General features: G+C 49.0%; 8 protein-coding genes and 1 pseudogene across 15 annotated transcripts in view; 5 read left to right on the forward strand and 4 right to left on the reverse strand.

Annotated features, from left to right (window-relative positions):
* MATN4 (matrilin 4) overlaps positions 1 to 522 on the reverse strand; it is a 13,482-nt gene extending 12,960 nt beyond the window's left edge. Inside the window, exon 1 of one of the 4 annotated variants that reach the window (XM_047744654.1) lies at positions 1 to 481. This exon is cut by the window's left edge and continues 58 nt beyond it. The gene's annotated coding sequence lies outside the window, so the exon portion shown is untranslated. The other 3 variants (XM_047744650.1, XM_047744651.1, XM_047744652.1) reach the window with 3 other exon arrangements.
* Positions 1 to 9,307, forward strand: part of RBPJL (recombination signal binding protein for immunoglobulin kappa J region like) — a 10,759-nt gene extending 1,452 nt beyond the window's left edge. The window contains exons 2-12 of the mRNA XM_047744655.1: positions 1 to 19; positions 1,339 to 1,464; positions 2,646 to 2,716; positions 2,887 to 3,002; positions 3,252 to 3,426; positions 5,269 to 5,406; positions 5,779 to 5,888; positions 6,177 to 6,329; positions 7,520 to 7,675; positions 7,795 to 7,898; positions 7,989 to 9,307. The exon at positions 1 to 19 is cut by the window's left edge and continues 90 nt beyond it. Of these exons, the coding sequence (XP_047600611.1) occupies positions 1 to 19; positions 1,339 to 1,464; positions 2,646 to 2,716; positions 2,887 to 3,002; positions 3,252 to 3,426; positions 5,269 to 5,406; positions 5,779 to 5,888; positions 6,177 to 6,329; positions 7,520 to 7,675; positions 7,795 to 7,898; positions 7,989 to 8,262 (1,442 nt within the window). The 3' untranslated portion in view covers positions 8,263 to 9,307. The remainder of the gene's footprint in view (positions 20 to 1,338; positions 1,465 to 2,645; positions 2,717 to 2,886; positions 3,003 to 3,251; positions 3,427 to 5,268; positions 5,407 to 5,778; positions 5,889 to 6,176; positions 6,330 to 7,519; positions 7,676 to 7,794; positions 7,899 to 7,988) is intronic.
* On the forward strand, positions 6,667 to 6,748 carry LOC125110086 (uncharacterized; annotated as a pseudogene).
* A 6,125-nt stretch (positions 9,308 to 15,432) lies between the features above and the next one.
* SDC4 (syndecan 4) lies at positions 15,433 to 34,559 on the reverse strand. 2 transcript variants are annotated; one of them, XM_047744656.1, is made up of 5 exons: positions 34,424 to 34,558; positions 23,051 to 23,189; positions 21,750 to 21,796; positions 20,495 to 20,693; positions 15,433 to 17,540 (listed from the first exon to the last, which is right to left on the reverse strand). In XM_047744656.1, exons 1-5 carry the CDS (start codon positions 34,490 to 34,492, stop codon positions 17,389 to 17,391), a joined length of 606 nt encoding a protein of 201 aa, XP_047600612.1. In that variant the 5' UTR covers positions 34,493 to 34,558; the 3' UTR covers positions 15,433 to 17,388. The 2 variants fall into 2 exon arrangements, with proteins under 2 accessions (XP_047600612.1, XP_047600613.1); XM_047744657.1 differs by lacking the exon at positions 15,433 to 17,540 and adding an exon at positions 17,555 to 18,129 and having other exon boundaries at positions 34,424 to 34,559.
* Positions 34,560 to 48,743: 14,184 nt separating this feature from the next.
* Positions 48,744 to 88,770, forward strand: SYS1 (SYS1 golgi trafficking protein). Of its 2 annotated transcripts, none has more exons than XM_047745144.1 (4): positions 48,744 to 48,937; positions 49,151 to 49,390; positions 51,035 to 51,102; positions 88,639 to 88,770. In XM_047745144.1, the coding sequence occupies exons 2-4, from the start codon at positions 49,229 to 49,231 to the stop codon at positions 88,643 to 88,645; spliced, it is 237 nt and encodes a 78-aa protein (XP_047601100.1). In that variant the 5' UTR covers positions 48,744 to 48,937; positions 49,151 to 49,228; the 3' UTR covers positions 88,646 to 88,770. The 2 variants fall into 2 exon arrangements, with proteins under 2 accessions (XP_047601100.1, XP_047601099.1); XM_047745143.1 differs by lacking the exon at positions 88,639 to 88,770 and adding an exon at positions 52,305 to 53,556 and having other exon boundaries at positions 48,746 to 48,937.
* TP53TG5 (TP53 target 5) lies at positions 56,572 to 62,894 on the reverse strand. 2 transcript variants are annotated; one of them, XR_007130014.1, is made up of 7 exons: positions 62,644 to 62,894; positions 62,298 to 62,372; positions 62,007 to 62,137; positions 60,041 to 60,548; positions 59,205 to 59,239; positions 57,766 to 59,168; positions 56,572 to 56,843 (listed from the first exon to the last, which is right to left on the reverse strand). XR_007130014.1 is itself a non-coding variant. In XM_047745146.1 (4 exons), exons 1-4 carry the CDS (start codon positions 62,689 to 62,691, stop codon positions 60,062 to 60,064), a joined length of 741 nt encoding a protein of 246 aa, XP_047601102.1. In that variant the 5' UTR covers positions 62,692 to 62,894; the 3' UTR covers positions 60,010 to 60,061. The 2 variants fall into 2 exon arrangements, 1 of the variants encoding a protein (XP_047601102.1); XM_047745146.1 differs by lacking the exons at positions 56,572 to 56,843; positions 57,766 to 59,168; positions 59,205 to 59,239 and having other exon boundaries at positions 60,010 to 60,548.
* DBNDD2 (dysbindin domain containing 2) lies at positions 88,647 to 91,052 on the forward strand. The gene is made up of 3 exons (XM_047745147.1): positions 88,647 to 88,785; positions 88,980 to 89,117; positions 90,384 to 91,052. The coding sequence occupies exons 1-3, from the start codon at positions 88,647 to 88,649 to the stop codon at positions 90,587 to 90,589; spliced, it is 483 nt and encodes a 160-aa protein (XP_047601103.1). The 3' UTR covers positions 90,590 to 91,052.
* A 6,051-nt stretch (positions 91,053 to 97,103) lies between these two features.
* PIGT (phosphatidylinositol glycan anchor biosynthesis class T) lies at positions 97,104 to 106,345 on the forward strand. 2 transcript variants are annotated; one of them, XM_047745824.1, is made up of 12 exons: positions 97,104 to 97,326; positions 97,879 to 98,056; positions 100,066 to 100,193; positions 100,531 to 100,631; positions 100,745 to 100,831; positions 101,353 to 101,440; positions 101,550 to 101,647; positions 101,738 to 101,903; positions 102,550 to 102,750; positions 104,636 to 104,801; positions 104,905 to 104,988; positions 105,688 to 106,345. In XM_047745824.1, exons 1-12 carry the CDS (start codon positions 97,140 to 97,142, stop codon positions 105,938 to 105,940), a joined length of 1,737 nt encoding a protein of 578 aa, XP_047601780.1. In that variant the 5' UTR covers positions 97,104 to 97,139; the 3' UTR covers positions 105,941 to 106,345. The 2 variants fall into 2 exon arrangements, with proteins under 2 accessions (XP_047601780.1, XP_047601781.1); XM_047745825.1 differs by lacking the exons at positions 97,879 to 98,056; positions 100,066 to 100,193.
* A 5,779-nt stretch (positions 106,346 to 112,124) lies between these two features.
* Positions 112,125 to 114,945, reverse strand: SPINT3 (serine peptidase inhibitor, Kunitz type 3). Its single transcript, XM_047746981.1, has 3 exons — positions 114,882 to 114,945; positions 112,884 to 113,135; positions 112,125 to 112,135 (listed from the first exon to the last, which is right to left on the reverse strand). Exons 1-3 carry the CDS (start codon positions 114,943 to 114,945, stop codon positions 112,125 to 112,127), a joined length of 327 nt encoding a protein of 108 aa, XP_047602937.1.
* Positions 114,946 to 137,008: the final 22,063 nt, after the last annotated feature.

A 137,008-nucleotide genomic window follows, 5' to 3' on the forward strand; every position in this document is an offset into this window, starting at 1 on the left:
TCCCGGGCAATTGGACCAGGTAACGGCGCAGGCAGCGTGCCCGAGATGGGGACTGCCAGGCGGCTGGAGCGAGCCGAGGCGGCGGCCGCATTTAACCCGGGGCTGGCGGTGGGGAGGGGGAGCGCGGGCAGCGACCCCTCCCACCGGCAGCGAGCGCTCCCCGTTCCTCCGAGGGCTGGGGCGGGGCCAGCGCGGCGCCCCTGCGCCTGCCACCCCGGGAGCCGGCGGCGCGAGCTGCCGGGTCGGAATTCGGCTCCCAGCGGGAGGCTGGGCGGCTCCGTTCTCGGCCGCCGGAATGTGTCGGAAGCCTCCGAGGCCCTTCCCGGAGTAGAGCCCCAAGGGGTGGAGCGGGGCCTGGCTCCCGCGGCCGGCTGCCGGGCCCCGCTTTCGAGGGCGCGGCCGGGCTCCTGCCCTCCCGGGCCCCTTCCAGGAGGGAGGAGAAGCCCTGGACTCTGGTCCTGCGCAAGGGTGAAGGGTTCAGAAGGGCGGCCGCAGGGTGCATGGCTCCCCAGGCCCCATCCGCTGGTGGTTCCTCAAATCTCTGCCCTCGCGGACTCCCCCACCGGATCTCTGCGATTGCTCAAGTCTTGGGCCCACCCACCACCCTCGCTCCTCAAAACCCCCAGGCCGCTGGACTCTGGCTGGCCCAGTCCCTTGATTGTGGAGGTCTTGTAATTAAGGGAAGGAAGGCTACGACAGTAACAGGCCCCTCCTCTTGGGAGAAAGGTTAGGAGGGGTGCTTTGACCCCTGAAGGACCCAAATGTTCCCCCCAGGATCCTGGGGGCACTTTTTTTTGGGGGGGGGCTTCCATGTTTCCAGGCTTCTGAGGACAAGCAAGAGAGCACTCTGGGCCCCCGGGGGTCCAGCAAAACTCTTCTCCCCCGCATCGAGATGTCACTGGGGTGGGCCCCCTCAAAGTGGAAGGAAAGCATGCACCCTCCCATACTCAGTCTCCATCCCAAGGTGGGCACAAGCGTGGCCTTTGTGCCGCTGGGGCCTCTCCCCAGTGCTTCAGGCTGCACAGGGCACGGGCATGGTGCCAGACCTGTGGAGTGGTGCCTGGGTGGTCCTGGTGGGCGGTGGGCTCCGTTTGGCCTCATTGAGTACCTGGCAAGCTAAATATTTAACCCACGACTTACACCCAAATCCCCTCTCTTGCCTAAGGCTTCCCCTCCCTGATCCCCGGTGGAGCGGGCGGGGGTGGGGTGGGGGGGGGAGCAGAACTAAATTAGTCCCTTGCCCCCATGCATTGCATTTCATTCAACCTGCTTGCTGGGGTCCATGCCCGCTCTCCCCTAACAATCGCTCCTGCCCCGCCGGCCTGCCCCCACTCCCAGGTCCTCCCCAGAGCGCGTCACGGTCCTGAGGGAAGGCGTGCGCCAGTGCCTGCAGCAACAGGGTGCGCAGACTGTGCGGATCCTGCACGCTAAGGTGGCCCAGAAGTCCTACGGAAATGAGAAGCGGTAGGTGGGTAGGTGCCTCAGAGGCCCCTCCAAGCAGCCACCTTCCACTCTATGCTTGCCTCCCAGTTTGGTGCCTTTTAGAACCCTGGGAAGGACTCAGGGCTCAACTTTTGGCCAATCACAAACCTTTTTCATCAGCCCCTGCTAGCTCCCACTTTGGAACATCCCTGTGATTCTACAGTCCCCACTCACTCATCCATCCATCCATTCATTCCTTCTGTCTTTCACCAAGGACTTAGTGGGCATTTATCAGGTGCCAGGCTGGTTGGACAGCACTGGGCCCAGCACATAACAGCTCCAGATGTCAGGTACAGCCCCTGCTCTCAAGGCATCTTCACTGTAGTGGGCAAGAGACAGACCACAAACTCCCCACAGATGAGTGATCAAGATCTTTCCAGATCGTGAGAAGAGCTAGAAGAGTGATAGAATAGCATAATATAGCAGAAACTGAAGTGGGGGGACACTTGAGCTAGAAATGTCAAGATGGTGGGCAGGCCTTTTAAGCAGGTGACAGCTGAACTGAGACGAACATGAAAAAGACTCCAGACTGGAGAAAATCCAGGAGAAGTGTGCTCCCATTAATAAGAAAAGAAAATGCGCACACCTTGAAGCTGTACCAGCTTGGCCTATTCTGGTGCAAAAGAAGTCAGAGGGGCTGGAATTAGAAAAGGAGAGCGATGTTACAGGGCATAAAGTCAGAGAGGTAAAGCAGGGGCCACATTATGTGAGGAGTTCGGATTTAAACCACCGAAAGGTTTTAGGAAGAAAAGCAACATGATTGACTAGTGCTTTTAAAGAAAGGAAAAGACAGTGTGACTGCTTTGTGCAAAGAGGTGGGGGGGGGGGGTGGGAGCGGAGAGAGCCGTGGACTGCTGATGCTGCAGTCCAGGCAAAATTGATAGCCGTCGGGATTAAGGTGGAGGTGGTAAGAGACCCTTGGATTCTGGATGTGTTTTGAATGCGGGAGACAGGACTGATTAATGGGTTGAGTGGAAGAAGTGATAAAAGAAGGTTCAGATGTTAATGGGGTCCACAGTCATGGAGAAGCCCCGGGAGGGCGGTGGGAAATGTGGAGGAACCATCAAGGATCCTGCCCCATTTATGCTGCCTTTGAGAAGTCTAGAGAAGGTCAAGTGGAGGACGGACGTGCGAGTCCAGCGCTTGTTTGCATGTCTCCGCAGGTTCTTCTGCCCCCCGCCCTGTGTCTACCTCGCAGGTCCTGGCTGGAGAGTGAAGCCAGTGCAGGGCCAAGGTGAGGGCGGACTCCTGAGCTGCCGGGAGCCTCCCCCTGCTGGGGGACTGCGCAGCGGGGCCTGGGAGCCCGGCGTGTCGCAGGCGCAGTGTCGCCGCGCCCTCTGGCGGCGAGGACTCAGCTTGCCTGCCACCTGAGTCCTTCCTGAGCCCGCTCGCGTCCCTTTCCAGCCCACCAGGCAGGGGAAACCGGGCCCACGGTCTGCGGTTACATGGGACTGGACGGCGCGTCCGGCAGCGCCGCCGAGACGCAAAAGTTGAATTTCGAAGAGCAGCCGGACTCCAGGGTGAGAGCGCACGGGATAAGGTCCGAATCCTGCTCCCATCCCTGCCCCTCCCTCGGCTAGGAGGGGTCCTTTGCACCCACCACCCTCCCCGAAGAAGCCAAGAGATAGGTAGAGAGGCGGGAGGACCGGGGTTCTGCCTCGAGGGTGAGCCCGGGAGCTGGGATCGTGGGGCTTCATGTCACGTCTGATGGGGCAGACCTGGTGGCGGAGAGCTGAGATGAGACCGCCCCGCGCCCGCGCACCCCGTAGGAATTCGGTTGCGCCAAGACCCTGTACATCTCGGACGCAGACAAGAGGAAGCACTTCCGACTGGTGCTGCGGCTGGTGCACAGAGGGGGCCGAGAGCTGGGCACCTTCCACAGCCGCCTCATCAAGGTCATCTCGAAGCCCTCGCAGAAGAAGCAGTCGCTGAAAAACACCGACCGTGAGCCAGGCGGGGCGTGAGCGCCGGGCAGGGCGGGGATGGGCCACCAGGTCTGGAGCCGCGGAACTGGGGAGGGCGGAGGCCTAGACTGGAGGGGTGGGGCCAGAGAGGGGGAGGTGGAGCCTGGGCCGAGAGAGGGGCCGGGTCTGGGGAAGCAGGTGCGGCGGAGGTCGGAGATAGAGAAACTAGGGGAGCAAGAGCAGAGAGGAAAGGGGACAGAGCCCACACCCTGGGAAAGGGGGCGGGAGGTGGCGTCCAGAACAGACAAAAATGGCCTGCAGGTGCTGAGCTAAAGACAAATTAATTAAAAGTGACTGAAATTTAGTCAAAAGTACCAATTCAGTGGCTGAGGTAGGCCTGGCTCTGTGCTAGCCTGTAAAAAAAGGACAAGTGTCTGTTCTGGAGGAACCCACCGCCTAGCAGGGGAGGACACACATCGCTTATCAAAGAGACAGTTTGAAATAAGTACTACCCTAGATGCCGAGTGACAAATCCCAGGGCTGGGGGCTTTGAGAAGGGGGTGGGGCTGAATAACAATGACGACATCACCACTACCCTGGTAGGGAGGTGGGGGAAGACCTAGGGAAAGGTGGAGCTTTCCTGGCCAACATTAACACGAATCATCCTATTTGATATTTATCGTGTCCCTCTGAAGTGGGTACTATCATTGTTCCTATGTCAGGGATGAGGAAAAGGAGGTCTGGAACATTCATCCATTCATGTAATGAACTCCTGGGGCCTATCACAATTCAGGTGACAATCCAGGTGACTCGGCTAAGATTGCCTGGCTAGGAAGAGACCCAGCCAGGATTTGAACTTGAGTCAGTGTGCCTCCAGAGCCCAGCTCCTGTCCCTACATCATATTTACTTTCTGTCTATTAAAAAACCTGGTAGAACCTCTCAGACCCAGGCAAGGCTCTGTCCGGCCCTTGGTATCAGGTAGGTGCTATAGTGTGGTGGTTAGGAGTGCAGATTCTAAAGCTGGGTGGGTGGGTTTGAATCCTGACTCTGCTGAGCACCAGCCAGCCTTGTGATGTGGGGAGGGTAGCTCTCTTGAATAGAGATAATGTCTGTCCCAGAGCTCTGTTGAGAGAATCAAGTGAGCTAGCACGTATAAAGCATTTAAAAAAGTACCTGACACACAGCAAATTTTAGCTATCATTATTATCCAATGGATGGGAACTTGGACTAAGTATAAATTGAGCACCTACTGTATGCCTAGCAGGCGAGAGAGGGAGATGACCCAGTGCTTTCTCCCCAGGTGGTCAGAGCTCAATCAGAAAACAAAACCATGGCTCTGAGTGTGAGTGATAAGCAGGAAGAGATCAGTGCCAAGCCCTGAAAAGATCACACTGCTGTCTCACACCACATGGTCTTTGCTTACACAGGCCCTGAGCAACTCCTACCTACTTCCTGCTCCCCAGCTGAGAGTATAACCTCCTCCAGGATGCCCTCCTTCACCCAGCCTTACCACATCATTTTGAAATTTTATATATATGTCCTTCCTCTCTGAGAACGTGAACTCCTCCGGAGCAAAACTGGGTCTAATTCACCCTTTGGTGCCCAGTACCCGGCACAGTGCCCGCCTGAAAGAAGGCACTTGGTGAACAGTTGGTAATATTACTTGCTGAGCTGGGATGCCCAGGCAGCAAAAAAGGAACAGGCAAAAGTACAAAATCAGGACTACCACAGGTGCTAGGTAAATGACCATAAAATCAGCCCAGTGTGTCTAAGCCAGTGAGCATATGAGGGGACTGACACAGGGGACAGGGGACCAGAAATTGTCTGGCAAGTACAAGGAACCAAGCCAGGCTTGGATGCTGATTTCGCCTCCCCTCACAGTGTGCATATCCTCGGGCTCGAAGGTCTCTCTCTTCAACCGCCTGCGCTCCCAGACTGTGTCTACGCGCTACCTCTCTGTGGAGGATGGGGCCTTTGTGGCCAGCGCACGCCAGTGGGCTGCTTTCACGCTCCACCTGGGTAACCACAACAGCAGGCCCGGGACTGGGTGCTTCGCATGCATGAGTTCACTCCACCTTCCCTATAACCCCTTGAGGAAAGTATACTTTGCCCATGGAATTAAGGCTTGCCCCAAATTCCCGGTGAGTCTGTGACTGGTCCAAGCCATTCTGGCTCCAATGTCCAGCCCTCTCCTCTCCTCTCAAACCCCATCCCAGGAGCAAACATTTTTAAAGATAGCCACAGAGGACCCCTCCAGGACTGCATGTCGACCCCACCCATAAGACCCATGTGTGATGTGGGGTGGAGCTAGAGGCGAGGAGGGCAGGGTTGGGGGCAAAAGCTTGAAACCCCTGAAACCTTCCTTTCTTCCCTTCCCTTTTTTCACCCCAGCTGATGAACACTGTTCTCAGGGGGACTTCCCGCCTCGAGAAGGCTACGTCCGCTATGGCTCCCTAGTGCAACTTGTCTGTACTGTCACAGGCATCACACTACCTCCAATGGTATGAGAAGGGAGGGCATACCTGGGGGGAGAGGGAAGGTGCATATGGAAGGTGTGACCCACAAGGGCAGGGCCAGAGGCTGAGAGCCCAAGGCATAAAGACACCTGTTCTCACTCTGGATACTCGGGGCTTTGTGGGGCTGGATGGAGGTAAAGGGTGGGCGGGGCGTGGCACGGGGTAGGAGGAGCCTATCAGTGACCGCATGGCTATTGGATAGCGGGAAGCTAGCCTGGAGGGCAGCCTCTGGCCACCCAGACACCTCACTGCCCTGCACTCCTTCCATTGTAGATCATCCGCAAAGTAGCCAAACAGTGCGCCCTCCTTGATGTGGACGAGCCCATCTCTCAACTGCACAAGTGTGCATTCCAGTTTCCTGGTGATCCTCCCGGAGGGGTGGGCACTTACTTATGCCTGGCTACAGACAAGGTGGTGCAATTCCAGGTGAGGGATAGTGTACTGGCACCAAGCATCCTAGAAAGCCAGAACACAGAGAACCATAGGTCATAAGATCATCACCATCACGGCTGCTGCTTACTGAGCAACACCACCTCCCTTAAAATGTTGGAACCGCAGACTATCAGGACAGAATCCAAGAATGAAGAAAAAATGGTAATGATATCATTGAGCCATGCTCCTTCCCAGAGAATATTAAGAGTCATAGAATGTTTGAAGATAAGGTTATAGAACGAAACTTAAATTCGCAATAAGGAATAGCATGAGTATTATTGTGCAGAGATCATTAGAATCATAAAATGTTAAGCCATAGAATTATAGAATGATCACTTCTCGGCCTTTTGGCTAAGATCAAGTGTAGAATTATAGAATGTGGAAAATTACTATTATTATTACTGCTACTATTATTATTATTAAGCAGTATAACTCCCAAAAGAATATTGTCATAGAATGTTGTAATAAAAAAATTATGTAGAAAGTAACATTATTATTGAGCAATAATCCCTCCCAAAGAATTTTCTTAAAATGTAGAATAGGGGCGCCTGGGTGGCTCAGTGGGTTGAGCCTCTGCCTTTGGCTCAGGTCATGATCTCAGGGCCCTGGGATCGAGTCCCGCATAGGGCTCTCTGCTCAGCGGGGAGCTTGCTTCCCCTTCTCTCTCTGCCTGTCTCTCTGCCTACTTGAGATATTTCTCTCTCTGTGTCAAATAAGTAAATAAATAAAATGTAGAATAGAATTGCACAATGTTAAAAAATAACATTCTAAAATCCTAAGAAAATGGGGCGCCTGGGTTGCTCAGTGGGTTAAGCCTCTGCCTTCAGCTCAGGTCATGATCTCAGGGTCCTGGCAGAGAACTCCACATCGGGTTCTCTGCTCAGCAGGGAGCCTGCTTCCCCCTCTCTCCGCCTGCCTCTCTGCCTGCTTGTGATCTCTCTCTCTGTCAAATAAATAAATAAATAAAATCTTTTAAAAATAAAATGAACAAGTAGAAAAGAAAATAGACTATTAGAAACTAGCTAGTTCAGCGAACTTATTTGCCCCTGGGAACATAAGGGTCTTGTCCAAGCTCACAGGGCAGGTAAAGCTCAGAGCCTAGGACTGGACCCCAGAATGCAAAGACTCAGGCACTATGCTGGCTCCCCCATGCCGGTGGCCACCATTCCCTCGTCTCCTCGAAGGCCTCCCCCTGCCCCAAGGAGGCAAACAGGGCGCTACTCAACGACAGCTCTTGCTGGACCATCATCGGCACCGAGGCGGTGGAGTTCTCCTTCAGCACCAGCCTGGCGTGGACGCGGGAGCCGGTCACTCCGGTGCCCCTCATCAGCACCCTGGAGGTGACTCTGGGCGCTGGCGGGCGCGGGCGGGCGGGGATCTGACTCCGGGAGCGGTGGAGGGGCTGGCGATGGAGAGCAGCAGGCTCTCGGCCACGGCACCCGCTCCCTTCCTCCCTCAGCTGAGCGGTGGGGGCGACGTGGCCACGCTGGAACTCCACGGTGAGAACTTCCACGCGGGGCTCAAGGTGTGGTTCGGGGACGTGGAGGCGGAAACCATGTACAGGTACAGCGGGCGCCTCCCTTGGGCCGCGGAGGACCGTGCGGGTGCGCGTCATCGGAATCACTGCAGCCTTAACCTCGGTGCCACCCCCAGGAGCCCGCGGTCCCTGGTGTGCGTCGTGCCTGACATAGCCGCCTTAGGCAGCGACTGGCGCTGGCTGCGCACACCCATCACTGTGCCCGTGAGTCTGGTGCGCGCCGACGGCCTCTTCTACCCCAGCGCCTTCTCCTTCACCTACACCCCGGAGTACAGCGCGAGGCCCGGCCCCCCGGGCGCCCCGGAGCCCGCCCCAGACGCCGACGCGCTGCTGGAGAGCATCCACCACGAGTTCACGCGCACCAACTTCCACCTCTTCATCCAGACTTAGGTTCCCGCCCACGGCAGGCCTGGGCAGGTGTTCTGGCTCCCCAGCCCTGGCCCCTGCTCCTTTGCGGCCAACTGAAGGCCAAAGCCTGGGTCTGGGGATGCTCTCGCCATAGAAACTGTCACACACTTGTCTTTATATATCCAACAAGACATGACCTGAGTGATGCTGTGTGTCTGCGTCCAGACACGAGTGTGGCTCTCCCTGGGTTTGTCCGACTCTCTCTTTAAATCAAGCAATCAATCTCTCTCTCTCTCTCTCTCTCTCTCTCTCTCTCTCTTGGAGTAACTATGCACGGCTCCCTACTTGTGTGTCCCTATCCCTCCAACTTTGTCTCTCTTTCTTCCTCCAAGTCTCACTAGGATTTCACATACTCTTAGAGGTCAGGTCTGGGGTGTTTACCCTCCATGCAGTTGTGTCTCCTCTTGAAGAGAAGACACGTAGTGTCACCCACGCAGGCATGGAGCATGGGCTCCTGAGACACACCCTGGAGCATCGTGTCCTACTTGGAGTGCTAGACCTGCCCTGGAATGCCAGCTGCCTAGAGCCCCGGGGCCTGCCCACAGCACTGGCTCTTGCCTGGGTCACTTGGAACTGCCTGGAGCGCTGGGGTCCACTTGGAGCAGTAGGTTACTCCTAGAGCCCCGGGTCTCACCTGGAGCACTGGGCTCCCGCAGCACACCCAGTCCCACCTGGCGCAGGTGCTTGCTGGAGCACCAGGTCCCATCCTGAACACTGGATCCCATGGGAAGCACCAAGCCCCTCCTGGAGTGTGAGGGTCCTGCCCTGGAGTGCCGGCTTCCACCCTGGAACCCAAAGACCTGCCCCTCCTCGAACTCACACACGATGGCTGGACCAGGCACAGTACCCTTGCCTGTGTCTGCTCTCTGGCCTATGGTTTCGGTGCCTGGGACAGTGGTCAGGTCTTGCCATCTTAACTGTCCCCCCAGGCACTTGTCTTGCAGGTCCAGCAGGATGCAGTCCTGCAGATCAGGGATTCCTCTATGCCAAGGGAGAGTCTGATCTGCATGACCCACCGCCCCAAGGAGTGGGGTGCTTAGTGTACTCCCTCCCACCCTCTTCTGGAGAAGCAATGGCGTTCAGAAGCAGCTAGCATCCCCGAGCTCCTGTCCTTGCCCCAGGGCCCACCTGCTGGCTCTGGGGATGATTTACCCTCCTAGCTATGCACCCCCACCAGTCCATGCAAAGATGTTCCCGGGGCCCAGGGCAAACACAGGATACAAAACACAGGACAACTCCGGGCAGAACTCCTGGGATCAACTGGGCAAAAACCAGACCACTCTGCATGGGGTCTGGGGACCAAATCACAGTCCATCCTGATCCACCTGCCCCTACTTTGTCAAGTCTGTGGTTTACAGGAAAGCAGAAAAACCAGGCAGGGTCTTGGCTCTGGCCTTTGGAACCAAGGATGTAGATACACCTTGGGTGCCAGAGACCAGAACCAGTCCCCATGCTGCCCAGTGGAGACAACTGATCTGAAATTTGGGTTCAGAGCTCTTACCCCTCTCGGCCCTTCCTTGAATTGTGAGCAAGGGCCCATTTCCCAAGGGGAGGAGGTGACCTTTGCTCTTTAAACCTCCCAAAGTCTTCGGGAAGCTCTGTCATCTGCCATCAGCCAGCTAAAACCCGCTATGGCAAGGAAGGAGAAGCTTGTTGAAGGACCCTCGTGCCCCTGAGAACTCATCCTGGCCCAGGAATGCAGCGAACAAGTTGAATGGGAAACGGCCCTTACTTGAGAGCCTGCCTCACGAGAGTTTGCTCTCATGGCCCCGTGATGCTGTTGAAGAAGGAAGCCACTTGTAGGAGACTGAGTTTCACAGCACACCACACAGGGCACTGGGGCATGAGGGCCCATTCAGCTCTGTCCTCAAGGACTTCCTCTGCCACTCCACAAGGCAGGAGTCCTGGAAGCCAAGATCCCAGGTTGGCCTGAGAGCCCAGGCCCAGCGGTGCAGCTCTGTCTTCTTTTGTACTCCCCTCGGGGAACCGTAGTGCCCTTGGTCCCACCTGTGTGCCCACGTGGAAGTCGGTGACCTCACAGCTCCAGCCCTGGCCTGTCTTCTGAGTTCCAGCTGCTGTTCTATGCTTGGAGGTCCTCCTAGCCCCGAACCTGAATCCCTCTGACATCTTGTCCCCTCCCTGTCCACCCCTCCCATCACCTAGTAACCCATCCCCTAGCTTCTTCCCTCACACCTCTCCGTCATGGAGGCCTAAGGGCTCCACCTCTCCACCGTGTCTCTTACACTAGAATAGGCCTCCTTCTTTCCTCTCCCTCCACCTACTACGCTGTTCTCCAGATCCAGCTCAAATATCACCTCTTCCAAGATTTCCCCAGGGGAGGAGCAGCTAGCTACATACCTTATGGGTGGGACCCAGTGCAAAATGAAAAAGTATGTGGGGGACAAAAGGAGAAAATGAAAAGGTATGGCACCTTGTTCAAACATTAAGAATTTCAAGACAGTGACACCGGCGCGTAAAAATCAAGGCAGGCCCTTGTAAGTACGGAGCCTTGAATGACAGGCACAATTCACATACCCTGGCCCCACCCTGTTTCCCTAGAACTTCACCGGGACCCTGTGGCCACCCACCCTGGATCAAAGGGCCTTATGTACATGTCGATTGTCCCCTCTAGACTGTGAGCTCCTGGGGAAAGAGGCTCATGGCTGTGTCCCAGAGGGCACACTGGCGTACCTTGAACTTTGAGTGGGGCTCAATAAATACCAAGAGCTGTGGGTTGCATTGGCAATTAGGAGATTTGCAAGTGCAAAGTGAGGCCAGCAGGTGGCACTGTTTCCCGCCCCAAGAGTTAAGTTTTCATTTACGTCTCATTCAAGAACTATTCGGGTCTTTAAAACCTAATCTTAACATTTTTGCGCTGTCGTGATCAGAACCCCAGGGTGGAGAATCCTTGCTCTAGTCCATAGTTCTCCAAGTTTTACAGACGAGGCAACAGGCTCAGAGAGAAGGCCCACGAAACTCCAAGAACAGGCTGATGGCAGAGCCCAATTTAAATCTTATACTCTTGATGCTAAATCTGGGACTCTGGGGTTCTCAGAACAAGAATAAAGTCAAAATCTCGGTTCTAAAATCTCCTAGTTTACCAGCTCACGTTGCCTGAAGTTCCACCATAACCAGCCTAGTCTACAGACTTAAGCATTGACTCTTGGGTTTCTCTCTCTTTTGTTTCTTTTAAGTGGGGTTTTCTCAGAGGAACTATTAAAACCGCAGTGTGGGTAGAATTCTCAGACACCTTCCTCCCTGGGGAAGACTGTAGACTGCTGAAGGCACAGACCGCAAAGACAGCAAGGGAGGGAGGAAACAGCTTCAAGGGGAATGAAACCAATTAGATAATGTCCACTAAGTTCTGTAAGAGTCATCCCTGACCATACTCACCAAAAAAAGGCCCTCCAGGCAGGCTTGGCTCTCTTCCCAAACCCCAGGGAAAAAGGCAGGTGGGGCAGTAGTGGCACAATAATGCTTTCAGGGGCCGAAGGGGTAAACACCTGCTCCAGCTGGCTGCGCGCCCCAGAGGCAGGCAAAGTTCTAGGGGAAGGCAAAGCCTTGTGACCAACTTCTTTATGGATTCACTTTGATGATAGAGGGCTAATGGGGAGCCTACTCTGAAGAGCTCATCCCCCAGCCCCCATCTGGTTCAAACCGTCCTCCTCTCCTCCCCAGCCTTGGCTGGTGTCTGGAAGGGTGCCGTCCACGCCTCATCCTGACAAGGAGTATCCTGGGCTTGGCTGATTTTGTCCTGATACACATATATCTATTCCCTTCTCACACTTAATGATTCATATGTATTTTCAGAGGGATCACCTTAAAATCAAGGAATACAAATGGTAGCTATGTATGGCTCCATACAGCCATCTTGGAGGCCAAGTTTTATGTTGAAGCTGGGCAGGTTCGGCAAGTTCAAGTCGCTTAAACGCTCTGTGCTTCTGTTGCCCCTTCTGTAAAGGGGGAAGTATTGGTTTCACAAGGCGTCACGAGGAATAAAATCACCAATATATGTAAAACACTTTCAACAGGACCTGCCCCACTGTCCCCACTTTATATGGGAACCTTGCTGTCATTGTCATTCCTCCAGAAGTACATTTAGAGGTGATCCAGACATTGTGCTCCCCTCCATTTCACAGATGGGGAAACTGGTGGCCCAGAGGCAGGTGACCTTCCTGTATTAGTATTCTATGTCGTGTAACAAACTAGCACAGATATAATGGGTGAAAAATAACACCTGTTTACTGTCACATAGTTTCCACGGACTGGTAGTCCAAGCAATTGCTTAGCTGGGTCATCTGCTAAGGATTTCCCAACACCGTAATCAAGGTGAGAGCCAGAGCTCACAGGGCAGTCTGTCTGAGATCAAGGATCCTATTCCAAGTTCACAGTTGGCAAAACTCATGTCCTTGTAGCTGTAGAACTCATGGAAGGTTGCTTCGTCAAGGCCAACAGGAGAGCATCTCTCTTATCAGGAAGGTTCCAGACCCTCTTATCTGTGCTTTCTAATCATTATGCCTGGCCCGCCCAAGGTACTCTCCCTTTTTACTAATTCAAGAATCAACTAATTTGGGACATCAGTTACCTCTGCGAAACCCCTTTGCCTTTCCTATCTAATGTAACCTGGTCATAGAGGTGGCCTCCATCATGTTCACAGGTCCTGTCCACGTTCAAGGGGAAAAGAATAACAGGTGTCTACAACAGAGGGCAGAATTATTGGGGAACACCTTAGAATTCTGACTCTTTCATGCCCCAAAACTACATAGCAAATTCCTGGCAAGGGGGAATCTTTTTGGCCTATAGGCCTCCCCATGCCCCATGGAGGAATTGCCCCATATAGGGATCCATGTTTTTACTGCTTCAGGAAAAAGGCAAAATCATGAACAAAATGGCTCAATACTGTCTAAAATCTACTTTGCATCCTGTGCCCAATCCTCAGAAATAATATTATCCCAAGTTGCACTCAGAGTTAGCACTTAGGGAAATTAAGACCTGTCCAGAGTTGGCCAGCAGCCAGGATATATGGAACCCAGCCTTTAAGATGGCTTCTAAGGGGTCTTGCCTCCTGGAGTCTCCTTTCACAATGAATGGGGCTGACCTGTGTGACCAAGAGGCTACTTCGTGGAAGTGACAGTGCGGGACCCGAGGTTTGGCCATAAAAGGCATTGTACTTTCCTGCTCTCATGGATCACTGTCTGGGGAAAGGCAGCCACCAATGTCATGAAGACACACAATCGGCCCTTGAGGGTCCACATGCCAAGAAACTGCAGCCTCCTGTCAACAGCCTGCAGCACCAACTTGCCAGACATGGGGGTGAGCCACCTTGGAAGTGGATCCTCCAAGCCGGGTCAAGTTTCTAGATGACTGCCTCCTTGGTCAGCATTCTGATGACAACTTCGAGAGGCCCCACATGCCCTAGCTCAGCTGCTCCCACATTCCTGATCTGCAGAAACTCTGCGAGATACTGGTCCTTAGCCCCTCCATCAGGGGGTAATTTTGCACAGTGATAGGTCATTGGGGGGCCTCTTAGAGCTAAGCTTACCCAAAGGATGGCGCTGATGAAAATAGGGTGCCTTTTGTTGAGCACCTTCTGGTCCCTGGCTCTGACCTTCCCCTCTGCAGGCTGCTGGCACACAAGGTAACAGCTGTAAAAGCTGAAATCCAAGTTCAGAGGTCCCGAGCCACTGTCTCACATCACCCGACACAGGCCTGACCGAGATTTCTGGAACAGTGGAAATGCTCTGCCTGTGTCTGCACAGCCCAGAGTGGCAGCAGCTGGACGTGGCTGTTCACCCCTTGAGATGCAGCTGGGACAACTGAGGAACTGTTTGTTTTTAAAAATTACTTTCAATTGAAACAGCCAGGGGCCACCAGCTACCAGGTCTCACAGATGTGAGGAACTTCTTCGAGAACCCCGTTATGAGGAACAGAGATCTGCTCAAGCCACCTGGGACTCGGGAGGGACTTGAGGCCAGGCTGGCTGCTTCAGAGGGGGTTAACGGTCCCAAGCAGCCTCCAGTGAAGGGGCCTTGGGCCACATAAAAGCTCTGATGGGCAATGTGGTTGTGCGTGGACTCCAGAGCCCAAGTGCCTGGGTTCAAATCCCACCTCTACACTTGGTTAGCTGGGTCACTTTGGACGAGTCCTGTAACCTCTTAGCTGCAGCGTCCCCACCTGTATAACGGGGACACTGACAGCACCCACTTTGTGGAATTGTTGTGCCAAAGAAGCGGGTGCTGGTGAAGCAGAGTGGGTTCTGGCACAGGCATGTGACCGGAGGGTTTGCTTCTACTGCCAGTCCCTCTGAGTCCTTCGCCTGACCCCAGCTAAGCACTGGGAGACATGGCACCAAGGTCAGACCACCAAAGCCCAAAGCCCTGGAATTCAGGCTTAACTCTGCAGACAAGCTCAGGGCAGGTTTCCCCCTTGGTAAAAGGCTTTTACCAGGATCAAAAGAGGCACCAATGGGTTCTGTCCAGACCTGCCTACCACAATGCCTGAAGAGGCCAAGCAGAGTGACGGCAGGTGGACAAAGACTATGGCAACCCACAGAACCCACGTCTAGACAGATCCTGACTGTGAGCAACTTCCAACTGTGGCCATGTGGCTGGAGAGGAGCCAAATCTTTTGAGTTTTTCCCCAGAGTAGTGGGGCATCTGGATTTACATGGGGAAACACCCTCATTTCTATAGTTGACACCTAATCCAAGGACTTGTTTGAAATAAGGTACCATCTGAACAAAAAACCAAGGCAGGCATGACAAGCCCACAGGTTGCCACGTGCACTTGTACTTATTTCTTGAAGAGAGAGGAGAGTGAGTGAGGGCAGGAGCAGGGAGAGGGAGAAATAGGCTACCTGCTGAGCAGGGAGCCCAACATGGGGCTCAATCCCAGGACTCTGGGATCATGACCTCAGCCGAAAGCAGTCGCCCAACCAACTGAGCCACCCAGGAGCCCGCCATTTGTACTCTCTGATTCTCCTCCTCTCCAGGCCCTTCCTTGGTTTCTTACTTCTCTGCCTTTGGTGTCTGGCCCCACGAATGGGATCTGGATCTGGTCAGGCAAGTCTCTCAGGGTCCACTGCTATCAAGGGATACAGAACCCAGAAAGGATGACTTCTTACAAACTTTAAAAATGACAGAGACAGGCAATCTAGAAAGTACCAGGTTTTATTATCTTATCAAAAAAAAAATTAAGTAACAGACAACAGTGTGAGGTGGCTGTAAGATGTGCTCACTCCCAACATAGCCAGAGGGAAAGGACATGGCAAGGGGGAGGAGGGCAGTGCACAGGGCCCAGCCAGCTGGGACCCCAGGTTGTAGGGGTGAAGGATGCAGGAGGCAAGGGCGACTCCCCTGTACCCCAGCCAGTGGGGACAGAAGAGGCGGCCTGCCCAGGCTAGGCCACCAGTCCTCTACTTTGTGGAGCAGCAGGGTCACTGATAACACGCTCCAGCGCCAGGGCCCCATCAGCCCTCCCCATCCTCCCGGTTTGCCCAGGGAGATAAGGTTCCCCCTGCAAGGCTGGGGCTGGTACTTGTTAAGTCAGTTTCGTTCTCTAGCACTGTGGGTTCAACAGGTGGACATGGTCTCTACCTGCCTGTTCACTAAAGCAGCCCCGAGTCACATGTGGCAAATGAGCACTTGAAATGTCGTTAGTGTAAATGAGGAAGGAATTTTTCACTTTATGCAATTTTCATTGATTTGAATAGCCACATGTGGCCAGTGGCCACCGTAGTGGATAGCACAGCTCTCCAGTTTTCTCAGGAATTTGGGGAGAGCAAAGGAACACCAGTTGGGCTCAAAGTAGAAGCTACAAAGAAGGCAGAACTGCCTACCCTCAACTACTCCAGCCCAATCAGGAGAAGGCACCAGGAACAGAGAGAGACAGAGAGACAGAGAGAGAGAGAGAGGCAAAAACCCACTCAGCCACATGAAAATCCACTCACTCAACCATCCAGCCAACCTCAAATGGGACATATCACACTATTTCCTGAAAAAATATATTTATCTATTTTTCTAGAACCAAGGAAAAATAATAATATATTACAAGAAAAGAGACACAAATATCCCACCATCCCCTACATTATATTTTGGGATCTGCTAGAAAACTGTTTCAGCAAAAGCTACTCCTTAGAGGAAGCAGCTTCAGAAAGGGCCAAGGTCATCAGCGGGGGTAGTGTTAAGTATTAAAAAAAAAAAAAAAATGGGAAGGATATTTAAAGAAAAGAAGGAAAGAGGGCCCTATCTGAAGCTATAAATAGTAAAAAAAAAAAAAAATTAATAAAAATCATATCTCCATCTCTTCTCTCATTTTCGGGAAACAAAATTTTAAAAAGCCATAAAGCCATTAAATAGAAACTTCGCAGGTACTGTGGAAAGTGCAAGAGAGCGGAGAAGGTCTCGGCATCGGCACATTCTTGCCCAGGCAGAGGCCCTACACCAAGGAATGAACCAATCAGAAAAAACTACCCCGCTTAAGGTAGATTTGCAAATACTCTGCAAATCCGTTCTAGTGTGGACTTCTTCTCCCCAGCCTCCCTCCTTCCCCACACCCTCCCCCAAATAAAAAAGGTTGATTTCCAAAAAGTCAACTTGAAAGAGCCGAGAATGGCCCAAGGTGTGCCACAGACTCCTGTAGTGTGGTCACAAGTGCCCTTGGATGGACACGTCTCAAGGTGCAGATGGTTCTAGTTCCTTCTCCTGGCTCCTTTTCACAAGAGGGAGGGAGAAGGCTGCTGGGGGCAGAGCTCCAGCAGGACTCCCGTCCCAGCTTCTGAGGGGCTCTGGGTGAGGCAGGTTCAGGACAGGCTGTAAGCTGGGCCCACATTTTAAGTTTAAGATCAAGAAAGGATCCAATCCCAGACCTGCCTTCAGCAAGGCCAAAGGTAACCCTATTTTTCTGCCAGGACAACCGAGGCCCAGAGAATCAAGAAGAGGCAGGGAACAGAAGATGATGTCTCTTCCGACACTTGAAACATTATCAGAGCTGGAGATGCTGAAAGGTCAGTATTAGGTAGCCCTCCCCCTACCCTAATGTCCATCCTTCCAAATCCTTCGGCTTCCCTCCCCTGTGGAGGTCCAAGCCAATCAGTGCCCAGGCGGGCACTTCAGGCATAGAACTCGTTGGTGGGGGCTTTCGTGTAGATGGGTTTCTTGCCCAGGTCGTAGGTGCCTTCGTCCTTCTTCTTCAGGCGGTACACCAGCAGCAGGACCAGGAACACGGCGAAGAGGATGCCCACACCGCCACCCACGATCAGAGCTGCAGGGGAAGAATGGGGAGAACTAGAGGTCAGGACCTTGGGCACACTGCCAAGTCCCCCCACCCCATCAGCTCTCTTACATCTAGCCTCCCCCTTGCTGTCACCTGTGCTCAGAACGACCTCATTCACAAGACTGGGGGTGGTGGGAGGGGGTCACTGTTAAGTCACTGAAGACCACAGGGCAAGCGTGGCAAAGCCACCATTCCAACCTGCACCTGCGGGAGCCCACAGCCAGGCATGCCCCTGCGACAGCTTAGCACCCACTGGCAGGGAGCCAGCAAACCCCCAGGCTCTGACAACCCGCCTTATATACTCGCCCCACCCCCGCCAGGCCTGAGCATGGCGCACTGTGTAGCAGGCTCTGTGTGCGCACACCTGCACGGACAGGTACCAAAGTGCTCCATGCACACACGGGTACGCTACCAAACACAGCTCAGACATGCGAACATGGGGCCATGCTACTGTGTCACAGGCAATGACATATTGTGGTTTCCTCTCCTCTGTGTGCAGCTCAGGGGCTGAGCCTACAACCCACTCCCGTTACTCATCGCTGGCTGTGCGATCGGGCAAGCGCCTTCATCTCTCTCACTGCAAAATGGAAACAGGAGGACCTTTCTCACGCACGGGTCCTAAGTATTAAATAAATTAACCCACTGCAAATACTCAGAACAATGTATGGCGGAGGCTCAGTACTCACTAACTGTAAACTCTGGTGGTTATATGTGTCCCCAGCACCCTGAACTGGGCCTGGCACGCCAGTTATGTGCTTAAGAAATGCCTCTCCCCATTCAGCTCAGAGCAGAGCACTGGCCAAAAGTGCCTGCTGGGGTCAGGAAGACACGGGCTGCTGACCTCAGGCAAACAGCTGTTTTGCAGAACGCTAGGCTGCCTGAAGGGCTCTAGCCTGCTCGTTGAGGGAGCAGGGATAGCTCACAGAATCCTTGCTGGGGCAGACTGTCCCCTAATTCAGTCTTACTACGGCTAAGGAGATTAATTTTCCATCCCTGCACATACTCCAAATCTATGCACAGAACAGGGGTAGAGTGGCACAGAGGAGCCCGGGAAGGTTCTTTCTTGGCTAAAACTCTATGAAAAAGCAGTAACAAAGTGACCCCCCAAAAATACAGAAAAAGCACATGGAATGAGGTTTCAATTCCATGACTGTTTTTTATCACCCTTCCCCTCTGATAACCTCCTCACTCTTTTTATCAGGACATTGGTCTGTGCTGGGCCTCTCTCTCCACAAGGTTCAAGGACAGTCTCAAAAGTGACTGTGGTCCTAGGTTCAAATACCAGGGCTAGTTTTGTGACTTTGGACATGTGATTTGGCTTCGCTTGAGCTTCCAGAGAGCCAGACATACCTGTCTGATTGGGTTGTGGGGACCCAGTGAGGGAGACACACGGATCAGAAGGCATCTAGCAAGCACCCAGGTGCCACCGGGATGTTACTGGAATGGACGGTCTCACCCCAACTAGCACAACAGTTACACCACTTCTCACATGAAGATCTTACACGTGTCTAATTCTCAACTGGAAGGCTTAAGAGATGACCTCGCTTTGGTTCTATCTCTTGTTATGTGACCCAAGCAAGTGGTTTGCTTTCTCTGGGCCTCAGTCTTCCCATTTATAAGACACACTTGCTTGGACTAGATCAGTGGTTTTAACATTTTTCTTTAAAAGCAGCAAAACCCTTAGCTGGTGCATGAAAAACCCTATGCTGATCCCACGTACGCCAGCTAAAAGCGAAACTCTGTGGTTGAAAAAAGATGGGGGAGGTTTTACCAAATATTCAGAAGCTTAGAAGGTGAAAAGGTCTCTAAGGGCTTCTCTGGTTCCAAAAGCACCCACTACCCCTCTTACATGGTACAGCAACCAGGAGGCCAGGATCAAGGCTGAGCTGGGCCCAAGGTCACCTGGGGTTATATTCTCCCAGGAGACTTATCTGCAAAATACAGGGCACAGGTCTCTTTCCTTGTACCACAAGCCTCCTGGGAGGTACTAGCCCAGTTGGCTGCCAGGAGACAGGAGTAACCAAGCCTGGGCCCGGGGCACCCATTCACCAGGTTGGTTCATGCAGACAGGCCCTTGGCCTATTAAGACTTGGCCAGAAAGACAGTTCCCTCTGACAACCCAGCCCCAGCTTTGGTGATCCCAGAGCTGCCAGGGAGGGGAAAAGGGAGCAGTCGCCACCCCAGATGAAGACCACACCCGAAGCCCCACCCTGGGGCAGAGCTCCCTCAATAGCACACCAGTCAAGAACCCTGTGGTTCTCACGTCAGGCCAACCCTGAACCTCTCTCTCCAGGCCTCGGTGTCTTAATTTGTCATAGGAAGGACCTCGATATGCCACCCAGGATTTAGTCAGTGAGGACTCAATGACAGCTTGTACCAACAAATCAGGAAAGTGCTTTCCGGGTGCCCAAATTATTTCAGATTCTAATTTTCAAGGAGTTATGACACCTACCAAGGGGTAGCATTGTACCCACTCAGAGAGGAGCAAACTGAGGCTCCCCTCCTCCAATGGGGTTGGAAAGCTTCTCAGTCAAGGTCATAAGGCCGTCAAGTGACCAAGCAGGTGGATGGGGGGACAACCCAATCCAAGGAGTCTTGGGGCTTTCAAGGGACTTTCAAGGGAAGTCAATGTTTAATAATTAACTCCCCAGTACCAACCACCCGCCAGGTTGTGCAAACGTTTTGAAAGGAAGACAGGACTTAACAAGGCAAGTGATGACTCTCACGCTGTTCTTCAGAAGCCTTTGATATGCAATTCTTCCTCTCCCTCCGGCAGGCTACAAGCCCCATCAGACCCACCCCCTAGGGAGGGGTAGTCCTTGAGTCTCCAGGGTACCCTGTGGTGGGAAGGAAGGGGCACCAAGGAGCCCAAGGCATCTGTGTCTGCAGCACCATCTCCCCCGAGTCCCCTCCCCCTTCAAAGTCTCTAGTGAGAACCTCACCTGCCAGAACCTCGGTCCTCTCGAAGATGCTGCTGCCTTGCGCAGTGCTGGACATGGACACCCTGTTAGACACGTCCTCGTCGCCTTCAAAGGGCGAGATCCTTTTGGGGATGACCTCGTTCTCCTCCAATTCCTTGGGTTCACTGGGGACCCAGCTGCCAGGCCCTGCCCTGTCAGGGATATGGTTATCTAGAGGCACCTGGACAGGGTGGAAGGAGGAGAGACAAACACTCAGCGTGGCCTCGGGACGCACCCCGGGCAGGGGACAGGAACACTCAGCCAGGGAGGAAGTCTGCTTCTGCCATCGTGCTGGCTGAACCAGGTGGGCCTGGGACAGAAAGCAGCACCAACCAACCTCTCACCCCCCACTATGCCATCGAATGCTCACCCTCAACCTTTCCAGATCTGTCCCAAATGGGGAATGAATAATGGGGCCAGGGTGCTAGGAAGCACGCTTTCCCATTCGCTGCTGGTTACTGGGTATTTGAGAATCACCACCCGGAGGGCAGTGTGGCAAAGCTGCAGGCAGAAACTGATTGCCCTTTAAGGCAGTAACTTTGCCTATGGGTCTCTGTCCCAAGTTGCTAATCAGAGATTTGAGTGAAAGACGCCTGCTTAGTGTTATAATTTCAGGAAGTCAAAAAAATCATAAATAACATTTTCATCAATAAGGGAAAAACATGGGCGCCTGGGTGGCTCAGTGGGTTAAGCCGCTGCCTTCGGCTCAGGTCATGATCTCAGGGTCCTGGGATCGAGTCCCGCATCGGGCTCTCTGCTCAGTGGGGAGCCTGCTTCCCTCTCTCTCTCTCTGCCTGCCTCTCTGTCTACTTGTGATCTCTCTCTGTCAAAATTAAAAAAAAAAAAATAAGGGAAAAACAGTGAACTAGGATTATGCAGCCTATATAAATGCCTAGGAAGCGCATTTAATTATGTGGGCAAACAGACGCAAACTCCTGACCACTTTAAGTGAATAATACAGCACACACAACTGTTATCTACAATTTGATATTTATGTTCGGAAATACCTAGGAATGCACAGAAAGGACCTTGGAAACACATCTAAGTGTTGACAGTGATTATCCCTGCAGGAAGGATGGCCCACCCACAACCCACAGTTGTGCCTGCCCCTAGGATGCCGAGGCCACAAATAAAAGCTTTCTTGCAGCAGGAGGTCAGACCCTCAACTTATGGACCCCTCCCGACAGGTGGTACAGAGGAGCACGTGGGGAGAGGCAAAAAAGCATGGATTACTCACCAGGGGTTGGATTACTTTAGGAAGGATCTGGGGGTCCTCTGAGTCATCTGGAAGGTCAGAAAGGCTGTGTGAGTGTGAGGTCACTTCCCCGTAAATAAAGGACCTCCCCCTTTATCAGCCACGGCTGGTGGGAGTCCTAACATACAACCTTCCTATGCTCAAGGTACAACAAGTGGCCATTCCCACCTCACCTTCAGTTACCTCATCTGTAAAATGGGCTCCCGGGACGCCTGGGTGGCTCAGTTGGTTAAGCAGCTGCCTTCGGCTCGGGTCATGATCCCAGCGTCCTGGGATCAAGTCCCACATCAGGCTCCTTGCTCATCAGGGAGCCTGCTTCTCCCTCTGCCTCTGCCTGCCATTCTGTCTGCCTGTGCTTGCTCTCTCTCCCTCTCTCTCTGACAAATAAATAAATAAAATCTTTAAAATGGGCTCCCTGGTTCTTTCACAAGAATGCTGGGCAGGGAGTGGAGCAGATGCTCTGTCAGCTCCAGACCCTTGCTCTGTAACCCCTGCTCTTGGATTCAGGGACCAAGAGCCTCTCCTGGGAGCTGGTCAGGAATGTAGAATTCTGGGGCCCACTGAATCAGAGTCTGTATTTTCATAAGATCCCCAGGGGAGTCCTCTGAGAAGACTCTAGATTGTAATATTAAATATGAGACTATCTTTCACAGCATTTACAGATTTGGAATCCAAGGCTCAGAGGTCACAGGAGACAGCATGATCTCAAAACTACGCGACTCCAAAGTTCCAACTTCTCATCTTTCACACCCCTCTGCACCCAGGAAGGATGCTTCTGGAGGAGCCAGGGAGTCACAGAAGACCAGGAACAGCCCTAGCTCCCCCTCATCCAGGGTCCAGAAGCCTGGCCCCTTCACCCACTCCCCCCCCCCACCCCGAAGCAGGAGCTTGTTCCTGGCTCCCCACCCACACCTCTGCCCACACATGCTCCCAGGCCTTTGAGTAGGTCTTTCTCCTTTTCAGAAGAAAACACTGTCAGGTCTTTCCAGCCCCACTGCCACCAGGCCCCCAGCCACAGGCAGACAGGTCCAGGCCAGTGCTCAGAAAACCTAGAGTTACAAATGAACTCTAAGCAACAAACAACTTGCCCAAGGAGGGTTGCCAGGAATGGAAAAGGGTTGATAGTTACTTTTGTTTCCTCTTTTTTGAGAGAGGAGGAGCACTGCAGGAAACCACCCCGAACCAAATCCAAGTTTCCAGGCGAGCTCACTACCCTGTGCTCGGTGAGGTCACTTTCCCTCCAGCCCTAGGACCCCAGGCAGCCCACCACACACCCTCCATACCCAGATCTCCAGAGCCAGACAGCTCAAAGTCATCGGGTTCCTGCCCAGGGCCCCCAACATCCTCGTCGTCTGGTAGGGCTCCAGAAAAGTATCGGCCTTCTAGGAGGTCTTGGGGGTCAATGACTTCAGTCTCTCGGATCTAGAATAAAAAAGGGAAGCCACCTCAGCCACATCAGTAGCCCCCCGGTGCTCTGTAACACCCCCGCCCCAGCCCCAAAATGCAGTGAAGTGGGCATTCAGTAAGATAATCTGGGGTGCTGGAATGTAATCAGACTAGAACCTGGAGACCACCCCTCCTGGTCCCCAACTTGCTGTGTGACCTTAGGCAAATCTCTTTCCCAACCTGGGCTAATAAAACTCATCAAGTTTTATTTATTAAAACTCAACAACATTCAATATTACTAGTTACCATTGACTAAACAATTATTACGTGTCAGTCCCTGTTCTCAACACCTAAGGCATATATTTAACCTCATTTTACAACTGAGGAAACTGGGCATTTCCTTTTCACACCAGCAGTAGGTGGAAACGTGAGGATTCAGCATCAAGCTGCCTAATGACAGAACCACACACAGGCCGGAGGGTATAACACTCCAGGGTTCCAGGATGCTCCTGGAGTCACAGCTGATTCACCCGAAGCGGGGAAAGGGCGGCCAGCCCTGGTCTTGCCCAGTCTAGGACACCCTTCCCAGCTGACTCAGACTGGGCTGGGACAGACAGAGCTGGCTCACCCAGACCCTAGGGCAGCCTCAGGCCACGCACTGCGCAGACCTGGTGACTCACAAGTCCATTAGCACACTCTTCTACTCAGTTTTCCAGCATCTCCCACAGATCTGTTCTGTACCAGCCCAGGAGAGGGTACAGAGAGGTACCCTGTGGACGGACCATCCCCTCCAGCACCCACAAATGTCCTCTGTCCCTACCCCACAGGGGCCCAGCCCATCACATCACAGCAGAATCTTAAGTCCGCTTCCACCAAGAAGCTTTCAAAGGTAAAAGTATCAAGGTCCAGGGAGGTAAAGGCTTCCCCAAGGTCCGATTAAGAACATCAGTTACTGTTCCCATCTCCCAGAGCTCACAAGGATAGGAAACATTCAGAATGCTTACCACCTTTCTCTTAGCTCTGGGGCTAAGGCTTCCCAAAGAACAACCCTGAGCAAAGTCCCCCCCACCCCCACCATTTACTCAGATACTAAAGTGCCTACTATTTAGGGTCTCTGCTCACAACCCCCAGAATACCAGCTACAGAGGCCAGGGAGGGCCCGTCCTCTCATTTCCCAGAATCGGGAGGGAATTTGAGCTCTGGACAGGAGAGTGACTTGCCTAAGGTCACAAAACTGAGTCAGCCAGATAATTCAAGAGTGGAGAGGCCAAGTGTCTTTTTGACTGCCGCAGGCTGTCCCTTCAGCCAGCTGAGAAATGTCAGTGACGGGAGTGGGGGCGGGGGTGGTGTGTGGACATCTGTTCCTAGAACAAGGTAAGCATTGCAGGAGAGGCCCAGGCTCATCGGAACTTCCTCCCCTGGCTTCCGGGGAGAGGTGGGCAGGACCTGACTCCAGTGCCCTCTTCCACCCCCGGAAGCGTAGATGCTGGATTCCGGGAAGGGAGGAGGGTCAGGTTAGGAGGAAGGCAGCGGGCACGCAGCCCTCTTCCACCGGATGGAACAGTCTTTGTTGAACACTGGGCACACGTGGGGGTGGGGAGCCAGAAGGGGTTAAGCCCTGGTTGGGGATGACTTCATGACTCGGGAATCAGGAGCTGCTGAGCTGCTGGTGTTGGAATTCCAGCCCCCGCACACAGCCCCGTGCCTGTGGCTACGGTTTGGCAGCCTGGGAGGAAGGCTCCTCACATCGGTTGCGAAACTGTCCCTGGGGCGAGGTCCCTGTGTTCCCGCCCCCATCTCCAGCCCTGAATTCCCCCAGGCTCCAAATCTCCAAGAGCAGGACCTCTCAAGCCCTTAGCAAACGAAGTACATCCTCCTGATAAATCCAGGCAGAAGAGGAACCGGGTCCTCAGAAAGGTTAAGTGGCTTGCCCAAGGTCACGTTGGCAGAAAGCGGCCACGCTAGACCAGAACGAGGCACACCTGAGCCTTTCACCACGTGCACACAGAATGCCCAGCCACCCAAGCTAGCCGGGAGCCCCAGCAGCGAGTGGAGGTCAAATGCAGCCCAGCAGAGGAAAAAAAATGGTCCTTTGGCCACTTGTTGACCTGGCCCAGAGACCAGACCACCTGTGCGAGTCACAGCTCCAAGTCCCGCAGAAAGGGGCTGGGGTCCCAACACTGGGCAGTTTTAGGTAGCGTTCCTGTCCCCTGGAGCCCTGCAATGTTGTTTACTCGTCCTGCCCTTCTTTTACTATGTGAAAGTGCTAAGGGGAGTTTCAAAACAACCCATGGAATTAGCATGCTGATTGGCTGAGAGTTACTGGCTCAGTTTTTTCATTAGCCAGATGGGAGACTAGGAGAGGAATGGCGGTCTCAAAACCAAAGCTGAAACCCAGATTCACTGGCAGTTCAGCCCTCTCAGGGGTTGCCTGGTGATCCCTCCCCTTTCCTTTCTATACCAGGTTCCTGGAGAGGACAGATGGCTTGGCTAAGATCGCACCAGGGGTCAGCAGCACGGCCAGTTGTCGACCCAGTCAGACACCTATTCCAGGGCACTCAGGACACATTAGAGGGGCCAATGTGCCCTCCTCCAGCAAGTCCCAGGGTGTGGAAGAAGCTCTGTGGGGCATGCTCATGGGAGGGCACAGGAAAGCAAATCCCTCTTCCAGAAGCACCCTCTCTCTGCTCCTCTCTGCCCCTGACTCCTGACAAGAGGGAAATTCCCAAACGGGAACCCTTTAAGACTAGGTCAACAATGGGCAAGCCTCCCTTTGTGTGTATGGGGGTGAGGGGCATGCCAGCAGCAGGCCCTTGCCTCACCCGCTTTGCAGACAAGGCCCATTCAGGCTGGGGTGGATCTGAAGAACCAGGCCACTCAGCAGCCAGAACCAGCCTTGACCAGAGAGGACCTACCGTGCTCCCAGCGGAGCTTACCCATCTGTTCCCCATTCACCCCCATCCCTGCTTGCGGACCGTGTGTTCACGGGGGAGTGTGCACGCACAGGCATCCTCTCTGGGCCCTTGGGTCTCCTTTCTCACAAACCGCAACAGAAATCACCAGCTGAATAGGTCAGTGGGCCTGGGTCCCACAGACCTTGCTTGCCGTGGGGCTGGTGGGCACCTGGGGTTGGTGACGGGGGGCGGGGGGGGGGCTTGAGATGCTGGATGCCGCCCCAGATTAGCCACAGAGGAGGGGGGAGGTGCGCTTCTGTTCTAAAGGAACTTGGTTACCAGAAGGTAACCAAGGCCGCTGAGCCGTATGGTCTCATTTTATAACCCGGCAAACATATTAAAAGACAAAGGACTTTGCCAAGGACTGCCAAGCACTTGGCCAGAGTTGGACTTAGAACCTAAGTCTCTGTACTTGAGGCTGGAGTTGTCCCCCCGCCCCACCCCACTTCAAGGATTCTGACAGCAAAACCAAGGGTCTCAGCAAATCCACAGGCTGCAGCTGTCATTCCAGACATTTCCACATCCAGTCCTTTACACTACAGGCAGGAAGCTAGGAAAAGGTCACCAACCCAAGCCCAAAAAGCTTCAGTCCTCAGGAAAAAAAAGCACACGCAGGGTCTGGGGTGACCAGCTCAAATATCCACTTCGTGCCAGGCATCAAGCTGGATTCTCCTCTTTATGAGCTCATTTGTCCAGCCCAATAGTCTCGAAACGTGCTCTGGCCATTCTGGAGGGAACTCAGGTGTAACGGAGTCATTTATTCAAAGTCACACAACTGAAAGCAATGGAGCTGGCATTTGAACTCAGATCTTTCTCAAGACCATGCCTCAGCCACAACCAGATTTCTCACTGCCACCCACGCGTAACCTCTCCACCCCAACCCTACGTTGCCAGGTCAGGCTCCACCAGGGAGCAAACAAAGGTGAAAGTGATACTGCTTGAACAAAAGAACAAAAACTTGGCTAGGGCATCAGTGAGAAGTTCAGGGTCAAGACCTGGTCAGCTGGTGGGAGGAAAAGAGGAAGGAGAGCCTCCCCCTCCCCCAACTCTGCCCTCAGGCTCCTTCCCCAGCAGAGGTAGAGTCTGGGACACACTTGACCTTTATTTCAGGAGGTGAGACCAGAAGGACAATCCTGCAAGCCAAATTCAAGGGGGCGGGGTAGGGGGGGAGCAAGGACACTGGGCTCCGACTACTGAACCCACCAGAGTGATTCTGACCAGAGATTCCCCAGAAGGGGCCTCTGGTACAATCACTGACTTCCCCCATTCCCTTTCGGAAGGGTCAGGTACTCCACGGAAGGAGCAAACTGGGGAGCCACAATCAGAGCTCTACACTCTGGCAGAAATGAAGGATCTGCCAGCAGAGTGGTTACCCACAAGCAAAGCAGAGTCTGGCTACTTTCTAACTACCAGAGTCTTGGGGCATACGTCCCATCTTGAACCCTCAGCTTTCTCTTTTGGTCAGCAGGGCTAGGAGTGCCCTGCAGGATGATGAGAATTAAGTGTAATGCATCAGTGTGTGCAAGGGACCCAGCATATGGCCTGGTACACAGCAGGTGCTCAATGAGTCAAAGCTATTATTAATCCCCACCTGCCTTCATTCAGGCTAAAGGGATTAGTGCTCAAAGGGTTCAGAGACCAGGGAAAAGCTGTGGAAGCAGTTCCATTGCTAGAAAGTGGTCAGTGGATGGGGGTTGGGGGGAGGGTGCTTTGCAAATCGTGAATAAATACCTATAATGAATTTACTTTGCTTCTGGGACCAGACTTTTCAACAACCAACCAGGTCCCTTGAAACTGCAAAGAACCCAGAGATGCGTCCATACAACTTGGGAGTCCCCGTTCTACTAAGAATGAAGCAGAGGAAACTCAGTGGTATTTTTCCAAAAAGAAGCAAAAAGCAGTGACCAGAGACACCTGACATTCTACTTGGGGACCTGTACCCCCGGGGTATTTCCTGACCTGCCTTGGGGACAAAAAAATATCCAAAGGCACAAAGAAACCACACACCAATCCACAGCCTGGTGCTCTGGTACCTGAAGGGTTAAGGCAGGTCTGGGGTTCGAATGTCAGTCAGCTCTGCCCACTCCAAGGTCGGGTTACTCTGAACACAATCACTCAGGAGAGAAACCAGGCCTGGCACTGCCAGCAGCCAACTTTTCACCAACCCCCCAGGGCAACTCACTCCACAGCAAGGGCTCCAGGATCCTGGGGTGCCAGCCAGGATGGGTGTTGGGGGGGGCTCCTGCATTCCAGCAGGTGATGGGGATTTTCCCCACTGTCCTCCAGTCTGCCCACCTGTAAAAGACGCTTCTCAAAGAGACAAGCCTCCCTCTGTCTCAGGGCTTGGTAACCAAGCTGGGCACTGCTCGGATTACTGCTGGAGACAGCCGGGAGGGGGGCTGGCTCCCCGAGGGCCACAGAGACAGAGGTGTATTGAAGCTGGGACTTGTAATCTAGGCAGCAGATCCGAAGTCCCTGCTGGATCCATGGGCGGGAGGTAAACAAGCCTCCCATGTTCTCCAGAGCAGAGTCGATAGCCTTGTCTCAGCTGATTAGATCAGCCCTGGGTGCTGGCTTCCTGCCCCTTCCCAGCCTCCCCCCTCCACACGCGCACACACGTGGGGAAGCCACTGCTCCAGACCGGGTCAGTCTGTCCCACAGACGTCTCCCAGCAGGTCTTTCCCGGGGCAAGGAGTGTCCCGCTCTCTGTGACCGGCCACGGGTCATCCCTGCCCCCATGGCCTGAGGTCCGAGTGGTACAGCCAGTCCCACAGGCCTGGCCACGACCAGCAGGCTCCACCAAGTCACTGTTTCCACACATACCAGCCTCTCCCTGCCTCCCCTTTCCATTACCCCAGGTGTCACCTGACTAGCCAGCCTCTTCTACTGTGCCAGAGGAAACTGGGGCAGCAGAGCTCCGGGCCTGCAGAGTGGGGGAGGGGAGAGGCGGACTAAAAGGGGGCGGGGGGCGGGGCTAAGTAAGAGGGACTGGCCAGGGGGTGCGGGTGGTAACTGGGGGCACAGACAGGGTGAAGTAGCAGGGACAGGTGGGGGGACTGTAGAAGGCTTAAGCTAAGAAGAACTGTTCAAATCAAAATGCAATCTCATGGGGACTCCCGGAGCCCTCTGGAAAGGATAGCAAGTTTTGAACCCCAAGAACTGTAACTATCGGTTTACACTTTCAGCACGCACTCAGATGCCACCTCCCTGAAGCCAACATCTGGCCTGGGGAAGAACCCTCGTCGATCTGCTCACAATAAACTAAGATCACGCCAGCACTTTACAAGTTCGTCAAACACCGATTATGACCCTTAAGTGACACACCGGGTGTTTAACTGAGGACACATTGGCGAAGTGACTTATTAACTAACTACATGTCCCGGGGTGAGCAGCAGAGCTGCGACAGTGACTCAGGTTTTTCTGGCTGTGAAATGGACCCACTTCTAGTCACCCTGCCTCTGACAGACAGGGCCAAAGGGCCTGGCCAGATGCAGGGACGTGCCTGAAGGTCACCAGTGAGTTACTAACTAACCAGCCCAAGAAGTCAGGCTTCCAGTCCTTCTAGGGTTAAATCAGGCCCCAACTGTTGACACAGGCCTTCTCCTCCCTCTCCAGGCACCTGCACTGAAAGCCCACTGGCTTTTCAGACACTGTACCTTCCCCTCCACCATCACACCCCTACTCCAAGACCAGAGCACTATACCTGAGCTCTATACTCAGCCTCCGTAGGCCTAGAAATTCTGCGCCTCCAAGTGGGGAGGCTGACGTGTTGGGGCTTTGTCCAGGTGGTCCCATACCCTTAGCAAACCCCCACCACCCTTCAGTGCTGCAGGCAAACAGCTCAGCCAGGGCTTCCTACAGATGCCAGCAGGAGGGGTGGGGCTGCTGAGAACTGGTTCTTGTTTAAATATAAACCCATCGGATCATTAGCGAACAGCCCACTTCTAAAATAAACAAACAGGAGATCTGAACTCCATCCGCCCCACCCTGGACTCCCTTCCCACCTTGTTGGAGGGGGAGGGAGTGGAGGGCAGAGAGTGTTCCAGGGGCCCTGGGTCTAGGATCCTCCAAGGTACACGACCACCTGGTGTCCTGTCACTAAGAATGCAACCTCCCTACCAGGCACACACTAAGATTTACCTACAGCCTCACCCCAACGCCCAGGAAGCAGAGGCTGGGGAGACTGGCCGACGTGCCCACCGCCCTGTAGCTAGTAGAAGTGGACTTCACACCCCTGCAAGTCAGGTCAGTCTGGGCCCAAACCACCATTCCAGGGCTCTCCAGCCAGTTCCAGGTAGCAAGGAGAGGGCGTCAGAAAAATCAGCCTCCTGGGGTGCCATTCTATCTAACTGCACCACCTTTGCTCTGGTTGCTCAGAACTTTCCGGGAAACAGCTCTACCTGCTCTGCACAGGTCCCAAGCCCAATTCTGAAGGCTGGCTGGATTTGCACCCTGTCAGAGCCCACCCACCCATAAGGCACTGGAAGGCCCGAGGCCTAGGACCGGCATTTCCTGCACCCCTCAAAGCCCGGGGTGCTTGGACACTATCTCGAATAGGGTCTCAGAGGACAAGGTAAAACTCTGGAGCCCATTCCAACACCCCCACCAGAGTCATCCTACTAGCCAAGAGTTGCCAGGAAATGGGTGACTCAGGCCGGTCATTGCTCTCCTCCAGTGACTCACAGGCCCTGTCCAGCCCCTTCCCCCAATTTTAAGAGGTCATTTGGAAATCACACCCACCAGTCCAGGAGGCTGAGAACAACCAGGAGCCAATTCCTCCCAAGGGGGAACTGCGGCTGGAAGCCCAGCCTGGCTCTCCCAGCTCCGCATTCAGGACGGCCCAGCACTCCAAGTCCTTGGAAAAGCCCTCTGTTTCCAGGAGCTGGGGATGGCAAGAGCTGAATGTCTCCACCCCCCAGCTTCTCTTGTTTAGGATCTTCACCCAGGGGCCAAGAAAGCTTCCCTACCCCTCAGCGGTGTGTTTTTAGGGCAGGAAGGACCCTTGGAGGGCTTTAGCCCAAGGTGGGCTTGTTACAGAGTTGAGGACACGGAGACCTAAAGATAGGGCTCATATGCTCAAGGTCACCTTGCAATTCAGAGGCAGAACTCAAGGTATCTGTCTTCAAACCCAGCCAATTTCCTCATATGGAATGTTCTCTGAAGATGCTCCAACCAGACTCTTTGTATTATCAGAGAGACCCGGTTCTGACCTAGGCAAGCCACTATCCTCCTCTGAGCATCAGTTTCGTATAAAAATAGAGTAATAAAACCTGTGTCACGGTATCCCTGGAAGACCTTCCTATTCGTGATAAATAAACTCCACGCACCTTTCAGAATGACGTTACATACATGAATTCATTCATACATACATGTATTCATTCATACAAACATTTGCTGAGTCCTAAGGGAACAGTATTTCACTGAAGATGAAAAGAGCAGAAATCCCCTCCGTCATGGGTATAAGTGGTTATGTGTCGTGGGGATGGGGAAATACTTGAGCTGAAAAGGGCATTCAAGGTCATTTGTTTCAAACCCCATTTTACAGATGGCGGAATCTCAACCTCACAGAACCCTCTAGACCATGGCCCAAATATCCCCTTTAGCGGCTCTCTGGGCTTCTAAGAATTCCAAAGAGTTCTCACTGGCCACTCAAGGGTCCCAGAGCCCCTGGGCTTCTGCCTCACTCCCACCTTGGTCCCACCTTGGTGCAGTTAAGGGAGAGAATTCTCACGGAGACCAGAAACCTCTCTAAGCTAAAATACACTTCCCCAGAACCCACTGGGCCTGGTGCCACATCGGCAGGCTGTGCCCCTGGGCAGCAATACCTGAGGGGAGGGTGGGGGGGGTCCAGCTCCCAAAACAAGGCTGTCTTTAATTGGCTGGGGAAGGAGTTGCAGGAAGGCAGTTCAGGGGAATGCTCCCAGCTAGACAAGAAGAACTGGTTTGGGATAGAAAGCCCCACCGGGGAAGAGGCTGGCTGCTCAGACTGGGTTCCCTTCCCAAAACTTTTGGCACCAAGCCCTCAGGGTTAGGGGTAGGGTACCACCCAAGGGGAGGGCAGGCCTTTGGTTAAACCTAAAACTTGGGGAGGGGCCTCAACAGCACTACTGGAGGGAGACCTCAGTTCCCCCATCAGTAAAGTAGGCATAATACAATCCCCACATGCTGGGCTTTTCATGAGGATAAAATGCACCAGACCTGGCATTTGGAAAGCACTTCACAAATCCTAACTGCAACCAGCAAACCCCTTCTCCCTGGGCCTGTTTTCTCCACCTGCAAAAAGTAGGCAGGCCTCTCCATCATTATCTACTCAGCTATGACTAGGTCTGATTTTTCCCCGCCACAACCTCGGCAGGAAAGGGACAGGGGAAGCAAAGAGGGAAGTCCTGTGACCCAATGAGAGGTGGAAGGTCTGTGACACTCTCCAGGAAGGGGAGTGCTGAGGTCAGGATGAGAGAGGGTCAGGCACCTCTCTGGACACCTTTCTGCGGAAGGGAAGCAGCTGCTCGGGGCCTACTCCTCCCCAGCTGATGGGTCACCAGGCTCAGGGCTGACACAGCTGCGCTCCCCCAAACCGTATCCTTCCAACTGCCACCAGGACCCAGCTGTCTGCTCCTCACCATGAAGCACCTGCCGACTCAGCAGCCCCTGAACCGGGACTGCTGTGTGACTGGACCCAACCTGACATGCCTTCAATGGTTTCCCCAACAGCTTGACTCCAACACATCTCTCGGGGGGCCTAGGGAGCAGCAGGTGTAGGCTGGGGTCCGGCTCGGACACTAACCTTCCGGTCAGGTTGCCCTTAATTTGTGGAAGTCATCCCCCGACTCTGGGCCCCTGTTCCCTTCCACCTCAGAATTCCTTAAGGCTGGCCAGCCCTGAGGATGGGACACAGGGACAGCCACTCAGAAAGCATCGGAATGCAGCTTATCGTAAGAGCAGGAACTTGGAAGCCTGGCTGCCTAAATTTGAGTGACTCGGCCCCTTATTAGCTGTGCGACCTCGGGTAAGTTAGCTAACCTCCTCAGCCTCAGGACCCATTTAAGAACAGTAAACTGCGGGGTTGTCAGAATTAAGCTACTTAACAGACCATTAGAATAGCCATTAGAAAGCTATTAGAACACCATAAGGCACACCATAAGTGCTAAATATTTGCTTTCATCACTGCCTGCTGTTCTTCTCCGGGTCCCACTCATTCTTCAACAGAAGCCTGCCAGGCAGAAAGGACTTTCCCCGAAGCCCGTAAGAGAAAGGAACTCCATAAAGAATTCAACAATGATTAAACTCCACAGACTTTCTCTCCCCCAAAATGGGGGGCTTACGGGCATGAAGAGGGCACAGAGCTGGGGTCCCTGGGGGCCAGATAGCCTCTCCCATCAATTCCCACTCCCCCAACTTCCCAGATGAGATTGTCACCCTCCTCCCCCACTGGCTGCTGGGATGAATGGAGCTTCTGGTGGCCTAGGGCTTTGTAAACTAGGACAGGGACAACCAGGCATTGAGAGGAGAGCTTCTCCAGGCTCACTGAGGCCTTCTCTCCCCCAGCCCCCTTTACCCCACTCAAGATGCATGCTCCAATTTCCCGTGTGCAGTTCGACAAAAATGAACAGTATTCTCGCAGAAAGCTAAGGTTCAACTCTTGGTGAAGTGCTGAGCCCAAATCATCCCTCCCCTCCGCCCTTGAAGGATCAGAGCGGACCCTAAAGCAGCACTGGTCACCTCCTGTTGCGCTCCCCCAAGCCCAATGTGCAGATAGGGAAACTGACACTCAGAAGGGGCAGGGGCTTGCCCTGTCACAAGCCAGTGACAGGGCGGGGCCAGACTCGTCAGGGCTCAGTTCTTCACCCCCTGATGTGTGAAACAAGGCCCCCCCCAACAACCGGCCCTCCTCCCCCTTCCGAGTACACGCAGCCCCCTCGTCCCCAGGCCCCGAAGGATTCTAGAGCCGCTGCTCCAGCCGCTTCCGGAGGGCGAGCAGAGGGATCCAGGACTCGGAGCCTACCCCAGGATCACCAGGGAAGGGCGCGAGTGTGGGGACAGAAGAGGTGACACCGGCTAAGTCACGTCCGAGTCTGGAGCGCGCGGCGGGGCCGAGGCCAGCGGAGGCGGGAAGAGCAACAGGCTGAGGCGCACGTTCGCGCGGGGCAGCCACCCCGGCCCGGCGCCTCCCCGTGACCCCAGAGCCAAGTTTCCAGCAAGTTTCCCCGGCCTCGGCGTCCAGTTGGGGGAGGTGCGGCTCCCCGAGCCCCCCTATCCCAGGCCCCTAGGAACAAAGGAGGCACCGGGCCGCCCCCCCGGGGATCTCCAAGCACCTACCGATTCGGCAGCGGCGGCGGGGGCGCCCACGAGGAGCAGCAGCAACGCGAGCAGGCGGGCAGTGGCCATGGTACCGCGGTCCGCAGAGGGCGCGCAAGCGAATGACCGGGGAGAGCGTGTGGCCCCCTCTTATAGGCGGTGGGCGGCCTCCGCCCCGGCCCCGCCCCGCCCCGCCGCCGCACCCCGCCCGGAATTCCCCCGCGAAAGCTGGGCCTCGGGGCGCTGCGCCCGCCCACGCGGCTGGAAACCTCGAGGGATCCGTCCGGCGCGCGCCTGGAGCTCGAGATCTATCCCGAGTCCCTGTCCCCTTTATTTCTTTGATGCCCTGCCAGGCAGGCCCCGAGAGATCACTGTGTCTAAACCCATTTTATACCTGGGGAACTTGAGGACACGGACTTGCCCAGGGTCTTCAGTTTTTAGACTCGCGTTCCTCAAACGCGGTGCGCTCCCCTCTGCGGGTACGCAACACATTCCGCATGGGACGTGAACGTGCGTAGCTTTAAGGGGTCAGCAAACTTATTCTTTAAAGAGCTACATGTTTTCGTCTTTGCGGGCCATTCAATCTCTTCACAATACTTTGACTGGAATTCCAGCATTGTAGCTCGAAAGCAGCTATAAATACTTAAAAAAGAATGTGGCTGTGTTCTAATAACACAGTATTTATGAAACACTGAAATTTGTATTTCATATAATTTTCACATGTCACGAAATATCATCCTTGTTTTGATCCACCCCCCCCCCATCATTTTAAAACGTAAAAGCCATTCTTAGCAGAAGGCTAAAAAAAACAAAACAAAACAAAAAAAAACAACCCCAAGGGCAGACTTTTTGGTCTTAGGATGGCCGACCTCTGTGTTATGGGATTCTTTTTCCAGATTTTGAAGTTCAGAAAAAGTGTGATCTCTCTAACTGGTCTGCAAGTCTGTCTCAGATCTGCTTCCACCCTTTGTAAAAGAAAGTTGTGTGCCTGCCTTACCCCTGCCTTACCCCTTATCCTCCCAAGCAGTAGGGAAGGGCTGGAGGTGGAATCCTCTGGGGCTCCCAGATACAGATATTGTTGGAATTATTAAGGGGGAGCTTCCCATGATAATCAAAGTACCAAAGGTGCCTAGACTTACCTCTCACCCTGACTGATTTGTATTATATGTATCTTTCTAAGGCAGAGGCATGGTTTCATAACCAGAGTATTTTGGTCTCTGTTGGCTAACTGTGAATTCACACACTTTGCAGAGCAAAGAGTTGGGAGTGATCTCTCCTCTTCCCTCCCTTAATTATTATCAAAGGTTGAAAATCTCATGCTGTTGAAAATCAGAGATCCTTGACAGTAAAGCAAGCTTCAAATGCCAATCATACTTTTCCCCACAGATTTAAAGGTAAGCAAATTTTTCCAGCTACTCCCTTAGGATTGAGAAATAAACTGAGAAAATGAGTGAATTTCATCTCAGAATAAGAAATCCTTTCGCAAGTCAGTTGGTTTTTGCAATCTTTGCTTTCCACACAATTGAAGGAGGGCCTAATCTAGTTGTCAGTACATAGATCATTAAAATAATTTTTGATGATAGATCACTATGCGATTTTGGTTATCCGTCAACACATCACTGTAACAAAACTCCTTTTCTTCCCACCAACTTCTTAGAGCCAGTGGTGTGCTGGTAAATGTTTAACAATAAGTTGGGGGAGGCAGGAAGTGCTAATTTGTACCATTTGCCAATTCTGTGGTATAAATACTCCCACTTAGCTGATTTCAAGCTCCCAGTGTGATGTCATTGAACATGGAGTTGGTTAGAGATGAGCAATATTTCTACCATGTACAGTGCAAAATAATAGGCACAATAATATCAAGAGCACAGATAACGAGAAGACATAGTGAAATAATTAGGAAGTAATGAGTCTTGAGTACAAAGTATTTCCTTTGCTTTTAATAACTGTAAATTGACATAATTTCATTTTTAGTAATAATCATGTACCCTAAGGTACCTAGCCTCTGTGGGTGCCTAGATCACCCACAAATTTCCTAAAAATTGAAGCAGTACAATCTGACTCTGGTACACCACTGCTTAACAGCTATAAACAATCAAAAATTGGAATAATATTATTGCTAAAGCTTGTCTCATTCTTGCACAAGCAGTAGCCCTCCAGGGACACGTGGACTAATGGGGAAGGAAACATTATCCAGTTTTACTTTTTTTTGCTTAATAATTATTTATCAACATCTTTAGAACTGGTTTTACCACTGTAGACATATATCAGATTGCACATTTTAAATATGTGCAGTTTATTTTATTTCAGTTATATCTCAAAAAAACCCATTTTTAATGGTTTCAAGGGACTTCAAAAAATTGGAACATATTTACACTGTTTTGATCAATTGCATTTTTATAACTATAATGACTGAAAATTTTAAAGCTAGTCTTATGGTCGTAGAAGGTAAAATAATGATTCCATTGACATATATGTATTTTTAGGCAGAGAAATATGATAGCTCTATCAATAAGCTATTTAGGCATTAAAAAATACATTATTGGTGGGATGCCTGGCTGGTTCAGTTGGTAGAGCATGTGACTTTTAACCTCAGGGTCATGAGTTCAAGCCACCCATATTGGGCATGGAGCCTACTTAAAATAAAATAAAAAATACATTATGGTAAAATTTTAATGTGGTGAAACATGGGGTGAAAATTTGAGTTTGAATAGAAAAGAGAATGATGTGAAACCATCATTAGAGAAGAGCCTATTCATGATTGATTGATTGATTGATTTTAGTAATCTCTACACCTACATGGGGCTCAAACTCATGACCCAAAGATCAAGAGCCTCATGTTCTACCTGCTAAGCCAGCCAGGTGCCCCATTCATGTGTTTTTTTAAAGGGATGGTTGTAGGTATCAAATTGCTAGGATATTTAATTCAACTGACATAAACATTTTATGTTTAAAAGAATGACATAAACATTTGTTTTTGAGTGTATAAATTTATAATATGTCAGAAATTGCAGCCTTTGTACCTGTTTAAACTCTTGATGGTAAAAGGTTAGCTGTCAACTAAAAAATGTGCAGGAAAGTCCATAGTTGTTCAATAATCATTTGGGAAGCACACTAACAAAAAAGATTGACTACTGACAGCTTAGACAGCGGAAGCTTTTCCATAAAACCATCCCAACCTCCTGAAATGAAGGAATTGATTTTCCCTTCTCTGATTTCTGAGAATCTCTCTGAAGCATGAAACACATTTGAATATGGTTATTTGTAGATTGGTGGGGTTTTAACCGGTGCTTCTTGGACTGGGGACAAGGGGAAACATGGATGGTCACTACTCCCATAGGGTATGTGTCTCTATGCAAATTTCTGGGGCACGAAACTTCAGATTCTCTCTTCCTGACCCCCAAGAGGCTAAAAACAATTTGAGCAGACTGAGGCCTTTTAAGACGTCTTAATAGGTTCTTCTTTGACTTCCATAAAACAAAATGCAGTAATCAAAGGTTTAGTGAACTTAATTAAAGTCCCCAATTCCCTACGTAGGACTGAAGTAAAACACAACAAACAAAACAAAAAGCCAGCCAAGCAAACAAACCTCCCCTCTACCCCGTATTAAGGGCCAGAGGTTCTTGATTAAAATCCTGTGTCCTGCACTTGCCAGTTAGAGGAAAGTTTGAAAGTCCCTTTGCTCCTCAGTGACATGGGGGATAAAAGACCTACCTTTTGGGGTACTTAGGAGGACGAAATAAGGTGAAGTGCTGGGTACCAAGTCCATGCCCGCTACATTATGGCGCTTCCTTATTTTCTACCCCTTAGGTGGAGGAAGTCTGTGGGATGGCATGGGCCACACACAGATCCTCCTGCCAGCTTCCTTCCTTTCTCTCTTTTCTTTTCTTTTTCTTTCTTTTTTTTTTTTTTTAAAGAAGGTAATCAACAGGGGCGCCTGGGTGGCTCAGTGGGTTAAGCCTCTGTCTTCAGCTAAGGTCATGATCTCAGGGTCCTGGGATCGAGTCCTGCATCAGGCTCTCTGCTCAGCGGGGAGCCTGCTTCCCCCATCTCTCTGCCCGCCTCTCTGCCTACTTGTGATTTCTCTCTCTGTGTGTCAAATAAATAAATAAAATCTTAAAAAAAAAAAAAAGAAAAAGGTAATTAACAGTTTACAAAGTGCTCCCAAGGCTTTATTTCGTTTAATCTATACAACTCCATTTTTAAAAATTTTTTTAAGGATACTGCATGTAAATTTATTTGTTTTCACGATGCTTAAGGCTTAATTTGTTGCAAGCCTTGGAGATAAAAAATAGATGAATAATTGTAGAATACTTTTGATAGGTTACACATATGGCACACTCAAAAATTAGTATATGACTTTTGCTCAATCCTATGCAACTCAATACGGATTGTGAAAATAAACATATTTTTAAAAAATATTTTATTTGGGGCACCTGGGTGGCTCAGTGGGTTAAGCCACTGCCTTCGGCTCAGGTCATGATCCCAGGGTCCTGGGATCGAGCCCCACATCGGGCTCTCTGCCAGCAGGGAGCCTGCTTCCCTTCCTCTCTCTCTGCCTGCCTCTCTGCCTATTTGTGATCTCTGTCTGTCAAATAAATAAATAAATAAATAAATATATATATATATATATTTTTTTTTAAAGATTTTATTTATTTATTTGACAGAGATGACAAGTAGGCAGAGAGGCAGGCAGAGAATGAGAGGGGGAAGCAAGCTCCCTGCGGAGCAGAGAGCTGGATGCCGGTAGATCTCAGGACCCTCAGACATGACCTGAGCTGAAGGCAGAGGCTTAACCAACTGAGCCACCCAGGCGCCCCCAAATAAACCTATTTTTGATGTGATGAGCACTGGGTGTTACACCCAACTAATGAATCATTGAACACTTCATCAAAAACTAATGATGTACTATAAGTTGGCTAATTGAATTTACTTATTTTTTAAACTTAATTTATTTTTTCAGGGTTCCAAGATTCATTGTTTACACCCCCCCCCAGTGCTCCATGCAGTCCATGCCCTCCTTAATACCCACCACCAGGCTCACCCATCCCCCCAACGCCCTCCCCTCCAAAACCCTCAGTTTGTTTCTCAGAGTCCACAGTCTCTCATGGTTCGTCTCCCCCTCTGATTTCCCCCAATTCACTTATCCATTCCTTCTCCTAATGTCCTCCGTGTTATTTCTTATGCTCCACAAGTAAGTGAAACCATATGATAATTGACTCTCTCTGCTTGACTTATTTCACTCAGCTTAATCTCCTCCAGTCCCGCCCATGTTGCTACAAAAGTTGGGTGTTCATCCGTTCTGATGGAGGCACCAGCTTCCTTTCAAGCAAAGAGACGTGATTTGGGGAGTCAACAGGCAGCAGGTGCCTGAGATCTGGCCTATAATTGGGGTAAACCTGACCCTCTCCCTTTCCTCAGGCCTCCTAGGCCAGAGGTCACCGAGGTTGGGCACACACCTGGAGCAGCCAGAGGTGTCCAGCCCAAGAAACCATGACTAGTCCTCTCCTTCATGGCTCAGCTCAAGTGCTCCTCTCCTAGGAAGCTTCTCAAAACCTTCTAGCCTTTTCCTTCTAGCTCCCCTCTCTCCCTCCCCCGAGACCCCTGTTACTCCGTCCCTCTCCTTGGAAAACCATGCCTTTCTCTCTTATGTTGGAGATTAAAGGCACAGGCTTCAGGGTCAGAGAGATCTGGGCTCTAATCCTCGCTGTGTGACCCAAGACAAGACACTTTAACCTCTCTGTGCCTCAGTTTCTCTTTAGTAACTTGGGAGCCATGTGTGTTGACAGTATGGTGTTTATTTAGCACAACACCCACCACAAAAGGATGCCCGTTTTTTATGATCACAGAGGGTCTCCCTCTAAGAGTCTTGAGTTGGGGAGCTTTCTTGCAAAAAGTTCCTCACACAAAGTAAATAACAGGTAATCATGTCACTATTTTCAGAACAGCTGAGAGAGTGGGCGTGGGGCTCTCTCTCCCAGAATGGTGCCAACCCTCTTTGGTCTTCCTCACTCCATGCAAATTTCTCTTCAGCTCCAGATAATGACAGCCTGGAGTTTCCAGAGGCCGTGGAATGTCCAGCCACTGCCTTGCATAACCGCAGAACCAGGGAACACTGGACAAGGAAGGGCCCTCCCAGACCGTTCACCCGAACAGCACCCCCATTGTAAGACAGGCAAACCAAGGCCCACACAGTGAGTCAGCACCCACGGGAAGGGTGGTAAAGAATTCTAAAAATAGCCTCACCCCTTCCATTCACTTTCTCCTTGGTTTGTTTTATTTATTTATTTTTGTCATGACACTTTCCTCCCCTGACATCATGTCGTTATCCTTTTCCTCGTGTATCGTCTGTTCCCCCACCAGATGTAAGCTCCATGAGAGCGGGAACATGGTCTTGTGCATGGAGGGATCCCTAGCATCTTGCCCAAGGTCTGGCCCAAGTCAGTGTCCAGTAAATGTTTGTTGTATAGATAAATGAATTGGTTGTTTGTCCTTAGAGATTCAGACACAAGCATTCACTCATTTGCTCATCTATCCAACCTCTAATGAACACCTTCTGTGTGAGAGGTTTGTCTGAAAAATCCTGGTGAATGAGACACTGCCCTTGCTCTCCAGCAGGTTCCTGGATTAGGGAAGAGTAACCACCAGTGGCTAAGGACCTATTATATCCCAAGCTCTGGGCTGGCAGCGTTATGTGCATTTTCTCTGTATGTGCAGCTACAGCAACAGCTGACTGATACAGGATTTAAATCAGGTTTCTCTGATTCAGTCTCACTAGGTTGTCCCACTGAGTTGATAGCTCTGATTCCTGTTTTCCCCACAAAAAAACCCATTTTTTAAAATTAAATTCAGTTAATTAACATATAATATATTATTTGTTTCAGGGGTACAGGTCTGTGATACATCAGTCTTATCTAATACCCAGTCCTCATTACAACACATACCCTCCCCAGTGTCCATCACCCAGTTACCCCATTCCCCTCACTCACTCTCCCCTCCAGCAACCTCATTTTGTTTCCTGAGATTAAGAGTCTCTTATGGTTTGTCTCCCTCTGGTTTCGTCTTTCCCTCCCTTCCCCTATGGTCCTCTGTCTTATTTCTCAAGTTCCTCATATCAGTGAGATCATATGATAATTGTCTTTCTCTGATTGATGTATTTCGCTTAACATAATACCCTCTAGTTCCATCCACATCATTGCAAATGGCAAGATTTCGGTTGTTTTTTTTTTTCCGATGGCTGCATAATATTCCATTGTATGTATACACCACATCTTCCTTATACATTCATCTGTTGGTGGACATCTAGGTTCTTTCCATAGTTTGGCTATTGTGGACATTGCTGCTATAAACATTGAGGGGCACGTGCCCCTTAGGACCACTACATTTGTATCTTTAGGGTAAATACCCAGTAGTGCCATTGCTGGGTCACAGGGTAGCTTTATTTTCAACTTTTTGAGGAACCTCCATACTGCTTTCCAGAGTAGCTGCATCAGCTTTCATTCCCACCATGAGTGTAGGAGGGTTCCTCTTTCTCAACATCTTCACCAACATCCGTCATTTCCTGACTTGTTAATTTCAGCCATTCTGACTAGTGTGAGGTGGTATCTCATTGTCCCCACAAAAACGTTTTGAGGTGTTCGTCCCCGGGAGCAGAGAGGAAGATGCTGGGAAAGAGATTGAGAGATGTGTCCCTGAGAACCTCCTGCATACTAAACTTGAGCTTCCCCTGCAGTCCCCGACTCTGGCAGCTAGAGAAAAGCACAAATAATAAAAATCCCAACCATTCACAGAGTCCTAGACAGTTCTTCAAAGGGATTTTGTGTAAGTTATTGCATTTACATGCCTCAAACTGTCTGAGAGGGTAGTCAGGGCTGGCATTATTACAACCACTTTAGAGCTGAGGAAATAAAGCTCAGAGAGGTGAAGTGAGATGTCCCAGTTACAAAGCTTCATCTAAACGCGGATCCCTTGGTTTCTAGCTCTGAGCTCCTTCCAGACACCCTATTTCTTCTGTGTCCTTGACAGAGACCATCATCTGAGCGCTTCCCTGTGGGAGGCATAGCATCATGGGACACGCATGCCGCAGCCCAGAGGCTGGAGCGTGGGAAGCAGAGCAGGATGCTTTGAACCCCACTTTATCAACATCCAGCTGAGTTTTCCCATTCCTCTCAACTTTCCCTGCCCCCCTCCCTCGAGGTCTTTTCTTCCGGCCTTCATCCAACATCCAGTCAAGGTGGAGATAATGCAACTATTTTCTAGATGCCACAGAGATCAGAATCTGCTCTTTGCAAACAGCAAAAGCTGTTGGTGCAGCAGAAATGGGGCAATGAGGTAAAGGTTGTCAGCTAAAGCCTCCTCAGCCATTTGACTTATGACATTGGGCAGTCCACCCACACCACTGTTTCCTCTTACAATAAATGAGAATCCTCCCATGACGGCGGGGCTGTGACCAACACCTCTTCTTCCCCCGCACATCTTTGCCCCTGCTAACTCATCTTCACGTCTACTACTTTTACCACTTCCTCAGAAAAACCTTCCCCTGAGGCCAAATTGTCTTCCTGCCCAACTTTCGACATCATTTCCTTCCCAGCATTCACTACAACTTCTATTTCCACCATTACCATTCTGTTTTCTGGTTTTGTTTTCTAGCAGGGGGCCTGCTACATAGTAAGTACTCGGTATATATTTGTTGGATGAGTGAATGAATGAATCTGCTTTCCTCCTCTCATCCCTCCTGCCTCCTCCCTCCCCCCCACCCCACACAGTTCCCAGGGGTGGGGTAAGGCAATGATGAACTATAAGCTGGGAATTCTTGGGCAAAGGTGGATGGCTGTGACCTCCGCTGCCCTATCCCTGCCACACTGGTCTTGCTATTCGGAGAACATGCCAATCTCATTCCTGCCTGAGGGCTTTGCATTTGCGAGCCCTCTCTCTGGTATGTTCTTTCCAGACACAAGTTGGCTTCATCCTTCATTTCCATCACATCTCTGCTCACATGCTGCCTCTTCAGGGAGGTCTTGCTGATTGCTATTTCTGAAGTAATCCTTCTCAGTCTCCCTCATCCATTGTTCTCACACCTTTACCCCCATCTTCATAGCTCTTCTCACGACTGGATGATAAGTTTCACATTGTTGGTTGACTTATTTATTGTCTTTCTCCTACGTGAGAATATACACTCTATGAGGTCAGAGTTTTACTTTACTTTATTCAGTTCTGGCACATAGTAAATGCTCAATGAATATTTATCAAATGATTGATTGATTGAATGATGAAAAGGGAGGTGAAAAAAACAGCTTTTCTTTTTAAAATAAAGCCCTGAATTCTTTACGTCAGATCAAGGAATAATTTCTAGGAAGGAGCAGAGAATATAGTACATGGTAGGGTCAGGAAGCCTGGGGAGTGGAGCAACTGTTTTCAGAAAATCTCACTTCTTTTTCTCCGGGAGTGTCTTAGACCTGGTAACTGATCCCTGAAAAAGAGTTCTTTTTTTTTTTTTAAGATTTTTAAAAATTTATTTATTTGACAGAGATCACAAGTAGGCAGAGAGGCAGGCAGGGAGAAAGAGAGAGAGGAGGAAGCAGGTTGCCTGCTGAGCAGAGAGCCCGATGTGGGGCTTGATCCCATGACCCTGAGATCATGACCTGAGTTCAAGGCAGAGTCTTTAACTCACTGAACCACCCAGCCACCCCTGAAAAAGAGTTCTTTATTTTAGAGAAACAATACTGGGGTGCCTGGGTGGCTCAGCCGGTTAAGCATCTCTCTTTGGCTCAGGTCATGATCTTGGAGTCCCGGGATGGAGTCCCAGCATTGGGTGCCTGCTTCTCCCTCTCCCCCTGCTTGGGCTCTCTGTTTCTCTCTCTCTCTGTCAAATGAATACAGAAAATCTTTTAGGGGCACCTGGGTCACTCAATGGGTTAAAGTCTCTGCCTTCGGCTCAGGTCATGATCCCAGGGTCCTGGGCTCGATTGAGCCCTACATCGGGCTCTCTGCTTGGCGCGGAGCCTGCTTCATCCTCTCTCTCTGCCTGCCTCTCTGCCTACTGGTGATCTCTGTCTGTCAAAGAAATGAATAAAATCTTTAAAAAAAGAAAAAAGAAAATCTTTTAAAAAGAGAAAGCGAGAGAAGCAACGTCCCCGGAGGCCCAGCCACCTGCTTGTATCCCTGGCAGCATCCGCCCTTCACAGAGAAATGATTTGCAGAAAAGCGCTGACCCTAGAGCTTCCTCCTCTGAGCTTCAGGTTCCTCATCTGTGAAATGGGGAAAATGTACATACCTACCTCCCCAGAGTGTTGGGATGACAAGAAGATCACGTAGGTGAAAGCCCTGTGTGAACTGTACTGTCCAGGGCACTTCCTACTATGCCTCGGGAAGAGGGAGCATGTGGAGTCAGGTTGGCCTGGGGTGGCGTTCCCGCTCTACCACTCGCTGGCCGTGTGGCCTTGGGTAAGTGGTGTCCTTTCTCTGAGCCTTGGCTTCCTTATCTGTTAAGTGGGACCATGACTTGTACCTACAATTTCCAAGCTTGTTTTGGAAGTTCAGTAAGAATCAAGTGAGATCATATAAGTGTCTGGCTCACAGTGGGTAACTCAGCAAATGTTCCTCAGAGGCACACACAACCCTTAACCTACCCCGGGTGGCTCAGTCAGCTAAGTGTTCGATTCTTGATACCGGCGCACGTCATGATCTCAGGGTCATGAGATCAAGCCCTGCATCAGGCTGTGCATTGGGCATGAAGCCTGGTTAAGATTCTGTCTCTCTCTCCCCCTCCCCCCTTTGTCCCTCCTCCACTCTCTGTTCCCACTCTCTCTCTAAAAAAAAATACTCTGGGTAACAAAGTGTTCTTAGTCTGAGAGAGAAAGCAGACAACGATGATTTCTTTCTCTCCAGTTCTCTTCGGAGAGAGGTAATCACTGGCCAGAACCCATGCAGAGGACAGGCAGCCAAATGCAACCTCCCACATGGAGTTTCCGAAAAGTGTGAGCGCAGAGTTGCATAACCTGTCCCTGAGAGTATCTCTCCTAAAGTGTTTTCATCAAACATTCCCTGAAAGGGATCACGTGGTGGCCTAGAGAAGGAGTGGGCAGCCTAGGGAAGGAGGAAAGGAGAAAAGAGAGGGAGTTGGAGAACCCTGCAGGTGGGGTGGGATTAAGAAAGGAAGGTACCACATTTACTGAACTCCAACTGTATGCCAGGCACTGGGCTCACGCTATCTGACACCCACTTAGATCTTCCCCATAAATCTGAGAGATCAGATGTTACCACTCCCGCATTCCAAGGGAAGAAATAATAATTAATATTGCTAATGTTTACCTAATGCTGACTGCCTATCAGATAGTAGTAGCGTGAGCACATATTTGATCCTCAGGACAAACCAAATCATGGGTACTATTCTTATCATCATTTTAATAGAGAAGGAGACTGAGAGTCAGAAATGAAGTAGCTTCCCCAAGGTCACCTAGCAAGATAGTAGTGGGGCTAGGATTCGAATATAAGTGGGGCTCAAAGCCCACAGACCTGTATGAGGACATCCCCCAAGGGATTTATGCAGAACGTGATCCCAACAAGAATTGGCCTTATAAACCCACAGTGGGAGTTCAGTGTGGAAAGGACATAAGTGACCAAGTAACCAGAGGCACTCTTCTTCTCTGCACCCGGAGGACAGTTTGTCCCAGCTTGTGGCTGTTTGTCATTCAGTCTCTGACCTGAAGTTTAAAATTTCATTCATAAGTTTGGAACCACAAACCCAGCAGCGTGGGAAGGGCCCTTGGAGATCAGCTATTCTAGTCCAACGCCCTCAGATTACAGATGGGAAAAAACCCTGAGGCCTCAAGAGAGCCGTGGACATGGCAAGGTCACAGAGCAATTTTCTGTTAGAAGAGGATTTCGTTTGAGGTCAATTACAGATCATCTTGTTCTGTAATTACCAAATGTTGGCTCTACCTCTGAATCACTTGGGGAGCTCTTTATACATCCAGATTTCTGCATTCTGCTTCTGGCGATTCAGATTTTGGTTTGCAACAAGGCCTGGGAATCGGACAATATAATATGTTCCTCGGCTGATTCAGATGGCACAAGGTCAGGGACTGCATTTGGAAGTTGGAGTCCAGTTCTCCTCCATCGTTTTATACTTTGGCATACTAAGACGGGTCTTGCCCAAGGTCTTATGACAGGTCACTGGGGCCCTAGTTCAGGCTTTGTGATCATTCTTCTTCTCTAGGCTTCCTGTGGTCAGATTCTCAAAATGGGCCAAGGAGTTTGACTAAGGGAGTTACTGTGGTTTTCCCCAGCTCTTGGTTTCCTTGTTGTAACCCAGATTAAGACAGAGAATGGTGCTCCATTTCCCAAGCTTGGAAAGATGGAATTCAAGAGCTGAAATCCTACAGGTGAAAGGAAACTGCAACAGGCTGTCCTGCAGGCCCACGGGGCTTTCCCAAGGCAAGCTCTAGGCTCCAGGAATGACGTCAGACCCCAGCTATTCAGTGCCCTAAACCTCAGGCTACCTGCATTTTCCATTGCCAGAGAATGGCTAGGGAGGGCTTTCCAGTCTGTGGGAGGTGATGGGTGGAGAGGGCCCAGCTGTGATGCGAGGCGGAGCCTGACTCAGGAGCCAAACATTCCCAAACCTGAAAGACCAAGCTGCTTGCGGGAACTGAGTCAAACCTCTCAAGCACTTTTTCTCCCTACTCCACCACTTATTTAGCACCCCCCCCCCCCCCCCCCCCCGCTTTGGGGATGGTTATTTGGGTTTTGGAGTGTGGTGTCTTGGGTTCAAATCCCTGCTCAGTTTCTTAGCAGCTGCCTTACCTACGTAGAGTCACACTTCCTTTCTAGGCCTCTGTTTCTTCACCTTTAAAAAAGATGGGTAATACCCACTTTCTCGGATCGTGAGGATTAAACAAGATCATGTATGTATTTGATAAGCAGAAGATGTTTTCTCAGAAAATGGGTCATCAGTGGACCAAAGGGATTTGAATATATTTTTGTTGATCCAAATTGAGGCGCCTTAAAGAATGGTTGAGCTGGAAAGCACCTCAAATCTTTGGGTCTTAAGGACTTCCAAACTGGAATTCAAGGGAACTGTTTATGGTATTTCTAAACGATAAGGGAAACCACATACTTACTCTTGATATAGTCTCACTTTTCTTTACTTTTGTCTGGAATAGTATCAACTCAAGGTGATAAATATGATTATCACATGATGTTCAGAGTTCTGATTGGCAGTTACATGTGTCTTTGATAAGTTTTTTTATGGGGAACTAATTAGTAGAGGGTAGACTGAATGTTGGCAAACGTTAATGTTGTCTAACTCCTCATTTTGTAATCAGGGAAGCTGGGGTTTAAAAAGGAAGTGGCTTGGGGCGCCTGGGTGGCTCAGTGGGTTAAGCCACTGCCTTCGGCTCAGGTCATGATCTCAGGGTCCTGGGAACGAGTCCCGCGTCGGGCTCTCTGCTCAGCGGGGAGCCTGCTTCCCTCTCTCTCTCTGCCTGCCTCTCTGTCTGCTTGTGATCTCTGTCTGTCGAATGGATAGGTAAAATCTTAAAAAAAAAAAAAAAAAAAAAAGAAGGAAGTGGCTTGCTAGTCACGCAACTCGTAGAGCTGGCTCTAAAACCCACATTCTTTCCCCGGAATCAGTTACTTCCCTTCTTTCCATTCTGGAGAAGGGGGATCTAGGCTCAATGAAGTTGAGGGGTTTGGGTCGGCTGGGACAGGAATAAAGTGATTCATCAATTTGCTGTTACTCTTTGTTTTGGCTCATTCAGCAAATATTTACTGACTGCATACACTCTGTGGACTCAGAGGAGAAGGTGGAGAGAAAACAGTCACAGTGGCAGGCAGGGTCAGAATGTGCTTCCAGGTATGACTTCAGAACCTGTCCTTTTTTCTATTTTGAATATATATGTATATATAAATATAAATGGATACCTATGTTATAAAGCACCCACTACATTGCCTCCTAATAATCAGGTTGTGTCAGAGGGCAGGGATTGTCCCAGTCATACGTGTCCAAACCTTCCTGGCACCCAGCAGCAGGTTCATTTAAAGTTATCCCGGACTCTTACTAGGAGAAAGAAAATAGAACCTATATTTAGAGACTCATTAATTCCTAAACTTCTTTACCTGGCTCTTGCCTACCCTCTCCCTACTACTCTCCAGGTTGCCCCGCTTTTCTTCAAGATTCCCCTGTAGGGGGCACGCAAGCTCTACAGCTCTTGTGCCTTACTTCCGTTCGCCTTCACCCTTCATTTTGCGCATGTGCAAACATCCCTTCCCGGCGGCCGTACACCGATGGAGTTGGCTGGGCCAAAGATTGCACCCACTACGCCTGCGCACTCTAGGCTCCGCCCCCTCCACCGCCGTCCCCGGAAACGCTTCCTTCCTACGCGGTCGCCGCTGCTGCCGCCGTCGTCGTTGGACCTTTGCCTCTCTAGGCCGGTAGGGCTTCTCCTCCATGGTCCTGTTTGTCAGCGCTGTTTGGGGAACCAGCCGGTGAGGCTGGGCCGCGCTCGGACACTTCGACCCTCGAGTCGGTCACCGGTGAGTGAGCCCCGAAGGAGCCTGCGGACGGGCGGGCCCGAGCAGCTGGAATGGGCAGGATTTTCCCTCACTCTGGGAATGGGTCTGTCCACCCCGCCCTTACCCCCCCTCCCGGAATGGGCTCGCCCCTTCAGTCCCTGTCCCTCCTCCCGGGCGGGGCGGTGTTGCTATGGTGACGGCCTGCTGGCTGAGGCCCGGCGTGTGTCCTCGCAGGTGCCAGGGCGGCCCTGGGCCCATGGCTCGGCAGCGCTGACCCAGGCCCCGGGTGGCGGCCGGGCCCCGAGGGCCAGCATGGCAGGCCAGTTCCGTAGCTACGTGTGGGACCCGTTGTTGATCCTGTCGCAGATCGTCCTCATGCAGACCGTCTATTACGGCTCGCTGGGCCTGTGGCTGGCGCTGGTGGATGGGCTGGTGCGCAGCAGCCCCTCGCTGGACCAGATGTTCGACGCCGAGGTAGGGTCACCAGGACGGCGCGGTCTGAGTCTCGGCCTCTTGGGGTGTGCTTTGTGGGTCCGACACCGCTCCCTCCTCCCTCCCACCCCGCCCCCCACCCCGGGATCTAGACGTGGCTGGACCACCATCTCACTCTGTGACCCAGGGAAAGGGACCTCTTCTTTCTGAGCCTCAGGTGCCCCATCCATGAAAATGAAAGCACTGAGAACAAAGGCAGATTATTAGTACAGAGGAAAGGGCCTGGATATACTAAGGAACAGTCCTACATTCCAGGCAACGTGATGCATCTCCTCTCTGACACTCTGAGAAAGTGACTTCACTTCCCTGGCTGCAGATTCTCAGGTGCCAAATTGAAGAGAGGGAGGATGAAAGAGCATTCATGGAGGTATTATGGAAACAGCCTAGACTTTGGAATCGGGCCTTGGTTTAAATTCCTCTTACTACCTGTGTGATGTGGGGCAAGTGCTGTCCCTTCTGAACCAGCGTGTTCCTCTCTGCAAAAGCATGGCAGAGCTCATGGATTGCAATACAGAGAGCCTGTACTTTGGATTCAGAAAGGTTCAGCGTCCCATCTAGTCTAAATATACTAACCATGGGGATTTGGGCAAGTTGCTTCACCTTTCTGAGCCTGTTTTCTTTCCCAGAAACTGGGCGGAATAATTCTCAGCACAATGTTATGAGGCCCAGAGACCCCGGAGGTATCTAGGAAGGTGAAAGTGCTTTATCAAGTAATGGAGGGCTAGGAAATGGTTGCGTTTGAGAGGCAGCTGTGGTGTATGGTAATGAGCACAGCTCTGGGGGCCTGGAGATCGGGAGATCAGGAATGCAATCTTTGCTCCTGCTGCTGTTCTCTGTGTGGCTCTTGGGCAAGGTATTATCCAAAAAGGGGTAACAGTAATGTTAACGATAGCTTTGCAAGGCTGTTGTGAGGATAACAGGAGATTATCGAAGTCTGAGGTCTTTGTAAGCTGACGGTGCTGGGCAGATGTTTGGTATTCAGTAGTATTGTCTCGAGAGTGGTGGAAGTTGCACACACACTGGGTGCCCAGTAGTAGCCTATTAGAAGCCTCTGTCCTCCTGGGAATGGCCTTTGGGAGTCCTGGGCGTTGTTGAAGAGCCGTCTCACGCACACAACCTGGATTCTAGAGCAGGGGTTGGTGGACCTTGAAGGACAAGATAGTAAAGGTTTTAGGTCACAACTACTGGACCCCCCCCCCCCCCCCCCCACTGCAGTGCAAAAGTAGCCAGAGACAGTACTAAGCAAATAGGTGTGGTAGCGTTTCTGTAACACCTTTTTTTACAAAACTACGTGTCTGACTGGTGGGGCCTCAGTTTGCCAAACCCGTCTTAGTCTTTACTCTTGCCGTTTACTCACTGTATCACTTTGGGCAAATTACTTAACATCTCTGAACTTTTGCTTTTCCTTTGTAAGTCTCTTCTTGGCTGCTGTTTGGGGTCAAACGAGATACCAAAGTGGGTGTCTGTGAAAGCACCTTGTTGGAAATAGACTGCCATACAGATGCAGGGCCCTGTTGTCTTCTGTGCTGTGGGAAGAATGCGTTTTCCCTAGGAGGTCCTGGAGCCTGGAGCTCTGCCAAGCCAAGTCACTTTTCCAGCATATTTCCATTTGTGATTCCCCCTCAGATCCTGGGCTTTTCCACCCCTCCAGGCCGGCTCTCCATGATGTCCTTCATCCTCAACGCCCTCACCTGGTGAGTATCACCAGTTTTGCTTTCCAGCTTTTGGGGTCCTAGCACTGGAACTAACTTCCTAAATTCGGACATGAGACAGGCTGGCACTTGTTCCTGGGGAGTGGTGGACTAAATTGGGTGGCAAAGGCCAGTTCTGGGACTGGCTTCATTATAGGGCTCCTTCCATTATGATTTTGCTTTAGCTGGAAAGCTCTTACATCGCTCTGCATGCTGCCTGTGGGATAGCTTCCATCTCAGATCACTTCCCTGTTGTGGAACGAGGTGAGGAAGGGATTGGACCGGTAGTCAGGAGAAGTCAGTTCTGTTCTTGGTCCGTGTGCCATTGGCCAAATTACTTCCCTCCTCTCTAGGCCTCGGGCTCCTCGTCAGTACACCTGAGAGCTTTGACTGGGTAACATTGAAGGCCACTTGTGACCATTGCCTGCCCCTTGAGAGGCAGTGTGGCATAGCGATTAAGATCTCAGCTTCTGAAGGCAGACTCACTTGGCTTTGAATCTCAGCTTTCCCACTAGTCTAGGGACTTTGGACAGTTGATCTATCTAGGCCCCAATTTCCTCATCAGTAAAATGAAGCAAATGATATTACCCGTCTCATAGTTGTAAGGGTTGAATGAATTCATTCATGGGAAGTACTTGGAACAGTACCTTGCACATTACTGTTCTTGACCTTACACTGGGGATTGAAAATGGGTGGGCTGACTATGACCTGGATTTGGCTCCTGGATATGTTCTGTTTGGCATCCCACAAATAGTGTTTAAAGTATTTTTCCATTTAGTTGAAAGTCAGGATGTTTTATATATAAAATCCAGATTTCTGGCTTCTTTTGAAAAATGGGAAGATCATTTGATTCCAGGCCAACCTTCCAACATGAGGATTTGTCCAGCTGCAAGTAGCTTGTTGTCCTCACTTGCAGTGGCCCGTGTATGCTTCAGGGTGCCACAGTCCCCACAGTCCCTAGGATTCCCCTGAGGGACAGTTACTATTTCTCATCAAGCTTGTACTTCTGTTTTTCTTCTACCCAGCCTGGTTTCCCTCCCGGCATTACCTGCCAGCCCCTCTAGGCATCTAACAGTGTAACCCTTGCTTCACACTTCTCTTGCTTGCCTCTGACCACTAGGCTGTTATCTTGGTTGTCTCTACTCCCCAGATGATCTAAGGCCAGGACAACCCAGTGGTAACTCACTGCTGTCCTCTCCCCACAGTGCCCTGGGCTTGCTGTACTTCATCCGGCGAGGGAAGCAGTGTCTGGATTTCACTGTCACTGTCCATTTCTTTCACCTCCTGGGCTGCTGGTTCTACAGCTCCCGTTTCCCCTCGGCGCTGACCTGGTGGCTGGTCCAAGCCGTGTGCATTGCACTCATGGCTGTCATCGGGGAGTACCTGTGCATGCGGACGGAGCTCAAGGAGATCCCCCTCAACTCAGCCCCTAAATCCAATGTCTAGAATCGGGTCCTTTGGACACCTGGCTGGGCACTTGGCCCCACCCTCCCACCCCACCTCCCCCAACACCTTGGGCTGCTCAGATCCTCCAGACGAGGTCCAGCCCATGTCTGAGGGGAACCCTGGAAATGTGAAGTCTCTGTTGGTGTGGGAGAGATAGTGAGGCCCCGTCAAGAAGGCAGGTAGCAGTCAGGACCACAGCTGCAGGAATGGCCTCTGTCTGCCGAAGCCTGGCTGTCTGGGAGGTCAGCACGGGGACCTCTGTCAGGGTGATAACAGAGTTGGAACCCTGTCATTCTTGAGCCACCATACCTGTCACCAGCCTGTTATTTTAAAAAAGAACCAAATCAAGGATATCTGATTGGAGCAAACCACTCTTCTAGTCATCTGTCTTACCTTCCCGGGACAGCTGTTAACCTTTGCCATGTTGCTGAACTGCAGCTATTCTGTTCGGAGAAACATTTGGTTTCTGGATCCATAGCCACAGAAAGAGACAGAGGTACAAAGTATTAGGCTGCGGTCGGGGAGAGGACAGCAGATGGAGGCATCAAGCACAAGGAAAATGCACAACCTGTGTCCTGCTATACGCATGTGTGCACACATCCATGAACCCATGACTAACTTTCTTCCAGTTCTCTCTACTGGGTCCCCACCTGCTGCCAGCTTTGGACAGAGCAGGCCACAGGACCCAGAGAAGAGGCCCAGCATCGCTCCTGGTCTACCCTTCATGACAGAGTCACTGCCTCTTCTCTAGGAATGACTAGGCACCCCAGCTCCCACCGGACCTCACTTCTGGCAATAGTTCCTTTTTCCTGCCTTCCTGGGAATTCTGCAGTGGGAAGGGTATGATGCGTGCCCAGAGACAGGAAGCCCAGCCTTCCAACTTGGGTTGTGCTGATAGTGCTGAGGCAAATAGGAGTTTGCTGCTAAGATTTCTGTTTGGGGTGGCATGTCCTCTGTGAGGGGCTTGCAGCTGTCCCTCCTGTGTACATAAATACAGTATTTTCCATGGTTCTGCCTGTGCTTACTTTGTACTGCTGTGGCTGGGCCGGTGAGAGACCTGCACAGCCAGACAGGGTAGCTATAAAGAATGATTAGGCCACCTCCTCCTCTTCTAGACCCCAGATTGTTCTTCCATTTGGTTAAAATACGAAGTGTGGGGAATTCCTGTCCTACCCCTCCAATCTACGGCCACCTCTGCTCTGCCTTGGGTGAACTGCCATGACTGAGTTTCCTTTTTATAGCCAGTGATTTCTCAGTGTGTCCAGTAGAACACACTTGGTCTAGACCCACTTCTGTATGAAACCATCAGTGTTCTCTTCGGGTCGTCTGGAGTCTGCCAAGAGCATGGTCAGCTTTCAGCTTTGCAGTGTTAAGGCTTCACAGATGAATTTTGCTCTCTGCCCACGAAGCCTTTCTAGCTTCCTGGCTCCCAGCACTGCAGAGTAGGGAGGTGAGGCTGACAGGATGAAGGTTTATGAGTGAACATGTTTGTGGGAGACAGGGAGGGTGCTAGGATGAGGCACTACAGTAACTCGGTGCTCTGGCCAAGCTGGAAGGAAGCAGCTTGTTAATGGGGCTTGAATCCTGGCTGCACAGTCTAGCAGATAAGGCCAACTGAGGTGACTTCCCCTGGGTTGGTGGATTTCCCCTAGACACCACAAACCATAAAGGCATGTGGCTAACGTTTTTTGAGGAAGGTCACCAGAGCACAGGTCATGTGGCTGTTGTCTCCCTTGGTCAGCTGGGGGCTGGTTGCTCCAGCTGTGTTGGCACACATCTTTGGGAGTTTCCTTCAGAGACTTGTGCCTGTTCTGCATATCTTCTGTAATGACAAACTTTGCCCCTTGAGTGGTAATTTGGTTTTTAGAAACTGCCAGAAGTCAGGGGAGCCAACTTTTTTCCTCCAACAATAGAGTGACAGAGCCGGGTGACAGGAGTGAAAAAAAATTTTTTTTTAAAAATTTTATCTATTTGAGAGAGGGAGAGAGCATAAGCCAGGTGGAGAGGCAGAGGGAGCAGCAGATTCCTCACTGAGCAGGGAACCCAATGTGGCGCTCAATCCCAGAACCCCAGGATCATGACCTGAGCTGAAGGCAGACATTTAACTGACTGAGCCACCCAGCTGGCCCGAAATTGTTGTGATTTTCTAAAATAACAATAAAAGCAGTGTCTAGAGGCAAGTTCCAGAGAGAACTGGACAGTGGCAGGGACATGTTTGTCATTTTACTTATTTTGTTTTTTAATATATATATTATTAAAGTATTTATTTATTTTAGGGAGAGAGAATTCCAAGCAGACTCTACTGAGCAGGGAACCCGATGTGGGGCTCGATCTCATGACCCTGAGATCACAACCGAAGCTGAAAGCAAGAGTCTGATGCCCAACTGGCAGTACCACCCAAGTGCCCGTTTGTCATTTTAGTAATAAATAGCTGTGCTTAATAGATGTCCAGGAGTGGGCTAAGTGTGTTACATGTTGTTTTCTTAATCTTCACAACAACCCTCAGAAGTAAGAAATATCATCTGTATCTTACAGATGTGGAAACGAAGGCATTTGCCCAAGGTTATGTGTTAGGAACTGTCAGACCCAGGATTTGGGCTCTGGTTCTAACAAACTCATTCTGAAAACATTAAAGGATGTGCAAGTTCTACGGTTTTAGTCTTTCACCTCTCACCTCTGCCTTCCACTGTATTTATTTTTTTAAATACAAAGGATATGTAGTGCTTTGTAAATACTTGAGTTTTCCAAGAAGAACTGATAGACTATATTAAATATGGCCACAGAGTCCCAAGTGAACAGATTAATGTAGGAAATGGTTTTATTTCCAAAGGATAAAGGAAAGTTAGCTCTACCCCTCCACTGAGTTGGTGTATCTCTTGACTTTCTAGGGTATCTGAAGTGTGGACTTCCTTTCATTCCCCACCCCTTAGCCCCCACTACCTCAGGTTCCATTTGGAGAGAGAGGGGGAGACTAGTGCATAGCTGGTGCTCAGAATAGTTTATGACCCGGAGGGAAGATGGGAAAGGAGAAAGGGATGTCTAGCTCAGAGGGTGCCCCTAGCTCCCAGTTCTAGGCAGTCCTGTCTGGATCAGAGCCAAATGGGGGCTGGGATCGCAGCCAGCTGATGCCAGGGAGTGGGGTGGGAAGGCCCACATGAATCCTGTCGTGTGCACAGTTCAAACATGCTCCCCTTGGAAGCACTTCGGCTGCTCAGTGACTTCCCAGATCAGAGTAGCTTCCTCTAGCGGGCCCAGGGGGCAGTCCATGCACAGACATGGATCTCCTCCCTGTATCTGTAGCCCAAGGAGCACAGAGCTTCAGGGGCAGGTGCAGTATGGGCAGACTGAGGGCACAAGAGAGGCCCTCTGTGTAGAGGGAATTAAAGCCTTGCTTGAGGATTTTTTGTAGGAAAGTAGCAAGTGGTGAAAACAACATTGAGACAGGAATGGGTAGGGGTTGCTGAGAGTTTGGATCCCTGTCCTGCTACTCTATGGCCAACAAAGAATTGTAGGGGGCGTGGAGAACTTGAGTGACTTGGCCGGTTAAGTGTCCAACTCTTGATCTCTGCTCAAGTCTCGATCTCAGGGTCATGAGTTCAAGCCCTGTTTGGGCTCCATCCTGGGTGTGGTGCCTACTTAAAAAAAAAAAAAAAAAATGAGTTGCAGGGCCCAGAGACTATAGGACTTGGAGAGAGCTGCAAGGGAGTGCAGGGTTAAATCCTGGGTCCCATTACTAGCTGTGAGGATTTAGATAAGCTGCTTGACAAGGAAACCTTGGTTTCCTTGTTTGTAAAATGGGGATAAGCTAGCAGTTCCCTGTGTTGTGAAGATTCAATGAGATACTAAGAGTAAAGCACTTAGCATGGTGCATGGCATGTAGGAAGTGATCCAGAAATCTTGGCAGTTTAGTTACTGGACCCCTGCCCCATCTCTCCTCGTTTTACAGAGACACTTTTCTCCCCAACCTCAGTGTTCTCAGCTGTTAGACGGGGGACAGGTTTGCCCATGATCAGGATGCAGCTACCAAGTACTGCGTGCGCTCCTAAGTGCCATCGGCTGCAGTGACTTCTGTGTGTTTTCACTTAATCCAGTGGGATAGACACCATTATTTTCCCATTTTGTCCACAAAGAAACTGAAACTAGGAGTAAACAACTTCCCCTAACATCACACAGCTGATGAGAAGCTAGGCCTGTCTGCATCAACAGCCTCATCCTTGCACGTTCCAATCATGTTTCGTGGTAGGTGATCCAGAATAGGAGAGGGACAGTCTCTGGAATCCAGATGTCATAACAAAAGGCTGTAAATGTGAACATAAGACTGGCTTTTTTTTTTTTTTTTAAGATTTTATTTATTTATTTGACAGAGAGAGATCACAAGTAGGCAGACAGGCAGGCAGAGAGAGAGAGGAGAAAGCAGGCTCCCTGCCAAGCAGAGAGGCCGATGCGGGACTCGATCCCAGGACCCTGAGATCATGACCCGAACCGAAGTCAGAGGCTTAACCCACTTAGCCACCCAGGCTCCCCAAGACTGGCTTTTTAACAAGCAGCTAATTCCCATAAAGGTGAGCAGTTAGGCGGGTGCTCATGAGTGAGAAACAAGGGGCTTTATCCGGGCACAGCGCCGGGAGAAGGCAGGAGAAAAAGGACAGACATTTGTTTAACGTCGCACAAACTGGCTTAACCTACATCAAGCCTGATTTGCTTGAAGCCCTGTGGAATGGATATTAGTATCCCTATTTTATAAACTGATGAAGTAGGCTCAGAGAGCTCATATGACTTCTAAAAGTCACTCTGAATCAAACACTTAAACTTCCCCCCGTTAACTGGTAGGGAGCCGTTTCTGGGGGTGAGAGCCGTTTCTCTCCTCTGAAGGCTGAGATCTGTTGCAAACTCCTGCCCAAAGCAGGATCTAACTGAGCCCAGAAGAGGAGCCTCACTTTGAAGTAGTCAAGCACAGGGAAGGTGGTAACGGGAGGACCTCAGCTGTGGGACTGTGGGAGACAGGTTGAGGCCCAAGCGCCAGCTCAGGTTGGGGTAAGTCTAGAAAGAGTGCACTGCTGGGAGTCATTCACACCGCTGCCTTCATCCTTGTCCCTCCCCGCAGCGGTACCCAGGATCCCAGCCTCACCAGCCTCAGCACACAGGCAGGGCCCATCCAACTGCTGTCCTTGGGCCCAACTCTGGCTCCCTTTGCGGCAAAGTGGAAGCTGCCAATCTTACCCACGCCTTTCAGGTCCTCACTTGGGGCTACCCAGGCGGGCTCCCAGGAAGACTAGTGCAGGGGGTCGCCAGCCGGGTGTGTTTTGGTTGGCGCGCGCTGCCCTGATTGCGCGCAGACTGACGTTCGCGCAGAGGTTGATGGAATGGTGGGTGCTGGGTGAAAGAGCGAGTGGGGCGATTTTCGAAGACGGGTGGGAATGAGGATGGCCAGCAAGGAAACCGAAACGGCAACTACCCAGGAGGTGGCCCGGGGTGCCAGCCGAGCGGCAAGACAGCTCCGGGTGGAGGTTGCGGGGAGGCGGTGGCGCGGGGGAGGTGCGCAGAGGCGCACCGGAGCCGAGCGGGGCTGGGCGGCAGCGAGCGGCCCCGCGCAGGCAGGGTCAGGGTGGCAGCGCCGCCCAGGGCTAACGCGGTGGGTTTCCGGCCCCGCCGGCCGGGAGGCGCAGTCTCAGAGCTGAGAGCTCCGGGGAGGAAAAGGGTGCAGGCGGCTGGTTTGGGGAAACCCCTGCCATCTTCCTCCCTCCCGCACCAGGCATCTGCTCCACCGCCCGGGGTCTTCGCGGGAGGGCTCTGCGCCCCTTGGTTGCTGCGCTGCTTTCTTGAGGGCGCCGCTCCGCGCACCCGCCTTCAGGGGAAGATCCCCAGATAGCCCGGGTTCCCTGGGCTTTCCCTCTTCCCAACTGCACGTTCAGGGCTATGTCTCCTGCCGACTGAGGGCGACCCCGACTGAATGGGGTCGACCGGGCCTTGGGATTGGGGAGGTGGGTGTGTCGTGTCCCACGGGAGCTGTAGAGCCCAAGTCCTGACACTAGGCCTGACATTTCGAGGCCCAGCTGACACCCATTTGTTGACACCCGACGCTGTAGTAACCGGGTACAATGCACGTGAATGATGGGCTGGATGGGTGCGCTCTTGTGCCGTTTTCCTTTCTTCGGAAAATGGAATGGGGAGCAGCCCGCAGTTCTAGATTGGAGTTCTGGCCCGGTCACGTCACTTCCTCGTCGTGTGGGCCAAGTCCCCTTCTGCCTCCGCGGCGCCACGGGCTGTCATCTCGTTGGCTTGCAGGGCCATTGTGAAGCATCTGGCACCCGGAAAGTACCTGACAAATGACCCAGAAAGTCCCTTCTGTGACCGCATAGAGTGCACTCGTCGGCAGGCCAGCTTGCAGGGGTGGGGAGTGGTGCAGCTTGCTCGTGTCTGTGTGCCACGTTCTAGGCTGACCTGAGGGGCCTGGGAATGGGGTGGAAGAAACCTAAAATCGCGATGCACTTTCCCTCCCCACCTCGGTCGAGGGCCTCTTTCCGCCATCCTTTCCAGTCCCAAACAGGCAGAGGCGGCGGTAGTATTTCTCAGTTCCCAATGGGAGATCTTATTTGTAGACTCGTGAATTTGCCCGCCCATCCCTCCCGCTCGGATGATTGCCCCAACTGCACCTTCGCCTCACACGTCTGGCTCCCGTCCCAGGTCGCGCCACCTGTGAACAGACACCTCGGTGTTAGGAGCAAAGAAGGCCGCCAGGGGGCGCTGCCGTCCGGGGAGAGGGCTCAGGGACCAGGGCCTGCTGAGGTCAAGCGTGTTGGAGATCTGGGTTTTGTGAAGGGGAAACCTCCCTTTCAGCTGGACCCCCCAAGCCCTCCATCCCTTCCTCTCTTGGGACCTCGGTTCTCTCATGGGAGGGTGGAGTAATTTGTTTTCTTTCTTATTCTATTTTTTCCCCCCTAAAGAACTTTTTGTTCAGAGTAAATCTTTGAAACATAAATAAATGAAACAAATGTGGGGTGGTTATTTGGTCTAAGAGGGGATGGGATATGGCAGAGCTCTACTTGACTGCCTTCCCCTGGATTTGGAAATCCCTGAATTCCTTTACTCAGACTCATGACTGAGATTCTGAGCCTTAGCAATTATGGGCCCTCCTGAGGCCTCCAGACAGGGAGACATCCCACCTCAGAACCAAATTATAATCCTTGCCTCCCTGCCCCTGTCCCTTATCCCACTTATCTCCATGTCTGTTATGAGAAGAGGTCAGCAGGGCTCAAAAAAAAAAAACAAAAAAAAACAAACAAACAAAAAAAAAACAGAACCCCTATTTGGGTCTTGAGAGGCCCCAGCCTAGCCACCACTCTGCTGTGCGGCCTCCATCCATGGTTTCCCCCTCTCTGGGCATGGAGGGGAGTCCCCTTAGCACTGCTAGATAGCCATAGCCCGCAAAAGTCTGGATCCTGGGCCTCTGACTCTGGGGCCCAGCTCCACGTCTGGCTCAGGGCCCGTGTCTCACCCTGGCCGGGCCGTGGTATTGTCACACTCTGTATAGATGGCACATGGGTAGCTCAAGTGATGCAGAGCAGAAGCGGGTACAGCAGCGCTTGACCCAGCGCAGGGCAGACGGTCTGCACATCACCCGGGGCCCTGGGAGGTGGATTCGCGTGGGCAACCCCTCAAACCAGATCCACTGGTCAGCTGCTTCCAGCTGCTGCTTGTCCCCCGAGGGAGTTCTATGCTGGTAGGTCTTCAGGAAGACGATGGGAGGGTCCCCAGTGGGTGATTGCCTCCCCTGAGCTCCAGGGCAAGTGGTCAGGCCATCGTCCTTCGATGTCCTGGGGAGCTCGGGCTCCACCTGCGCCTTGCTCTGGCACGCTGCTGTGGGTGACTGCTGGGCTTTGTTCTTCTCCCCCAGCCCCACCTTGGGCTCCCCTGTGGACTCTGATTTCTTGGATTCCAGTATGTTCTTGGGGCACCCAGCATCTTCGTTACCTTGTTCCACTCTATCGCAGACATTGCTGCTCCTGGCACAGGGAAGGAAGGCAGTCAGCAGAGCAGGATGAAGGCCCTGGTCCTCCAGCCTCTCCCTGAGACTGTTGCTATGCGACCAGCTCAGGGGAGAAAGCTAGAGAGGGCCAGAAAGGAAACTTCACCACCAGAGGCCTTGTACCTGGAGGCAGGGGAGGTGCTAAGGCCTGGCGAAAGGCCAGACGAGGTTGGGGAGGTGAGAGAGAGTGACCCCTGGTTAGGACACCCAGGACTAGATGTCGTCTGTGTGGGCTGCTGGCCAGGGTTCTGTCTCTCTGGATTGCAGTTGATGGGGTGAACTAGTCCAGTGTTTTCAAACTGTGCTCCAAGAAACCTTGCGTTTCGGAAGAGACCCTCAAATGCCCTCCCCACCCTGGGGAAGGGCAGGGGGAGGGTAGAATCCTTTTCTGCCCAACACAATTGAGGCCTGAGGAAAGATACTCCAAGAGAGGGTCTGCTGCTTTAAATAGTTTGGAAAACTATGGGACGAGAGAGGCCTGACCCATCCAGCCCAGTGTTAACTGACTGCCTGCGCCTAGGAGGCCAGCTCAGAGAGAGGAGCTCTGAGAGGGGGCGTTAGCCTTCCAGTGCTAGGAGACTTGCCCCAAGGGTGTGTGTAATAGACTAAGTCCTCTATAAAGTGGCAGCATTGTCCTAGCTGAGTGTGTGAAGACTCAGGCTCAACATAATGGCAGTACCGATGATAATTGCTACCACTGAATGTCTGCAGTGCATCTGGCCTGGGACCCTCATACCCGCCCCACAAAGTAGCAGGCAGTGAAGGGGCAGAGTGGCTTGGTGAGCCCAGGCTTTCAAGACCGACAGCCCAGGGTTCAAATTTGCCTGTGCCTCTCACCGCCTGTCTGATCTGGGGCAAGAAATTTACTTCTCAAAGCTTTAGTTTGTTTCCTCATCTGTCAGACTGGGATATCTCTGTTCACCTAATAGGACTGCTATGAAGAATTAACTAGACAGGAAATGCTTGTGAGGTACTTAGCAGGTGCGTAATAAATATCAACTTTCTTAATATTCTGACATATTTTATGAGGAAGTGGAGCCTTAGCAAGATGGCTGGTCTGCAGGTGAATCTCTGGGTTGTGTGCATTTGAGGGTGGAGAGGAGGAGGAGGAGTGGCCCCTCTTGCTTGGGTGGTGCCCAGTTAGTGGTTAGTCCCATAATTGGATGATTGTGACGATGGTTAGGATCACAGCTCTGATACCACACAGGAGTGGCTTCAAATCCTAGCTCTGCCACTTACCGGTTTAGTTAGCTGGGACAAGTCACTGCCTCTATTGAGTCTCAGCTCCCCGTCAGTGAGCTGGGGCTAATAGATCCTTTATCATAGATCCCTGGTCAAAGTCAGGTTTTCTAAATTTGTCAGCATAGACAATGCCTGTTCCCAGTGAAGATAGCCATTGGGTCCATGTTGGGGGCCAGGGGTGTGCCGAGCTCACCCAGTGGAGATCCCAAGGATCTTTGGAACTCTGAGCAGTGAATTCCAACACCTTTTGGCCAGGTTATGCAGTTCTTGGATCCGGGGGTTCGAGCTCTTGAGCAGCTTCAAGAGCGACAAGTTTTTTAATACCTGCCGGGGTTGAGAAACCAGGAAAACAGAAGCTTCAGCTTTCTTGGGGTGGCCTCCCACACCCCACCTAGACTTTGGCTCAACTCAGTTCCGTCCTGGGCCTGGTGACTCCTGGGTCACTACAAGCCTAGCAATCCCAGACCAAAATGGGGCACCTCACCATCTTAAGTCGGTTCCGGCCGATTACTTTGCTGACAGGTTGTGGTATCTTGTCCTGTGGTTCTTCATCTTGTATCTGAGAGACAGAGGGAGAGAGTGCGCGAACGTAGGAGAAATCCCCCCCACCCCAAACGCCTCTACTGTGCTTCTCCATTTGGCTGAGCATGGATTGACCAACCTTTGGGAGTTTTGTCACCTTGGTTTGGGGGCAGAAATGGGGAGACCATTCTAACTCTCCTGACCTCCCTTCACCCTTCAGCTCTTCCTTCCTCTCCCCCCACCCCAGGCTGGATAGCCCCTGCTCTGCATGTGGTCTAGCCCCCTCTGTGTCCACTCCTAAGTCCAACCTTGGAAACCATTCTATTCTTGGGCCTCTTCTTTGCTGATGGACTCATACTGGGGCTGTGAGACCTCAAAGACAGATGGAGCAAGACTGGTTCCAGGCACCACCTGCTCCCTGCCCCTCTCAGTTGGGCCAGCACTCAGGCTGGCCGTCAGGGTGGCTCTGCTGGAGCCTCCAGCTAGGGGAGCTGTGACATCACTGAAATTTGTGACAGCAGCAGGGCTGGGTCTCCAAGGAGTACGTGTGTGGCAGGGGTGGAGGGTGAGGAGGAAACTCCCATCTGTGGAAAAACCTAGTAGGTACCAGACAGAGGCATACACTATCAACACCTCCCTGTGAGGTAGGAGAATTATCTCCTCTTTTTAAATAAGCCAAGGTTCAAAGAGTTTAAATAATTTACTCAAGGCCACATAGGGAGCTGGAAATTTAAGGTCTGGCCGTCAACACATGAAACCAGGCATTCCCAACTATGCTCATCTGTTCACTCATGTCATATGTTGACCGTGCACCTGCTACATTTGTTATTCTAAGCACTGAAATAAAAGACAGTTTTATTACCTTCAAGGAACATACATTCTAGTGGGGGAAAACAAAATAGTGGGTGTGCTTGTGACTGTTTTACATATGGCTCTCTGAAACAAAATTGTGTGTGTGTGTTTGTTTATTATGAATTTTACTGATAGAAATCTAAAATAATAAAATTCTACAACACTCTTTGTTATAAATTCCAAAGAACCAGTTCATTCTTTTTTTTTTTTTAAGATTTTATTTATTTATTTGACAGAGAGAGATCAAGTAGGCAAAGCAGAAGTAAGGCAGAGCAGAAAGCAGAGAGAGAGGGGAAGAAGGCTCTCCGTCGGGCTGAGAGCCCGATGTGGGGTTCGATCCCAGGACCTTGAGATCATGACCTGAGCTGAAGGCAGAGGCTTAACTCACTGAGCCACCCAGGCACTCCAGTTCATTCTTAAAGTATGCTTTTCTTGGATTTTGCCTAACTCCCATCCATAACTGACCTATGGCTGCAGAGCATGAACAAGTGGAGTTCCAACATAAATGCTGACATTTTCACTTACACTAAACAGGAAGAAGAAGGTACAAAAGTGAAAGAATAAAAATGGTCAAATTTCACTCATTCATCAGTGACATATTGACTCATCTGCTGTATTGGATCAGAGTTTTCAAATACCGAAAGTGTATTTTCTCAGATTTTTTTCACGGTGCGCTGTTTATAGTGGACTAGCTACAGATGGGACATACGTGTTTACACTTAATTGCATTATTAATGTCTCCTCCATTGTTTCTTAAGGTTAGACCAGGGGTCAGCAAATTTCTTCTGTAAAGGGCAAGATCATAAGTATGTCAGGCTTCGCAGACCGTATCATTACAGCTGCTCCCCTCTGCTACTGGAGTGTGAAAGCCGCCACGGATGCTAGCAAATGAGTAGGCATGGCTGTGTTGCAATAAAACTTTATTTACAAGAATAGTTGGAGTGGATTTGGCCCATGATCAACCCCTGGTGTAGACAATCAATAATATAATAAAACCTGATTTATAACAAGTACCTGTGTCTCTGGGGTTAGAAACTCCTACCAGGGCTGATTTCAGGCTACCAGTGTGATGTCACCGAACGCACAGTTGAATGGAAACGCACAGTAGCCTACCATTCTATCCACTGTCGTCCTACAGATGGGAAGATTCTCAAGAACACAGACAGTAGCAAAAGGTAGCAAGCATCACTGGAAAGTGATGAGTTTGGGCATTTTTCACCTTTGTTTTTAACATCATTAATTTAATTAAGTTTGCATAATTTAATTCTTAATGATCTCTATGCTTAATGACTGGTCAGCAGAGTTCGTGGAAGCATAATAGGCTTTTACAAACCCTTATGAGTCAGTTCCAGCACACCACTGTCATGGCAGAGGGAAATAAGTGTGGGGAGAAACATAAACAGGGCAGAGGGCCGAGGGAGAGCAAAGTAAAGGGAAATAAGTGTGGGGAGAAACGTAAACAGGGCAGAGGGCCGAGGGAGAGCAAAGTAAAAGGTTTGCTATTATTAAAAAGGGTGGAATGGGCAGCATTCGCCAACCAGATGAGATTTGAGCAGGGACCTGAAGGCAGACTGGAAGCAGCAGGACATGAGGGTGGGGAGAGGGGGTTGTGGTGAAGGGCTGGGGCAGAGGAGGGCTGCTCTGAAGGACCTGCCTAGCTGGCCACATGGGTAACCAGAAGAGCCTGTGGAAAACAGCTTCCCAGCCCCCAGTCGTTCAGCCAGTCCGATACCCAGCGGAGCGAGAACTACTCTCCACCATACCGCCTCTAGGGCAGGGGGGTGTGCAGGCATAGGGGCTGCTTAGCCCTGGCTTTTAGGGGTGACAGACCAAGCCTAGGCTACAGAACATCTTTGTCCATGTCAGTGTCCTTTATTATTAGGGTGAACGGGGGAGGTTAACGTTCTGTGACCCAGGGGAGAAACCTGGAGGTGACTCAAGAGTGGGGGACACTCCCTCTCCCCTTCTCCCTTCTGTCCAACCCACTACTCCTGGCTCCTCTTCTTGCCGGCACGAGTTCAGCCCTTACCACGTGGACTCTGGTGGGCTGCTTCCAGGGCCTCTACAACGGCCACTCAGTGCCCAGGTGTCAACGTCCTGGGGTCCCACTGTGTGCTACACACTCGGGAGAGCAACATTGCAGGCAGAGCATGCTTCCTCTCAGGAAGTTCATGGGCCCGGGGGGAGGTACCGCTAGAATATGGGCTTTCCAGTGACAATTTTGTCTGTTCTATTCATTGATAAACCCCCAGAGCCTGGTAGGTCCCAATAAGGATTTTTTGAAAAAGTGAAGTAAACAGCATTACCAATGACAAAGGTAATCCCAGGGGCTGGTGGACTCCAGAAGACCAGCCTACGGAGGTTGGACAAGTCTTCGTAGACACGGTAACGAGGAATGAAGGAGTGGAAGTTGGCCAGGCAAAGGGATGTGAGCTAGGCTGCACGTTCTCAAAAGAGGGAATTTTGAAAACATAGGTGTGGAAAAGGATTATGAACAGTTATATGTTGCTAGAGTAGAAAGAAGGGGCCCAGAGTGCCGTGGCTGACTGTTTGGGGCTTTCCCACCAGGGGACTTGGAGTTTGTCCTGAGGCTCCAGAGACCCCCTGGAAGGGCTCTGGCAGCCAAGGCAAAGTGGCTAGATTTGGTGCTGGGGGCCTGGCCTGCTGGCCCTGCCACTCTGTTCTAGTCCGCGCTTTCCCCTCACGTGCTCACCTCCCTCAGAATCGGTGTCTGTCTGAGCATTTCACCCCCCATGGGCAGGGAGTTCTCCATGCCCAGACTCTACTCCGGCAGAGACTCCCACAGCCATTTTCCATGTTCCATCTTGTCTGGTCCTTCCATTTACACAGGAAACCCACTGGTGGGGAGGGAGCCTTATCCAGTGACACACAGCCTTGTGGACCAACTCCAAGGCTCTTGAGTGGAAAACCACCACTCTTTCTCTCCTTAGTTGTGGTGAAATACACATAACATAAAATTTACCGACTTAACCATTTTCAAGTGTACAATTCGGTAGAGTTAAGCACAGTCTCATTTTTGCGCAACCATCACCACCATCCATCTCCAGAACTCATTTTCGTCTTGCAAAACTGAAGCTCAATACCCATGAAACATTGACTCCCTATCTCCTGGCCCTGGAAGTCAGCCTTCTGCTGTCTGCCTCTAGGAATGTGACTGCTCTAAGTACCCCTTGTAAGCGGAATCGTACAATAGTTGTCTGTTTGTGTCTGGCTTATTTCACTTAGCACAGTGTCCTCGAGGTCCATCCATGTCATAGCCTGTGTCAGAATTTTCTTCCCTTTTTAAGGCAGAATAATATTCTACTGTATACCACATTTTGTTTATTCACCTATCCGTGGGCACTTGGATTACATCTACCTTTTTTGGCTATTGTGAATAATGCTACCAGGAACATGGGTATATGAATATCTCTTCAAGACCCTGCTTTAAATTATTTTGGGTATATACCCACAATTAACTGGATGATATGATGATTCTATTTTTAATTTTTTGAGGAATTGCCATGCTGTTTTCTGTAGCGGCTGCACCATTGTACATTTCCGCCAACAGAACACAAGGGTTCCAGTTTCTCCACATCTTCACCAACACTTATTTTCTTCCTCCACTTCCTCTTTCCTTTCTTCTCCTCCTCCTCCTCCTTCTTCTTGCTCTCCTTCCTCTTCCTCCTCCTTCTTCTTCCTCAGATAGCAGCCATCCACAGGGTGTGAGGTCCCGCTCTTGTTTCCTCTCATAGTTTGTGCTTTGGAAACTTTGAAGTCAGGTTTATTGGGATATCTTCTAATTCAGTAAAATTAGTCCTTTATAGTGAACAGTTCCATGAGTTTTGACAAGTGCAAACCATCACAATCAATATACAGAATGTTTTATAATCCCCTCAATTTCCCTCCCACCCCGTGCAATCTCTTTGCAATTAACCCCTTCCCCTTTCCTGGCGCTGGAAACAGCTGATGCATTTTCAGGCCCTACAGCTTTGCCTTTTCCAGACCATCATATAAATGGACTCCTGCAGTGCAGAGCCTTTTTTTTTTTTAAGGCTTTTATTTATTTATTCAACAGAGATCACAAGTAGGCAGAGAAGCAGGCAGAGAGAGAAGAAAGGAAGCAGGCTCCCTGCTGAGCCGAGATCCTGATGCAGGGCTCCATCCCACCACCCTGGGATCATGACCTGAGCCAAAGGCAGAGGCTTTAACCCACTGAGCCACCCAGGCACCCCTGCAAAGCCTTTTGAATCTGGAATTCCTTCGCTTCACACAACGCATCTCAGATAAGCACATCTCAGCAGGCGGTAGTTTGTTTTCATTGCTGAGTAATATTTCACTACTGAAATGAGTACGCTACTGTGTGTTTCCTAATCATGGAATTGCATCTGGACTGTGTTTTACAGTTTTGAATAAGGTTACCAAAAGCACTTGTGTGCAGGTTTTTGTGGGAATATAAGTTTTATTTCACTTGAGTAAGTACCTAGGAGTGGGACTACTGGATCAGATGGTAATTGTATGTTTAACTTAATAAGAAATTGCCAAACAGCTTTCCAAAGTAGTCATTCTTTTTTTTTTTTTTTTTTATTCCTGCCGGCAGTGTGGGACAGGTCTACTTGCTGCACATCCTGGGCAGAACTTGGTATTGTTGGGTTGTGTTTTTTAAATTAATTAACTTATTTGAGAGAGAGAGCATGAGGGGGAAAGAGAGAGAGAGAGAATCTGAAGCAGACTGTGCACTGAGTGTAGAGCCCGACACAGGGTTTGATTTCTCCACCGAGAGATCATGACCTGAGCTGAAACCAAGAATCAGGTGCTCAACTGACTGAGCCACCCAGGTGCCCCAGGTTGTGTTTTTAAAAAAGCCATTCTAGGGGCACCTGGGTGGCTCAGTGGGTTAAGCCTCTGCCTTTGGTTCGGGTCCATGATCCTGGGGTTCTGGGATCGAGCCCACTCAGGCTCTCTGCTCAGCAGGGAGCCTGCTTCCCCCTCTCTCTCTACCTACCTCTCTGCCTACTTGTGATCTCTGTCTGTCAAATAAATAAATAACACCTTTTAAATAAATAAATAAATAAAAATAAAAAAGCCGTTCTAGTGGTATATAGTGGTACCTTACAGTAGTGTTAATTGACGTTTCCCTAACAACTAATAATCTTGAGCATCTTTTCATGTGCTAATTTGCCATCTATTTATCTCCTCTGGTGAAGTGTTTGTTCAGGTCTTTGGCCCATTTTTTAAAAATTGGGTTGTTTTTGATGTGCCTGGGTGGTTCAGTCATTTGGGTGTCTACCTCTGGATCTTGGCTGGGGTGTTGATCTTGGAGTCGTGGGTTTGAGCCCCAAGTTGGTCTCCACTCTGGGTGTGGAGCCTACTTTTAAAAATAATAAAAATTGGGGTTTTTTGGTACTATTATGTTTGAGAGTTCTTTGTAAATTCTGGATCCCTTTGTCAGACATATGATTTACAAGTATTTTCTGCAGTTTCTGGTTTATCTTTTCATTTTCTTAACTGGCCTTTGAAGAGCAAATTCTTAATTTTGATGAAGTCCAATTTATCAGTTTTTTTAATGGATTATGCTTTTGGTGTCATGTCTAAGAAATATTTGTTTAGCCCCAAATCACCAAGTAAGTAATCACTTATTCCTGTGTTTTCTCCTCAACACTTTATAGTTTCAGGTTTTTATATTTAGGTCAATGACTCATTTGCATTAATTTTTGAAAAGATTTTATTTATTTATTTGACAGACAGAGAGAGTACAAGTAGGGGGAGCAGCAGGCAGAGAGAGAAGGAGACTCCCTACTGAGCAAGGCACCAGATGCGGGACTTAATCCCAGGACCCTGGAATCATGATGTGAGCAGAAGGCAGACGCTTAACCAACTGAACTGCCTAGGCATCCCTTGGATATTTATTTTGCATTAATTTTTATATATAGTGTAAGGTATGAATCAAGGTTCTTCTATATGGATATCTAGTTATTCCTACACAATTTGTTGAAAAGACCATCCTCTTTCCTTTGAATTCCTTTGCACTCTTCTCAACAGTCAGTTGACCATATACGTATGGATCTACTTCTAGATTCTGTTTCTTTGATTTATACATCTATCCTTTTGCTAATATCATACTGTCTGGATTCCTTTACAGTAAGTCTTATACTCTGTCTTGATTACTATACCACTTTATAGTAACACTCAAAATTACATAGTGAGTTCTCCAACTTTCCTGTTCTTTTTTTTTTTCCCAAGTTTATTTATTTAAGTAATCTCTACGCCCAACAAGAGTGGCATGCTCTTCTGACTGAGCCTGCCAGGCACCCCTTCTGTTCTTCTCAAAATTGTTTTGGCTATCATGCTTCATTTGTCTTTCCTTATGAATTTTAAAATCAGCTTGTTGATTTCTACACAAAATCCTACTAAGATTTTGACGCTGTTCCTTGGAATTTTTGTTCTGAGTTATCCTTTCTTTTTTGGGCACATTTACAGTTGAGTCATTTTTCTCAACATGCTTCCTGCCAATAAAATTTTGAGGTTCAAAGGCCTCTTTTAATTTTTCTCAATTATTTTTGTAAATTCTGAAATGATTATAGATCTGTAGGGAGTTGCGAAAGTAGTACAGTTTCCTCCAAGGGTGGCACCTTACAACATATACAGTACGAAAACCAGGAAACTGACATTGTACAATCCACAGGCCTAATTCAGATTTTAGCAGTTTTACATGCATTCACTTGTGTGTGTATGTTCTATCACCACTAAGATCTCCCTTGTGCTATCTGCCCCTCTCCCTGCCATCCATCCCTAATCCTTAGAAACCACTAATTTGTTTTCCTTCTCTATAATTTTTTCATTTCAGGAATGTTATGTGAATAGAATCATAGAGCATGTGACCTTTTGAGAGGGGCTTTTTTCACTCAGCGTAATGCTCTTGAGATCCACCCATGTTGTTGCTGTATCAATAGTTCCTTATAAACTTAGAAAATAACTATAGATTCACAGAAAATTCCAAGAAGATATATGCATGGAGGTCCAATGACCTTTCACTCATTCCCCCCCAATGGTAACATCTTACACAACTACATTATAATATCAAAACCACTTGTTGATCCATGTAACCACCACCACAATCAAGATGCAGAGCTGTGGTATCCTCCCAAGGGTTCTTCACGCTCTATACCCACCCCTCTTTCCTCCCACCCTACCCCCTGGCAACCCCTCTTCCTTTCTATAATTTTGTTATTTCAAGAATGTTATATAAATGGAATCTTACAGTATGTAACATTACAAGTTTGGCTTTTTTTCACTCAGAATAATGCCCTCAATATCCACCCAGTTGTTGCATGTATCAGTAATTTGTCCCCCACCTTTTTTTTGATGAGTTTTATTCCACAGTATGGAATGTACCACAATTTGTTTCACTATTCACTCATTGAACAACATTTGAGTCGTTGCTAACTTAGAGCTATTATAAAAGCTGCTGTGAACACTTATGTATAGGTTCTTGTATGGACATAGTTTTCATTTCTCTGTAGCAAGTGCCGAGGAATGCAATCACTAGATCATACAGTGTCTGCTTAGCTTTCTAGGAAGACACAAACTCTTTTCCATAGTGACTATATTATTTTACATTCCCACAAGTAACATATGTATGATCTGTTTTCTCTGCACCCTGACCTGCTTTTGGTATGGTCACTATTTTTTTTTTTTTTTAGATTTTATTTATTTTTTTGACAGAGAGAAATCACAAGTAGGCAGAGAGGCAGGCAGAGAGAGAGGAGGAAGCAGGCTCCCTGCTGAGCAGAAAGCCCGATGTGGGGCTCGAACCCAGGACCTGGGATCATGACCTGAGCCGAAGGCAGCGGCCTAACCCACTGAGCCACCCAGGCGCCCCTGGTCACTATTTTTTAAAACTATTCTAGTAAGTGTGTAGTGATATCTACACTTGTAGTGTAGTGTAGTGTGGTGTAGATACACCATGGTTTTAATTTGCATTTCCCTAATGGCTATTGATGTTGAACATATTTTAATGTGTTGTTTGCCACCGCTCTATCCTCTTTGATGAAATAACTGTCTTTTGCCCATTTTCTTTTTTTTTTAATTTTATTTTTTATAAACATATATTTTTATCCCCAGGGGTACAGGTCTGCGAATCACCAGGTTTACACACTTCACAGCACTCACCATAGCACATACCCTCCCCAATATCCATAACCCCACCCCCCCCAACCCCCCTCCCCCTATCAACCCTCAGTTTGTTTTGTGAGATTAAGAGTCACTTATGGTTTGTCTCCCTCCCAATCCCATCTTGTTTCATTTACTCTTCTCCTACCCCCTTAACCCCCCATGTTGCATCTCCTCTCCCTCATATCAGGGAGATCATATGATAGTTGTCTTTCTCCGATTGACTTATTTCGCTAAGCATGATACCCTCTAGTTCCATCCATACGTCGTCGCAAATGGCAAGATTTCATTTCTTTTGATGGCTGCATAGTATTCCATTGTGTATATATACCCCATCTTCTTTATCCATTCGTCTGTTGATGGACATCTAGGTTCTTTCCATAATTTGGCTATTGTAGACATTGCTGCTATAAACATTCGGGTGCACGTGCCCCTTCGGATCACTACGTTTGTATCTTTAGGGTAAATACCCAGCAGTGCAATTGCTGGGTCATAGGGTAGTTCTATTTTCAACATTTTGAGGAACCTCCATGCTTTTTGCCCATTTTCTAATTGGATTATTTGTTTGCTGTTGAGTTTTGAGAGTTCTTTATGTATTTTAGATTTGAGTCCTTTGTAATATACGTGCTTTGAAATATTTTCCCCATCTATATGCCTTTAATTTCCTCTTTTGGTCTTATTTTGCTGATTAGGACTTCCAGTATCATGTTGCATAAAGATGATGAGAACAGTCATCCTTGGCTTGATCTTATCTTTCATCAGTAAGTATGATGTCAGCTGTAGGTTTTCTGTAGATGCTCTTTATCAAGTTCAAAGTTACCCTCTATTCCTAGTTTGTTGAGAGTTTTCATAATAATGGACATTGGATTTTGCCTAATGTTTTTCTACATCAGTTGATATGGTCATGTGAATTTTTCTTCTTGAGTTCATTACTATGGTAGATTATATTAATTGATATTTGAATGTTGAACTATGCCTGCATGCCTGAATAAATCCCACTTGTTTTTTTTTTTTTAATTTTTATTTATGAGAGAGAGAGCATGAACAGGGGGAGAGGCAGATGGGGAGGGAGAAGCAGGCTCCCTGCCGAGAAGGGAGCCAGACTCGGAGCTCAATCCCAGGACCCTGGGTTCATGACCTGAGCCGAAGTAGATGCTTAACCATCTGAGCCACTCAGGCGCCCCAAATCCCACTTGGTTTTGGTGTTTAATTCTTTTTGTTTATTTTTGGATTGAATTTTTGCTAATATTTTGTTGAAGATTTTTGTGTCTGTTTTTGTAAGGCCTCTGGATCCTTTATACAGTACCTACTACCCTTGAACTGGTATAGTGTTACTTGAGAGTAGACTTAAAATAGTTGTAAATATATATTATAGACTGTAGGGAAATGACTGAATTTTTTTTATAAAAGAAGTGTAATTGATAGGCTAAGAAAGGCGAGAAAAATAGAATCACATAAAATGCTCAAAACAAAATAAAGCAGAAAAACAGGGGAAGAAAGAAAAGGAAATATGGTGCCTGGGTGGCTCAGTCTTTGGGTGTCTACCTTTGGCTCAGGTTATGATCCCAGGCTCCTGGGATCAAGCCCCACGTCAGGCTCCCTGCTCAGTGGGGAGCCTGCTTTTCCCTCTCCCCCTGCTTGTGTTCCCTCTCTCTCTGCCTCTCTCTCTCTGTCAAATGATTAAATAAAGTCTTTTAAAAAATAAAGAATAAGTACAAAAATTGTTATAAACATGATCAATGTTATGGCAGTTCTATCAATAATCACTTTAAGTGTGAATGGCATGAATATATTCTAATTAAGAGACTGGAACTGTCAGAGTGGACAAAAAAAACAAGACCTAATTATATGTTGTCTAAAAGAACCCCACTTTAAATATAAAGCCAAAGATAGTTTAAAAATAAAGGGATAGAAAAAGACATACCATCCTAACACTAATCAAAGGAAAGTTGGAGTACCTGTATCAATTTCAGGTAAAGCAGACTTCAGAACAAGAAACTTTATCAGGGATAAAAAGGATCATTAAATAATAATAAAGGAGTCCGTAATCCAAGAAGACACAATAATCTTTAATATGTATGCCCCTAACAATAGAGTGTCAAAATATGTGAGGCAAAAACTGGTAGAACTCCAAGGAGAAATAGACAAATCCACCATTATAGTTGGAGACTTCAACACCTTTCTTTCAATATATATATAAATCAAATGTGCAGAAAATCAGTAAGTGTAGAGTTGAACATCACCGGCAGTGAACTTGATCTAACTGGCATTTATAGAATACTTCATCCACTAAACAGCAGAATACACATTCTTCTCAATCTCATATGGAACATTCATGATAGACCACATTCTGGGCCCTAAAACACATCTGAATGGATCTAAAAGAATAGAAATCATACAAAGTATGTTCTCAAACCACAGTGGCATTAAATTAGAGACCAATAATCATAGCTAGAAAAGTCCAAGATATTTGGAGATTAGACAGTACACTACTAAATAACACATGAATCACAGAAGAAATTTCAAAAAAAACCTCAAATATATTTTGAACTAGGGGCATCTGGGTGGCTCAGCCAGGTAAGTGTCCAGCTCTTGATATCAGCTCAGGTCATGATCTTGGGGTCATGAGATCGAGCCCCATGGAGGGCTCTACTGTCAGCAGGGGTCTGCTTGAGATTCTCTCTCTCCCTCTCCCACCCCCCCCAACCCCCTCTGCGTGCTCTCTCTCTCTCTTAAAATAAGTAAATAAAATCTTTAAAATTTTTTGAACTAAATGAAAGTGAAAATACAACTTATCTGAAGTGTTGGGTCAATGAAAACAGTGCTTAGAAAGGGAAATTTATAGCACTAGTGCCTATATTGGAAAAGAGGAAAGATCAGAGATTAATTTAAGCTTTCACTTTATAAAACTAGAGAAAGAAGGGCAGTTTAAGTCTAAAGCAAGCAAATGAAGAATAATAAAAATTAGAGCAGAAATCGGTGAAATTGAAAACAAACACAGTAGAGAAAATCAATGAACTCCCACAAGTTTTTTGAAAAAATAAATAAAATCAACAGAACTCTAGCCAACCTAACCAAGGAAAAAAGAAAAGAAGACACAAATTAACAATGTCAGAAATTTAAAAGAGGCCACCACTACTGATCCTAGGGACATCAAAAGGATAATAAAGGAATATCATGAACAACTCCATGCCCTCCAATTTGATAACTTAGATGAAATGTGTCTATTGTGTTGTGTTTTGTTTTATTTTGGTACTGTCTTTGTCTGGGTTTGGTAATACCTCTTGAAATTACACTGAGAAGTGTTCCTTCCTATACTATTTTCTGAAAGAGATTGTGTAGAATTGGTATTAATTCTTCTAATATTGGGTGGATTTCTCCAGTGAAACTATCTGGTGCTGGGTATTTTTTTTTCAAGAGGGGTGTGTGTGTGTGTGTGTGTGTGTTTTGCATTGACTACAAATTCAATGTAATAATTATAGGGCTATTTTTATGATCTATTTAATGTTGGGTGAGTTTTGGCAGTTTGTACTTTTTGAGAATTTGGTCCTTTTCATCTAAATTGCCAAATTTGTGTGTGTAGAATTCTTCTTAGTAGATCCTTATTATCTTTTTAATGTCTGGGAGCCTGTAGGGATATCCTCTGTTGCACTCATGAAATTGATAGTTTAGGTCTTCTCCTTTTTTTTCTGTTGTTCAATTTTGTTAGAGGTTTGTCCATTTTATAGATCTTTCCAAAGAACCAGCTTTTTGTTCCTTTGATTTTCTCTATTGTTTTTCTATCTTCAATTCTTTGGGATTTTTGCTCTGATTCTAGTTTAAGGCAAGAACTTAAATTATTAATTGGAGGTCGTTCTTCTGAAAGTAAACGTTTAGTGCTGTAAATTTCTCTTTCAGCATCACTTTAGCTGTGCCCCACATATTTTGATACTTTGTATTTAGCTAAATTTTAAAAAGTGTTGTTGAGATCTACACTTTGACCCACAGATTTTTTAGAAGTATGTTGTTTAATTTCCATGTGTTTGGATTTTCCTTTCGCCTTTCTGTTACTAATTTGGATCTGTTTGATTCCGTTGTGGTCAAGGGAACACACACTGCATAATTTTGATTGTTTTAAGTCTCTTGAGGTTGTCTTTGGACTTAGGATATTGTCTGTTGGGGTCAATATCCCATGGGCACTTGAAAAGAATGTGTATCTCAGTGTTGTTGGGTGGAGTGTTCTCTAAATGTCAGTAAGATCCTTTTGGATGATGGTTTTGTTAAGTTCTTACGTATTCTGCTGCTTTTCTGCTTAGTATTTCTATCAGTGTTTTATTTTATATTTTTAAAAAGATTTTATCTATCTTATTTATTTATTTATTTATTGACAGAGAAAAAGAGAGAGAGGGAGAGCACAAGCAGGGGAGCAGCAGAGGGAGAGGGAGAAGCAGGCTCTCTGTTGAGCAGGGAGCCCGATGCACGGCTCGATCCCAGGGATCCCAGGACTCATGACCTGAGCCAAAGACAGACGCTTAACTGACTGAGCCACCCAGTTGCCCCTCTATCAGTATTTTAGAGATGTGTTGAAGTCTCCAACTCTGGTAGTGGATTTGTCTGTTTCTCGTTTCTGTTCTATCAATTTGGTGCCTATACATTTAGGATTGCTTTGTCTTCCTCATGGTTTGACTCTGTTATCATTATGTAATGTAACCTCTTTTCCTGGTGATTTCCTTTTATCTGATTTTAAGATGGCAGATTCTGCTGTCTTTTGATTACTGTTTGTATGGCATATCTTTTTCAATCCTTTTATTTTCAACCTACGTATGTCATTATACTTGAAGTGAATTTCTTGTTGATAGCTTTTATTTGGGTCATTTTTTCATATGTTATTTTGCAGGTCTCTCTCATTTTTAAATGATATATTTAGGCCATTTCCTGTTCATATAATTATTTGTGTCTTAGTGCTTCCATTTGCCATTTTATTGTTTGTTTCCTCTGCTTTTCATTCCTCTGCTCCATTTTTCCATCCTTCCTGTGTTACTCAAACATTTTTTAGGATTCCGTTTTTTATTTAATCTATGGTGTTTTCTTTCTTTCTTTAAGATTTTGTTCTTTATTTTTTTTTAAAGATTTTATTTATTTATGTGACAGACAGAGATCACAAGTAGGCAGAGAGAGAGAGGAGGAAGCAGGCTCCCTGCTGAGCAGAGAGCCCAATTCCGGGCTTGATCCCAGGACCCTGAGATCATGACCTGAGCCGAAGGCAGAGGCTCAACCCACTCAGCCACCCAGGTGCCCCAAGATTTTGTACTTTAAAGTAATCTAAACTCACAACCCTGAAATCAAGAGCTGCATGCTCCATGGATTGAGCCAGCCAGGGGCCCTCTTTGGTCATTCTTTTAGGGTAGGTCTTCAGACAGCAAATTCTCTTAGTATTACTTTATTTGAGAATGGCTTGATTTCTCATTCCTCAAAGGTCTTCTCACTGGGTATAGCATGTCAGAGATAAACAAATTATTTAAAGTAGGAAGGACAGGGATGACTGGGTGGCTCAGTGGGTTAAAGCCTCTTCGACTCAGGTCATGATCCCAGGGTCCTGGGATCCAGCCCAGAATCGAATCGGGCTCTCTCCTCAGCAGGGAGCCTGCTTTCCGCCGCCCCCTGCCTGCTTTCTGCCTATTTGTGATCTCTGTCTGTCAAATAAATAAAATCTTAAGAAAAGATATACACTGTTGTAATAGGAAAAAGAACCCAGTGTGAACTGAAGTCAACTTTGATTTGTACAGAGATGACTCAGCATCTTAAGGAATTTGGGAATAGGGAGGGGTTGAGGGGGGTGCTGTAGAGTTAAGGAAGTGAAAATTTACAGAAAGCAGAAAGGGGATATTGGTCCATGTGAAACCCATCTAGGTTTGCAAACTGGCACTACTGATATTAGGCTCCTACCCTCCCACGGAAGATGTGTATCTTGCTGTTGGCAGACAAGGGTCCTATCTTCAGGGGTTAGCGGGAACAAACAGTAAATTCATTTGGCAGTCTTGCATTTTCTCAGGCAGTCACTTTAAGGGGTCTGGGGTCATCCTAGGGATTAAGTCTTGAACTGTTAAAAACTACGTTAGTGTTTGTTTAAATCTTTATAGACCAAGGTTAAGGCCTGGTCAAAAAGAGGGCTCAGAGGAGCCCGGGTAGAGCTTGGTCAAGGTGAGAGTCTTTGTCAAGCACTCTGGATTGACTGTGCTTTCCTTCACTGCTTCAAACTGTTGTGCTACTTTTGTTCTGGCCTCCATGGGTCATGAGAACCTGCTGCAACTGAACTGTAGTTCTCCTCTCCATAAGACAGCATTTCTCTATCTCCGTAAGCTAGCATTTGACTTGGGTTTTCACAAGTTTGATTATGGTATGTGTCATCATGGATTCATTTGGGTTTATGTTAGAGATTCAGTCAGCTTTTTGAACCTGTAGGTTCAGGTCTTTGTTGAATTTGGGAAATTTTCAGTCATTATTTTCTTGAATGTTTTTTCAGCTTCACTTCCTTTTCCCCTTTACCTGGGACTCCAGTGACAGAAATGTTCAATCTTTTGTTACTGTCTTCCAGGTTCCTTAGGCTCTGTTTGTTCGTTCTTTCTTTCTTAATATAATTTTCTCTCTTTTTCAGATTGTATATTTCTACTGTTCTCTTTTCAAATTCACCAATCCTTTCATACATTATCTCCATTCTTCTACTGAGCCTCTCCAGTAAGGTTTTTGTTGTTTTGTTGTTGTTTTTAAATTTGGTTTCTGTATTAATTTCCTAGACCTGCCTGCTGTAACAACTGGCTTGATGGCTTAAAACTATAGAAGTTTATTTCACACAGTACTGGAAGCGAAGAGTCCAAAAATCAAGGTGTTAATTCCATCTGTAGGCTCTAAGGGAGACTCTGCCCCAGGGCTAGCTAGCTTCTGGTGATTGCCAGCAATCCTTGGTGTTCCTTGGCATATAGACCTATCATCCTGGTATTTGCCTCTATTTGCCTCCATCTCATATGTTGGTCTCCTTTGGGCATCTTTCTGTGTTTTCACATAGTCTTCCTACAAAGGAGACTAGTTATTGGATTTAGTGCCCACACTAATCCAGTATGACCTCATTTTACCTAATTATTTCTGCAAAGACTCTGTTTCCAAATAAGGTTATGTTCTGTAGTACTGAATAGACATGGGTTTTTAGAGAACGCTATTCAACCCAGCACAGTAATTTTTTCTTCAGTTCTAAGATTTCTATTTTCTTTATGTCTTCTATTTTTTTCCTGAGTTTTTTTTTAAATTTTTAATTTATTTCAGGCATGTTTGTTGAAGCATTTTTATAGTGGCTGTCTTAAAATCAGAGTCAGATAAAGCCAGCAACGCTGTGATCTGTTGGCATCTATTGTTTGTCTTTTCTTACCCAAATTGAGATTTTCCTGGTTCAAGGTATGATGTATTATTTTCAGTTATTACCTAGACATTTTGGAGTTATGTTATGAGACTCTGGGATCTCATTTAAATCTTCTGTTTTAGCAGGCTCAGATGACCTGGGCCAGTGAGACAGGGGGCACCAACTCTTTATCATCAGGTGAGAGTGAAAATTGAGGCTAGGTGCATGACCCCATTCATACCACCCAGTAGGGCAAGGGCAGGGTTATTTCATTATGGCCGAGCAGAGATTGACATCTAGGCTCTACACTTGGCCTCCTTTATACTGGGGGAAGGGAGTGTTGCCTCATTATTGCTGGATGGGGATGGCAGCCTGGTTCTGTACATGGTCTCCTCTGACACCATGGAAATGGGGACGGATTTTTGGGGAGGGGTACTTGTTACTATTGGGCAGTAATGAAGCCGAGTGTCCCACCTGGTCTCGGAGCTCTCACACCACTCAGAGGTGAAGTGGGGCAGTTGCCCTGTTACCTTTGTTACAGGACAAATACTGAAGTCTGGCTTTCCCCTGTTTTGTTAGTGGAGGCTGGGAATGGTTTTTCCTCTAGTATTGCTGGAGTAGGACATTTAACGTGAGAAGATTTCTGTCTTGCTAGGGTGCCCCTTTCTCAGTCCTTTGACAAGAGAAAACGGGCTTTTCATGGGGACAGTTTTTACCTGTGCCTGTTTGGCATTTCCAGGTTGCAGTCTTCTCCAGACCCCAGCAAAAAGGAAACCTACTAGATTTCCTGATAGATCTGCCTTCTTATGTTTGTTTGAGGTATAATGACCAGCATTTTAAGCTGTACTTAGTGGGAGGGATAGAGAGGAATGCATCTACTCCATTTCATTCATGACCAAAAATCCTGTTTTTATTTTATACTCTCTTTATCCCTGTATGTCCAAGCTGGAGATGTTTCTTGATCTATAATCCTTTTAAGAACTTGTAGGTCACTCTGAATCTTATTCAGGGCACTCTAATAGATAAAAGCCATGCCCACAAACCCTTCTCTGCATTAGGCTTCACTGGAATGGCTAAGGACAACTCCCCCAAGCTTTCTAGAACCCCTGTTGTTTGAGTCAAAGGATTAGTGAGGCACACCTATAATTTCTTTAGAGATCTTTTATCTGACTGAATAGTACTCTGAGGCATTGCCTTTAATCTCCTTGAGATGTAAACTCAAGATTTTGTAGCCATAGTCTCAGGTTCATTTTTTTTTTTAAGATTTATTTATTTGAGAGGGAGAGTGAGAGAGAAAACACAAGGGAAGGGAGGGGCAGAGGGAAAGGGAGAAGCAGATTCCCCTGATGAGCAGGGAGCCTAACGAGGGTCTCCATCCCAGGACCCCGGGATCATGCTCTAAGCCGAAGGTTAAGCTTAGGTGCTTAAGGTTAAGCTTAGATGCTTAACAGACTGAGCCACCCAGGCGCCCCTCAGTTTCATTTTTGGACCATGTTGTTTTGGATGTTTTCAATGCCCTGGATTTGAGGTTTGCTAGGAAACCACTTAATGTTAGGATCATTTGCCATTTGGAGTGGCTGAGAATTTCGTAGCATGTAGTCCCAATTCCCTCAAATTTAACAATGCTTCCTTTTAGCTCTGGGTTTCTCTGCCTTGGCACTGCGGACACTGAGGGCAGGATGAGTGTGTTGGAGGGCACTGGTGAGAGGGGCCTGTCTTGTGCACTAGAGGATATTTAAGAGTATCTCTGGCCTCTACAGACTAGATGCCAACAGCAACCTCTCCATTCTGACAACCAAAAGCGTCTCCAGACATTGCCAATGTCCCCCCGGGAGGTGGCCTCGCTGTCACTTGGGAACTGCTGCTTTATTCCTTTCTCCCTGCTAGCATTTTACTGTCAGCAGCAAGAAGAAACTAGGTGGCACCTTGACCACCTTGCTGGGCAATGCCCGCAGCTCGATCACCCAGTTCATTCAGCACACACCCTGCTCTCCTCTTTACTGCCGGTGTGGGTCTGCTAGGCTCAGGTCTGTTAACCTCTGGGTCCTGACATAATGAGCTTCCTCTTCCCACGGTTTCCAGGAGCCTTTACCCACTTTCCTGTCTGTCCTGGCTGTGGCCTTATTAAAGGCCTGAGGCTTCTATCAGCAGCTTTTCCAAAGCCCTTTGACAGCACTCTTCTCTGTGGCCAGTTCTAATGCCACTGCCACGCTCTGGAGCTGACACAGCAGCGCTCTACCCCAGTACCAAAGTCTCTGCACCATACCTATTGCCCTATTGCCGCATGGCATTAAACCTTAGCAGTTTGACACAAGTATTCGGTATCGCAAAGGCTTTGGGCAGCAGGAATCCAGGAATGCTCTCGCTGAAATGGTTCTGCCTCAGTCTCAGTCTCTCATGAGGTTGCAGGCAAGCTGCTGGCCAGGACTGCGGTCCTCCCAAGGCACTACCAGGGCTGGTGGATCTGTTTCCCTGCGCACTCATGCCGTTTGCTGGCAGGCCTCTGCTCTTCCCAGCTGTTGGCTGGAATCTTCTTTTGCTTGCCACGTGGGCCTCTCTGTGTGGCTGTTGACAACACTGTAGCTGGCTTCCCCCAGAGTGAGGGATCCAAGCAAAGAGGACACACACCCAAGATGGAAGCTGTGGTCTTTTGTCTTTTTTAATCCTAATTTTGGACAGGATCCACCATCATTTCTTACTGGTCACCCGGAGTAACCTTGATTCAGTGTAGCAGAAGACTACACAAAGGTATGACTAACAAAAGGCACCAAGTACTGGGGGCTAGTTGGGTGGCTGGCTGCTGCATTTCAATTTCATTCAATTCAGGATATTTTTCTAATTTCCTTTTGGACTTCATTTTTTTTTTTTAAAGATTTTATTTATTTATTTGACAGATGGAGATCACAAGTAGGCAGAGAAGCAGTCAGAGAGAGAGGAGGATGCAGGCTCCATGCTAAGCAGAGAGCCCGATGTGGGGCTCGATCCCAGGACTCTGAGATCATGACCCGAGTTGAAGGCAGAGGCTTTAACCCACTGAGCCACCCAGGTGCCCCTGGACTTCATTTTTGACTCATGAGTTATTGTGAAGTGTTGCATTTTATTTCCAAGTATTGGGGGTGTTTCCCAGGTATCTTTATTAGTTATATAGTTATATTTCAATTCTTGTATAGTCATATCAACATTTTATATGATTTAAACTCTTTTAAATGTGTTGAGGTTTGTTTTGTAGCCTAAACCATGATGGATCTTGGTGAATGTTTTATGTGCAGTTGAAAAGAATGTTTACTGTTGTTGGTAAAGTGTTCTAAAAGTGTCGGTTGGAACAAGTCAGTTGATAGTGTTCAGGCTTCCTATTATGCTCCCTTCTTTGTCCTGCCTACTTGTTTTATTGATTACTGAGAGAGCAGTATTGAATTCTCTAACTGAAATATAGATTTTTCCCTTTCTATTTTAGGTCTATTGGTTTTTTACTTCATCTATTTTTGAAACTCTGTTATTAGATGTAGTCACATTTATAATAGTGGAGTCTTCTTGGTGAATTGAACCTTTTATTGTTATGAATATCCCTCTTAATCATTGGTAATAGTCTTTTTGAAGTTTACATTTGTCTGGTATTAATATTGCCACTCCAATTTACTTTGATTACTGTTGGTATGGTATATATCATTCCACTCATTTACTTTTTTAAAAAATTAATTTATTTATTTGACAGACAGAGATCACAAGTAGGCAGAGAGGCAGGCAGAGAGAGAAAGGGAAGCAGGCTCCCCGCTGAGCAGAGAGCCCAATGTGGGGTTCCATCCCAGGACCCTGAGATCATGATCTGAGCTGAAAGCAGAGGTTTTAGCCCACTGAGCCACCCAGGCACCCCTCCATTCATTTACTTTTAACCCATATATTTCTATATAGTTAAATTGGGTTTCTTGTAGACAGTACATTATTGCCTTTTGCTTTACTTCCCACTCTACTAGTCTGTCTTTTAACTGGTTGTCTTTCATTGACAGTTGGATTAAAAACATATATCCTGTTATTTGTTTTATAGTTAACATCTTTTTTTTTCCCCTCACTTTTTCTCTTTTTCTTCCTTACTTTGGAATAATTACATTTTTTCAGGGAAAAACATCCATCTGTTGGGTACCAAAAATAGATAATAAGACTTATTGCATTTGATTGAAACAGTTGATTACTCATAGCACACCAAGTAACATGAACAGGGCACAGTTGTGTGTTCATTGGTTCCTTTGGCCCCAAGTCCGACAACTGATATGGTGGTCCCAGATGCACAAGACAGACACAGTGGGTTTACACTGTGGCTGAGGAGCCAGACCCAGAACTTTTATAACGAGCAGTAAGCAAGCCTGCCTTGATTTGAGAAAGACATGATCTGATCTCTCAAGCTCTATAAACAGTCAGCTTCCTGGGCAAGGGCCCAGGTGAAAGAGAAGTCAGATCCTTGCAATCTTGACATAGTCAGCAAGACACATTGAATACAAAAAGGCTCAGGGAGGGGCGCCTGGGTGGCTCAGTGGGTTAAAGCCTCTGCCTTTGGCTCAGGTCATGATCCCAGGGTCCTGGGATTGAGCCCTGTATCAGGCTCCCTGCTCAGCGAGGAGCCTGCTTCTCTCTCTCTCTCTCTGCCTGCCCCTCTGCCTACTAGTGATCTCTGTCTGTCAAATAAATAAACAAAATCTTAAAAAAAAAAAAAAAGGCTCAGGGAGAATGCCTCCCCATATTTTTATAATCCCACTTTGCCTCCATATTGGCCTGTTATTTATATTTCTTTAAGAAAAATTTTAGTGGTTGCCCTCACATTTACTATATATCTTCAATTAATCAAAGTCAATATTCAAATAATGTTATTACCACTTCTTACATAGCAGAGGACCCTTCAACAGTCTATTTCCAGTTACTTATCCCATCATTTTTATTGTTATTGTTATACATTTTACTTTAGTGTGTGCTATCTACAACCTATTGCTACTTTTTAAAATTGAAGGGTAGTGATATACAATTTTATATTAGTTTCAGATGTACAACATAGTCATTTGACAATTATATACATTACAAAATGCTCACCACAATAAAAGTACTTACCATCTGTCACCACACAAAGTTATTGACTATATTCCCAGTGCTGCACTTTCCAACCCCGTGACTTCTAACGCAAAAGAGTAGTGGGTGGCCACTCTTTTGCTTTAGATAGTCAGTTGTCTTACAACGTGATTAAAAACAGAAAACTGTCTCTTCTGTTTACCTTTATTCCATTCATTTCCAGAGATCTTTACTTCTTTATGTAGATCTTTCTGGAGGCAGAAAAAATGTGATACCAGAGAGAAACCTGGATGTACAGAAGGAAGTGAACTTTTCTTACCCTTCTGCACCGAGGCCCCGTCTTCCTCCCATCTCACAAGTGTGCCAGTGCCTGCGTCCCATTTCTTCTTGGAGGCTCCTGTCCTTCTTTGGAATTCAGGTTAATTGGTTGCTCTGCAGCCTCAGCTCTCTGATGGGTTTGACGAAAGTTGTAATTTTATAGACTACCTAACAATTTTTAAAAATTGTGATTAGTGTGGCAATGATGCTCTTCCCAGCTTTCTGCATCCTGGATGGAAGCCAGAAGTCTCAGCCATCTACTTTTCCATGGCTCCCTCCACTTCCTTTGCCATCTGCTCCCGAGGCTGCTACCTGGGTCTTTCTCTTGCCTGATGCTCTTCTAGCTTAGCCCCCTGAATTATCTCTAGCTTGGACGCTTTTCCCTTTCTACCCCCTCATGTGGCAACTATCGGACAAAGAGAAGGGATGGAGGTTCCAAATCTGTCACCATCTTGAAGACAGGTCAAAACAATCCTTGGAGTTCTGTTCCTAGGGATAAGCCCGGAACGGGGAGAGGAAGTGGCTTTGGGAGCTGAGCTCTCACCCACCATACTACTGAGCTGGCCTCATTTTTCTGTGCTAGGAAGTGGGACCAAGAATCTACTTCATCCATTAATGAGGAATAAGAATCCAACTGACTAAAACATTTCTTGGGAGATGAAAACTGCAACAGGACAGAAGGGGAACAGGAGGGGAGCAGTGGTTACAAGCACAGCCTCTGGAAGCAGCCTATGTGGATTTGAATTCCATCACTTATTTGCTGTTTGGCCTTGGACAAGTCCCTTCACCTCTCTGTCTGTCAGTTTCTGGATCTGTCAAATGGAGATCGTAATAGTATTTACCTCACAAGACTGTTAAGATAATTAAAAGAGTTAATATATGCAAAGCACTTATAATAGCAAAAGATATTCAGCAAACTCTGTAGAAGTACTATTAGGGTGTACTTCCTATAATTTCAGAAATTCACGGAAGAAAACACTTTCCTCCCTTTCTCAGAACCCATTACAATCGAAACACCTAATGTTTATTGAGCATCTCCAAAGTACCCACATCCTGTACTAAGCATTTTATATGAATTATCTCATAAGTGGTAGGGATTAATTATTCCTACCTAATAAGTAAGGAAATCAAGGAACAGAGAAATTAAGTGTTTACACAGCTGGCTAGATGCAGAGCTAGGTTTGCAACCCTGGAGGGTCAGACTACCACGCCCGTGCTCTTAACCACTTGCCTCCCACAAACTAAACTTTTTGCTTGTAAAATAGTGGGAACGCTGCTTGCTGTATTTCTCTCACAGGGTTGTTTTGAGATCCACTAACAATAGAAGAAGCAGTGCTTTGGCTATTTGTACAGGGCTGGTCCCCTGACAGGGAAACTGGCATGTGTCATGGCTCCATCCCTTTGCACATTCCCATTCCTCACCCCCCCCACCCCGCCCTTCTCCGCTTGTTGAACTCATTTCTTGAAGACTCGGCTCAGATATCAGCACTTAGATTTTTATTCTAACAATGGAGGGATTTAAGCAGGGGGTGGCGTTTTGAACGCAGACTTGGTTTTGAAATGGTGACTGACTGCTGTGTGTTGCGGGGAGGAGAGGGGAAGGGAGAGGGATGGAATGTAGCAGGGCCAGAGCGAGTACGCGAAACCCAGATCGAAGGCTACCGGAGGAGCCAAGGGAGAGAGGGTAGTGGAAGCGGCGAGGAATGGTGGATTGAAAAGTTATTTAGGGCAGAGAATCGACAAGGAATGGAGGAGTATTTAGCACAGGACAGAGAGGTGCTAAGGAGGAATTCTGGCTCACTCCCGGACGCTTGTTGAGTGAATGAACGAATGACCCCATGGAAGAAGTATTCCCGACAGAAACCCCCGACCCCGTCCTGTTCCCGCGGCTTCTGGAGCTGTGAGCACAAGTGGATGGGTGGGAGGGGGGAAGAGAAGAATGGGTACAGAATCTCAGCGCAGTAGCTGCCAGATTAGACACTTCTGGCCCTGGTTTGAGCAGGAGGCGCGGAGAGGCGGGCAAGAGTTTCCTCTGTCTGCCGGCAGTCAGCACCTCGCCCCTCCACCCCCGCCACCCTGGACGCGCTGCGCCCCTGTTCGCGCCCTGGAGGACTTGGCTCCACGCCGGCGTCTCGGGGTGCGGCGCAGCGGCCCACCCCTGCAGCCCTGACCCGCCCCGTCCCGGCGCCCACCCCGCCCAGCGCGCTGGAAGGCTGGTCGGCGGTTCGGTGCGGTCCGGGAGCCAGAACCCGGGGCTGCCGGGTGAGTCCCAGGGTCAGGCGGGCCCTCTGCCGCGGCGCACCTGCCCTGATGGGCGGCACCGGGTCAGTGCCCTCCCCGCTCCAGCGGGTCCCCTTCCCCGCCGCGCCTTCTCGCCCAGGGTGCGGGTGCGGGTGCTTTGTCGCCGGGTTGCCCGGGAGTCGCGAGCAGCAAGTGCGCGTGGGTCGAGAACCCGCGCGTATCCCCGCGGCGGGGCTGCGCGGCTGAGCGCGGTGCAGCAAGTGGATCTGAGCGTGCGGAGCCGAGCGCCCCGGCGGCGGGCGGAGTGCGGACGCGCGCGGCCAGCTGCGGGGCAACGATGCGCGCCGGGAACTTTTCGCCCGGCCTGGAAGTGCGAGCGGCCGCGCCCGATGGGGCTCCCCGAGGCCGCCGGGAGGGAGGCGAGCGCGGGTGCCCGCCGCCGCCCCTCCCCCACTTCCGCCGCCTGCCGCTTCCTCGTTCCCGGCTCCCAGGGCCCGGCTGTCCCGCGGGAGCCCCGGCGGCGCAGCCCCACCCCGGCCGGCGCGGCTCGCTCCCACGCCCCCGCCGCCGTCTCGCCGGAGCCGAGCGACCGAGGCAGCGGGGGCGCGGGGCGCTGCAGGTAGGGGCTCGGCGGCGGGGGCGCAGAGGCGGCGGGCGGACCAGGGCCGGGGGCCGGCCGCACTAGCCGAACGCCCAGGAGCCCTCGGCTGCCTCCTCCCCCGGCCGCGGGCGCGCCCCGGCCCTTTTTAGGGAATTTTCTCGCTTCCGTGGACTCCAGGGCGGGTGGGGCGGAGACTGGCAGGGCGCTCTGCATTTGTGGGGCTCCCCGGGCTCCCTAGACCTCGTCTCCCTTCTTCCAGCGCCTTTCGTCGCGTAAACAACTCCCTTCCTCTCCCCGGCCCTGGCTCTGCTACCTCCTGGGGACAGCCCCTCAGGTCTCAGGAGATGGATGGGGTTAGGGGGAGGGGGAGAGGGGGCGTCCTGGCACCCCCGGCCCGTGGGTGCCCCCACCCTCGTCCTCTCCCTCCCCCGCCGGGCCGCTGAAGCAGACGGCCCCAGGGGCCCCGGGTATTTTTAGCGCGGTGACCTGGGCGGCAGCTCGGAGAGCCTTTCCCAGGAATCGGCGTCAGCGCCTCCCGCCCCCGCGCTGCCAGCCGGCGGCCACCCGGTCTCAGCACACTGCCTTTGGCCCTGGCTGGCCCAGTTGGGTTTGAATCCCTCGCCGTCCGCAGCAGCGCCTTGTGGCGCGGGCCGGGGTCTCCGACACTGAGTCCCAGGAATCGAGGGAGGCAGACTAAAGAGGATGACGAGCTGGTCCTCAAGCCAGATGCTCCCTTGCCTCCGGTGATGGGCTTAGAGCGCGCCGCCGGAAGGAGATGGAGTGAATGCGAGTGAATGTATAGGGCCTGGGCTGGCCCAGAGCTCTGGTGTTCTGGAAAGCTCTCCGCAATGGGGACCCCGGGGGCCTGGTCTAAATTGGACCCAGGACCCGCCCTTCCAATTGCTACTCACTGACTAATGGGGATAGAAGCCTGAGATGTGTCAGGGGAGAGAGGTGCTCAAATAAAAGGCTGGGGAGTAGGGAGAAGAAAGAGATGGGGGTGGGGGGCCGGCTCGGAAGAGCACAGTGTCCGGGCTTTACATTTTACAGAGCACCTGCTCCAGCAACTGCTGGGTTGTGTTTGAGGCAGGTAGGACTATTAAGTCATTTTCGGATGGGAAGACTGAGGCTGGAAAGATGATTTCCTTAGGGGCAGAGCTGAGTCTGGAAGTCAGGTCTGTGACTTCAGAGCAGGGTTTGGAGGGGATGGTGGTGATGGGGTGTGGGCGGGAGAGAGGCTGCTTTAGTCTTTGGGTTTGGAAGGCTGGGCATGAACCAGAGTTGCAACACTTGAGCACCCTGAGATCCCCAACTGACTGTCTTCCATGGCCTTCTGAGGGGAGGCTGGGTCTGTTGGAAGTGCCTCCCTCTTTGAGGCTGGACCAATTCCTCCAACCCTTCTCACAAGGCCGTGATAGTGAGACTTGGCTGTTGGCCCGTTCCCTGAATACAGAGGAGCTTCTTCTGCCGTGCCTGGAACCATCATCCCCTTTGTGGGGCTAGGCTTAGCCCTGCCTCTCTCTGAGATTCGAAGTTTGTAGTAACAGACTTTCTTTTAAGGGAGGGAAGGAGGTGGCCAAGTGCGGTGGCGTCCAGGCTGCCACAACGGGATGCTGGCTGCAGAGGGGTTCCCTAAGCTCAGGATCCCGTTGTATTCCCGCTCAACTTCATAGCTGTACGTGCTCTTCCACCTTCCAGGAGCTGACATGGACCCAAATCCTCGGGCAGCTCTGGAGCGCCAGCAACTCCGCCTTCGGGAGCGGCAGAAATTCTTTGAGGAAATTTTACAGCCGGAGACAGAGTTTGTCTTCCCCCTGTCCCACCTGCATCTCGAGTCGCAGAGACGTAAGCTCCGAGTCCTGGGGAGAGGGACTGGGCTGGAGTGGGGGGATAGGTCTCATAGGTCCTGAATCCTGGGAACCTCTTCCCTTTGTTTTTTCGGCCCTCGAGACTCCTGTCTCTGGACCTGACATATATCTTTGACCATCCGAGGGGTTCTGGCCTGCCTCCTCCTGACTTGTCCCCTTCTTGATCTACAGCCCCCATAGGTAGTATCTCCTCCATGGAAGTGAACGTGGATGCCCTGGAGCAGGTAGAATTTATTGACCTTGGAGACCAGGATGGAGCAGATGTGTTCTTGCCTTGTGAGGACCCTCCACCAGCCTCCCAGACATCTGGTATGGCCCTTGGCTTTGGGACTTGGGCTCCAGTTAGCCAGAACCAGGTGGCAGGCTCTGGAGTGAGGCTGCAAGGCAGGGCTGGGGAAGTGTACTCGTAGGGACTGGAAATGTGTTTTTCTTTCTTTCTTATTTTTTTTTAAGATTTTATTTATTTATTTGATAGACAGAGATCACAAGTAGGCAGAGAGGCAGGGAGAGAGAGAGAAAGGTAAGCAGGTTCCCTGCTGAACAGAGAGCTGGATGTGGGGCTCGATCCTGGGACCCTGGGATCATGACCTGAGCCGAAGGCAGAGGCTTTAACCCAGTGAGCCACCCAGGTGCCCCAAAATGTGTGTTTCTACCAGTGAAACAGCTGTCTATTCTGATTTTAGGGAAGTTGATCTCAAGGGGAACTGGGTGACAGATTTCCAATCTAAAATTTCTGGGAATGCCCCAGCCCCATTTAGGCTTTGTTAATTTTGCATTTGTGAAATTAATCTGATTAATTCATGTAATTAAAATAATATAAAATATAAATATTTATATTATATTTATATTATAAATATATAAAATATATAAATATAAAATATAAATATATATTATATTTATATTATATAAATATTTATAAAATATAAATATTTATATTAGATAACTTAAGCCATTTTAGTCATCTTTTATGAGTATTTACTGAGCACTTTTTTTTTTTTAGGTTGCTAATACAGTGGTCCATTAGCTCAATCCTTACAATGTCCTATTAGGTGGTATTACCCCGATTTTATAAAGGAGGAAATTAGACTCAGACGTTGTCACACAGCCAGAAAGTGGAAAAGCTGGGTTCAGACCGTGGCTGTGTCAGTCCGAAGCCCATCTGTTGAGCCTGTAAGATAGATATTCTCTTATTTAAACTGCTGCTCTTTATAGATGGCCTATTGCATGCCAGATTCGATTTTATCCTCAAAACTCTTCTGGAATATAGGTGCATATCACATTCTTAGAGAAGATTCGGTCTTTGAGGGGGAGAATGACTTGCTCATAGCCCCTGGGTAGCAAGTAGGTGACATAGGTAGAGCTTGAACTCGGATTGATCGACCTGACTCTAGGGCCCAGACGGGTGTAGTGAAGTAGAAGGAACTGGGAGTCCAGAGACCTGGCTCTTTGTGGACTGGCTCAGTGGCTGGTCACTCCCCTGCCCTTCTCTGGGCTTCAGCCTCTCCTGGCCAGACCATCTCCGAGAGTGCCCTGAAGCCCCATTTGTGGCCCTGAACAACTCTTCTTTCTGGGCAGGGCTGGATGAGCACCCAGAGGAGTTGAGCCTTCCAATGCCGACGCCAGACAGGACTGCATCCCGCACGTCCTCATCATCTTCTGACGACTCCACCAACCTGCACAGCCCAAATCCCAGTGACGGCGGGGCAGACACGCCCTTGGCACAGTCTGATGAGGAAGAGGATGGGGCTGATGGAGGGGCAGAGCCTGGAGCTTGCAGCTAGCGGTGGGCCTCCATGTACAGACTGATCTAGCTGGCTCTTCTCCACAGGAGACCATAGGCCCAGCCAGAGCCCTTCAGAGAAGACCAGACTCTTTACTTGCAGTAGGCACCAGGGGGAGGCAAGGACAGTGGGATAATGCACTCTCTGGGAATTAACCGTCCTGCTTTACTGCTAACCTTTCCTGCTACAACCCTCCCACCAGTTTTTGGCTTCCCCCTGAGGTAGGGCTTACAGGCGAGGAGATGGGAGATGAGGCAGGACAAGATGCTACTGCTTTCCCTCGCACCCCTCCCTCCCCCACACTATCCTGCCATCTTCTGATAGTGTCTCCTAAACCAGTGTCTCTAAGTGGACGTGAGCTCCTTAGCACGCCCTGAGTAGTGGTACTCCAGCTGTCCTGCTCCCCCACATCCTGTTTGGGAAAAGGGCACAGTATAAATAATAAAAAATAATCCACCAACCACTCCCCTTCATGTGTCACGTTGCAGAGATCTCAGACCCACTCTGTCTAACCAACACCATCCCTCCATCTCTTCAGGAAATAGTTCTTGAATACGTGTGCTGGGCATTTGGAAAATAGTTTTTTTTTTTTTTTTTTTTTTTTTAAGATTTTATTCATTTATTTGACAGAGAGAGAGATCACAAGTAGGCAGAGGCAGGTGGAGAGAGCGGGGCGGGGGCAGGCAGGCTCCCTGCTGAGCAGAGAGCCTGCCGTGGGGCTGGATCCCAGGACCCTGGGGTCATGACCTGAGCTGAAGGCAGGGGCTTTAACCCTTGGAGCCACCCAGGCGCCCCGGAAAACAGTTCTAAACAAGACAATCTGCACCCCTGCCTTCAGTACCTGACTCTCTCTCTGGCAGAGAAAACCAAGTAAACGCCACGGTTCACGGGCTAATCAGTAGCATGATGAAGAACAACTCTGGTATCAGAAAATAGCTCATCTGGCCACCGAAGAGCTGATTTTTAAGCTGAGATCCAGAGACTGAGTAGGAGTTTGCCAAGTGGGGGCTGTAATCCCAGCAGAAAGAGCAGCCTGGGCAGACGGTAAAGGGAGAGAAGTAGCTCTGAGGAACTGAGAGACGTTCAGCGGGGCTGCACTGTTGCAACTGGGGACGAGAGGTAGGTGAGAGAGGGGACACTGACCAAGGTTACTCCTGAAATACTTGGAAGCCTATATCAAGTTTCAATTTGGCTGCTAGTAAAAGATCAGAGGCTTAATTTATTTCCTCATATTAAAGTCCAAAGTTCAGCGCTACATGGCTGCTCCGAGGTCCTTTTTGGCTCTTTTTGCTCAGCCGTCCCAGCCACAGGGCTCGAATTCCCATTGATGGCTCCTGTCTGAGACGGCTGTTGAAGCTTTGCCCATCATGTCCTTGAAACTGGAAGAAAGTGGGAGAGAAACTGGGGACGGGCAAAGCATAGCCTGCTGTCGATGTCTGCTTCAGGACGTGTCCTTGGAAGTTCTAACCAGTGGCGTCCACTTTCATCCCACTGACTAGAGCTTGCTAACGTGAGCAACGTCTCACAGATGTTTTATAGACACAGGGACACCACATTACCTGGAAGAAAGAAAATTCTGGCCTTTGGGAAGACAATAAGCTTTTTGAGTCAGTGCATCTGATTTCTGACCTTTCAAACCTCTCAGAAGCACCGTGGCTACTGGAGAGGTCGGGATGGGCCTTTAGTAAAGCATGCTGCTGTCTTGATAAAAATCAGGGTTATGTTTCTAAGGAACAAGAGGACAATAGTCTTTGGATAGGTAACTGGCAGTTTACATGTTAGAGGCCACGATAATGAATCTGAACTTTATGGGAACATAATGAAGGACTACAGGTGGTTGCATTTGCTTGTTAAGGTAATTCTGGCCACAGTGTAGGGAATACACTGGAGGAGGACAGGCTCAGGACAGACACCTAACACAATATTCCCGTGCGAGAGTTAATGGTAATGATCAGCTTGACTGGGTTGAGGCAGGCTATAAAAAATAAATGACATTCATTCTATAAATATTTATTAAATTAAATGTCAGTGTTAAACATCTGTAAGACACAGAGTAAGGAATGTAGAGTGGAAAAAAAAGTGCCGCCTTTATGGAAGTCGAGTCTAGTGGGGGTCCAAGTGCAAAACTGCAACTCTGACCAGTGCGAGGAAGGAATTAATAACCTATTAAGAGGAGTCATGGGACATTTCCCTTGAGAAGATAGCATCTGAGCTGAGCCCTGAAGGATAAGAAGGAGTCAAGGAAGGGGAGTGAGGGAGGCTCCTCATGGAGTGCTGACTGGAGAGCAGCAGCCTGGATGCCTGGGAACCAGGAGTGGATGGCAGCCAGCTACATAGCAGGATAATGGACTTGCACAGAGGTGGACGGGTTGTAGAAAGGTGGAAGGAATGAAGAGAGAGATTTAGGGGACAGGTTCCAAAAGATTTGACAGGCAGGTGAGAGGAAGAGGTCAGGGTGCCACCATTTTTTCTCCCTTGTGCAACAGGATGATGTGGAGAGTTGTTCTCCCAGATGGGGAGTGCAGGGCAGAGCCAGGTCTTGGAAGAAGGTCGCAAATTTGGTTTTGGCCATGGTGAGCTTGAGGTGCTTCTGAGACCTGCAGGAAGACACGTTGGGCGGGCACTCGGAGTGTTGGATTTAGAGAGGATTAGGCTGAGAAAATAAATAGATGGGAGCAACCAGTGTGTAGGTGGTAAGTGAGAGAGTGTGCGTGCCCAGGGAGGGAGGGGGAGTGGAAGGAGAAAGGAGGGTTCTAGGACTCAGCCTGTAAGGGCATCTAGTCATTTCTCACATCAGAAGAAAGAAACCATTCCACCTCCCTTTGTACATCAAACACAACCCATGGGATCAGTGGCCTTCAGCCTAAATCCCAAAGTTCTTTGTGCCACCCAGGCTGAGTGAGTGATGGGCCTGCAGTCTTCCCATAGTCCCAGCCTGCTTCCACCCCTGTAGGAGGCCATTGTAAGTGACAGCTCTGAAGTGCTTTTCCTAGCGCTGGTGAGAAACTTGTGGGAGTTTTGTGCTCCTTTTGTCTAAAAGCCTCTGTGTCCAAGTTGAGCTCATCTACTAAACTGGGCCGGGGCTCAGTCTTGTGTGAAATTTTGCAGTTTTTCTGAGTTGCTTATGATTTTGCTGCACATAAAAGACATGGCCCTGTCCTTGTGCCTTCTCCCTGCCTTTGGAGTAGCAAAGCTCAACCACCTGTCTGACTGTGGCTGAGCCTTCTCTGGGCTGCAGCCTGTGAAGTCCGTGACTCTGCTCTACGGGGCTTCTCAGCTCCCAGGATCACCCTGTTCCCCTCCAAGGCAAATGACGGGAAGCTAGACTAGCTTGGTTGCTGTCAATATGTCGACAAATCTCTTAGTACTCCAGGCACGTGATGCTAAGATCTGTGAGGTTTGGGGCAGGGTGCCTGCCTGGGGACAGGGATCTCCAGTTGTCTGGAGAAGCAGAATTGTGTGTGAGCCTCTGGGGAGCTTCCAGGTCAGCTGCCATGAGCCCCATCCCTGCCTGGAAAAGTCTAGGGTCAGCGGAGACCCCAGGACCACTTCCTGCTTGGACAATGATCTCTTCTTCTGCAAAACCACAGGGGCTTGGCCAGCCTTCAGAGCCAGCAGCTCCAGCTGACTGTTTCTTGAGGCCACGCAGTGCCCCTGGAGAGGAGAGGATGATCTGGAGCCAGCTCCGAGGCAAGCAGCCCAGCTTTCAGCCTCCAAGCCACAGTGTGGCTATTGCGGGCTTGTCACAGACTCTGGGGAGGAGGGAAGAAGACAGACTCATCCCTTAGAATCCTATCTGTGGAGGAAATAGGACGGACCACAGCTTGGGAGAAGATTCCCTGGAAGGTGCACACTGTAGTCCCTAAAGAATGCACAGAACCTGACATTGGGAACAGCATGGCAGTGTGGGGACAGTATGAACTGTGCTATGACTTGTTCATCCACACATTGTTGAGCACCTGGTCTGTACTGGCTTCCTTGCTTAGGCAACAGGAATACAAAGGTGACCAGGAGCTCTCCCAGGAGCAGATGTGGCCACAGATAATGGAAAGAGAACACGGGCTGTAGCAGAAGTGCACAGAAAACTGCAAAACAGTACAAAGGGAGAAGCTAAGTCTGGAGGCGACTGGGTCTTCAATGATGGGGACAGGCAATTTCAAAAGAAGACAAAGCATAGAAATATAAAATAATCATAATGATGGCAGCTCCTCTTTTATTTTTTGTTTTTGGGTTTGTTTTTTTTTTTTTTTTTTTTTTGAGGTCAACGGAATAAACTCTAGTCCTGGCTTCATGATGGACTGTGATCTTAGGCAACATCTGAGTTTCTGTACCTGTTTTCCCATCTGCAAAACGGAGATCACAGACCCTACCTCCAAGAACTGTTTGAGTCAATGATGCTCAATATTATTAAGTACTTACTACAATCTAGGTCCTACATATACATCATTTCTAGTCCTCACAACAACGCTGAAAGGAGGTTCATCCATTTTACAGAAGAAAAGTGATCCTCAGATTGCTCATGCTTCTGTGGGTTAGAAGCTGGCCTGGGGGTTTTTCTGACATCTAAGCTCATGGCCTTTATTCCATGTCGAGTGGGAGAAGAACACTAGTTGGAAGTAGAATGAGGGCATAATGACAGGAAGACATCTTTTTGACACTTCCTCTTTGGTTGGTTGGGGTATATCTCGGCAGACCTGTCCAAAACCAAATTTGACTCTTTGTAGAAGTATGGTTGTGAGTTTTACAAGAGACGAGGAGTGAAATCCTTCATGAATGTGTTCCTTACAGGGCAGCTGGAAAAACCAAAGCAGGAATTTAACATCGGAACTCCACCACCTCAGTAACAAGGCAAACCAATATAAATCGTGGGGGATACAAAAAGATTTCAACTCTTCACAAGAGAAAATATATGTATGGCCAATAAGCATATGAAAAGATGCACAACATCATTAGGTACCAGGGAAATGCAAAATAAAACCACAGTAAGATACCACTACATATACCATATGGCTCAAGCTAAAAAGTACCCTCAAATTGAAAACAAGAGTTGAGCAGGATGTGGACCAACCAAAACTCTGATATATGGTGGGTGCAAGTATAAAATGATACATTTGGGGAAAAGATCTGGCAGTTACTTAAAAAGTTAAACATTATCTATGACCTTTAACCATTCCTAACTATTTACACAACGGACAATAAGGTAAACAGCAACCGACTTCAAAATAGACTTGAAAGAATTCAGGTGTTGATCATCAGGAGAATGGATAAACTAAGGTATATTCTTACAATGTGAAACCACATAGCAATAAAGAGAAACGGCTGATACAAGCGAGAACACGGATGATTCTCAGAAACATTACTCCTGTGAAAGAACTCTTACACAAGAAAATACACGTTCTATATGATGGTTTCACTCACATGAACCTCTAGAACAGATTTTTTTTTTAAAAGATTTTATTTATTTGACAGATCACAAGCAGGCAGAGGCAAGCAGAGAGAGAGAGGGGGGAAACAGGCTCCCCGATAAGCAGAAAGCCCAAGGCGGGCCGATCCCAGGACCCTGGGATCATGACCCGAGCGTAAGGCAGAGGCTTTAACCCACTGAGCCACCCAGGCGCCCCTAGAACAGATTATTTTGTGCGGAAAAATCGATAGTGATCGCCTCTGGAAGGTAGGAGGGGCCAGGGATCAGGCTGACAATGGGCATTAACCAACTTTCTGGGGTTTTAGGAATGTTCTAAATCTTGATAGGAGTTTGGTTTACACAGGTGTATGCTTTTGTCAGACTCCGCGAACGTGCACTTTAGAGTTGCGCATTTCATTGTGTGTAAATTTTACACCAAAATGTAAACAAACATTAAGCTTTATTTAGTGACGTGCATGCCGAAATATTTAGGGGAGAAGTGTAATTATGTCCGCAATTTACCTTATGTTCTGATACCTTTATGTATCAGAACATAAGAGGAATTGAGGGACTTACAGACCACAATGTGATAAAGCCAGTATAGTAAAATGTTAATGGAGGAGTCTATGTGATGGGGAAATAGGTGTTCATATAACAGGTGTTCATTCTTCCAACTTTGCTGATGTTTGACATATTTCATGCTAAAGGGGCCAGTTACTTGGGGGTTTTACAGCAAAGCTCTGCACCCCATTTAGGACTGGGCAAATGGACACGCCTAGAAGCTGAGGAAGCCGCATACAAGAGCCCTGCCATGTGACCCTCCCGAAAGACTTTTTCAGTCTGTTTCCTCAACTATCACATAGGCACAGCGGCGGCGCTCTGTATTATTAAGCACATTCTAATGGACACGAATAGCCCAAAGTCGGGAGGGGGGTCCTCAATCCAGCTCCCAGTCGTGCCAGACGTCCCCCACCCTTCGCGCCCCCTCAAACCCACCAGCCCTGAAGGACCCAGCCCGGCCGCCTCTCTGGTAACCTGGCCCCGGTTTCCGGGATAACACCGGAAGTCATTTCTCTTACGTTCTTCCTATTGGAGACCGGCCTTCGTGGGGGCGGGCACCGCTGGGAGGCGGAAGCAGCCGTAGGCATGGCGGCGGCCTTGCCGCTGGCCGTGCTCGTGCTGCTGCTTCTGGGGTCGGAAGGCAGGGGCCCTGCAAAGCCCCCACGCGACACCCTGCGGGAGGAGCTTGTTATCACCCCGCTGCCGTCTGGGGACGTAGCCGCCACATTCCAGTTCCGCACACGGTGGGATTCCGATTTGCAGCGGGAAGAAGGTGAGAGGATGAGACTGGAGAAAGACAGCTGTGGCACCTGCTGGGAGGGGGCGTGGAGGCGGGATCCCGGGGGCGGAGCCTGGTCCCTGGGCGGGGGGAGTTCTGGCCCCTGAGCATGGGGCTGGATAAACTAGCTCTTTGGGGAAGATGGGATAGTTATTGAAGAACCTCATTGTACTGGTGGTGAAACTAAGGCCCGGAGAGGGGCACGGACTCCTCCAGACTGCTAGACCAGGTGCTCTTCCTCAGGTCTGGGCTGCCACTCCCATCCTTTAGTTAGAGCCCTTTGTCAACAACTCGGATGATGATGCTGTTGGCTTTTGCCATTTAGCCTGGGAGCTAGGCACAGAGCTAAGTTCTGTAAGAGGTTGTGAGGAAGAAGTTGGAGATGTAGACAGATAAAGGCACTTGGTCAAGATCACATCGCTAGTGAGTGGCAGTTTCGTCCTGCATTCAGATCTCTCCAGCCTCAGAGCTCGGGGTCTATTGCTGCATTGGGGTGGCTGAGAACCCGCCCTCCAGGGTCATCACTCACCTACTCCCCTTTTCCAGTGTCTCATTATAGGCTGTTTCCCAAAGCCCTGGGGCAGTTGATCTCCAAGTATTCTCTTCGAGAGCTTCACTTGTCATTCACACAAGGCTTCTGGAGGACTCGGTACTGGGGGCCACCTTTCCTGCAGGCCCCATCAGGTGCAGAACTCTGGGTCTGGTTCCAGGACACCGTCACTGAGTGAGTGCCCACCCTGAGTCCTGTTGCAGGCAATGGAGGGAATGTGGCAGTGGCCGGTGTTGTCATCCTGCCACTGCTCTTGGGGGACAGCAGTTCCAGCAGGCAGCAGTTCCTTGGGGGTAAAGGTGGCATCGGAAATAAGAAACGATATTACCATATTACTGAGTGGCATTCTTTACTTTAGTGTTTTTCACTTCCCTAACACTTCCAGACCTGAGGTAGCACATGGATGTATCTACAGAGACAGGTGACAGATGATTTGAAGCTTACTTGGATGTAAGGCAGTAGAAGTCTGTGGCAAACTGGATAACCTTTTTTTTTTTTAAAGATTTTATTTATTTATTTGACAGACAGAGATCACAAGTAGGCAGAGAGGCAGGCAGAGAGAGGGGGGGAAGCAGGCTCCCTGCTGAGCAGAGAGCCCGATGCGGGGCTCGATTCCAGGACTCTGGGATCATGACCTGAGCCGAAGGCAGAGGCTTAGCCCTCTGAGCCACCCAGGTGCCCACTGGATAACCTTTTAAAAGACATTCACATAATGATGATGATGATGATGATGGTACCATGAGGGCCAAACAAAACATCTGTGGGCTAGAATTGACCTACAGGATCCCAGATCTCGGCACTGGAGGACTAGCTTTTGTTTGGGAGAGGGACAGGTTTAGGTACCACTGCTGTACCACAATTTGCTCTTAATCCCACTATGAGAAATCTGTAGGACAAACATGATTTTAAAAGGGGGACATAATAGGGAGTGGTGGGGACTGTGGCAGGCTAGAGAGCTTGAGAGGACAGCTGTCACTCACCCCCAGTGGATTGTGGCCATCTGGGAATAGAGGCCTACTATCATCAGGTAACCTCATTTTCAAGAGATGCCAGAAATCTGGATCTTAGTGTGAAAATTGGCAAACTTAAATATCAGTCAGTAATTTCAAAATGTAAGAAAAGCGGCTTGGGTCAGTGTTGTCCTCACCACGGGAAACACAATTACAGCTTGTATAGAGCTTTCAAGCTTCAACTCTGCAGTCTTTACATGAGGCTTAGCTATTGGAGCAACTGAAAGCTCTGAACAGAGGGTTATCAAAAAACCCCAGGACAATGCTAAGATGATATCAAATGAGGTGCAAGCTGTGACTTCTAGATTTGCTGAGTCTTTCTTTTTTGCCTGAACTCTAACTCCTTTGTCCCCCTCCTCCCCAATGCTCCCCTCTGCCTGGTTATCACTGTCTCCCCTCAGCTCATAATTTCCTATAACATGGAGCTGGTGTTTAGAATTTTGATTTTATACTTTCTGTTCTTAATATGGAGAGCAAATCTGTTGTGATATTTTTCTTTCTAATTTAATTTGAGATTTTTGTAGGGTACTAGAATGGTTGTTTTCCCTTGTTCAGTGAGCCTTTATGGATGTAGGACTTCCCGCTCTGAGGGTAGAGGCAGGACTTACTTTCATGGCCAGGGTGTGTGTCTTTTTTGCCTAGCTGGCCACACCTCAGAGTGGATCAGCGGGCTGATCTAAGCCTCTGAAGATGTGGGCACTTTACGTGGTGTTGTGGGATATACATAAGTGACCCAGACTTGTTCCCTATCCCCAGGTTGCTCATAGCCTAGTTGAGGAGAAGAGATGCTTAGAACAAGAGGCTGCTGCTCCCTCGACATGTCCCAGGAGGGACCTCAGGAGAGGCTCAGATAGTCAGATGGCAGCACAGGAGGAGGCTGTGGGTGTGGAAGGCTGGAAAGTCTTTCTAGAGGAGGGAGCCTCTTTGACTGTGGGTGGAGAGGGGTGAGTACCGCATTGCCAGACAGGAGGAAGAATCGCCTGAGCAGAGACCTTTGGGGATGCCGGGATGTCCAGAAGAGAGTAAGGAGGAAGGGGTGGGTAGGGCGAGACCCAGGAGGCAGCTGAGCAGGACAGGGGGGGCACGGCAGCTGCATCAGCTAGCCAGTCTGTCAAGTGCAGGCTTGGAGGGAGGGAGCCCAGTGCCAGTGAGTGGGTTTGTGTCTCCATCCAGCGTGGATAAATCTTGGAAGGAGCTCAGTAATGTCCTCTCGGGGATCTTCTGCGCCTCTCTGAACTTCATCGATTCTACCAACACGGTCACTCCCACTGCCTCCTTCAAACCTCTGGGGCTGGCCAATGGTGAGATAGCCCTGTGGCCCTTTCCTTCTCCCTCTTACCCGAACATTTGCCTCCTTTTATCTTCAGCTTCCTCCTCCTTCAGCTGAGCCGGATCCTAAATCCCCTGGGTGTGAAGACCCCAGAGGAAGGCTTTCTGAGACCATGCTGTCTCTAACTTGCCTTCTCCCAAGGAGGGGAGGGGTGGAGGGGTCCCACCCCCAGCCAGCACCATTAGGGTGGTGGTACAGGAGAGCTGCATGGCGAGCAGGAGGGGGTCCTCCCCCACTGTCTTAGGAGTGTGGGTCCTGAATTATTGGGGCCACAGAGTCCACCCCAGACAGACTCGTGTCTCCCTCAGGCACTGATCATTCCTTCCTGCGCTATGCTGTGCTGCCGCGGGAGGTCGTCTGCACGGAGAACCTCACCCCCTGGAAGAAGCTCTTGCCCTGTAGCTCCAAGGTGAGCCCAGAGCGCTCTGAGCACCCGCTGCTTCCCTGCCTGACCTCCAGGCCCCTGCGCAAGTGTCCCACGGTGAGGGGCCCTGACTCTTCCTCTCTTCCTGCTTCCTCCAGGCAGGCCTGTCTGTGCTGCTGAAGGCTGACCGCTTGTTCCATACCAGCTACCACTCCCAGGCGGTGCACATCCGTCCTGTGTGCAGAGTAAGTCACAGGTGCCCTCAGGCGGCTCTGAGGGAACATGCCCATGAAGCACGTAGCCTGGTGTGTTTTGCGGGCCACGCCAGTAGCATTAGCCGGGATCCCGATTATTTGGGGCGTTGGCACACACCGTGGAAATGGAGTGGCTGCCTGGCAAGCGTTCAGTAAATCCGTGTCATGGGGCATCGTGGTGGAGGACAAAGCTGTGCGTGCAGCGGCCAGCCCAGTCACTCCGTGGGCATGACCTCGAGCACATCGTTTCATTTCCCTGAGCCTGATTTCGACATCTGTAAAGTGAGAATAACAGGAGTGCCAGTGCCTGTGGGTGGCGGTGGCAGTTTCTCCGGCTGGTGCACATCCCGCTGCTGGCACAGGGCCGCATGCTCAGTAGTGAACGGAAGCAAGTGGATGGGTGGGAGGGGACATGACAGACAAGGGACAAGACCAGGTAGGAGTCCCTGCAGCGGTGCGAGGGGCGTGGGGATGGGTGCGTCCCGACTGCTGCTGTCTGGCCCCTGTGGTAGAACACGCGCTGTACCAGCATCTCCTGGGAGCTGAGGCAGACCCTTTCCGTGGTGTACGATGCCTTCGTCACAGGACAGGGGAAGAAAGGTAGGCTGCCTCGGCAACTTGCTGGCTACCCCCTGTCACGGGTCCCGCCCTGTGTCTGCAGACCAGGCCTAGTCCTCAGCCCCACTCAACCCTCCTCTCCGCTCCTCAGACTGGTCCCTCTTCCGGATGTTCTCCCGAACCCTCACAGAGCCCTGTCCCCTGGCGTCAGAGAGCCGTGTCTATGTAGACATCACCAGCCACAACCAGGTACCCGCGTCTCCAGTCGCAGTCGTCCCCCTCCACCCAAGGCCAGTCTGCACCTCTGCTCACTTCGCAGCCCTGCCCTTGTGCCCCCAGGACAATGAGACGTTGGAGGTGAACCCGCCCCCAACCACCACATACCAGGACGTCACCCTCGGGACCCGGAAGACCTACGCCATCTACGACTTGCTTGACACAACCGTGATCAACAACTCCCGTAACCTCAACCTCCAGCTCAAGTGGCGGAGCCCTCCTGAGCATGGTGGGTGCTCATGGGCCAGCAGGGCCCTGGGCTACGGGGCGTTCCATCTCAGGGGAGACTCCTACCTTGGGATGCGAGGCATGTGGTTCGACCTAGGTCCTGAGTCGATGTCTTGATTCAAACTCCACATCTTCTAAGCTCTATGACCTTGGGCAGGTTCCTAACCTCACTGCCTCATCTAGAAAATGGGGACATAATTACCCAGCAGATTGGATGAGATTATTAACGCAAAACACAGAGTTTATTCACACATTCATTTAATTATTAGCAAATATTTTTTGAAGACTGAAGATACCCTGCATTCAGAAGACGTAATGTCTGTCGACTGAGGCAGGTCTGAAACAATTATCGCATTCAGTGTTCCCGAGGCCAAGTGCAGACTATCATGAGGGCACCTGGTTTGGGTTGGAGGGGCACAGGGCTCGGCATATACAGGTACTTAGTACAGAAGAGTGATTCTGTCATCTGTGGGCGGGGGAAGACAGGAATGATTCCAGGATACACGCTTCCCAGGTCTGGTGGCCACGCTCTTCCCCGTCGCCTCCTGTCACCTCCCTGGCTGTGAGATTCTGGATGTGACCAGGGAAGCGGGGACGAGGAGTGACCTTTCCTTTAGAAGCTCTTAATCGTGGACTCATCTTCACAGAGGCCCCTCCGGCGCCGTTCCTGCACGCCCAGCGATACGTGAGTGGCTATGGGCTGCAGAGCGGGGAGCTGAACACGCTTCTGTACAACACTCACCCGTACCGGGCCTTCCCTGTGCTGCTGCTGGACACCGTACCCTGGTATCTGCGGCTCTACGTGCATACCCTCACCATCACCTCCAAGGGCAAGGAGAACAAACCAAGTGAGATCCAAGGCCCGCAGCCGCCACCCCTCTCCTGCCCCGTCTTGTTCTCCCCCCAGGCCCCCCATTCTCAGGGCAGTAATTCCTCACGTACCTCAAAAAACCACATAGGCAGAATTTAGAAGAGTTTGAATTGTGGGGAGGGTTAGCCCTACTGTGCCAGACCTGGAAGTAATTTATAAAGCAGAGATAATTAAGACACACAGGACTGGGAGTTCTTTTATTTTTTTAAATATTTTATTTATTCATTTGACAGAGAGAGACCACAAGTAGGCAGAGCAACAGAGGGAGAGAGGGGGAAGCAGGCTCCCTGCTGAGCAGAGAGCCTGATGTGGGGCTTGATTTCAGGACCCTGGGATCATGACCTGAGCCAAAGGCACAGGCTTAACCCACTGAGCCACCCAGGTGCCACAGGACTGGGGGTTCTTAAGAGGACTTCGTGAGAGCAGTGATTTCCTGACTTTTTTATTTCTTTGCTCCTTCTTCCTTGGTGCCCCGGGTATGTCCTTTTGTGTGGATTCGTAGGCCTACAGTGGAGAATGGGTTAGCAGCAAGGAAAACAGTATCGGGAAACCAAAAAGATAAAGCTGGAGTAGATGGTTTTTGCCTCTTCGGGAGGGGTAAAGAGGCGTTGTTTTAAAAAATTTATTTTTATTTGCCACGTTTTTTCTGAAGAGGAGTTAGTATTTACTGCGTGCTTTCTGTCAGGTGGCAGGAATAGTGCTAAAACCATTGTGGTTTGGAGTGGAGGGAGACCTAACCCAGAATACTTGAAGAGGTTCTGGCACATTCCAAACACCCAGACTCGCCGTCCGTGACCACCCCTCTCGTTGCCTGTACTTTCCGACCTGGGCTGTTCTCCTTACCTTCAGCACCACTGTTTGCGTCCCCTTCAGAATCTTCTCGAACATTTACGCCTGTATTTTGTAGGCTTTTCTGGTTTGTTTTTTAACCTTTGGCTCTGGAAAGTGTCAAGCACACACCCACGTTGGGGAGCGTGACACATTCCCACACGGTCGGCTTCCGTCTCTCGCTCCCCCGCTCCGTGTGTCATCTCTGCCCTTGATTCATTTTCTCGGTTTTGTTACTTTTCTGCTGGAGTTTCTTTTGATCCTAGATGTCAGGTCCACCTTTCAGTGCTCCGGTCTACGTCTCTAACAGGGAGAGGGCCTCCCCAAAACCGCCCGTCCTTATCATGCCCACTCACCCCAGTGAACAGTAACACTTGATAGTTTATTTGAGTTAGAACTAAACAGGGTCCTCGTATTGCATTTGCTTATCTTGTTAATAGACTTCATTTTCTTAGGGCGGTTTTAGGTTTAGAGAAAACCGAACAGAAAGCACAGAGTTCTGTGTCCTCTTCCCTTTCCTGCCACTCAGATTCCCCAAGAACAACATCTTGCATTGGGCTGTTTGCTTTTAAGTCTCATAATCTATAGCAGCTCCCGCTCTCTCTCTCTTTTTGAATCTATTTGTGAAGAAACTTGGTAATTTGTTGTATGGAATGGAATGTTCTACACCCTGAATCTCTCCTTGGGCCTGTGGTTAACGGGCCCTTCTCTCCCCTGCATTTCTGAGGTGTTGGTGGTTAGATACAGAAACTTGATTAGATTCAGGTTCCACATTTTGGCCAGGAAACTTCCTGGTGGTTCTGTGAACTTCCCATTGCGCAACATGAGGCGCCTGATGCTGGGCACCCCAGTTTCTGTGATGGAAGGATTAACTGGGTTGAACATGCCCTTGGGACAGCTGCCCTTTCCCGAGACCCTGCTCCCCTCCCTGATCCTGCCTGGCTCCTGTGACCCAGAGCCTCAGGCCTCAAGGGGTAGGGACGAGGGTGTGTGACGGCCGCAGAAAGGGGTGGGTGACCCTTGTCTGTCCCCAGGTTACGTCCACTACCAGCCCGCGCAGGACCGGCTACAGCCACACCTCCTGGAGATGCTGATCCAGCTGCCGGCCAACTCGGCCACCAAGGTGTCCATTCAGTTTGAGCGGGCGCTGCTCAAGTGGACTGAGTACACCCCGGACCCCAACCACGGTTTCTATGTCAGGTGGGCTCCCCTCATAGTCTGCCCCCAGCCTCCCGGCCGCCCGCCATGCCGCTCGCCCCGATGAGGGAGCCACACACACCGATGCCGCTCTGCCTCTCCACAGCCCGTCTGTCCTCAGTGCCCTTGTGCCCAGCATGGTGGCAGCCAAGCCCGTGGACTGGGAGGAAAGCCCCCTCTTCAGGTCCCTGTAAGTGTGACCTCTGCCGCTGGTGTCGGGGTGGGCAGCCACGTGGGTGACCAGGTCAAGGCGGGGTGTTGCCCCTTCCAGAGCAACGTGCTGAGTTAACTCAATCCCAGTAAAAATCCTAGCGGTTTATAATATTTGTCCAGACTCTGGGAAATGATTCCGAAGTGGTTCTAGAAGAAGAAAGACGCAAGAAGAGCTGTACTTAGAGCCGGCACGTACTCATTGTTTCTCATCACGAATATTTCACTGAGCGCTTAGCGAATTCCAGGTTCTTCAGAGAGTACTGGGTGTACAAAAGGACACAGAACAGCTTTGCCCCTCTCCTGCTCGTGGGGCTGGAGGGGAGATTTTGGTCTAGGGTAATGGGGCCAGGGGTGCTGGGAAGTAATCTAGGGCCTTATCCAGGAGGGCTTCTCTGAGCAGACAGCCTCGAGGCAGAGACCAGAGGCGAAGGAAGAAGCAGTGAGCAAAGGCAGGGCCCCGTCCCTCCATTCAGCACAAGGCGGCTCGCCTTCGATCAGGTTCCCGTGTTGTCTCCTGTTTCTGTGTCGACCTGAGAGGTCTTTTGTCAAAAGGGTTTTGAGGCTGACAAGGCTTTGCCAAGGGAATGGGCCCGGTGCAGCTGGAGAGGCGACGGGGTGGGCTGGTGGGGGGAGCATCCTAGGCCTACCTTGCTCACCTCTCCTTCCTGACTCCCAGGTACCCGGTCTCCGACAGCTCTAGCTACTTCGTGCGCCTGTACACGGAGCCGCTGCTGGTGAACCTGCCCACGCCAGACTTCAGCATGCCCTACAACGTCATTTGCCTCACGTGCACTGTGGTGGCTGTGTGCTATGGCTCCTTCTACAATCTCCTCACCAGAACCTTCCACATCGAGGAGCCCAGCACAGGCGGCCTGGCCAAGCGGCTGGCCAACCTCATCCGGCGTGCCCGTGGTGTTCCCCCACTCTGAGATTTGCCCCCTGCACAGTGGGGCTGCTCTTGCTCCCTGGGGAGGGCTGCTGGTGGCCCCAAGGGCTCTTTCTGCCACTTGCTCTCTCCAGAGTTGGCTTGTAAACCAAACTGGCCCTGGCTGAGGCCGGGGCATAGCTGTGCTGTCCAGTTCAGTAGCCCTGAGCCAGGTGTGGCATTTGAATTTAAAGTAATTTAAAAATTCATTTCCTCTGCTATTCCAGCCATATTTCAAGTGCTCAGTAACCAAAATGCTTCGTGGCTGCTCTCTTGGACAGTGTGGACAAACGTTTCCATCACAGCAGAAAGCTCTAGGACAGCATTGACCCAGATATGCTGTGAAGAACTTGTATCTCTGTGGTATCTGGGACTTACCAGTTGTGGAATAAAAGCGGCTTCCTTGGTTCTTTGCCTCCTGTCCTTGAGGCCCAGGAAGAGGGAGCTAGGGCTCGTTTCCTGGGCACCTGCATAAGACTTCCTACACTGCCCCCCAAAACCCCAAAAGACAAAGCTCCTCTTCCTCCTGCTAAAAATTCCTTCTTCTCTCTTGCTTCCTCCTCACTGGTGATTCCCAGAGCTCCCTGGGTTTGGCCGGGAGCATTTATAGAAGTGTATCCATGACCATGACCATGAACCGTCCTCCTGCCTCTCAGGAGCCCTGGGAACCAGTGCCCTGTCACCAGGGGTAGAGCTGGGGAGGGGAAGAGCTTCATGTGTTGGTTTTCTGTGTTGTGCCCTGGAATCCCCTGAGATGCTTGTGAAAATAATGCAGATTTCTGGGGTCTAGAGCCTGTGAATTCAGTTGGTCTGAGTGTAGCCCAGACTTGGAATTTCTGTCAGGCTTTTCATGAGCTTGTGTTCTGGGTGGTTCCTTAGACCTCCCACAGGCGTTGAAGCCAGGTCCACTGGATCAAGGCCTGCCCCTGCCCACCTCCCCTTCTGGTTATAGTACCCTGGATTCCTGTGGTAGGTCCTTAGGCAGATGCCCCTCCCCACCCACATCTTCTGTTTCTGCCTCTGGCACACTTGGCATTAAGTGTAATAAGTATTTGCCATCTGCCCGTCCCTTTCCCAACTCTCCCATCATAACGGTTTGGCTTAGAATGCCCTGTTCCCCCAACCAGAGACTGTCCTCTACTGTCTGGTTCACTCTTAAAGCCACTCTTAGAAACCAGAGAGTTGGTTCCTCCAGGAAGTCTTCCCTGATACACCAAGCTGCTGTAGGTGCCCCTTCCCTCTGTTCCCAGAGCTCCCTGGACTTAATCTTTACAGGTTCCTTTCATCCTCGTTGTTCTTGTTCTTTAACTTCCATTGAACTCTAAGCTCCCTGGAGGCACAGGGGCTGTCTTCCGTCTGGACCAGATCCAGCTCAGGACATTATGTATGTATGACTGGGTATAGGCTATTCTGGCCTGGGATCTGGAGTTCAAGGGTAGGAATGGGAAGGGCAGGGGCACCAAGAAACCCCACGAGTATGAGGGCAGAGTCTTAAGCACGATAGTACTGGCAACGTCCTCACAGCCAGCATAAATGGGATTGGTAGGTCGCCTCTGAGGGTTTTCCAAGAGCTCCCAGGACGTATGAGGGACGTGTGTGTAGGAAGGAGGTGATGAGTTCATCTAGCCCACAGGCAAAGGCAACTTGGTCAAGATGCTTTCTCTTGAGTTTCTTCCAGGCACAAATAGGCAGGGTGTAAATGAGGAGCATGCGGTGGGTGGGTGGATATCCGAGGCTCCCGCACGGAGCGGGATGCCTGCCACGTCCAGAGAGCATGGAGTTGTGGCCTGCCTGTGCCTTATACCCCCAGCTGGGCGGGCACTGGGGCCACCTCCGCTGCCACGACGTATGTCATACATCATACGTAATCTGTGCACTGGCAACACCATGTCTCGTGCCCCTCCCTGAATTCCAGATCCATTTACCCCACTGCCTGCCTGCCAGCTGCACTGGGACATCTAATGAACGTCTAGCTTTAGTATCTCCCAAGCCAAGCATATGCACCCTCTCCCCTACTATCCCCAACACACGCATGGGTGGTCGGCCATCATCCTGGTCGTCCAGGCCAAAAACCCTAGAGCCATTCTTGATGCTTCGCTTACCTGTTCGCTCACCTTCGCTCACCTGGCTTGCTCTGTTAACAGCTCTGCTCTACCTTCAAAGTAAATCCAGAAGCTGGCTCCTCTCTCACCACCCCCCTCCTGTGCCATCTATGGATGAGGTCTTCCTGGCCACACCTGTTTAAATCACCGTGCCCCCTACGACGAGCACCCTCCTTTGCCCTTCTCTTTTCCTCCATGGCTCTCACCACCAACATGCAACATGTCTTTCTTATCTTGATTATTCATTATTAAGCTCCATAAGGACGAAGATTTTTGTCTTTTGTGGCTTCAGTGTCTGTAACAGAGCCTGGTATGCGGTCTGCATTCCAGTAATTGCCGAGGGAACAAGTGCATGAATGTACCAGTATCACGCAGTACTTTCACTGCTAAGCAAGCCAGGTCACCCAAGCATCAGGGTTCTAAGCCCTGAACTTCTTGCTGTGCCTGCACCAGGACCATTTTCCCTAGTCCATGCACTCAGGGCCTGGGCATTTCCAGGGGGAGGGCCAGAGGTGCTGAAGGCCAGGCCAGTCAGGGCCCCTGGGCATTGTGAGGTCTGTTTTCCCCTCACACGGCTGTCTGTGGAGCTGCCGTGGGCATAGCACCAGGGGTAGAAAAGGGAACTTCTGTCCTCTGAGGGCTCACTCAGGAAAAGCAGTGAGTGAGTAGATGAAGGAGATTTGCACAAGCAAAACTGCCCAGAAGTACTAGTCTCCTTTCCCATTTTTCCTTCAACACCAGGGACAGTTCCTTGTGACCAACTATCACTGTTATTCTCACTCAGTCACTGCACATGGATCAGGAGAGTTCTGGGACACGGCAGGGCTGGTCCTCTCGGAAGAAGGCTGGGAGACAGCTGGCTTGGGAGTCAGGCAGGCTTTGGCAACAGCTGCCCGAAGAGGTTTACTGCCTGCCTGCCTGGTGCGTTCAGAGGGCTCAGGGAGGAGCAGTGGGGCACCCAGGTCCAAACCCCCTTTCTCATCCCCCGTGACCAGGATCTGGAGAGGTGGCAGGGAGGCCTCAGCCTTGTGGACCCACAGTGGGACAGGCATGTTGTTCACACACTGAGAACTGGGTTGAGAGATGGAGCCCCCCATCCTGAGCTAGGGGTGCTGGGAAGCGGGAGAAGAAGGCAAAGTTAATCAGCCTTGCATTTTCTGGCTTCCCTGCCTCAGCGCCTGCTCTTCCCTTTCATGCCCCCCTGCCTCTGTCCCTGACCACGAGCTCCTTCCATGAACGCTTTTGTGACCATTCTCACTTCCTCACTGAGGCTGTATGCTCATTCATTCATTCATTCACTCACTCACCTAACCTCTGACCTGTCTGTCTGGCACTTCTATTATCCATCTGTCTACTCATTCAGCAAATACGTGTCAGGTATCTGTCCTGTGCCCAGTACTCCTCTAGGCACTAGTGAACAAGAAAGGAAATCCCTGCCTTGTGGTGCTTACAGTTTAGCTAGGGAGACAGACAAAAGCTTGGCTGCACTAAAAGGTATATAGTGTAATCCCAGGATGTCCTCGTAGCACTATGGCCCCAAAGAAAAGGAAAGCAGTGGGAACAGGAAATGGATGGTCAAGACCTCTAAGAAGGTGAAGAATGATCAGGGATCCAAGCAGAGTGAAGGAGAAAATCACATGAAATCCAGTGAAAGAGCAAGAGCAACCACCGTGTGGCAAGAGCTCACTGAGTGTGTCTGCAAAACAAGGAAGTCCCAGTAGCTGGAGCTGGGGATGGGGTGGGGTTGGGGTGAGTTTGCACAGGTTGGCCGGGGCAGGAGGAAGAGAGCCATGGAGGCGAGGACACTATCAGATTTGCATTTGCTTATTTGCTTATGTACTTTTCTGGCCTTCTGATGCATGTTAGGTTAATAATTCTTGCTTCATCATTCTCTCATCATTGGTCCGCGTGTGGCCTGTTTTGTGTGTTACTTACCTGCTCATGCATATATTTTGGTGCTGTAAGGACCCAGGAACCTACCCTCCAACAGGAAAGCTAGCACGTGGTAGCAAAGGATTTGCTGTTTAAAGGATCACTCTGGCTGCTGTGAAGAGAACAGACTGTGGGAGGTCAGAACGGACACTGGGAGGCCAGCAAGGAGGTGAGTATCAGGAAGAGCAGCCTGGACTGATCCCAGCAGAAGGGGAGAAGGTGGTTGAGTCTGGGACAGACCGTTGGATTGGGTGTGGCTTCATGTGGTTTCTACGAACCCATGCAGTCAAGAATGAAGTCGCAAATTATTGATTCATTCAGTGCTTGCTGGTTAACTGCTTACTATATGTTAAGTTCTTTACAAAACATGCATTCCACACAGTCCCTGCGCTGCTCACGGCCCAGAGGCAGAGATAAAAAAAACACACTTAAAACACTTTGGAATAAGTGCTGCGATCCAGAAAACCCAGGGAAAGGAGAGAAAAGCATGGTTAATATGACTTGCACAAAGGTGCTCAGTTACTGTCCCATCTCATGACGATCTGAGCAACTGATTAAATTCTTGAGTCGCGTACGTATTTATACTTTTTACTTTAAAATTATTTGTAATAATCGTATTTTTTAAATATCTACATTTTAGAGCATAGACACAACTTCAAATACCAGTCAAAGGCTGTCCTCAATTAGTCTTCCAGACCTCAATCTCTCAGATAGTTAAGAACATGAAAGAGATTGGGGAAATTAAAGGGGAAACATACCTTTTCTCTCAAATAGATATATTTTTGGGACAGGCACACCGAGGACACAAATGACATCACCAAAGACAGGGGTCTAGTCTGGGAATCCCAGGTTCTGGATTTTAGTATTGCTGTTTGGTCCTGAGCAGCAGTGTCTCTTTCAAGGAAGGGGACGTGGCTGGACTACACGTAGGGCAGCAGGAGAAGGTTGTGGGGGAGGTGGCAGCGATGGTCAGGGCAGAAGCCATCCAGCATTCCAAAAATTATGTAACAACAGAATATTCTTTTTTTTCTAAAATATTTTGGAAATCCTGACAGAGGCTGCCACAGGGATGAACCTTGAAAATATTACACTGACTAGAATAAGCCAGGCACCAAAGGACAACTACTGTATGGTTCCTCTCATATGAGGTACCTGGAGTAGTCAGTTAATTGACACAGAAGGTAGAATGGCCATGGCATGGGCCTGGGGAAGGGGATGGGGAAGGGGAGTTAGTTCTAATGGGCACAAAGTTTCAGTTTAGGAAGCTGAAAATGTTCTGGAACTGGATGGTCACGATGCTTGCACCACAATGTGAGTATAATTAAGACCACTCATATACTTAGAAAGGGGCAAAATGGTGCTTTTTTGTTTGTTTGTTTTTGAATATTTTATTTATTTATTTGACAGAGACATGGCAAGAGAGGGAACACAAGCAGGGGGAGCAGGAGAGAGAGAAGCAGGCTTCCCTCCGAGCAGGGAGCCCAATGCAGGCCTCGAGCCCAGAACCCTGGGATCATGACCTGAGCCAAAGGCAGACACTTAATGACTGAGGTACTCAGCTGCCCTGAAATGGTGCATTTTATGTTGTATATATTTTACCACAATTAAAAGAATATATAAAATCCTCATTTTTCTGAGATCCCTCTGCATGGAGGGAAATTCCCACCTGGGTGACCAAGATTCCCTGACTTTCTAGCCCTTTCCACCCTCTAGGATATATCTCCTGCTGGACAGGAAGAGTAGTAGACCTATTAGCAAAGCCCTAGGCAGCAAGGAACAAGTGGCCGGGCTTTGGATGCAGACGTGCAAGGTCCCCAAATTTGCATTCAGTCTGGCTTCCATGCCTCCCTGGTGTTAGGAAACTTGTGTCCTTTGTCCTCAACCACCTCCCCCTTCTTCTTCCCCCTCTTCTTCTTCCTCTTCTTCTTCTCATTCTCCTCCTCCTCCTTCTTCTAATATTATTAAAATTTATTTTATTGAGAAAGAGAGAGCACACAGAAACAGGGAAGGAGCAGAGGGAGAGGGAGTTAATCTCAGCTGACTTCATGCTGAGCGCAGAGCCCAATGCAGGGCTCGATCTCCCTGAACTCATGACCTGAGCCAAAACCAAGAGTTGGGCACTTAACCAATTGAGCCACCCAGCCACCCCGGTCCTTAGTCTTCTTCTGAGAGCACAGGACAATGAGGGCCTAAGGGGGTGGGGGTGAGGCAGGTTTGGTCACCCTTGAGAGCTGAGGTGGTTGTGAGCAATTCATGAGGACAGGCCCAGGACCCTCATAGGAAAGTTTCAGGCCACACCAACTTTGAATGTTTTATTGATCCAGGCCTGGAGGATAACAGGATGGGTTCCAAGCAGGAACCAAGCCCAGGAAGGGAGGCCCAGTAGCTTTCAGACAAGGCTGGGAGGATGCAGACATGGTCTTCAGCTGTCCTTTACCTCGTCTCTGTAATGGAGATGGCAGTCAGTTTCTTTCTTGGCCGGCATATTGGTGACCTAGGGCCAGAGCCATCAGCTGAACTCTTTAGCCGGCGCCTTCAACAAACACCATCCCAGGAGCCTCCTCCGCTCTCTCACCTCCCACCTTGATCACCGCCACCAACCCCATCATTTCCGTCAACACCATCATCCCCTTGAAGTTTACACAACTATCTTCCTCATGGCCAACACCACCACTTACATGAAAAGCCTCACTCCTCACCGAAACTGCTTTCATCTTCACCCTCCAAACCACCATCAACCACATCCTTGCTGTCTCCTCCCCAGCACCCCCATTGCCAAACACGCAGGCGCCTCTCGGTGATGCATCTGATTATTTCCGTCCCCATCACCTCGCACAGTACCATCATCAGGACATCACCACCATCCTCCACCACGCCGTCTCCCTTCCCGCGAACACCCCCTGCCCCAGTCACCAGCGTTGCTTCTCCTGTTTCTACAAGAGGACTCACCAGGGGGCTTACAGATCCTCACGCAGATCTCTGTGGTCTCAAAATTGTTGGCATTGCCCTGACAGCCACTGTAGGTAAAACGCTCACACTCACTGGACGTGTCGTTGTAGAAGTACCGGTAGAAGAGGCCTCTGCAGGGACCCCTCACTGGGGGGAGCTGGCACAGGGCAGGCAGAATTTGGGATAGCTCCCAGGGAGCCCCTTTCTTGAGATGGGCTGCAGGGGTGAGGAAGGACATGTATTGTCACTTAGGTGTCCTTTGAAGGAACTGACACAGGCTGTTAGTTTTTTTGTGTTTAGAAGCACACCTTCTACACCAAGCACTGTGCTAGTGCTTGCCATTTTTTTTGCATGCTTTAAATGACTTTCCGGAGTGGACATTACTGTCCCTCCCCCACAAATGAAGAAACAGTTTCAGAGAGGTTTGGTCATCTTCCAAAACTCCTAAAACCAATCATTGAGGCCTGGGGTTTAAACCCAGTTCCGATTTCATGTCCCAAACTCTGCCTGCTACAGTTTCTTATAACCCAACTCAAGATAGTTGAGGTAGCTTTGTTTATGATTGCAAAAAAGCATATAATTTGGAAAAGATATCGACGTTCATCAACGGGGAATTGATAGGTTACATACAGTCATTGATACGCATAGTGCTGATCAAATGGAGGGAGGTTCATAATTTTGTGGAACAAAAATCAAATTTCAAAAGACAGGATCTAGAATGGTCCTGTTGATGTAAAATAAATCTATAAACCCATGTAGTGATGACTAGAAGGTGGTTCACCTCTATATTTGTAGTAATTTTCCTGCGTGGTGTAATTTCAAATGATTTTTATGTTCTAATTATTTTTAGTGTCATTTAAATGTCAATGAACAAGTATCACTTTTTATAACTAGGAAAAAGATATTTACAGTAAAAAATCTTCAGTATCCATGAATAATGAAAAAATAAAGAAATGGATATATTTTACCGAAACATCTGTTATTTTAACTCCTTTCACATCTGGCTCTGGTTATCACAAGTGATTTATCCGACACGTGTACACACAGACACAGAAACACACACACACACATACCCTTACCTACTAATTGGCTATGGATCCCAATGTATCCTTTCATGGGGTACAGTACACCCTGCCTTGATATGTACACTCCCTGACAAAGATAGCATCCCTCAGACAATGAGTTCATGGTCAACTCTGCTCCATGGTACCATTTTATGGGAATCTTCAATTGATAGGACATGCTGCGTTTCCTGGGAGAACCCTAAGCTAGAATTCTAGAAAGGGAATTCAAGGTCTTTCATTAGGGCAGCAATTCTCAATCTTCATGGAACATTAGAATCCTCTTCAATGCCCAGGTTTTAATTAAATTAAATCAGATTCTGGGAATGTGGGACCCAGGTAGCCCCCAGGTGACTCCAGAGTACAGCCAAGTTTCAGAATCTGACCTCCTTTTTAAAGCAGTATGAAGATTTATTTTTCTCATAAGAATCCAGGGAGTAGGATTCTGGAGAGAAGGATTATTTGGGAAAAAGGGAAGAAGAAGAAGAAGAAGAAGAAGAAGAAGAAGAAGAAGAAGAAGAAGAAGAAGAAGAAGAAGAAGAAGAAGAAGAAGAAGAAGAAGAAGAAGAAGAAGAAGAAGAAGAATGATTATTTGGGCTCTGTAAAATAGGGGACCCACTTTTAACTTCACACATTTCCATATTGTTTGTCTTTTTAAGACCAACGCATGTATTGCTTTGTAATAAAAATTAAATTTGGTGAGGATTGAATTCAATCAAATAGACTTCTGTGAGGTCTGACCCCAGATAGACAAGCCTCTTCCCGAGCCTAGGCCTTGGTTTCCATCTGAGGTGGAAGTGACCAGGTTGCCCTGTGGAGCCAGCCTCCCCAACCTATACCTCCCTTACCCCAGTCACAGGCTGTGGATCTCAGGGATCCTCTACTTAACCTCTCAGCTCACCTGAGCTGGTGATGTTCACCAGGCAGAAGAGGATGCAGAAGACAAGGAGCGGTCTGAACTTCATGGTGCCAGTAGCTGAGTTTTCTAGGGTCTGGCCAAAGGCTAAAGTTATACCTGCAGCTGAAGCAGAAGGGCCCTATTCCTCTGAGTTGAGAGAAGTACCTGGCCTTTCATTACCTGGAAGAGGAAGCACCTTGGGCAAGGAGTGTGGGCCCAGAGGAAGTGGGTGTCTACCTGGAGGCCTTGCAGCTTGGCTTGAAGGGCTTCTTGGAGGCTACTGGGCAAGTGCCCTAAGTCAGTGTTTTTGCAGCATATGGAATGCCAGTCCCTAGCCTCATCTACTTCTGTGACCTTGGACTGGTGACCTCAGTCACCTAAAGTGACTTTAGGAGGCCTCAGTTTCCCTATCTGTAAAATAAGTGGGTTGGACAACACAGTCGCTAAGAAACCAACTTAGCTGTTTTCCATTCTGTTATTACTGGTTCCCATCCAGATCCTTCCAGCTAGTTGTCTCGACATCCCAGGAGAGAAAACATAGCTCTTTGTTCACTGCTTTATTTATTTAATTTAGAAACAATGAGTTTATTGTTTTATATAAATCAACGTACTTATTTTTAAAATATCAAGCTATAGTGAGTGGTAAAAAGAAGCAAATCCCTCCCCAAATTCTACTATAGTCCTGTGCAACAGAAATATAATGAAATACATTCCAGTATAATTTTCTAGTATCTGCATTTAAAAAAGTAAAAAGAAGAGGTAAGACTAGTTTTTTTTAAAAATCTTTATTTATTTTAGAGAGACAGAGTGTGTAGGGGGAAGGGCAGAGGGAGAGAGAGAGAATTTCAAGCAGATTCCTCACTGAGCACAGAGCCTGATGTGGGGCTTGATCTCATGACCCTGAGATCACAGCCTGAGCCAAAATCATAAGTCAGATGCTCAACCAACTGAACCACCCAGGCACCCAAAGACTACTTTTAATAATACTTAATTTAACTTAACATATCCAAAATATTGCCATTGCAATGTATAATCGACATGTAATAAACATACAAATGCAATATTTTACTTTCCTTCATACTAAGCTTTTGAAATCTGGTGTGTATTTCACATTTGTGGCACCTCATGATTCATACTGGCCATATGTTGCATGCTTAGCAGCCATATGTGGCTAGTGACTACCATATTGGACAATGAACTTCCACCACATAAAGTAACTATTAGAGTTTGCAGGTATTATTTTCTGAGAATTTTTGCATATTGCCTTAATACCTGAAAGAAAATTTGATGGGGTAAAAAAATCCTGGGTTATGTTTTCTTTTCCCAAAACTTGGGACCTGGGCAGACCTGGCTCCACTGAATTCTGCCATGGAACATTGCTAAGACGTTGCCTAAAAGTTTTTCTCCCTTAGGGGTTACTCTTTTCCTACCTGAATGTCTAAAGACTTCTTTGATTCTATTTGAGACCCAGTAAATTAACAATGTTATTTTGGTATCATTCTGCATCTTTTTTTTTTTTTTAAAGATTTTATTTATTTATTTGTCAGAGAGAGAGAGAAAGTGAGCAAAAACATGGGGAGAGGAGGCAGAGGGAGAAGCAGGCTTCCTGCTGAGTAAGGAGCCTGATGTAGGACTTGATCCCAGGATGTCAGGATCATGATCTGAGCTGAAGACAGATGCTTAACCCACTGAACCACCCAGGCTTCCTTTTTTTATTTTTAATGGGACATGGAGTGCTAAAAATCTGCAAATTTTTAAAAAAGATTTTATCTATTTATTTGACGGAGAGAGATCATAGGTAGGCAAAGAGGCAGGCAGAGAGAGGGGGAGATGCAGGCTCCCTGCTGAGCAGAGACCGCCCCCCCAACTCGGGGCTTGATCCCAGGACCCTGAGATCACGACCTGAGCCGAAGGCAGAGGCTTAACCCACTGAACCACCCAGGTGCCCCCAATCTACAAATTTTTAAGAGGATTTTATTTATTTGAGAAAGAGAGAGAGAGAGAGAGGAAGAGCGTGAGGTGGGGGGAGAGGCAGAGGGAGAGAGACGAGTAGACTCCACACTGGGCTTGGAGCCTGCTGTAGGCAATGAATTCACAACCCTGAGATCAAGACCTGAGCCGAAATTAAGTTGGGCACTTAAGCCACACAGGTGCCACACAGATTTTGGATGGGGCAGGGAATTTTCTTCTATTATGCTTTTAATAATTTTTCTGTCCCTACTGTTGAGTTTTCTACTTAAGAGGCATAAATTGTGTCCGATTATCTTCACTTTTTCTCTAGTACTTGTTAAAAGTATGGCCACTGGAGACAGACAAATTTAAACATCAGCATTTCCACTCACATTCTGTGCTACCTCTGCCTATCTCTTTAACCTTTCTGGACTTCAGTTTCTATTTGGAGATAGCAATGGAAATTCCCTGTGTTTGAAGTCCCCAAGACCATGTTCAGATTCAACTCATGAAAAGGACTCATGGGACTCAGAAGTCGTTATAGTTAAGTTTACAGCAAATGGATACAAATTAAAATTAACAAAGGAGAAAAGCATAGGGTGTGAAGAATGGAGGAAATCAGGCACAGGCTTCTCTCCTCCAGCCTAGTTATACAGGATGTATTTCATTTCCCCAGCCCAACACATTTGAAGTGTTGCCTATCAGGGAAGCTCGCCGAAGACCAAGTGTCTAGGGTTTTTATTGTGGTCAGGCACATGGGCAGGACCAGCTCAGCCTAGCACAGGAACCTTGGATTTAGGTGGTGAGCATTCATTCTCACAGCTCTAAGGTGCTTGGCCCACGCCCACCAATTTTCCAGCTTTGGCTTCAGAGATTCCCATCTGCTATTGATCTGTTATTCCTTGCTCAAGAAGATTTCTTTAAAGTGGAAATTGCCCTAAAGGCTTTTTATGACTTGTGCCTACTTAGAATTTAATGTGCCATTGGTCAAAGCAGTCAGAACTTCTTAATTGATTAACCCAAGTGTGGTTCTGATGACCATTTCAGAGGGAAGAAACTGGAGCTGAGGACACTCTATAGCAGTGAGCCTGTAAGGAATGCAGCTTCTCCTTGACAGCCTCACCCCAGACCTGCTGAAAGGAATCCGCATTTCAGCAAGATCCCCAGGTGACTCACAGGCGTGATAAAGTTTGAGAAGGCTATTTACTGAGCGTTTTGTCCCCTGTAGGCAGAAGCCTGGGGAGGTGGTGAGGTTACGCAATGAACAGGACTGACCCCAGGCTCTCCCCTTCCCCAATCCTCTCCCTTTCCCAATCCTTTCCCAATCCTTTCCCAATCCCCTCCCTCCCCATCGGCTGTCCCCACCCCTCTGGGATGTGAAAAGCTCTGTCAGACCCTAGGTTTCCATAGGAGCCCTTCCAAAGGCTTTGAAGATGATCCCCTTCTGTCTCCCTGCAGTCCTCCTCCTTCTTCTGAGCCCCCTGGTAGCCAGCACCCCCCAAGGGATGAAATCAGTACCTCTTCCCCAAGTAAGTCCTGCTCACCTGTCCTCTTGAGGCTGGGGCCTGGAAAGGAGGGCAATTCTGTGAGGGGAGCCAAACCACTCTGCATGTCTTCAGGGAAGGTAGGAAGTTTTAATGGCAGGGATTTTTCATGACTCTAAAAAGTAAATCAGCACGTTTTCAGCTTTTAAAACGTTATCCTGCCTAATGCTCATCGACCAGAACCTGAGCTTCATCTCTGAGATTCCCTGTTCCTGGTTTCTGCCTCTCCCCTGAACCGCACAGTAGTATAATGAAACAAATAACTCTTAGATCTTTGTCCCACTTACAGCCCAGACTCTAGAAATGCTTGGGAGGTACTGTCTTTTGGATGCTAATGAATGGCCACAGGAAGGAGCCCCTGGATGGCTGCTGGAGGGTCTAGGGTCCATAAGAACTGCTCAGGTTATTAGGGGGTTGGGACTTTCAGCCCCTACCCTCACCCAGCCTCTGGGGAGGAGGAGGAGGAGGCTACTTAGAGAATTCAGTCACCAATGGCCAAAGATTTAACCAACTATGCCTATGTAATGAAACCTTGACAAAAATTCCTACATATCAGGGTTCAGAGAGCTTCTGGGTTGGTGATAAATGGAGGTGCTGTGAGGGTGACCCTCTGAGTCCTCCCCCTGCCCCTTGTCGTATACAGCCCTCCATTTGACTGTTCCTGAGTTTTATCCTTGATAATCAACTGGTAATGGTAAGTAAAGTGCTTTCCTGAGTTCTGTGAGTCGTTCTAATGAATTATGGAACCTGGGCCAGTGGTGGTGAAGGAAGCTCTGAGTTTACAGCTGGCTGGGGAGAAGTATGGGTGGTCCCAGGGACTCGTGACTGGCACCTGAATAGGGGGCAGGCACCCGAATAGGGGGCAGTCTTGTGGGACTGAGCGCTTAACCTGTGGGGTCTGTACTAACTCTGAAGTTTTCTCGTCAGAAGTGAATAGACTTGTAGGACGCCCAGTTGGTGTTGGAGAATTGATTGATGTTGGTAGAGACAGCACATCTTTGGTGCCAGGGAAAAAACCCAGACTCATTAATCCCTGTGCTTTGGTGGGTGGTGGAGTGTGGCTCAGGGACAGGGGAGTAATGGGTGTGGGCAATGCCCCCAAAGTCCTATTATCTGCATTTCTACTAGTTATCTGCATTTTAACAATTTCCCACAGAAGTTGGGGGTTTTGTTATAGGGATTGGGTTGGAATAGTATCTTGTCCTGACCTTACCACTTAATAGCCATATGACTTTGGGCAAGTCACCTATGTTCAGTTTTTTTACCTTTGTATGGGGGTACCTGCCACACAGTTTCTTTGAAAGGATTACCAACCATGAATACAAAGATTTAGTAAGGCTTCATGGCCCATGATGTCCATTATCCCCTACGATGTCTTGGTCTGAAAGACTTTGTCTACCTGTCTCCTTTCCCCAAGGAAAAAATAAGTCAGGTGTCAAACAACGATTTTATTTCTCCATTGTTGAAATGAAACAGAAGGGCCTGGAGCAGCTGAACAGAGCTTCTGCTGTGCCTGAGGCAAGAGGAGACAGAGAGCAAGAAATGCAGTGCTTCGGGGAGTTTGCCCAGAGGACCAAGGCTGTGCTTCTCCCAGCCTGTTGGAAAATTAGTAATAACCCAAGGCCCTTCCCTGTGCGTCCATGTCTGATATTATTCTGTGATCCTCCGAGGATACAGAATGTTAGAGCTAGCTTCCTAATTATACAGAGGTGCCCCGTGATCAAACAGATATTTTATTAACAGGAATCTCGTTATATTCATTCTGTTCAGTGGCTGTGTGCCCGTGTGAACAGGGGATGGGAGATGAATTCATCTGACAAATATTTGTCAGGTACCTACAAGGCATTGTTCTTGGTGTGGGGACACAGCTGTAAACCAAACACAACAAAGAGCCTGCCCAGCAGGAGGGAGACAGACAATAGAGAAAGAGGGTCAGATGGCAAGCCATGGCTAGTGTTTTGCTGATAGGGAGTGACGGGGATAAAGAAGGCAATGCCAGAAGGCGATGCCAGTTCTATAGACGGGTCAAGGAAACCCTCTGTGAAAAGATGTTTGAGCAGAGCTGGGGGGAAATGAGAGCGTGCCAGGTGACCAGCTGGTGGAGTAACAGTGCCAGAAGAAGACTAGGTGGGAAGAACTTGCCTGGTGTGTTTGAGCAGCAGTGAGGAGGTCAGGGTGGCTGGAGCTGAGCGGGTGGGGTGGGACAGTGGAATGTGATGAGGACAGAGAGGTCCTGTGGGCAGGTCGTGCAGAGCCTTGTAGACCTTATAAGAACTCAGACGTTGGCTCTAAGAGACAGGGTGTTACTAAGCATTTGGATGTAGGAGCAATCCAATAGTTCTAAAGTGATAACAAGATCCCTCTGACTGCAGTGGAGAGTGGAGTCTAGGGGGGCCAAGGGCAGAGACAGAGGGACCATATTACAGGATATATTGCCATACATTGCAGACCATATATTGCAGAATACTGCAATAGTCCAGGCGAACAGTGATGGAATGTGGACATACGTGACTCCCTCGGTCTATCCAGTTCTCTTGAATAAAACGAATATCTTGCTTAGTTGGGAATGATTCTGTTCCTCAAGTGAGTAATTAAACGTCTTTCCTTTTCTGTTTTCTGATAATAAATGTGTTCATTACAGAAAACTTAGAAGATAAAGAAAATCATGAAAAAAAATAAAGATTTTCAATCAATTATAATGAGGAAGTTGAGAGGCAACATGGGGGGGTTGGGGGGTAAGAAAAGAATAAATGAAACAAGATGGGATCGGGAGGGAGACAAACCATAAGAGATTCTTAATCTCACAAAACAAACTGAGGTTTGCTGTGGGGGGGTGGGGGGGGGGTGGGGGGGGGTGGGGGGCGGGGAGGGAGAGGGTGGTGGGGTTATGGACATTGGGGAAAGTATGTGCTATGGTGAGTGCTGTGAAGTGTGTAAACCTGGCGATTCACGGACCTGTACCCCTGGGGCTAATAATACATTATATGTTAATTAAAAAATAAAAAATTATGTAAAAAAAATAAAGATTTCCAAATCCTACAACCTAAAGAATCACAGATAAACCATTCTACTTTGAATTCTTAATGGATGTGATTGAATTGATTCACTCATCAAAAGGTGAAGAGGGGACAGTAGCAATGCCAGGCAGAGCCACAAAGCAGGTAAGGCTGTCCTCTAGAACCACAACCTTCCCTTTCATTTCTCTTCTGCCGGGCAGCCCCCACAACCAAGCACCCGGTGCCACCTTCCCTCTAGGTCCCTATCAAGTCACTCTCAGAAGAATATGCAGCTCATGAAACCCACCATGAGAGAAGTTACTCTTCACCTCAGGAGCAGGATTGGGCCAGAGGTGAGTTGAGGGAGGCACTTGCCTCTCACACAGAATCTAAGAGAAGCCTAAAAGCTTAATAATCCAGATAAGTTGTATTTGAATACAATGGTTTAAAAAATCAAAATTAATGCCAAAAGCCTTTTATGAAGAAAGTATCAACATTGTCAAAAAACACAAGAGCTGCCCTTGGACTTGCTTGATCCTGCCTCACCCCAGTACCCACCCTGATCCGCTGAGACCCAAGAGTTTTACATTCAGACCTGAATAGGAGTCATTCCCAATTTCAAGTTCAGATGTTTATCAGATTTTGATTTCCAGTGTCGAAAAAAAAAATATTTCTTTTAAATAGAGAATTGTGGTCCCTCATGTGCACGGAAGCAACTTCCAAATCGTTGTACATGCTTTCTCATAAATGAGAGCTTTCCCTTTGCCCTCTGGACAGGAAATTTCTCCCTATTGACTTGATAGTTTATTGAAGGGGTTAAGAAGTCTATCGCTAAATAAACACATTGAATAATTCAGACTTAAGACTTAATATTCATCAAGATATTTTACATTTTGGGGACACCTGGGTGGCTCAGTTGGTTGGGCGACTGCCTTTGGCTCAGGTCATGATCCCAGAGTCCCAGATTGAGTCCCCCATTGGGCTCTCTGCTCTACGGGGAGTCTGCTTCTCCCTCTGGCCTCTCCCCTCTCATGCTCTCTCTCTCTCAAATAAATAGATAAAATCTAAAAAAAAGATACATTTTGATAACTCAGATGTAAAATATGTGATAATTATTTTTCTGATTCCTGAATAGATAATACATTTTAAAACTTTAGCTGGCATACAATATGTGTGTGGATTAAAAAAAATAAAATCTATATATAGCAATCCTTAAAAGGAAGCTATTTACTTAATCTGATGCGGAAAAAAAGAGAAGCATCCTACCATTATGCTACCATTGGAAAATCTGGCTGTGTTGGTCTCTGGGGTGGAGGGTCACTGGAGATGAGTCTATTGTGCTTTGATGGGTTGGGGTGAGGTTCAAGGGCTTTTCATGGACAATTTTGTCCTGGGTTATTTATAGCTTGAATATCAACCAGGAGCATTAAATTAGAATTTATCAAGCTCATTGAATATCTACTCAAATAACTAACACTTACTGAATATGATTCATTGTCACTTATTTCATAGACATCATCTCTAATCTTCTCAACAAATCTATGAGGTTGCTCACTTCACTGACTAAGCTACTGTGTCTCAGAGTGGTTAATTTTCTAACCTAAAATCACACAGCCAGTGAATAGAATCTCTGAGCTTAAAGAAAATGAAGTCCAGTTTGTATGAGGCTCCTTGAGCCTTGGGGGTACTGGGGTAAGAAGGAGTGGAAAGGTGGGGGACAGTCAGAGGGCTGAAGATGGGACTCCAGACCCCACACCCAAGTACTTACCAGACAGATTTCTTTCAGTAATATTTCATTTGAGAGAAGGGATCTGCTACAAAAAAGAATTGGCATCCTCATCCTCATAGCACATATTCTGTTCTTTAAAATACCAGGATGTCGCTGGATGCAATGTTTCCTTACCCTGCAATATCCTGCAGCCATTTCCCAATGTCAATATTCTTCTACAATATTACTTATTTGTTGCAAAAATGTGGCATATTTATTTAAAATATTTCTTTATTTTTGAATTATAAAACTCATATATGCTTATTATAACTAGTGGAAGGACATAAAGATGTGTAAATAAAGTTTTAAGACTCCAACTCCAGTGTTGGGGAGGAAAAATTTTCCTCTGTCCTTCAAAGGTTCTTCTGGCTGGCCTAAGAATTAAATTGACATGAGATTAATAGGAGAAAATAAAATTTAATTTTGTATTTACAGGAACCCAACATCCATGAACAGTTCAAAGACAATAAGGCAAAACGAGGTCTGTAGGCCCTCCTGGGCTAAGGAATGGGATAGGGGCCCAGGGCTTCAAGAGGGAGGAGGGCAAGTCACAGGGCAAGATGAGGAAGGGCGGATGTTTGGTAATTAGATGTTTGTCCTGTCACACAGATGAGTCAGGCAGATAATCTATCTCTGGAATTAAGTCTTACTCTGTAAAAGATCCCCAATTTAGATTCTTCTAGGTGGTTAAGGGAGGTGTAAAAATTTCTTGACCCCACAGGGTCTCCGCTGCCTTGAGCTTAAAATAGACCAAATGTCAAAGTGGCACATTTTGGGAAGACTTTTTCTGAACTCCTTCACTGGTAAGAGTTTGTTTTTTCCAACACCAACAAATAATTCTCCATTTCTCAGTAAATACTGACTGGGTGTACTACCATTTAACTCAACTCTGACACTGTCTGCCTGGTAATAGTGACAGATCCCACAGGTAAAGTCTCAGTCCTATAGAACAGCACACCTTCCTCTCTCACTTCAGATGCCAATTGCAAGTCCAGATTGTTACCTGTATTTCTTACCAGTTCTTACTTAAAGATTGGGGGTTCCCATGATCCCCTCTTTGGGTTTGATTAATTTGCTAGAGGATCAGAGAAACATTTTACTTAGTACCCTACAGGTTTATCATAAAAAAGATGTAACTCAGGAACATACAGATACAAAAGATGTATCAGGCAAGGTAATGGGAAATGGTGCAAAGTTCCCATGCTTTCTTCAAGGATGCCACTCTCCCAACCTTCATGTGTTCACCAACCCTCAAGTCTCAGAATTCCGTCCTTTTGGAGCTTTTAAAATAGAAATCTCAGCACAATAGCATGATTGATGAAATCATTTGCCAATGGTGATTAAACCAATATCCAGCCCCTTTCCCCTCCTCTAAGGCAGGGGAAGGGGCTGACATTTCCAACCCTAAATCACACGTTGGTTCCCCTCACACTGTTGTCAGGGGAATCCCTCTCTCTTGGTTAGCTAGGGGCTTTCCAAAAGTCACCTCACTGAGGTAGCAAAAGACACTTTTATGGCTCCATCGTTTATGGAATTCCAAGGATTTTAGGAGCTTTGTGCCAGGAAAAGGAGGACGATCAAATATCTATTTCTTATAAAACACAACATCATCCCCCTTGATATCCAATTATTCCTAAACCCCTTGGGGCAGCCACAGTTAACACACTGGTACGCTTTCTTCCATGCTTTTCTTCATTACGGCATGATTCTTTTAAGACTTTTTGTTTTTTAACAGTGAAAGCTTTCAAACATTCACAGGAATACAGAGAATAGTATAATAAATGCCCACATACCCATCATCCAGCTTCTGCAATTATCAACATATGGAAAACATTGCTTATGTAAGTCCTTTTTCCCCCTGGAGTTTTTTCGAAGCTCATCTCAGGCATCATGCCAATGAGTTCATAAACACCTCATTAAGGATATATAATTTTTTACATGATCACCACGTCATTGTGACATCTAACAAAATCAATAATAATGCCCTAGAAATCAGGCCACCCAATGGAGGTTGTACATTCACCCTCCCCATCCCCTTCCACTCTCTATCTGGAGACATGCTGGCTGTTTCAGCTGTGCCCCGTGCAGACCGAGCTGTGCTGACACCTCATCACGGACCCAGAGCAGCACCCCCGCAGGCCTGTGCCCTGCCTTCTTCCTGGAGCCTCCCTACCCGGGTTGCTGCAAGGCCCTGAAGATCCAGTGGTTCTTCAGAATCACTGTCGGCCACTGCCCAGCCTTCACTCGCGGTGGCTGCAGAAGGAAGGAGAACAGCGTCCTGGATGAGCTGGGCTGCATCTGCACCTGTGGTGGTAGGAATGAGCCAGAAACAGATGAGTGAGGTGGGGTGCAGGGTAGGGTGGGGAAGGGCTAGCAAGGAGGTGGAGCTTAGGGGCCCCGTGCCCCTCACTCCTTCCTGAGAAGGAAGTGGCATTGTTGTCCTGTGAAACCACAGACTGAGCACAGCCTCCAGGGACTCAGCAGAATGTCCCCGTTAGTGGTGCCTATAGATAATCTGAACCCGCCCAACTGTGCCCCCTTTTCAGATGGGAACACTGAGGCGGCCACCCTGCAGAGCCATCTGCAGTGCTCACGAGTGGACACCACCCGGGCATGGCAAACTCATTTCCTTCTTGATGGTCATCCCAGTCATGGGTAGATGGAGGTGGCTCATTTCTGGGATGATCCAGGACCTGTTAGTGCCTGAGCTATGAGAGTCAGGGTCATCTGTGATGACAGCCAGCCTGTTCCTTGCTCCTTGCAGAGAGCCTAGCAAGTGAATTCCCCTGAGATGCTAAAGTCCAAGGACGTCCCACACAGGGCCTCCTCATCCCTACCCCTCCTCAGCAGAACCCTGCCTCTTTCTTCCGGGGGCCTGCTTGGTTTAGTTCCGTCTCACTCAGTAGACTTAAAGCACCACAAGGGCAAGAATTATGCACTTTTGTTTGTTTTTGGTTTTGTTTGTAAAGATTTATTTACTTATTCAAGAGAGAGAAAGGGCGGGGAGAGGCCAGGGGAGAGGGAAAGAGAGTCTTTTTTTTTTTTTTTTTTTTTTGACACAGAGAGAGATCACATGTAGGCAGAGAGGCAGGCAGAGAGAGAGGGGAAGCAGGCTCCCCGCTGAGCAAAGAGCCCTACACGGGCTCAATCCCAGGACCCTGAGATCATGACCTGAGCTGAAGGCAGAGGCTTAACCCACTGAGCCACCCAGGCACCTAAGAGAAAGAGAGTCTTAAGAAGACTCCGAGCAGAGCATGACCCCAGCTTGGGGTTGGATCTCACAACCCTGAGATCATGACCTGAGCTGAAACCAAGAGTTGGATGCTCAACTGACTGTGCCCACCAGGTACCCCCACCTTTGTTTTTTTCCCATCACTTTATCTCTAGCACTTAGTGTGGTTCCTGGCACAAAGGAGACAGTCTGTATATATCTGTGGAATGAATGAATGAGTGCATGAGCCCATCTCCTCTCTAGTGGAGTAACCACAGAGTGAGAAGTTCAAAGCCAGGACTCTTCCCCAACTTCATTGTCACTGTGTCTTCACCTGCATTCCACAGAGTGACAGCAATGGGCTTTCACCCAGTTCCAAGCATTATGGTGGCAGGAGTACTTCTGCTAAAGAAGCCCCTTTTCCCCTCAGTGATATGGTACATTTTCCGGTCTGGCTTCAAACTCTCTGGCCTTCTGTTTAAATAAACTCATTTTCCAAATGAACTCACCGGAGTGGATTCTGTTGTTGGCAACTGACAACCTTAACTGCTACACTCCCTCGGAGTGGTGGTACTTTACGTTCTTCTGCCCAGCAGAGCAGTGGCATCTCCCCTTCTCCTGTCTCCAGACCCAGCCGAACTGGTAAGGGAAGCAAACCCATGACAGGGTCATCGACCTCTTAATGGCTTCCCCAAGCTACACCAAGACCTGGGTGACTTCCATGCAGCTTCAACATGAAAACTTTAGTTCTTTATTTTCTCGGGCCGGGTCAGATGTGGGGGCGGGCTGTTCTGGACTTTGAAGGAGAACGGAAGGAGCGCGGGGCTCAGTTGTCCACTTGTCCAAGGAACCCCTTCCCCGCCATGGTCTGTGTGGCAGGGGAGGGGCTCCCTGTTTCCGTCACGAGAACAACCATCCATCCAGTGAGCCCTTTCCATGTAGCGGCTCCGTGCGTAGAGTGTTACATGCATTATTTGAGGCAATCATCCTAAGAACTCCATGGGGAAGGAAAGGGAGGCTTGGGGATGTCTCGTAGCTGGCAAAGTCATTTCCTGGGGCTGCTATAATGGAGTACTACAAACCAGGTGGCTTCCACAACAGCTGTTTTTTCTGTCACCGTTCTGGAGGCCAGAAGCCTGAGAGCAGGATGTCTGCTGGGCCGCCATCCCTCTGAAGACACTGGAGAAGGATGTGTCCTAGGCCTCTCTCCTAGTTCCTGGAAGCCCCTTGGCTTGTGGCAGCATAAATCCAGTCCTAACACACAGCATTCTCCCTGAGACCCTTTTTATAAGGACTCCAGTCATAGTGGATTAGGGTCTACCCTAATGACCTCATCTGAACTTGCTGACCTCTGTGAAGACCCTGTTTCCAAATAAGGCCCCCTTCTGAGTACTTGGGGTTAGGACTATGACATATTTTTTGGTGGGAGACACAATTCAACCCATAAGAGCAGAGGAATGACGGGATGTGGACCTATCTGCCTGACCCAAAGCCTTTGCCCCTTGGAAGGAGAAAGACTGTAGAAGTTAATGGCCCAGCCTCTTTAGAAAGACTGCAAGGAGCCAAACACCTGGGTCTGTCTTAATTCAGGCTCCTAAGAAGCAGAGGGCAAGCAGCTCATTGGGTAAGGTGGAGATGCGTGAGAAAGGGAAGGAAAGGTAGCCAATAAACACTGAGTTATCAAAGCCACAATCTTGGCTTGGCCGGTGGCTGGCACTTAATCCCATGCAGAGGTGGGGAGAATACCTTCCCTGCAGTGACCTCCCCCCCACAAAGAAAGGGAAAGGTGTTTACACACCAACCCCCTGTTACTCATTGGTTGAGGACTTCTGGCTTGCTCTGTGCACAGGTTTTCTTTGTGTGGCTTCCAAGAAAACCCTTAGGCAAAGCGGTACAGAAACTGGCCCTTGGAAGTCTGCCAGTAGCACAGAACGTGGCAGCTCCCAGAGGTAAGGATAGGGTATGTATCTTCTGCTACACTGTATGTGGCTTTGAACAAGTTATTTAACCGCTTTGTACCTGTCCTCTCCCTAGACGGGGTCATTGTGAGGCTAAATGACTTAAAACATGCTGAGCCTTTAGACCAAAGAACCTGGCATGTAATTTGTGCAATTGAAACATTTGCTAGGATTAATATTGACTAAATTATACTGTTCTTTGCTGGAGACACCTCTTTACAACACTTTCTTCTTCTCTTTGAACCCCAAAGTGTCTCCATCACCTCAGGCCTGCCCTTCCACATTGGTCCCGAGTCTACTCCCAAGAAACTCACTGACCAAGTCTGCTGTCTTCCTCCTAAGACAATTATACAGAAACTAGGAGATGGCCATCAAGGAAGTACTCCCATCTCCCATAATGTGTCTTTTAGGTTCTTGGGCAACATTTTGCTAAGTCCCCTCCATCAGCTTTCAGATTCTCAGGACTCAAAGTAGGAGGAATCCCTCTTTTTCAGCTCCCTACAATTTATGCAGAGGCCTCTAGGATGCCCCCTTATTATGTTGGGGGAGAGAGGTTAGTGTAAGAACAGGAGGTTGGTCTGTAAGGTAAGAGGTCCTGAACCACCCTCCTGACTTGCTACCCCGATTTGGGCAAGAGAATGGCAATCAGGTAATGTGAAAATAGGAACAACTGAAAGAGGATCGCTGGGGGGGGGGGGGGTAGGAGGTAAGTAATGGGCAGGATTCCAAGTTCATGAGATATTTCCCAGGATGCACCACTCTTCAGTTCATCATTACATCTTCCCAGGTACAAGGCATTGTAGGAATGACTCGTTGAGAATCCAGGGGATCCGCAGCCAAAGGGAGACCACCCCCCCCCCCCCCGGGCCAAAATTCCCAGCTCTCCCAAGCAGATGCCCTTGACAAAGCTTTCACACTCTTGCTCTGGGAAGATGTGAGCTGGAGGGACCTTTGGAGAGCAGTCTAACTGCCTCACTACAGACGAGGAAATGGAGGCACAGATTGGACTCAAATAGCAGGGATCGTTAAACAAAAGAGAACATAGACACAGCTGGTTCTGTCACACGTGGCCTTGTTGTCGGGCAAATTTCTCAACCTTTCCGAGTATCACTTTATTTATTTATAAAATAAGGGTAATAAATACCTGTTAAAAACTCCAGCCAAATACCACCAGAAACACTCCTGTTTCTACCTGAATGAGTTGGATTTATTATTACTCATTGCAGCAGGGGAGAACCTACACCTTGGGGAACCACATGCTTCTCATTAAGAAGATGTTAGAAAGGACTTAGGGGATTTGGGCTTGATGGGGTGATTTGGGGACGGGTTTAAGGAAGCTGGCTTTGTTCTGGATCAGATGCTCTCTGGAAATGGGGCAATTCTCTGATTGGGTATTTTAATCTCAGCCACAAGACAGGAACCCCATGTAGGGGTTAAAGCTGTAATGGGTAAAGAGTCAGCAGCCCCTCAGATTGGCCAAGATAGGGGATGCTGGCTCATTTGTGCGGCTTGGGCAATACTCATGTTTTGTCTGGGTTCAAACAAGCTCACAGAGGGTCATGTTTTTGTCTTGATCCACCACAAGCACAGGATGGCCTTGTCTGAAGCTGATGTTCTGTGAAATTGTTTATGTCCAGCAGGAGAACATCAAAGACCCACTGTGCATGCCAGGTCAGCTCCCAGAAGTCCAGGGCTGCTTTTCTCTGTCTCATAGCAATCTCATAGCATTACGCTGAGGATGAAAATGATATGACATTTGTAAAATGCTTTGTTCAAGTGGCTGGCAGAGTGACTCCCTTAGCGAATGATAGCTCTGAAAACAGCAATAGTAATACTCTTGATAAATATATTATTTAATTATTGATTTAGAACAATGTAATAAAGACAGATTTAGTAGTAATGAGAGGCAGCTCTGGATGTTGCTCTGTGATCTGACACAAGCCGTGTTACCTCTCTGAGCCACAGTTGCTTTCTGGGTAAAATAGGGAGATGATATCTGCTTGAAGAAATTCCTAAGTGTGGGGAGTTTTGAGGACGACAGCAGTTATGGTGCTGAAGTGCTTTGAACACCAGAGACCAAAGCAACTTTTCTAAAAGCATGTAGATTTTTGTTTCCTTGGCTCCTACTTTTTAAAAACGTGCTGTCGACTGCATTAAAGAAAGGAACAAACAGCATTTTTTGGTGTGGTTGTCACCTCCGGGAAGTCCGTCCCTGGAAAGTCCCTCCACGGCCCAAGGAGTGTCACAATCTCTCTTCTAAATGGGTCCCAGTCTTCCTCAGGAGTAACTTAAAGTCCTCTTGCTTTTCTGAGAGCAAAGCCTCACCCTGGTCCATTCCCAGCCCTACCCCTCCTTGTCTCAAAAGTGTGCGCAAGAGGTGGGTGACAGGGCTGGTTTTCTTTGAGATCAAGGACCCCTCGTCTTCAGCCAGTGGGACCCTCCCTTTTAGGAAAGCTCTGTCTGCCCCCTGGTGGCAGAAGGGGAAATGTCACCTTCCCCAGAATCCCTGCACACTCCTCCCCTATGACAAGGAAGACTCACTTCTTTCGGTATTTGCTTTTTAAAAAAAACTTTTTTTTTTTTTTTTTTGTATCAGAAGTAAGTTCACAGATCATAAAATAATAGAAACAATTAGTATAAAATACTTATTGTGCATCGGTACGCAGGACAGACACAATCTCTGCTCTCGTGGACTTCACCTTCTAGCAGGAAATGCCACGGGACGTTGAACAAGGGCTTAACAATGCATGTGGTGACTCTACGTGAAGGGGAAGTGCAAGGTGTGACGGGTCCTGGCCAAGGGTGGAGGTGGTGGTGGTGGTAGATGGGAGGGATGCCCTAGGGAGGTGAATTTGCCCCTGAGACCCAAGGGGTGAACAAGTTACTCAGAGGAAGGAGGGGGGAGTGCTGTAAGTAGGTGGGAGAGCTAGAGATGGCTTAAGGAAAAGAAGACACTCAGAATGAGTGGGAGGAGGGGTGAGACAGTCGTGGGTGTAAAAGTGGGGACCAGACCCCAGGAGCCTCGCAAGCCAAGCTAAGAGTCTGGAGCTTTCTCTGAAGGCCAGAGGAAGGACCTGGGCATCTTAGAACCTGGTGGCTGGATGGGGACAGGGATGGGGGTAGTAAGGACTGTCGCCGGGCTCCTGACAGTTGTCTAGATGGCAGAGGAGAGCAGCCTGGGGAGGAGATAGTGAAGAGGTACAAGCTTTACTGATAGATTTCTCGTGGGAGAGAGACAACCCTGGGAAGCCTTCCATACCAATTCCTGGGGTATGGCTGTGTGTGCAGGCTGCCCCCCAGGACCCGACAGGCTGCCTGAACCCGAGATGCCTGTTTATCTTCAGTTTTTTCCCCGGGTGCAGAGGGAGAGAGAAAATTGCCCTGCCCACCTCCCAAGAATGTACGGAGCATAAGGTCAGATAAACCCCGGGAAAGGATGTTGAGCGGAAGGAGAAAGGGTTTCCTTCTTCCTCTCTTTCTACTTCACAAAGTGGATGTTGCAAAGGCAAACGATCTTTGGGTGTCTTGACGTGGTGCAGAGCTCATGCCCAGAGTATCTTTGGTCCAGAAGGCGACGCTGCCTGAGCCTGAAGGGAGGTGACATCATTGGAGGCCACTGGGACGACGCAGGGCCAGGTGCATCGGGCCATAGGGCCCCCACAGGGCATTATAACAACAACTAATTGTCTGCACATTGGCACTGTCTTGACAGCTTTGTGAAAAACTCTCTCTTAATCCGTGTTGCCCTTATGAGGTTAGAAGTATGATTTCACCCTGTAAATGAAGGGACTGAGGCCCCACAGGTTAAGTCAGTTGCCCAAGGTCGCAGAACTAGGAAGTGGTAGATTTGGGCTTCAAACCAGATCTTCTGGACTCCAATGGTTGACTCTTAACTACTCTGGTAGGATGGGAAGGAGGTGCCATTTGCAAATAATGAGACAACTGGCTGGGGGTATCTTCTTCACTTCTGCTGCAGAATGTTCCTGTGGGCATGTCAGTAATTGATAGAGAGCCTATTCTAATTCTGCGAAGTTCACTCATGAGGCCAACAGGGTTATAAAAAGCCCTGCCAACTTTCCCCCCTGCTCCAGCTAGTGTAAAATGGCAGTCACTTTACTATGCTCATGGATTCCATGGGTCAGGATTTTGGACAGGGCACAGTGAAAACGGTTTGTCTCTGTTCTATAAAGCCTTGGTCCTCAGCTGGGAAAACTCAGACAGTTGAAGGGGACTCCATCTGTGGTTGGAATCATCTAGTGGCTTCTTCAGTCTCCTGTCTGGGCTGGGATTACTCAAAGGCTGGGTTAGCTGGGACTGTGGCCCAGACTGCCTACACTGTGGCCTCTCCATGTGCCCTGAGCGTCCTTACAACATGGCAGCCGCAGGCTAGTCAAACCTCACCCATGGCGGCTCAGAGCTCCAAGAGCTAGTGTTTCAGTAGAAACTTCCAGAACAAAAGGTAGAAACTGCATGATGAGTCAGTAACCACATAGCCCCTCTCTGGGACTTTATCTTCCTTTGGGTGACAAGCCTACTAAGTCAGCCCAGTCTTCCGGATGTGATGGACGGAGCAACACCAAGTGATTCATGATCTTTGACCTAATATAAGGGACTGCTACCTTGATCCTTTACTGGGTCAGCTGCAAAAAAGTCTCCTCACTCTATCTCCAGTTTCCATGGCTGCCCTCTTACAATCCATTCTTTTAGAGCAGCTGGAGTGATTTTCCAGAATAATAAATCAGATGATTTCACACCCCTACCTCCCTGCTGAGACTAGCCCATGACTTCCATTGCGCTGAGAAGGGAATCCCGCATTGCAGACCCTGCACGATCCTGTCCCTGCCAAGTTCCTGGATTTTGCCTCTTCCAACTCTGACTTTCATTCTGCTCCAGCTGTGCTAGTGTTTTACTATTCTTGGCAATTGTCAGGCTTGTTCCTGCCTTAGGGCCTTTGGACTTGCTTTAGGTTTTTTTTTTTAACAATGGCATTTTATGTTGTTGAAAAACTCGAGTTTACAATCCCTTAGTAAATGATGAACAAACTCTTCGTTTTCCTATCCCATAACTCCTTAGAAAATCGTTGGTAAATAAATATCCGTGAACAGGTGAAGGGTAAGGCAGACTGGGGAGCGGTTCTGATGTTCACGTTCCCAGCGTGTGGCTCACTCCACAAGGGGGAACACAGCCCTGATGAGAGCGAGCTGGTATGATATGAATGTTGAATTTCAGCTCTAAGCATTCAAATCCGCCCAGTGACAAATAACTCAGTTTTTGTGCATTACAGACAGTCAACGATATATATTTTACTGAAGGAATACTTTGAGACAGTCCTGAAGTTATATCGTGCATCACAACTATAAAAATGGCTTGAATCATTCCATTTAACCATCATTTATAAAGTACAACGATATAATAGTCTGCATTTTATCTGGGCTGTGTTGAGTATCAGTCTAGACCAAAAGTACCCCAGTGGCCCATTTCCACCACCCCTGAAAAGATCTAGATCTGCGAAAGAGGACTGTCTTCCACACGAAGATGACTATGTCAGGAGTTTAACCTTTAGTTTTTTTTCTTTCTTTTCCTCAACACTCGGCCCCCAGAAGATCGTATGGATAGATCGCACACATCTTTCTGATATCACTTCAAATGTCACCTGTCAGAGAGCCGGTCCCTGGTTTCCCCCAACCCCAACTTGTAGTCACATGACCTCACTTTATGTTCTTCATAGCGTTGATCCACATCGGGAAGGGTATTTTCCATTCACTAATTTATTTGCTTTTTTTTTTTTTTTTGTCCACTAGAGAGTAGCCTCCGTGAGAGCAGATATCCTATTCAACTGGCCTACCACTGTTCTGATCACCTGTTGGTGTGTCAGGAACATCCCCCAAACTCAGCAGCTTAAAACAATTTATAATTATTTCTCATGGTCATGCAGGTTGAGTTGGATCAGCTGAGTGGTTCTTGCTTGGGTTCTTTATGAGGTCAGATGGTGGCCGAGGCTGCTGTCTGGGAAGGCTTGACTGGGACAGACGTCCACAGTGGCTCCCTGGCATCTGAGGCCGGCTGTTGGCTGAAAGCTTGGTGGGGGGTGTCCACTGGAGCCCCCATATGTAGTTGCAAGTGGAGAATGGGTGGAATGTCTGAAAGGGGGGCCAACATGCTAATCCTTGGAGCAGGCGAGACTGGTAGAAATGACAAGTGGCCTTCTTGTAGGCCCGGATGCCGTAATACCTCTTGGTTACTGCTTGTACATCCAGGTACACATTTGTTGGTCTTGTTTTGTGTAGATAAAGGCTATTGTTAAAGGGTATCTCAGAAACCAAAGAGCCCTAAAAGAAAAAAAAATAAGAAGAAAAGGAAAAGAAAAAAGGGGAAAAAAGAAATTGGTGAGTACCGATTGAGCATTTAAGGGGTATTAGAGGGCTTGCCACTTTAAGAAAACTTCGTGGTGGAGTAAGCTGGTCACAGAATGGGTTCGGTGGCCACTAGGTTACCCGCCAATCTCAAGAAAATTTCTGGGCAACGAGGTACATTGTAAAGCACACACAATCCACAACCCCTCAGCATACCCTTTTTAGGTATTAGTTCAGCTCCGAGAAACCCAAAGTCTTAGCTAATGGGATCCTTAAATTCTAGAGTCAAGTGTGCCACCTTCCAGCACACCTGCTTATTTTATGTCTAAGAACTATACCCTGGAAGTTACAGACACCCAGCAAAAATGGCAAAATCTTAAAAAGCTTATTTGTATCCTAAGGAACTTGGATACAAATGGCTTGGTAGCCATCCGGTTGGGGGCCCCAAAATAAAGCCGGAAAATATGTGAATTGCATGTTATTTGCAGCTAGATACGGCTGAGCAGAAATGTGGGTTTGGTTCACTTGGGGTCAGAATCCTACCGGACTGCTGCCTGTCCTCCGGGGAATTACAATGGCCATCATGGAGAATGTCCAATTAGGTAAGGCGTTTAAGAAGTGCCCTTGAAAGCAAGGGTTCCCAAGTTAAAATGGGAACCCTATTTTAATTGTCAAGCAGAAGTCTCCAAAAGCTTTCAAAATTCCAAAGGAGTTTCATGAAGAGTTTCATTGCAAAAGGCTAATAAAGAAGTAAAGACGGAAGAGGTACCTAAGACAAAAGTCTGTCAGACTGATGTAACTCCCTGTTCCCCTCGGTCCTCCTTGGTTTTGGTTTTTGTTTTTTAACATTTTATTTATTTGACAGAGAGAAAGACTGTGAGAGAGGGAACACAAGCAGGGGAGTGGGAGAAGAAGAAGCGGGCTTCCTGCTGAGCAGGGAGTCCCAAGCAGGGCTTGATCCCAGGCAGGGATCATGACCTGAGCCAAAGGCAAACCTTAATGACTGAGCCACCCAGGCACCCCCTCTATCCCACCCGTTCTCCTTTGAACGCTCATTCTACCAATCCCCTCTCTGAATGGTTTTTCCACTCTGAAATAACTATTCACGCTAAAGAAAAGTCTACAGTTAATGGACTTACAATGAACCACCACCATGACACCATCCCCCCTCCCGCCCCCCCCCCCCCCCCCCCCCGCCACCTTCTCACCCCCCACCCACCTGTAGAGTTGTCAGAACTGAAGGGATTCTCTGGTAAATTGCTACATTATTTCCTTAAATGGCCAAAAGGGAAACCAGAGCCTAGAGTCGGGTGTGGATCCTGGGAAAACCACAGGAGCCCCCAAAGGGTGAAAATTCTAACCAGAATCATCTCTTCTGAATCTCTGTTTCTTGTGTCCGGTCAGAAGAGGAAAACACAATCTCATGTTGTCCTAATCTGGACCCACTGGTGATTGATCCTTTCTCTGCCAGAGATAGCTACTGTCCTCTTGCATGGTGTCCTTGGCACTGGGCTGGGCTTTCTGCCTGCCTGGGCATACAGGTGGCTGGTTCTTCCTTTTGGCTCTCACTGGCTCTGATTTGGGTTTGGGGGAAGGTGATATTCCTTGCACCCTCTTTGGGGACCAAGGGGAGTTACTCAACAATGATCAACACTGCCGGAGATACTTAAAATGCCGACTACCTACTCAAACGGACAGAAGCAAGTTGAGGATAAGGGGCTTGGAGAGGTGGATCAGCCTGGGAGGACACTGAAGGTACAAAGCAATTCTTTGAGAAATTGGAAAGCAATTTTCCACATTTTACAAATCTTTACAAGACAGGAAATGCAGTTCTGGAGGCAAGTTTAAAGTTTTCCTCTCCCTTTACCAATCCCTAAACTTTCCCTGTGTATGTTAAATAGCTTGTAAATTATTGGCTTTAGGAAACCAAAGTCCTTCTTAGAAACACTTGCATTCTTTCTCGGATTCTTGAAGTCATCCATCTTATCTTGTCCTTGAAAAGTGAGCACAGCCCACAATCAGCTGAGACTGATGAAAAGAAGGGGGGAGGGGCGGGCAGAGGCCTTTTTTAATACAAACTTGTGCCCAAACTCTTCAATAGCTTCTTTAAGATGAATTCCGGGGACAAATACTAATTTCAAAAATCTTTTTCACGAATTTTAGTAACTATAATGTCTTTACAACCGTGTGTTTATGTGTCTGTTGTAAATGTGAGATCCTGTTCTACTTCTGGGTGACAAGGCTAACATTAATTTGCATTAGAGCCCTGCTTAGTAGGTTTGAACGTAAGCACTTGTAAGGATTGGGCCTTCTAAAACTCTCAGAAAGATAGAAACTAACCCCCCTTTTT

This window comes from Lutra lutra, chromosome 9 (assembly GCF_902655055.1).
Source record: "Lutra lutra chromosome 9, mLutLut1.2, whole genome shotgun sequence".
Lineage (NCBI taxonomy): Eukaryota > Metazoa > Chordata > Mammalia > Carnivora > Mustelidae > Lutra > Lutra lutra.

Excerpts from the sequence above, each read along its gene's own strand:
- SDC4 (XM_047744656.1), bottom strand. The coding sequence starts at position 34,492 with ATGGCCACTGCCCGCCTGCTCGCGTTGCTGCTGCTCCTCGTGGGCGCC. Across the intron at positions 21,797-23,050 it reads GTCTGGCTCTGGAGATCTGG|ATGACTCAGAGGACCCCCAG; the intron begins GTATGGAGGGTG and ends CTGACCTTCCAG. Across the intron at positions 20,694-21,749 it reads CTAAAGTAATCCAACCCCTG|GTGCCTCTAGATAACCATAT; the intron begins GTGAGTAATCCA and ends CACCCTGTCCAG.
- SYS1 (XM_047745143.1), top strand. The coding sequence starts at position 49,229 with ATGGCAGGCCAGTTCCGTAGCTACGTGTGGGACCCGTTGTTGATCCTG. Across the intron at positions 49,391-51,034 it reads ACCAGATGTTCGACGCCGAG|ATCCTGGGCTTTTCCACCCC; the intron begins GTAGGGTCACCA and ends ATTCCCCCTCAG. Across the intron at positions 51,103-52,304 it reads ATCCTCAACGCCCTCACCTG|TGCCCTGGGCTTGCTGTACT; the intron begins GTGAGTATCACC and ends CTCTCCCCACAG.
- TP53TG5 (XM_047745146.1), bottom strand. The coding sequence starts at position 62,691 with ATGAGTCCATCAGCAAAGAAGAGGCCCAAGAATAGAATGGTTTCCAAG. Across the intron at positions 62,373-62,643 it reads AGAATAGAATGGTTTCCAAG|ATACAAGATGAAGAACCACA; the intron begins GTTGGACTTAGG and ends TCTGTCTCTCAG. Across the intron at positions 60,549-62,006 it reads ATCCTTGGGATCTCCACTGG|GAGCAGCAATGTCTGCGATA; the intron begins GTGAGCTCGGCA and ends TCCCTGTGCCAG.
- DBNDD2 (XM_047745147.1), top strand. The coding sequence starts at position 88,647 with ATGGACCCAAATCCTCGGGCAGCTCTGGAGCGCCAGCAACTCCGCCTT. Across the intron at positions 88,786-88,979 it reads GCATCTCGAGTCGCAGAGAC|CCCCCATAGGTAGTATCTCC; the intron begins GTAAGCTCCGAG and ends CTTGATCTACAG. Across the intron at positions 89,118-90,383 it reads ACCAGCCTCCCAGACATCTG|GGCTGGATGAGCACCCAGAG; the intron begins GTATGGCCCTTG and ends CTTTCTGGGCAG.
- PIGT (XM_047745824.1), top strand. The coding sequence starts at position 97,140 with ATGGCGGCGGCCTTGCCGCTGGCCGTGCTCGTGCTGCTGCTTCTGGGG. Across the intron at positions 100,194-100,530 it reads ACCTCTGGGGCTGGCCAATG|GCACTGATCATTCCTTCCTG; the intron begins GTGAGATAGCCC and ends TGTCTCCCTCAG. Across the intron at positions 101,904-102,549 it reads GCGGAGCCCTCCTGAGCATG|AGGCCCCTCCGGCGCCGTTC; the intron begins GTGGGTGCTCAT and ends TCATCTTCACAG.
- SPINT3 (XM_047746981.1), bottom strand. The coding sequence starts at position 114,945 with ATGAAGTTCAGACCGCTCCTTGTCTTCTGCATCCTCTTCTGCCTGGTG. Across the intron at positions 113,136-114,881 it reads GGTGAACATCACCAGCTCAG|CCCATCTCAAGAAAGGGGCT; the intron begins GTGAGCTGAGAG and ends TCACCCCTGCAG.